The sequence below is a fragment of the Ovis canadensis genome, chromosome 15 (assembly GCF_042477335.2).
Source record: "Ovis canadensis isolate MfBH-ARS-UI-01 breed Bighorn chromosome 15, ARS-UI_OviCan_v2, whole genome shotgun sequence".
In the NCBI taxonomy this organism is placed as follows: domain Eukaryota; kingdom Metazoa; phylum Chordata; class Mammalia; order Artiodactyla; family Bovidae; genus Ovis; species Ovis canadensis.
This window is the reverse complement of record NC_091259.1, coordinates 22,930,560-23,071,800: the sequence shown is the minus strand read 5'-3', so window position 1 is coordinate 23,071,800 and position 141,241 is coordinate 22,930,560. Positions and strand designations below refer to the sequence as shown.

The 141,241-nt window shown below is 41.5% G+C and overlaps 1 protein-coding gene across 3 annotated transcripts; it reads right to left on the bottom strand.

Moving 5' to 3' along the window:
* Positions 1–62,429: 62,429 nt before the first annotated feature.
* SESN3 (sestrin 3) lies at positions 62,430–136,339 on the bottom strand. Of its 3 annotated transcripts, none has more exons than XM_069554929.1 (10): positions 135,854–136,339; positions 84,617–84,682; positions 81,056–81,253; positions 79,439–79,621; positions 76,569–76,805; positions 75,798–75,972; positions 69,624–69,742; positions 68,610–68,800; positions 65,678–65,822; positions 62,430–63,392 (listed from the first exon to the last, which is right to left on the bottom strand). In XM_069554929.1, the coding sequence occupies exons 1-10, from the start codon at positions 135,929–135,931 to the stop codon at positions 63,306–63,308; spliced, it is 1,479 nt and encodes a 492-aa protein (XP_069411030.1). In that variant the 5' UTR covers positions 135,932–136,339; the 3' UTR covers positions 62,430–63,305. The 3 variants fall into 3 exon arrangements, with proteins under 3 accessions (XP_069411030.1, XP_069411031.1, XP_069411032.1); XM_069554930.1 differs by lacking the exon at positions 135,854–136,339 and adding an exon at positions 110,764–111,658; XM_069554931.1 differs by lacking the exon at positions 135,854–136,339 and adding an exon at positions 106,630–106,725.
* Positions 136,340–141,241: the final 4,902 nt, after the last annotated feature.

Here is a 141,241-nt window from a genome sequence, read left to right as displayed (position 1 = left end):
AGGACTGGAAAAGGTCAGTTTTCATTCCAATCCCAAAGAAAGGCAATGCCAAAGAATGCTCAAACTACTGCACAATTGCACTCATCTCACATGCTAGTAAAGTAATGCTCAAAATTCTCCAAGCCAGGCTTTAGCAATACATGAACCGAGAACTTCCTGATGTTCAAGCTGGTTTTAGAAAAGGCAGAGGAACCAGAGATCAAATTGCCAACACCCACTGGATCATGGAAAAAGCAAGAGAGTTCCAGAAAAACATCTATTTCTGCTTTATTGACTATGCCAAAGCCTTTGACTGTGTGGATCACAATTAACTGTGGAAAATTCTGAAAGAGATGGGAATACCAGACCACCTGACCAGTCGCTTGAGAAATCTGTATGCAGGTCAGGAAGCAAGAGTTAGAACTGGACATGGAACAACAGACTGGTTCCAAATAGGAAAAGGAGTACGTCAAGGCTGTATATTGTCACCCTGCTTATTTAACTTCTATGCAGAGTACATCATGAGAAACGCTGGACTGGAAGAAACACAAGCTGGAATCAAGATTGCCAGGAGAAATATCAATAACCTCAGATATGCAGATGACACCACCCTTATGGCAGACAGTGAAGAGGGACTAAAAAGCCTCTTGATGAAAGTGAAAGTGGAGAGTGGAAAAGTTGGCTTAAAACTCAACATTCAGAAAACGAAGATCATGGCATCCGGTCCCATCACTTCATGGGAAATAGATGGGGAAACAGTGGAAACAGTGTCAGACTTTGTTTTTTGGGGCTCCAAAATCACTGCAGATGGTGACTGCAGCCATGAAATTAACAGACTCTTACTCCTTGGAAGAAAAGTTATGACGAACCTACATAGCATGTTAAAAAGCAGAGACATTACTTTGCTGACTAAGGTCTGTCTAGTCAAGGCTATGGTTTTTCCTGTGGTCAGGTATGGATGTGAGAGTTAGACTGTGAAGAAGGCTGAGCGCCGAAGAATTGATGCTTTTGAACTGTGTTATTGGAGAAGACTCTTGAGAGACCCTTGGACTGCAAGGAGATCCAACCCGTCCATTCTGAAGGAGATCAGCCCTGGGTGTTCTTTGGAAGGAATGATGCTAAGGCTGAAACTCCAGTACTTTGGCCACCTCATGCGAAGAGTTGACTCATTGGAAAAGACTCTGATGCAGGGAGGGATTGGGGGCAGGAGGAGAAGGGGATGACAAAGGATGAGATGGCTGGATGGCATCACTGACTCGATGGACGTGAGTGTGAGTGAACTCCAGGAGATGGTGATGGACAGGGAGGGAGGCCTGGAGTGCTGCAATTCATGGGGTCACAAAGAGTCGACACGACTGAGCGACTGAACTGAACTGTCGTAGCTCATTAATAATGTTGTGATAGGGGGCTTGCCTGCTGGCACAGTGGTGAAGAATCCACCTGCCAATGCAAGGGATGTGAATTTAATCCCTGATCTGGGAAGATCCCACATGCCAGGGAGCGACTAATCCTGTGCTCCACAACTACTTAGCCTGCACTCTAGAGCCCAGGAACCGCAACTACTGAGCCGACATGCTGCAACTACCAAAGCACCCTCGCCCTAGAGCCTGTACGCTGCACCGGGAAAAGCCACCATGATGAGAAGCTTGCACACCGCAACTAGAGGGGAGCCCCTGCTGCTGCAACTAGAGAAAAGCCCTCACAGCAACGAAGACCCAGCACAGCCGAAAACAATCAAGTAAATAGATTATACATATATAACCGTGTGGTGATAGTTTCAGGAGGTCAGCAAAGGGACTCAGCCATACATGTACCCGTATCCATTCTCCCCTAAACTCCCCTCCCATCCAGGTTGTCATGTACCACTGAGCAGAGTTCCCTGTGCTATGCAGTAGGTCCTCGCTGGTAACCCATTTCAAATAAAACATTATTTTTAAGCTTAAATTTCAACACAGAAAACACTGAGACCACTTGTCTTTGTTGATTGTGTGCCATTCAGTCGGTGTTCATGATGAGACGCTCTCAGCAGAGGAACAAGGTCATTCCTGGAGGGTGTGTTGCCTAATGTAAGAGCCCAGGCCCCAGAGTCAGTGACTGAGGCTCCAGTCCAGGCTTCACTGCTTAACAGCCATGTGATACCGGGGAAGATCCCCCCAAAGCCTCAGCTTCCTCGTCTATACAATGGGGCTAATTATCACTACCCACCTCAGAGAATTATGAGAATTCAATGGGTTAATGAAGATGAAGTGTTATTCCCATGCCTGTCACATGGTGAGCGCTCAGTAAATGTTAATTGTTGTTGTAGGGCTATTGTTGGTCATAATATCCGTGCATCTTGAGTGAAATGACGAAGTTGCCTTAGATGTCAGGACGTTTCTGGATCAGAGCTGGAAAGGCGAGGGTTAAAGTATAGTCTGGGAGTTGAGGTTGGGAATGAAAATGAAGGAATCCAGAGCCTCATTGGTGGTGTCAGTGTATCTGAAGAGACAAGTGAGGGCTGGAGCTAGAGTCTAGAAAGGGGGATTCTGAGAACAAGAGGTCTACTTGTTTTCAGAACCTATTCAGAAAGCGATCCCCAGGTTGCTCAGTGGTAAAGAATCTGCCTGCCAATGCAGGAGACACGAGAGATGTGGGTTCGATCCCTGGGTTGGGAAGATCCCCTGGAGGAGGGCATGGAAACCCACTCCAGCATTCTTGCCTGGAGAATCCCATGGACAGAGGAGCCTGGTGGGCTGCAGTCCCTGGGGTCACAGAGAGTTAGACACGACAGCGCGTGTGCTCAGGAAGGGAGGCACAAGCATCTCTGGTCTCTGAGTAGAGAAGTATTTCCCCTCCAGACCCTTCCTTGCTAAGTCCGTAGTTTTATAACAGATTCAGTTTCTCAGGAACCACAGTACTTCGAAGAGAGTTAACTAGAGAATATATACATATTAAGGCTGAAAAGGATGATGACCTTCCCTGTAAATAGTCAACCTTCTTTATAGTCAGCCTCTTGTGAGTTAAAGCATTATGAATTTGTCCCCAAAGATTAATTGATCCTGGAGCATTGATTAGGTAGGATCGCTGGATCCCCTTAGTTAATCCTTAGATCTCACCCTAGAATGACCAGCCCTTCTCCCCACCAACTCTACACGAACCGGGAACAACCTCCAAGAGGTCCTGCCTGTCAGCTGCAATACCATCCTTGGGTGATCAAGTCCCATCCAAAGTAGATGCTGACAACACATTTGGACTTTGGAGGCTTGAGTAGGATGTAAAACCACCTGCTATCACTGAAGATCGCATACCTTTTAAAAATAAGAGATTATTTTTATAAAGAAGAATCCATACTAATCAGAAGAACCAAGAGATAATTTTGATGAATAACTAAGAAATTTGAAGAGGTCTGTGTATTCTCTGTGTCATAACTTGACCCTCTTAATGGATCACTCTGATTCAAACATTAAAATTAGCCATGCTGGTGGACACCCAGAGCTCGTGGGCTTAGCTCTTGAACGACCCTTTTCATTGGCAAGTCCCACCCCCTCTTCTTGACCACTTTGTCGAGCATATGTTCACCCCTCTGCCTCCCGCTGTAACTGAAGCACTAATTAGGTACCTTCCAGGTTTCTAAGATTTGACCCTTCACAAGTTCTGCCTCTTTTAATCTTGATCTAGTTACACCCCCAGAGAGATCACTTTTCCAGCCAGAGCCCCTTCTTCTGGACAGTTGCTCAGGCAGCTCCAGCTGGAGGGGACCAGCCTCCTGGGCACTCACACACGACCTGAAGGCTCCTGGGTGGTGAGACACGCTGGCCCAGAGTTACATGTGTCTAACAGGCCTGACACACTTCTCCAGGGAAGACCTGTAAAACCCGAGCCAAAGGACTGCTGTACATTTGTTTACTGTGAAAGCAGGAGGAGAACATGTGATGTACAGTGGAAACATGTACAGAATATAACATAGCTTTGAGAAATAAAAAGTATAGAAAATATAATTCATGCTTAATCCGCTCAGTTGTATCTGACTCTTTGGCGACCCTATAGACTATACAGTCCCTGGAATTCTCCAGGCCAGAATACTGGAGTGGGTAGCCTTTCCCTTTTCCAGGGGATCATCCCAGCCCAGGGACTGAACCCAGGTCTCCCGCACTGCAGGCAGATTCTTTACCAGCTGAGCCACCAGAGAAGCCCTGGTGCTTAATACAAAGAGTTATTGAGAATAAAGAAAATAATTTGTTGTGGGGGGTATAATTTGTAGGCGAGGTGACACCTAGAGGCATTTCAAACCAGTTCTCATTAAGATTCTCATATATGTCTATAAGTTCTTCCTAAATACAAGTATAGCTTGGACACTCCTTGCCCATCTGAACAAGTTTATTGGCTTTCTTTTCATCTGAAGGTGGGAAACTCACCCACATAGAACCCTAGAATTTGCAGACTGCTTTCATCTGCAGGGATTCATCTGATCTTCCTAAATACTGTACACACCAGAGTATTGACAGGTATTTCCATAGTCATCTAGCCTTTGACAGCAGGAGTCTAGAGTCCCTTGGGGAATATTTCTTTATCTTCCAGATAGGGAATGGCATACTTGCTAAGATGGACCAATTGGCAGTTTTAAAAAGTGGAGTTTTTTGTTTGTTTGTTTTTTTAACTTTGTGGGTGCAAAGAGAAGTTCCATCCAGGACTGTATGGATCAGTGCTAAGCTGATTTGGAACATCACTATTTAGAACCATCCTGAGGACTCTGTGTTATAGGAAAGGCCTTGTCCTTACAAGAGTTTCCAGGGTTTCAATCATCTTTGAAAGAGCAAAAAGGAGTTCAAGATCAAATTTTCCTGGACTCTACACTACAGTGCTTCTTCTGAGAGTTACGGTATGGGGCTTGAGGGTTTTGTTTTCTTTGTTTGTAAACCTGCATTCTGGATTCTGTATACCTGGGTTCAATTTTTTAGTCCACCTACGACACTTTGGGGAAAGTCTCCAAACCTCTGTGAACTTTAATTCCTTATCTGTGAAAGATGGATAATAAAAATATCAACCTCAAAAAGTTTATGTAAGAATCAAATGAGGGGAATTCTCTGGTGTCCCAGTGGTTAGGACTTGGCAATTTCACTGTCCAGGGCCTGGGTTAAATCCCTGGGAACTAAGATAGCCACAAGGTGTGTAGCAAGCCCCCTAGCCCCCTAAAAAAAACACCAAATGAGATAATATGCTTTGTAAACTATTAAGTATTATAGAAATACAAAGATGTACTATTATAGAAGTCTCCAGAGTTGGTTCTTTTTATCTTAAAAATCAGTACATAGTTCTTTTTTGTAAGAAGGTGAATAAACATTCATGAAAAATAAAGCAGTTATCCAGGAAGTGTAAATGGCTTAGCCAAAGCTTGAGTTTGACAATAAGTGTTGAACACCATGCCCTGAAAAGGCTCTTATCTCCATGACCTCAGAATTCTGCCTCCTATCTGTTCTTAAATCCTGTGTTCTTTCTTTCTTTTTTTTTTTTCAAGATACAGACGTCCTTTTTATTTTTTAATTATTTCTTGTTGGAATATAATTGCTTTACAATGTTGTGTTACTCTACTGTACAGCAAAGTGAATCAACTATACGTTTACATATATCCCCTCTTTTGCAGATTTCCTTCCCATTAGGTCACCACACAGCACTGAGCAGAGCTCCCTGTGCTCCACAGTAGGTTCTTACTGGTTATCTATCTTATACATAGCGTTGTATGCATGTCAATTCCAATTAAGTCCAATATCTTTTTTTTTTAATGTGGACCATTTTAAAAGTCTAACATTGCTTCTATTTTTTGGCCACAAATCATCTGGGCTCTTTGCTCCCCGACCAGGGGTCAAACTCACACCCCTTGCATTAAAAGTGGAAGTCTCAGCCAGTGGACCACCAAGGAAGTCCCAAGTCCTGTGTTCTTAAACTCAATGAATCCCATCTTCAGGACAGGACTCTGAACTCACCTCAAGCCAGTTTGCTTTCCTCCTGGTATGAATCAGCAGAGTCCCTAAAGTATTAGGCATTAAAAATAAAATGCCATATGAGTCATAAGCAATAAGGGCTGAACAAGAAACGGGTGCCAGAGAGTGAAAAGTCCCAGGGGAGCCTCTGAGAAATCATAGGAGTACCCAGAAGTCCCCTGGCAGCCTGCCAAGGGGAGGCCAGTCTGGGTCTGCCCCTGAGTCACTGTCTCAGAGAACACCTGCCAGCCACTCCTGCGTTTATGATTCTGGAAGTTGTCTCCAGTCTCTGATTCCCCAACCTATTTGTGGATGAGGCATATCCAGGTATCCTGTTCACGACATCCAGAAGGAAACTTCCAGGGAGGTGAAAGTTCCAGGAGTGAGGAATCAGCATGCTGGTCAAAGAAGAGGATGCTTGTGGTCCCCAGGAGACCCAAGTTCACTTCCTCTGACTCACTGCACCTTTTCTGGATGCTATCACAGGACCGTCTTTAGGATCTTGTCAAATCGTGGGTAATACATCTTTGCTCTTCACCAAGCACTTTCACATCAGTGCCTCACAGAGATTAAGTTCCAGCCATTTTCTCTACTCTTTGAGCCTTTGCCCAAAGTCAGAGAAATCTCCTAGGACATTATGGGACCGACAGCAGACCAGCATTAACACTGTCATTGTTATCACCATCACCATTGTTATTTTTGTCATCAGACTTGTAAAATTGACGAGCAGGGTAACCATTAGGTGGCACCCAACCTGAGAGCACTTAAGTAATTAGCCTCCAATTAAAATAAATAAATTAATTTTAAAAAAGAGAAATATAACACTCATTGTTTCCAAATAACACCTCCCTCCCCCGAGCAGCCTGCAGTATTGCCAGAAATCTCACCCCTTGACTCTCTTCCCTTCAGCTGCCTGCTTTCATGAGAATACAAGCAGCCCAAGGAGATTTAGCCCATTGTGTTACTATTAGCAACTTAGAATAGATGATCCTGTGAAATCCTTCCTACCAGCTGGATGGAGTGCTGCACATAGGACTTGTTCTGCCAGGTGAGAGGCGTGGTGGGAACTCTGCTGGAGGATCAGGAGGTTGCTTAGCCCAGTTTCTCACGGGGCTGGAGCCTGGCCCAGGCAACCCCTGTGTTTCTAGGTCTGGGGACAGAGTGTGCTGCCCCTCTGAGGTCTGGGAAATAATACAACAAATCGCTCTCTACTTGTCACATAGACGATCAGCCCATAGTAGATCAAAGTAGAAATATACATCTGAAAGAAGCAACAAGGCCTATCACCCACAGTGTGCTAGTTAATGTTGAACCACCAGCTTGCTGGGCACGGAGACCACCTTGATGTGGAATATTTGCCAGTTCCTCCAGAATAAGCACACCCACGGTGCCTGATTTCCAGCTGCCTGTGTAACACAACCATGAAAATCACGGTTAGTTAGTTAGTTAGTTAGTTCAGTCGCTCAGTCCTGTCCGACTCTGCGACCCCATGAATCGCAGCACGCCAGGCCTCTCTGTCCATCACCATCTCCCGGAGTTCACTCAGACTCATGTCCATCGAGTCCGTGATGCCATCCAGCCACTTCATCCTCTGTCGTCCCCTTCTCCTACTGCCCCCAATCCCTCCCAGCATCAGAGTCTTTTCCAATGAGTCAACTCTTTGCATGAGGTGGCCAAAGTATTGGAGTTTCAGCTTCAGCATCATTCTCTCCAAAGAAATCCCAGGGCTGATCTCCCTCAGAATGGACTGGTTGGATCTCCTTGCAGTCCAAGGGACTCTCAAGAGTCTTCTCCAACACCACAGTTCAAAAGCATCAATTCTTCAGCGCTCAGCCTTCTTCACAGTCCAACTCTCACATCCATACATGACCACAGGAAAAACCATAGCCTTGACTAGACGGACCTTAGTCAGCAAAGTAATGTCCCTGCTTTTGAATATGCTCTCTAGGTTGGTCATAACTTTTCTTCCAAGGAGTAAGCGTCTTTTAATTTCATGGCTGCAGTCACCATCTGCAGTGATTTTGGAGCCCCAAAAAATTAAGTCTGACACTGTTTCCACTGTTTCTCCATCTATTTCCCATGAAGTGATGGGACCAGATGCCATGATCTTTGTTTTCTGAATGTTGAGCTTTAAGCCAACTTTTTCACTCTCCTCTTTCACTTTCATCAAGAGGCTTTTTAGCTCCTCTTCACTTTCTGCCATAAGGGTGGTGTCATCTGCATATTTGAGGTTATTGATGTTTCTCCCGGCAATCTTGATTCCAGCTTGTGTTTCTTCCAGTCCAGCGTTTCTCATGATGTACTCTGCATAGAAGTTAAATAAGCAGGGTGACAATATACAGCCTTGATGTACTCCTTTTCCTATTTGGAACCAGTCTGTTGTTCCATGTCCAGTTCTAACTGTTGCTTCCTGACCTGCATACAGATTTCTCAAGAGGCAGGTTAGGTGGTCTGGTATTCCCCTCTCTTTCAGAATTTTCCATAGTTTCTTGTGATCCACACAGTCAAAGGCTTTGGCATAGTCAATAAAGCAGAAATAGATGTTTTTCTGGAACTCTCTAGCTTTTTCCATGATCCAGCGGATGTTGGCAATTTGATCTCTGGTTCCTCTGCCTTTTCTAAAACCAGCTTGAACATCAGGAAGTTCATGAATCACGAATTGCTGAAGCCTGGCTTGGAGAATTTTGAGCATTACTTTACTAGCATGTGAGTCGGTTGGGAACAATAAAATCTGCTCTCCTTAGCTGGCCACATGGCTTTCCTGGTGGCTCACATGATAAAGAATCTGACTGCAAATGCAGGAGACCTGGGTTCAGTCCCTGGGTTGGGAAGACCCCCTGGAGAAGGGGATGGCTACCCAGTCCAGTATTCTGGCCTGGAGAATCCCATGGACAGAGGAGCCTAGTGGGGCTACAGCCCATGGGGTTGCAAGAAGCTGGACATGACTGAGTGACCAGCGTGCACCCACTCAAGCTGGCCACACACACCACAACTCCAGGATCTAATCGAGGGTTTTTACAACATATATAGGAAAAAGTGTTTTCCAGCACAAAAAGGAGGTGTTCAGCCATCATATACCAGGAAAAGAAAAATCACCAAGACAGATACCGACCACACCCAGAGGAATACTCACCAGGAGAGAGGAAGGCCTTGCAACTTGAACTTTGAATATTTCCAAATCCAAAGACTCCATCACCTGCCCTGTAAAATGAATGCATCATTATTTTTGGCTTGATGCTTTTAAACTTCAACCTACTAACACTTCTTTTTCTATCCCATTGCAACCAAAGAAACTTTTGATTGTGATAGAGTTTCTGATGTTGTTTTGCCTTTAAGGTGAATGTACACTGAACATAGATTTCAACCTCCTTTAACAATGCTTTATCTTAGCAAATTTTAATAAGTAAGTGTTAATCACTCAGTCATGTCTGACTCTTTGCGACTCCACAGACTATACCCTGCCAGGCTCCTCTGTCCATGTTATTCTCCAGGCAAGAATATTGGAGCGCGTAGCCTATCCTTTCTCAGGGGATCATCTCGCCCCAGGGACTGAACCCAGGTCTCCTACATTGTAAGCAGATTCTTTACTGTTTAAGCCACCAGAGAAACCCAGACTTTAACAAAGTGGCTTTCGATATGTTTTGGTTTCCCATGTAGTTTAAGAACATACTGTATTATGATGTTGATGGAAGTGTTCCAGTCTACAAATCAGTTCTATTTTTCAGTTAACCTTAATCAAGTAATCATAGTGTTGTTCCCCTCAATCTCTCATGTGTCCTAGTATAAATCCCTTTCTAGGAGGCTATCACTTCCAGAAGCTCATCAGAGCCTGCATATGTGCTTTCAAATATGAGAAAATACCTCAGGGTGTACTTTCCAAACCAGCAGAGAAGTCTACACAGCCCTAGTTAGCTTCCCCTAAACACCATGGTCACCTTTCCATCTCATCTTTCAAGACTTACTTCTTTGTTCTGTGACCTCTCTCCATGAATCAGATATCATGGGGGTGCCCTGAAAATCAGCAAAAACTCATCTGCTGCCATTGCACTTCAAGATGGCAAAATGCATTTGTCAGGATTTCTTTGGTCGCATGCAACAGAACTACTTTGAAGCTAGCCCAGTCCCACATTTACTGGATCACATAACAGAAGCTTGGAGAGGGTCTTTGGATGTCGGGGATTCACGTGACAGCAGAACTCTATTACACCATGTTGTCCTGTGTTGTCCCCTAGAGTACATAGTCTTTCCTCACACAGCATGGTCCCAAGCAGCTCAGGATATTCATCCTTATGGCCTCAGGTCTAGAGAGGAAGGGAAGCTTTTTAGCTCTGGCTAGGAAAATCCCCAGGCAATTAATTTTTTTCCTACTTTTTTGCCCAGTTGAGTACAGTCTATTTTGGGTCAATCCCTGTGGCCAGGAAGATATGATAAGATGATTGACCCAGTCTGGGTCATGGAGCTGTGTGATGGTGGTGGTGTCATAAGAAAGATGAAGGAGGTTGTGCAAGATAAATAAGTACAATAGACCCTCATAGACTGACTCACAGCTGGATTTAAAACATAGTGATGCCCTTTCAATATATGAGGTGTACTGTGATTTATAAAGCCCTTTTACATTTATCAGTGGACATATGAACAACACCTCTTTTGGAATCTGACTTCTCTTAGAAAAATAGAAGCTCTGATAACTCTGGGCCAGCATTTTTCTAAGGCCATAATCATCTACTGAGTAGACCCTTTATCATGGGCCCCATCTTTTTTTGATCATCCCTCTGAATCACTTGGCTCATTTAAGTTACTTGCTTTATCTCTTTTAGCCACCTAGGTTTGCTAATCCCTAACATTATCTCTCCTTGGAAGGAAAGTTATGACCAACCTAGACAGCATATTAAAAAGCAGAGACATTACTTTGCCAACAAAGATGCATCTAGTCAAGGCTATGGTTTTTCCTGTGGTCATGTATGGGTGCGCGAGTTGGACTGTGAAGAAAGCTGAGCGCCAAAGAACTGATGCTTTTGAACTGTGGTGTTGGAGAAGACTCTTGAGAGTTCCTTGGACAGCAAGGAGGTCCAACCAGTCCATTCTGAAGGAGATCAGTCCCGGGTGTTCATTGGAAGGACTGATGCTAAAGCTGAAACTCCAATACTTTGGCCACCTCATGCGAAGAGTGGACTTATTAGAAAAGACTCTGATGCTGGGAGGGATTGTGGGCAGGAGGAGAAGGGGACAACAGAGGATGAGATGGCTGGATGGCATCACTGACTTGATGGACATGAGTCTGAGTAAACTCTGGAAGTTGGTGATGGACAGGGAGGCCTGGCGTGCTGTAGTTCATGGGGTCGCAAAGAGTCAGACACGACTGAGCGACTGAACTGAACTGAACTGAGCATTAGCTCATTTCATTTCTGTCTATTCCTGTGAGTACTAATTATCTAAATTGTACAGATTTTAAAGCAATATTCAGAGATTCCACTTACTTGACTAAGATGACACAGTTAGAGGGTGAGACTCAGAACCTAGATCTTAGAGTTTAAGACTATTCAAGGTCACCATACGAGGTTATACAGATTGCGCCCTGCACATCATGTCTGTGTGAATGGAGTCCTCTAGAGTTTTACAGTTAGCACTACATGTGGAAGCCCTAAGACTATTTTCCCTTCTGTTTCATCGTTATAAAACTGCTACAAATTTGATTAAGAGAAGTCAATTGTCAATTCCTTCAAATGTTTATTATAGAACAAATACTCAGATGACTAAGAGAAACGATGAATGATCAGGTTGGAACAAAGAGCAGCAAGTGTTAACACAAAACAGATACCTTGTCTACTTTATGGTAATGATGCCCTTAGGTCTGCAATGAAGTACTTGCTCCCAAATGGTCATAATTGTGCTAAGGATGATTTTGCTGTCTTTCCATTTCCCTTGCTTTCCAAATAATCCAATCTCTCCCTAGATTTCAGTTTCCACATGATTAACATGAGAGGTTTGCCCTCAATTTTCCAGAAAGATGGTAGTGCTTAATCCTGACTAAGCACTAGAATCACCAGAGAGATTTTATTTATTTTCAACAGATGCTTAGGTCCAGTCCCAAAGATATGAACAGAAGCTTGACCAAAAAAGATATGCATATGTCAAAAGAAAGAAGAAAGCACATGAAAAGATGCTCAACATCATCAATCATGGAAATTCAAACTAAAACCACAGTGAGAGGTACTACACACACACCCCTGCAAGAAGCATGAGGATGTGGAACAATTGCAACTCTTTATTTTCTGTTGATGGAAATGTAGAATGTGCAAGCACTTGCAAAACTATTTGGCAGCATCTTAAAATGTTAAATATATACTGCTGTCTGATTCAGCCATTCCTCTCCTAGGTATTTATCCAAGAGAAAAGAAAACACACCTCCGTACAAAGACTTGTGCGTGCATGTTCAGAGCAGCTTTGTTTGTAATGGTCCCAAACTGGAAACAACTCAAACGTCAGTGACAGATGAATAAAGAAATTTCAGTATATCCGTGCAATGGAATGGAATACCACTCATCAGTGAAAGGGAATTGGCACACAACCACATGGGTAAATCTCAAAATAATTCTGAGCGAATGAAGTCAGACAAAAGAAAACAGTATGTGATTCAATTTTTATAAAATTCTAGAAAATGGAAACTAATTTCTAGCAGATCAGTGTTTGCCTGGTGATGGGATGGGGAAGGGAGAGAAGGATTACAAAGGGCACGAGGAAACTTTAGGAGGTGATGTCTGTGTTCATTATCTTGATTATGGTGATGAATCAGGATGTACATTTATGCTGACAAATTTTTAAAAAATATGACTGTTGTTGTTCAGTCACTAAGTTGTGTCTGACTCTTTGCAATCCCATGGACTTCAGTACACAGGCTTCCCTGCCCTTCACTATCTCCTGTTTATTGTGTATCAATTATATATTGTATACAATATGATGGATATCAATGCAGCTATAAAAATACTGATGCCTGGATCTCAGGTGTAAAATTCTGATTGAATTGGTCTGGGCATCAGTATTTATAAAACCTTCATATAGAATTCAGTTGTACATCCAGGGCTGGCTCTATGATTTTAGGTCATTACAGTTGTCCTGGGCCAGGTTCTTTAGGAGAGCCTTTCCCTACTCTTCCCTACTTTGTGGACTAGAGCAGAAAGGAGCGGTCCCACAGCAGCTGTTTCTCATGCAAAAGGAAGCAAGGTGCTCAAATCCATTGCCTCAGTGCCCAGGGGTCAGGTCTGGCTGCTTTAAAGCTGGAGCCGCCTTGACCTTTCAGAGAATGCAAACACTTCACCCCTGATGCTTATCCGTCTCTTCCAGCCAGGCTGATGTCTTCTTGGGACTTCCTTTCCTTTCAAAGTTTCCTTGAGTAAGAATGTTGATGATACTTAAAGCAGACAAAGATGTCAGGTGGGAGAGTTTGTGTGTGTAGAAACAGTGTGATTTGCCCCAGCGAAGGTGCCTCCTAGTAACACCCATCATCAGTACAATCTCAGGCAGGCTGAGAGACTCATATTAGTTGCTTAGGCTTCAGAATGAAGGCAGTCAAGTATGAACTGCAGGAAGTGAAGGAGAAATCCTCCCCATCCTGGTGCTCCCAGTGATGGCAGGAAATCTTGGCCAGTGGCATACGCCAGGGAACATGGCAGTCCGGAACACAAACGAGGCAGATGGTCTTTTTACCAAGACACTTTCTACTCAGCCCAGAGACACAGCGAGAAAAATATTGCTTCAAGTCCCAGGGTACTTATTATTAGTTTGGGAAAGTCATTGAACCTCTTTTTACCTCACCTGTAAAATGGAGCTACAAGGTCGTTTTTGTTCATTTTCACAGAGTTGTTGTGGGGGGTCACATAGGGAAGCAGACGTGATCATGTCTTATAAACACAAAGGGGTTGTTATTTATCGTGATTATCTCAGTGTTTCACAGAACAGTGACACAGAGGGGGAGACTCAGTTGGCAGGAAACCGCATAACGCTGAAGAAGGACATGACTGCACAGTCTCCAGAAGCTGGATTTGCTGTGTGCGTGACATGGGTGGTACCATAATCATAATATAACATTAGCAGCTACAGTTCATTGAACACTTTTGCTGTAGACATTCTGCTGAAGTGCACATCTATTTTTTACAAAGGAATTTTACAAAGGAAGGCATCGAGAATTAGGGAGGTTGATGCCTTGTCCAAGGTCACACAGCCAGGAATGAACTTGGATCTTGACGTGCCACAATCCAGAGCCTGTAATTATAACCACCTACTCTTGAGAGTCCCTTGGACTGCAAGGAGATCCAGCCAATCCATTCTGGAGGAGATCAGCCCTGGGATTTCTTTGGAAGGACTGATGCTAAAGCTGAAACTCCAGTACTTTGGCCACCACATGCGAAGAGTTGACTCATTGGAAATGACTCTGATGCTGGGAGGGATTGGGGGCAGGAGGAGAAGGGGACAACAGAGGATGAGATGGCTGGATGGCATCACCGACTCAATGGACGTGAGTCTGAGTGAACTCCGGGAGTTGGTGATGGGCAGGGAGGCCTGGGGTGCTGCGATTCATGGGGTCACAGAGTCGGACACAACTGAGTGGCTGAACTGAACTGAACTGAAGCTTTCTCCTCTAAGGAGGTCTCTCTCCACTCAATGTTTTAATAAATGTTTCAGGTGTTCTCTGCAGGTGTTCTCTCTCAATCCCCAAGCAGGCAGGGCTCTGTCAGGAACCTTTGCTCTAGAATTTTCTCTGCTATCTGGAGATGAGACTGGTGTTTGTGACCAGGTTTTCAATACAAATATTGTCCCTTAGCACCTGAAAATAAGCCTAATGAAATAAGCTTAGGGTTTTCAGTTAGGTTACAAAATGTAGGATGATCTGCCTTTAGAGTTTCTGATTAATATTCATTTGCTGAATACTTCACATCCTCTAGGCTGCTTCCTAGGCTCAGCTGGTAGACCAAAGATACATTGTGTATTTATACACCTTACAGTACAAGTTGGATGGGGGTGGGGGGAGAGTGACACATATAACTTGGCAGACAAACAGCAAACACCCTTCAGTTCAGTTCAGTGCAGTTCAGTTCAGTCGCTGAGTCGTTTCCGACTCTTTGTGACCCCATGAATCGCAGCACGCCAGGCCTCCCTCTCCATCACCATCTCCCGGAGTTCACTCAGACTCACGTCCATCGAGTCAGTGATGCCATCCAGCCATCTCATCCTTGGTCGTCCCCTTCTCCTCCTGCCCCCAATCCCTCCCAGCATCAGAGTCATTTCCAATGAGTCAACTCTTCGCATGAGGTGGCCAAAGTACTGGAGCTTCGGCTTTAGCATCATTCCTTCCAAAGAAATCCCAGGGTGGATCTCCTTCAGAATGGACTGGTTGGATCTCCTTGCAGTCCAAGGGACTCTCAAGAGTCTTCTCCAACACCACAGTTCAAACACATCAATTCTTTGGCGCTCAGCCTTCTTCACAGTCCAACTCTCACATCCATACATGACCACAGGAAAAACCACAGCCTTGACTAGATGGACCTTAGTCAGCAAAGTAACGTCTCTGCTTTTGAATATACTATCTAGGTTGGTCATAACTTTTCTTCCAAGGAGTAAGCGTCTTTTAATTTCATGGCTGTAGTCACCATCTACAGTGATTTTGGAGCCCCCCAAAATAAAGTCTGGCACTGTTTCTACTGGTTCCCCATCTATTTCCCATGAAGTGATGGGACCAGATGCCATGATCTTTGTTTTCTGAATGTTGAGCTTTAAGCCAACTTTTTCACTCTCCTCTTTCACTTTCATCAAGAGGCTTTTTAGCTCCTCTTCACTTTCTGCCATAAGGGTGGTGTCATCTGCATATCTGAGGTTATTGATATTTCTCCTGGCAATCTTGATTCCAGCTTGTGTTTCTTCCAGTCCAGCGTTTCTCATGATGTACTCTGCATAGAAGTTAAATAAGCAGGGTGACAATATACAGCCTTGATGTACTCCTTTTCCTATTTGGAACCAGTCTGTTGTTCCATGTCCAGTTCTAACTATTGCTTCCTGACCTGCATACAGATTTCTCAAGAGGCAGGTCAGGTGGTCTGGTATTCCCATCTCTTTCAGAATTTTCCACAGTTTCTTGTGATCCACACAGTCAAAGGCTTTGGCATAGTCAATAAAGCAGAAATCGATGTTTTTCTGGAACTCTCTTGCGTTTTCCATGATCCAGCGGATGTTGGCAATTTGATCTCTGGTTCCTCTGCCTTTTCTGAAACCAGCTTGAACATCAGGGAGTTCCCGGTTCTCATATTGCTGAAGTCTGGCTTGGAGAATTTTGAGCATTACTTTACTAGCATGTGAGATGAGTGCAATTGTTCGGTAGTTTGAGCATTCTTTGGCATTGCCTTTCTGTGGAATTGGATACATAATAGAAAAATGCCTAAGAAGAACATTGTTGCAATTTTCTGTTACATAAAGTCACAGTTTACCTTTTTAAAGGAATAAATTCATGGAAAGGAAGATTAGGAATGCAGTTTTCCCAAATGACATCTTTTATTGATATGTAATTTTACTGTCAAATTTTTTTTAATGGACAAAGGATCTCAAAGTAACATAAGCTCCTATTTTGAAAAGTGAAATGATTTTTTTAATGCAAAATCATTACCAAACAACTTATTTTTAAGAAGGGGCTGATTTATAAATGTCTTCGACCATTCTGACTGGAGGTGAGGTTGTAGAACGGGGTTCTACCCATTTCAGTTTCCTGGTGTGAAACCCCCATCATTGTGGACAGGTGCTTAACTTCTGCCATTTTCTCTGAGCAATTCCAGCCCCTACATTTGAGTTGTTTGATTTCCAAAGACCATAAAGAGTCCTTTGCATGAAAACCAAGGTTGAGTATCTCTGATCATAAGTATTGTGGGGACCCTGAATGTATTAGAACTGGGTTCCCTTAAAAGAGAGACTGCCCAGGTTATCTTGGGGCAAGAGACTTGTCAGACATGTGCTCAGGACTGGGCTCATAGCCTTGCCAATTTGCATCAAAGTGGTACAGATGGAAAATTCAGAGAAACTGTGGAGAAAAATCCAATCTTCCTTTGAGAAGGACTAAGGACTTCGGCTCAACCGGCAGCCTGTGTTGCCTCCTAAGCCCCTTTGGTTCCCTTCAGCCTGGAGGCATGTTTAAACTGCCCAGAAACTGTCCTCTGAGTCTTCTAGTGTTGCAGTCTGCAAGGATTAAACTGAGTCAGATGAGGGATTTCCCTGGTGGTCTAGTGATTCAGAATCCACTTTCCAATGCAGAGAATGTGGTTCTATCCCTGGTCAGGGAAACTGAGATCCCACATGCTGAGGGGCAACTAAGCCCACACACACCATAGCTAGAGAGCTCTCATGCCGTAACTAAGGCACTACTCAGGCAAAAAAAGAAAAAAGAAAAAAAAGAATTGCTTTCTTAAAAAAAAAATTGAGTCAGATGAGGAATTCATCCTCAGAGAACTCACGGTCGGGTTGATCGATCAGTTCATCAAGAGCCCTTGCCTCCCAGCCTGTTTACTTACGTGTTACCAGAACAATGTGACCTTGGAAATTTATTCATTTACTACCAGCTAGTATTGCACTGTAAGAGTGAGAAAATGGATGAAAAATGCTCAGTCCATTGCTGGACACATAGAAAGTGTTTCTAAAACAGCCTCTGTTATCAGAGGAGTTGTGAGCAATTGTGTCCTCCTTCCTAACTCCATGGTAGGCAGTGGATACCCGGTGTGAAGTATAGCTTTGGAGTCCTGTTGCAAGTGGTCACACGCCACAGACCTTGAGCCATGTTCTTCCTGGGAGAGGCGTTTCATGCTACGCCATGCAGGGCTCCAACTTCCAGATGTTGGATTGAACAAAGAAGATAAAGAAGGTGATCCAACCATTAACATACATCTCTCTCCAGTGCATTTACCTAAGGACTAAATTTCAGAATCACTTATTTTGAGAAATTCAGTATTCTGTAGAAGTTTCTCCAAATGCTAACATTATGTAAAGACATACCATTGCTTTCTTTGCAAGGCAGAGTTAAAAACAACTTTCGGGGGTTGGTTTAGGCTGAGTCAGTGAAAAGAGCAAAGAAGAAATCAACTTTCAATAATAAGAAACTATGTCTATCCCCAGGAGGGAGCTAGTGTTTTAATGAAAATGCAAACTGATCAGTGAGGAAACCCTCACAGCCTATCTGGATTTAATTATTGAACAATGTAAGCAGATTTTATCCCTGAAAACTATTTTACTCCTAACTCTCATCACACAAATATGTCTTTCTTGAATGAGTATCTCAATCAACTGGACAATGACAAATACCTAGCCGGGCTTAGCTGGATGTAAGGAAATCCTGTAATCATGGCTAAACTTCTTTTTTAATTGAAGTGTAGTTGATTTACAATATCGTGTTAATTTCTGCTATACAACAAAGTGATGAACTTATATATTTATATATGCACATGTATACAGACATACACATTCTTTCCTTACATTCTTTTCCATTATAGCTTATCACAGGATATTGAATATAGTTCCCTGTGCCATACGGGAGGCTTTCCTGGTGGCTCAGAAGGTAAAGAATCTGCTTGCAGTACCGGAGACCCAGGTTTGATCTCTTGGTCAGAAAGATCCCCTGGAGATGGGACTGCTACCCACTCCAGTATTATTACCTGGAGAATTCCACGACAGAGGAGCCTGGTGGGCTACAGTCCATGGGGTCACTAAGAGTCTGACATGACTGAGGGACTAACTCACTCACTGTGCTGCATGGTAAGACCTTGATTATCCATTCTACATGTAATAGCTTACATCTGCTAATTCCAAACTCCCAGTCCATCTGTTCTCCCGAGCCCTGCCTCCTTGGCAACCACAAACCTGTCCTCTATGTCTGTGAGCCTGTTTCTCTTTCGTAAATAGATTCATCTGGATCAAGGCTACACTTGATCTTAGCAACCCAGGGAATGAACCTGGGTCTCTTTACCAGGCCGATTCTTTACCGTCTGAGCCAACAGGGAAGCCCAAGCAAGAATGAAGGTCTGACTTTTCACAGGCCTTCTTGCCATGACTCCACGCATCCATCTCTCTAGCAGGGGTACTTCAGTTTCCCAGTTTCTTCCCATTCTAGGAGGCCTTAGAAAAAGTGTCTCAGACCCATCTCCCTCAAAGGGGGTCCTTCAGGGCCCTCCAGACACATCTCTGTCTGAGAGGGCTCTTGACTCCTCAGAAATAGTGTGAACTGGGAGAACGTATCAACATTCCCCAGATGCCTCTCTTCCTAGGAGAGCTAATGGTGACTTCCTAGGTCCATCTCTCTCTCCAGAAGGACCCATCCTCCTATCCAGACATGTCTCAATCCAGGAAGGTTCGTGACTCCTCAGACACTTCCTTGCAAGTCAAGGGGACCTACCATGATTCCCCAGTTTTAACTTTTCATGTCCATCACTTCCTGCCCCAAATCAAAAGTGGTGAGATACTAGAAAGAGCCTCTAGTAAGTCTTTTCCACATTGGAAGAGCCAAAGACTCTCTCATCAGTCATTTCCAAAGGACAGTAAATATAAATACAATAGGGCTTCCCAAGTGGTACTAGGGGTAAAAAAAACCCAGCTGCCAATACAGGAGACCCAAGAGACATGGGTTTGATCCCTAGGTCAGGAAGATCCCTTGGAGGAAGGCATGGCAACCCACTCCAGTATTCTTGCCTGGTAAATCCCATGGACAGAGGAGCCTGCCAGGCTACAGTCCATGGGGTTGTAGAGTGCAGCATGGCTGAAACAACTTAGCACAGCACACAGCACCCTGGTTGCTCGGTGGTATAGAATACATCCACAATGCAGGAGACATGGGTTCAGTCCCTGGGTCAGGAAGATCCCCTGGAGGAGGAAATGGCAACCTGCTCCAGTATTCTTGCTGGGAAAATCCCACAGAGAGAGGAGCCTGGCAGGCTACAGTCCATAAGGTCACAAGGAGTTGGATACAACTGAGCAACTGAGCATGAGTTCCATGGGGGAAAAAAAGTAAGCAAAATCCTAATCTGCTTCCCACCATAATGAGAGCAGGATGGCCTCTGACCCAGACCCCTCTCCATGTGGAATAGACCTTAACTATGGAGCTTGGATTCTGACTCCAAGAGGAAACAGAAGACAAGCTCTTCTGATGCCTGTTGGACCTCCTTCACTCCAAATGGGTCCACCTCCTGGGCACAGGTTTTCTGGGGCCCAAATAGACTTGGTATTAACTGACACACAAGGAGAATCATAGAAACGGAAGAAGCAAGATGAAGAAAGCATGGAGTTTGAAGCTGAATTCTAAAATGCCAGAGTCTAAGATAAGCCCAGACAGATGAGGAACTTGAAACTGGATTGTTTGTATTAAAAAAGGGAAGCAGAGAAGATGGGGTGTTTGCCACATGGGGAAAGGGGCCAATCAGAATGAAAGAATGCAGAGGGGAAAATGATGGATAGGCAGAAGCCACTGGAATGTTCCTCTGACTGGATGCTCAGGGGAAAAGAGGGGGATCCGTGGCCAAATTCATTGAGAAGAGTAAGACCAACGAGAACAGGAATAGGGACGGGAAGCTTGGTAGCAGTGGCTTGGCATGTCTTCCCAAAAGATTTGAAATCTACCCTGGGTACCACAGAATGGAGTTGACAGATCCAACGCATTTGAACTAAAGCATTTTGCAAGCTTGTAAGCAAGAAGTTCAGGAAGATCTCTTGGAGAAAGAAATGGCAACCCATTCCAGTATTCTTGCCTGAAAAATCTCATGGACAGAAGGAGCCTGGAAGGCTACAATCCATGGGGTTGCAAAGAGTTGGACATGACTTAGCAACTGAACAACAATAGCAACAAGCAAGAAGGTAATGGAAGAACTTGGCGCTAAGGCGAGCGTTCAGTTCAGTTCAGTAGCTCAGTTGTGTCTGACTCTTTGTGACCCCAATGGACTGCAACATGCCAGGCCTCCCTGGAGCTTACTTAAACTCATGTCCATTGAGTCAGTGATGCCATCCAACCATCTCATCCTCTGTCCTCCGCTTCTCCTCCTGCTTTCAATCTTTCCCAGCATCAGGGTCTTTTCAAATGAGTCAGCTCTTCACATCAGGTGGCTAAAGTATTGGAGTTTCAGCTTCAGCATCAGTCCTTCCAATGAATATTCAGGTCTGATTTCCTTTAGGATTGACTGGTTGGATCTCCCTGCAGTCCAAGGGACTCTCAAGAGTCTTCTTCAACACCACAGTTCAAAAGCATCAATTTTTCAGTGCTCAGCTTTCTTTATAGTCCCACTCTCACATCCATACATGACTACTGGAAAAACCATAGCCTTGACTAGATGGAATTTTGTTGGCAAGGTAAAGTCTCTGCTTTTTAATGTGCTGTCTAGGTTGATCATAGCTTTTCTTCCAAGGAACAAGCATCTTTTAATATCATGGCTGCAGTCACCATCTGCAGTGGTTTTGGAGCCCCCCCCCCCAAATAAATTCTCTCACTATTTCCATTATTTCCCCATCTATTTGCCTGGAAGTGATGGGACCAGATGCCATGATCTTAGTTTTCTGAATGTTGAGTTTTAAGCCAACTTTTCCCCCCTCCTCTTTTACTTTCATCAAGAGGCTCTTTAGTTCTTCACTTACTGCCATAAGGGTGGTGTGTGTTGAGGATATGTAACTCTGTGGCAGAAGGTATGGTCATAGGGATGTAGACACCCGGCTGCTACATCTGTCTCAGCTAACAATCAGGGATCTTTGGAACCCGCAGCAACTTCTTGGGTGTCTAGTTCTTCTACAGACTGGAGCTCTAACTAGGAGCACTCTCAGCTTTTCAGATACTTCAGTATAGAGGAAACACTGATTTTTCAATAGAATATCTAGAATTTGTTATGGTTAGGGTTTTTCTCTCTTTTACTTTTCTTCATTAAACAAATGCACATTTATAAGAGAAAATAATCACAAAGGCCCTCAACTTGTACTCTGGCATCACTGAGGAGCTAGACTCAAAACGAGAATTTGAAGCTGTCCTCCTCTGTATCTGGAAGTTCACTATAAAGAGCATTGATATTAAACAAGTTCCACATTTTATGAAGAATAACTCGGGCTCATATGAATGCAAACTCGATTGGACTGTTTATAACAAAAAGGTGAGTTACCTAATACATCAGGAAAAAAGCAAACCAAATTGGTATAGAGATTAGCCAAGAGATCTGCAGCTCAGCTAGTGCTGAACAAGGTCAAGGTGATAAAGAAGTTAATGAAAATAAGCACTTTGGGCTATAAAATAACCACACAGAGAAGTTTAATGGTGTTGCAGTCTCCCCTTCCAGATTGACTATCTAGAGCTTGCCCAGGGCACCATATTCGGTTGTTGCTTCATTTTGCTAAGGAACAGGGGATTGAACCCCCAGAAGGGTACCAAAAGTACCCACTGATAAGCTCTCACAAGACCATTCCCTTCAAGGCGTTGAGCAGAGAGAGATGGACTAGGCAAGTTTTGGACACTCTGGAACTATTTTCCTTCTACTGCCCCTTTAAGAGGGAGGAGCCACTGCTGGACCTCCTGGTGTGAAGTGGCCCTGCTTCTGCTGATGAACAGGTTTCCCCCTTGGCCATCGCTGTACCCATGCTCCCCGCCACCACTGGACTACTCTGTTACTGCTGCAGCTCCCTGGATCTAATCTTGGCATCAGGAATTCACCGCCAACTTCTGGGATCTCTTCCCAGGTCCTGGGTGCATCCTTCGTCTGCTAGTGTTCACACCCAGGCCCCCAAATCCACCCATTGATTCCTGCAGTGCACTCCCAGGCCCTAAAGGTCCTTCAGCTTTTGGGGTTTATCCTGGGCTTCTGTGGGTCATCCCAGCCTCTTAGAGGGCAGCCCACTGACCTCAGACTACAAAGTGATTACCAGCTCTCCAACCAGGAGGTCCTCACTGCTCTCTGAAGGAGGAAACTTTCCTATCCTTCTTCCTAATGAGAAGTTCTGCCCTCCCCTCACCCCAAACTTTCATTCTCTTCTGATTTCCTGTGTTTTCCTCCATAGGAAAGTTTTGATGATTTTTGTGGAGGAGACTGCATTATCAACAGAGCTGAGGATACAGATTCTAACACCTCCATAACGCCCACCAGGATATGAATACATTGTAGCAACAAAAATAGAATTAGTTGCTAAGTAAAAGAGGCCTGTGGTATGTTTTATGTAAAATAGAATTATAGCCATGCAGAGACATAAAACAAACAAAGAAGTACAGATGGCTAACAAACACATGAAAAGATGCTCAACATCACTCATTATCAGAGAAATGCAAATTAAAACCACAATGAGGTGCCATCTCACTCCATCAGAATGGCTGCTATGAAAAAGTCTACAAGCAATAAACACTGGAGAGGGTGTGGAGAAAGGGGAACCCTCTAACCCTGTTGGTGGGAATGCAAACTAGTACAGGCACTATGGAGAACAGTGTGGAGATTCCCTAAAACACTGGAAATAGAACCGCCTTATGACCCAGCAATCCCCCTGCTGGGCATACACACCAAGGAAACTGAAATCGAAAGAGACACGTGTACCCCAATGTTCATTGCAGCACTGCTTACAATAGCCAGGACATGGAAGCAACCTAGCTGTCCATCAGCAGATGAATGGATAAGAAAGCTCTGGTACGTATACACAATGGAATATTACTCAGCTATTAAAAAGAATGCATTTGAGTCAGTTCTAATGAGGTGGATGAAACTGGAGCCTTAGTTTACAGAGTGAAGTAAGTCAGAAAGAAAAACACCAATACAGTATATTAACACATATATATGGAATTTAGAAAGATGGTAATGATGACCCTATATACGAAATAGCAAAAGAGACACAGAGGTAAAGAACAGACTTTTGGACTCTGTGGGAGAAGGCAAGGGTGGGATGATTTGAGAGAATAGCATTGAAACATGTATATTACCATATGTGAAACAGATCACCAGTCCAGGTTCGATGCATGAGACAGGGTGCTCGGGGCTGGTGCACTGGGATGACCCAGAGGGATGGGATGGGGAGGGAGGTGGGAGGGAGGTTCAGGATGGGGAACACCTGTGGCGGATTCATGTCAATGTATGGCAAAACCCTCTACAATATTGTAAAGTAATTCGCTTCCAATTAAAATAAATAGATTAAGTTTAAAAATACGTTAAAAAACAAACAAGTAATAACATTTTCAACTAAGGAGGCAGCTAGTGAGCAGCAGCAGGATATGACTTAGGATGAACGGAAACTATAAAGCGGTGAAACAAACTGTTTCATTGGTCAGCTGGTGTATTCATGCCCAGGGTTGTGGGCTCCCCATACCTGGGAGGTGTGGGCAGGGCTCTCAACAGGTGAGTTAGGCTGGGAAGAGAAGGCCCAGTCAGGCGGCTGTGCGCTCCGCCCTGGTTGGCATAGTGTTCTCTTCCTGTTCTTCAAGAGATAACAACATTCTCAGCTGTGTGTGACACAGAACTTGTATTTTTTTTTAATAATTCAAAATAAATTCTAACCTGCGTATTTGTGTAAAGTTCCTGGCTGGTAAGGCATTGTCTAAAGATAATTTTAAGAAGCCACAAAACAGGGCTATGTGTGGGAAACAATGACAGCTCATAAACTGCAGCAGCTATTAACTACCTTGTTGGAATGAACTCAAAGTGAACTTTTTTGGAGTTTTCAAAAACTGGTTTCACCTGACTGTTAAAACCCCAGCCTATTACAAACAGGGATGCAGTTGTGAAGCCCGAGAAAGCAGCTTATACTGGAAATTCTCCCTGATGTCCTTGCTTGAAATGGGCTTGAATTAAAGGAATTTTGGGCATGTTTCTGAACCCACACATAACAGGATACATTTTGGTTTGTTTTGGCTTTGTTTTATTTTCTCCCCTTCCTTCTCCTCCCCTTCCCTCCTCCTCTTTCTTCTCTCCTGGTTGCTCTAGGAGCTGGGGCCCCAGCGATGAGCAAGACCCAGGCACTGCCCTCAAGGAGCCCACACTGGTGTTCAAGTGCCAGGCAAGCCCTTCCTTCCTTGATGAGAGTCAGCATGTGCAGAGGTGAGTAAGTGGGTGTGTAAATAGTCGACCTCAGGATATGAGGCAAGAAAGCAGAGTCAGAACTGCCGTTCAAACTACAGACTGAGACACAGAAAATACAGCGGCCAGAGCCAGCACGCAGGGAGATGCAATCAGTGTGGGGAACACATCCCGCGTCTCTGCGGGTGGTACCCTGTGCTTGAACTGCCCACACGCTTCTGGCCCTGCGCTGAGTGTTCCGTATCTCTTTCCGTCTTCCTAGCATTACCATCTACCGCCCTTCCTGGCCAGGACCAGGCATTAATAAATGCTGGGTTAAGCAAACATTCAAGAAGGGATGTCCCACTCAGTGGGAGGTGGAGCTAGAAGATTCCTTCCTACTCCAAGATTCTCGGCTTATAGAGAGGGCCTGGCATGTGGCAGGTGCCCACTAAATATTGAGTCACATGATGCCTGCCTGGGATTGAGTTCATTCGCACCCGTGTTTTATCTCTCCATGTAAATCAGCTTACCTTTTCTGTAAGTATAGGAATCCTTTAACAAGCACTGTGCTAATCAATTAGCATGCATTACCTCATTTACTTTTCACAACAACACTAGGAAACAGGGCTTTGTTGCCATATAACAAACTGCCCCATAATTTAAACAACAGTGTATTATTATCCATCATGGTTTGTGGGTTGACTGGGCTCAGTGGGGCCATTCTATTTGGGGGTGAGGGGGTCGCAGTCAGATGTTGACTGAGACCACATGCATTTGAAGGTCCATTGGGGCTGGACGTCCAAGATGGCTCATTAACTTGGCCAGCAGAGATGCTGGCTGTTGCTGGGATACGGTGAGCAGATGCCTATGTCATGACCTCTCCAAGGGCTTGGGCTCCTCACAGTATGCTGGCTAGGTTCCTACAGGGCACATTATAGGAGATCCCAGATGCAATGACTTACTCTCATATGCTCTAGCCTTGGAAGTCCTAGAAATTGGTTCTTTTCACATTCTCATGGTCCAGCAAGTCACTGAGGCCAGCCTGGAGGCAAGCGGATGAGAAGTAGACATCATCTTTTGATGGCAAGATCATTTCAGAAGAGCAGTGGGGATGGTCAATACTGTTGTAGGATTTTAAAAAGATACCATCTGCCCTTTGCTGTTATTGTTCAGTTGCTCAGTTGTGTCTGACTCTCTGTGTCCCCATGGACTGCAGCACACCAGGCTTCCCTGTCCATCACCAACTCCTGGAGTTTGCTCAAATTCATGTCCACTGAGTCAGTGATGCGATCCAACCATCTCATCCTCTGTCATCCCCTTCTCCTTCTGCCTTCCATCTTTCTCAGCATAAGGATCTTATCTAATGAGTCAGCATTTCCCATTAGGTGGCCAAAGTGTTGGAGCTTCAGCATCAGTCCTTCTAATGAATACTCAGGATTGATTTCCTTCAGAATTGATTGGTTTGATCTCCTTGCAGTCCAAGGGACTCTCAAGAGTCTTCTCCAACACCACAGTTCAAAAGGATCAATGCTTTGGCGTTCAACATTTTTTATGGTCCTACTCTCACATCCATTGGAAAAATGGACTACTGGAAAAAGCATAGCTTTGACTATACAGACTTCTTTTGGCAAAGTTAATGTCTTTGCATTTTAATGTGTTGTCTATGTTTTGCCATAGCTTTTCTTCCAAGGAGCAAGCATCTTTTAATTTCATGGCTGCAGTCACCATCTGCAGTGATTTTGGAGCCCAAGAAAATAGTCTTTCACTATATTCATTGTTTCCCCATCTATTTTCCATGAAGTGATGGGACTGGATGCCATGATCTTCATTTTTTGAATGTTGAATTTGTAGCCAGCTTTTTCACTCTCCTCTTTCACTTTCATCAAGAGGCTCTTTAGTTCTTCTTCGCTTTCTGCCATAAGGGTGGTGTCATCCGCATATCTGAGCTTATTGGTATTTCTCTCAGCAATCTTGATTCCAGCTTGTGCTTCATTCAGCCTGGCATTTCTCATGATGTACTCTGCATAGAAATTAAATAAGCAGGATGACAATATACAGCCTTGATGTACTCCTTTCCCAATTTGGAACTGGTCTGTTTTTCCATGTCCCATTCTAACTGTTGCTTCTTGACCTGCACACAGATTTCTCAGGAGGCAGATCAGGTGGTCTGGTATTCCCATCTCTCAGAATTTTCCAGTTTGTTGTGATCCACACAGTCAAAGGCTTCAGTGTAGTCAATGAAGCAGAAGTAGATGTTTTTCTGGAATTTTCTTGCCTTTTCAATGATTCAACAGATGTTGGCAATTTGATCTCTGGTTCCTCTGACTTTTCTAAATCCAGCTTGAACATCTGGAAGTTCTCAGTTCACATATTGTTGAAGCCTGGCATGGACAATTTTGAGCATTACTTTGTTAACATGTGAGATGAGTGCAATTATGCAGTAGTTTGAACATTCTTTGGCATTGCTTTTCTTTGGGATTGAAATGAAAACTGACCTTTTCCAGTCCTGTGGCCACTGTTGGTTTTCCAAACTTGCTGGCATATTGAGTGCAGCACTTTAACAGCATCATCTTTTAGGATTTGAAATAGCTCAGCTGGAATTCCATCCCCTCCACTAGCTTTGTTTATAGTGATGCTTCCCAAGGCCCACTTGACTTCACATTCCAGGATGTTTGGCTCTAGGTGAGTGATCACACCATTGTGGTTATCTGGGTCATGAAGATCTTTTTTGTATGGTTCTTCTGTGTATTCTTGCCACCTCTTCTTAATATCTTCCGCTTCTATTAGGTCCATATGATTTCTGTCCTTTATTGTTCCCATCTTTGCATGAAATGTTCCCTTGTTATCTCTAATTTTCTTGAAGAGCTCTCTAGTCTTTGCCATCTATTCTGTTCCTCTATATCTTTGCATTGATCACTGAGGAAGGCTTTCTTATCTCTCCTTGCTTTTCTTTGGAACACTGCATTCAGATGGGTATATCTTTCCTTTTCTCCTTTGCCTTTAGCTTCTCTTCTTTTCTCAGCTCTTTGTGAGGCCTCCTCAGACAGCTATTTTGCCTTTTTGCATTTCTTTTTCTTGGGGATGGTTTTGATCACCGCCTCCTGTACAATGTCACAAACTTCTGTCCATAATTCTGTCTAGCAGATCTAACACCTTGAATCTATTGTCACTTCAGTTGTATAACTGTAAGGGATTTGATTTAGGTCATACCTGAATGGCCATGGGACTTCCCTGATAGCTCAGTTGGTAAAGAATCCACCTGAAATTTAGGAGACCCCAGTTTGATTCCTAGGTCACAAAGATTCACTGAAGAAGGAATAGGCTACCCAATCCAGTATTCTTGGGCTTCCCTTGTGGCTCAGCTGGTAAAGAATGTGCTTGCAAGGTGGGAGACCTGGGTTTGATACCTGGGTTGGGAAGATCCCTTGGAGAAGGGAAAGGCTACCCAGTCCAGTATTCTGGCCTGGAGAATTCCTGCCCTGAAAATAGGTTCATCTGTATCATTTTTCTAGATTCTACATATATGCATTAATACACAACATTTGCTTTTCTCTTTTCTCCTTCGCTCTGAATGACAGACTCTACATTCATACATATCTCTGCAAATGACCTGACCCAGCTTAATTTTGTTCCTTTTTATGGCTGAGTAATATTCCACTGTATATATGTACCACATTTTCTTTATCCATTAGGTTGCTTCCATGTCCTGGCTGTTGTAAACAGTGCTGCTATGAACATTAGGGTACATTAGTCCTTTTGAATTGTGGCTTTCTCAGGGTATATTGGAGAAGGAAATGGCAACCCACTCCAGTGGTCTTGCCTGGAGAATTCCATGGACAGGGAAACCTGGTGGGCTGCAGTCCATGGAGTCACACAGAGTCAGACATGACTGAGCAACTGACACACACAGGGTGTATGCCCAGGAGTGGGATCCACAGTCCCTCTGATTTCTTTACCATGATGCTTTACCTAAGACAGTGTTCTAAAACTTTGATAACGAAAGAGTCACCCCTCTCAAAGATGCAGTATTATTTTCAAAAATATAAAAACATAAATTCTAGTAAAAATTTATAAACTAGAAATATAGTCAATTAGAAATGTAGTTCTAGTGGCCTTTGAAATGTTACGTTTGCGAAATGCTATTGAAAGGACTAACATTTGTTGAGTGGCTTCAGTGATCCACGTTTTTACACACTCTATCTAAACTCAGTTAATTCTCACAATAACCTTTTTCTCTCAGATGAGAGAAAAATGAAATTTTGGGAGGTTAAATAACGTGTGTGAAGTCACACGGCCACTCAGTGACGGAGGCAGGGTTTAAACACAGATGTGCCCCAGTCCCCTCTCTGTGTTATGTCTATGCAGCTCCACAGTTCAGCACCCAGCAATCAGGCTCTGAGATGAGATGAGTGAGAAGGAAGTTAACTCAGGAGTGCTCAGGGATCACACCTGTGAGGGAAGGAAAAGACACAGGACCAGGCAGGGGAGAAGCGGGCTGTGATGCGGTCAGAGAAGAGAATGCAGCAGGCCCTGCAGAGTCATCCCAGTTAGAGGGAAGGGGTCGGGGCCTTTATTACCCCCCAGCCCCCATGACAGTCATCGCGGCAAATGGCTGCAGAATAAGCAAACGCATCAGTGGTCAAACCAGACGGAATTGTCAAGGGAGGCGCCTGACAGAGGGGAGGGCCCACAGGGGAAAGGGCAGCCTGCTACATGTTTAATGTTGTTGAGTTTAGGCCCCACATTGAATCAACTTACAGTATTGAATTTATTCACTGGAGGATGTCAAGTGGTGATACACACCCACTGAGGAGTTCCTAGAAGTAAATAATTCAGGAAATGTTCACTCAGAGAGGCCGGTGCTGGGAGATGGTTGGCTGATAAGAGGTTAACAACCAGTCACAAAGACAGGCATCGTCAAAGGCCGCCGCTTACGAGGCTGGGATGGAAGAAAGGAAGCACATCTTTCCTGTCCTGTCTAATCCAGCCTCACCTTCGATCTTCATGGGAAAGGGGAAGGGGAGAGTGGGGAGGTCAGAGGTCAAGGGGGAAGAAGAGAAATGAGACAACTTGAGGGAAATAGGACTGGTTATCGAATATATGTTATCTCATTTAATCTTTATTGTTGCTATTTAGTTGCTAAATTGTGTCTGGCTCTTTTGCAACCCAATGACCTATGGCCTGCCGGCTCCTCTGTCCATGGGATTTCCCAGGCAAGAATACTGGAGTGGGTTGCTATTTCCTTCTCCAGGGCATCTTCCTGACCCAGGGATTGAACCCAGGGAACTGCATTGGCAGGTAGCTTCTTTACCACTGAGCCACCAGGGAAGCTCTTAATCCTTATTACAACCATGAGAGCTACTCTTTTTTAAAACATTGTTAGTGGAGTATAGTTGCTTTACAAACTCTGGGAGATAGCGGAGGACAGAGGAGACTGGGTGGTACAGTCCATGGGCCACAAAGAGTCAGACACAACTTAGCAACTGAACAGCAAACAGCTCTTTCCTCTGAACAGCAAAGTGACCCAGTTACACACATACATATATCACTCTTTTTAAGATGATTTTCCCATAGAGGCCATTACAGAACGTGGCCTGTGCTATACAGTAGGTCTTTATTAGTTGTCTACTTTATACTAACATATAATAGTGTGAATACCTGTCAGTCACAATTTCCCAATTTATCCCTCTCCTCACTTTCCCCCTGGGTAACCATGAGTCTGTTTTCTACATTTGTGACTCTATTTCTGTTTTGCAAATAAGCTCACTTGCACCATTTTTTTTAGATTCCACATATAAAGCAATATCCTGCGGTATTTGTTTTTCTCTGTCTTACTTCACTTGATATGATAATCTCTAGGCCCATCCATGTCGCTGTAAATGGCATCATTTCATTCTTGTTTATGGCTGAGTAATTTTCCATTGTATATATTTACCGTATCTTCTTTATCCATTCCATTGTAGATGGACATTTAGGTTGCTTCCATGTCCTGGCTGTTGTAAATAATGCTGCAATGAATACTGGGGTGCATGCACCTTTTTGAAGTATTATTTTCTCTGGATGTATGCTCAAGAGTGGGATTGCTGGATCATGTGTGTGTGTGTGCATGTGTGTGTGTGTGTGTGTTAGTTGCTCAGTCGTGTCTGACTCTTTGCAACCCCATGAGCTGTAGCCCGCCAGGCTCCTCTGTCCATGGGATTCTCCAGGCAAGAAGAGTGGAGTGGGTTGCCATTTCCTTCTCCTTCTGGATCATATGGTAGTTCTATTCTTAGTTTTTAAAGGAACCTCCATACTGTTCTCCACAGTAGCTGCACAATTTTACGTCCCCACCAACAGTGTAGGAAGGTTCCCTTTTCTCCACTTCCTCTCCGGCATTTAATAGTTATAGAATTTTTGAAGATGGTCATTCCAACTTGTGTGAGGTGATGCTTCACTGCAGTTTTGATTTGCATTTTTCTGATAATAAGTAACATTGAGCATCTTTTCATGTGTTTTTGGCCATCTGTCTTCTTTAGAGAAATGTCTACTTAGATCTGCCTGGTTTTGGATTGCGCTGTTTGTTTCATTGACATAGAGCTGCATGAGCTGTTTGTATATTTTTGATATTAATCACTTGTTAGTCACTTTGTTTGCAAATATTTTCTCCTATTCTATGGGTTGTCTTCGTTTTGTTTATGATTTCCTTTGCTGTCCAGAAACCTTTAAGTTTAATTAAGTCCTATTTATTTATTTTTGTTTTTATCTTCATTAGTCTAGGAGGTGGATCAAAAATGATATTGCTGTGATTTATGTCTGAGTGTTCTGCCTATGTTTTCTTCTAAGAGTTTTGTAGTGTCTGGCTTTAATTTAGATCTTTGAACTACTAATTACAAACTTTTCAAAGGAGGAAATTGAGATTCAAAAGGACTAATTGAGATCTCATACATGTGGGAAGAAACGGAGAGAGGAGAAAAGAGTGAAGGGAGGAGGCAAGGGAAGAGACTAGAGTTGGGCATGTTGATCAGAAAAACGGAACAATTTTCAAAATGTTGGCAAAACATACTCATTCTGCCAAAACACCACGCTTCCTGCCTGTGCATCCAAACTGGGAAGCCGAGAAGGAAGTAAGTCCTTGAAGCCCAGACTTCATTCTGCCTTCTTTCTCTGCAAGTAAGCCAATCCTGCTCGTGGTGCCCGGAGACCTCTGATGGCCTGTCTTTCCAGAGATTCTAAACATGTCATCACAGAAATCAGTTTTGGCTTCAGTTCCAATTGAATTTTCAACAATGAAATGAACACTTTCTGTAGGATAGTAACGTTCAAAAGATTTCATTTCATGTTTATTTCATTTACCCTGCACAGTAATGCGTGCATGCTCAGTCGTGTCTGACTCTTTGTGACCCCATGGACTGACTGTATCCCACCAGCCAGGCTCCTCCATCCAGGGGGTTTTCCAGGCTAGAGCACTGGAGTGGGTTGCCGTTTCCTCCTCTAGGGGATCTTTCCGTTTCAGGAATCAAACCTGCATCTCTTGCATTGGCAGGCAGATTCTTCACCACTGTACCATCTGGGAAGCCCAATAACCCTGCCAAAATAAAGAATTATTTCCATTTTTGTAGAAGATGAATCTGAAACTCTGAGAGGTTGAGTAACTGATCCAAGATCACACAGCTTGTGTCAGAATCAGAATTTTAAGCCAGGTTTTTGCCTATACACTCTTTTTACTTTCTCATCCTGCTTCAAAGTTACTGAGGTCTATGAATCCCACATATATCTCTCTGGCCTTACTTTCGGTTGATCCACACATTCAGGGTCCATCAGGTGGGTGCACATATTGCGTGAATCAGTTACCCAATATTGAGCATTTTATTCTTATTTGGCAGATTTAATTTTTCTTTTTTGGGTGGGAGGGGGTGACTGTTTGTGCCCAGATAGCATACTGGCTTCCCTCAAATAAATTAAATTTCCCACCTGTACTGAATCATTTGGCAAGAAGTGGTCCAAAGCCAGTGCAAATATAAGAAGAGTGCAGGAAAGGGTTGTGGTGGGGGGGGGGGGGGGGGAGGGGCGGGGAGTGGAGACCTGGGAGAAGAAGTTTTAAATGTGTGGAGCTATGAAAGCTTCCCAGGTGGCGCAAGCGGTAAAGAATCTGCCTGCCATTTCAGGAGGCTCAAGAGACTCTGGTTCAATCCCAGGGTGGGGAAGATCCCTTGGAGGAGGAAATGGCAACCCACTCCAGTACTTTTGCCTGGTGAATCCCATGAACAGTGGAGCTTGACAGGCTACAGTCCATAGGGTTGCAGAGAGTCAGACATGACTGACCCAACTTAGCATGCACGCGTGAGTGAAAACATCTCATCTTCGCCTCCCACTGAAAACCAGCACTCCCACATCACTGTTTGCCCAAGGAACCATTCTTTCTCTACTTTGAGTCTGTAGTTCCTTAGCAGCCCCACAGCCAGCATCCCTGCCCCATGCCTTTGGCAGTCATCCGGGGCCTGGGAACAACTCTATCCTGTGTGGACACCTGTGGGTGTCGCCCAGAGTTCCTGAAAGGAGGATGGATGGTTAACCATGGCCCCCAGCTCTTGGGGGGCTCTGCTCTTCTGCAAGCCGGCTGGGAGGAACCGGGGACTCCTGGGTTCCGGCAGTGCACTGAGAGATAGGAGTAAGCTTTGGGAGAGGGCGGACAAGTCAGAGCTGGAGGGGAAAGGACCATTCTGGAAGCACACCTGAGAAAAAGGAAGTGTCCTCTCAGAACCCAAGGAGAAGACAGAGGGCCCCCGAACTGTCACACTGTGACCAGTGCTGCCAGGCAATCAAGGAGGTGGGCGAAGGAGGGGGTGGAGAGATATTATTTCTAGGGCAGATGGAAGAGCTCTGACAAGCAAACGCCACGGTCAGTGTCAAAATGGCATTCATCTTCAACCCTTGGTGGTGAAAAAAAAAAATGTATATATAGTTTCTCTGAAACAGCACTGAGTTTGAGATCCCCTGTGGTTCAAGTGGTAAAGAATCTGCCTGCCAAGCAGGAGATGAGGGAGACCCGGGCCGGATCCGTGGATCCGGAAGATCCCCTGGAGAAGGGAATTGTTACCCACTTCACTGTTCTTAAGCCCAAAGGGTTAGGAAAGATGCTTGGCTTTCTTCCCAGGTCCAGACCTCGAGGAGGAGCCAGGCTTGCGAAGGTTTCTGGAATTCTCTAAGGGGAGGGCCCTGGGTGTGGAGGGCAGTTTCTGCTAGAGGCACTACAAAGAGGCTTTGTTCCGGGAGGACGCGCTGGGGTGGGCCTGGGAGAGGGCAGGTTTGGTCCCGCCCAGGAGCAAACACTGTGGCCAGCCTCCAACAATAGTTTTGTTAAAAATCAGGAATGCAGGAACGTGCCAGAGACCGTTTATTTTCCTCTGGGGTGGGACAGAGGGAAAGCGGCTCCCTTTCTTGAGCGGGACCGAGTGTCGTCCCTGCTTGCGGCACAGTGCGAGTTCCCAGGTCTCCAGGGAGGAGGCCAGGTGACCACCCGCCCCTTCCCTTCGGAGATGGCGCATCTTTCCCAGCCGTGATCATTTTCTCTGGCGCTAGAAAGAAACGCTCAGACTCCCAGGCCCGAAACCCGGATAAACAGCCCACATGGCTGCGTGGGTGTTCAGGCTTGGCTGACTCTTTGCGACCCCATGGACTGTAGGTCGCCAGGCTCTTCTGTCCATAGAATGTTCCGGGCAAGAATACTGGAGTGGGTTGCCATTCTCTTTTCCAGGGGATCTTCCTGACTCAGGGATGAAACCCGCGTCTCCTGCATTGGCTGGCAGATGCTTTACCACTGGGCAACCTGGGAAGCCACTCTTACCCAACTCTAGTATCGAAAGATGGAGCGGCGGTTGGTTCCCAGACCAGGCAATCCTGCAGATGCTCCCAGAGACACAGACGCACACGCACACACAGACACACACACACAGACACACACACAGACACAAACAGACACAGACACACACACACAGACACAGACACAGACACACACACACAGACACACACACAGACACAAACAGACACAGACACAGACACACAGACACACACAGACACACACACAGACACACACACACAGACACACACACACAAACACACTCTTTCTCTCTCTCTGTGGGAAACCCCGCGCCCCCTTGTGGTGCAAAGAGCTTCTCCGCTCGAAGGAGGACTCCTGGATTCGCGCCCAGGTCTCCGTTTGGGGGTCCTCCGCTGTCTCCAGGCGCCTCTTCCATAGTCGGGGCTCGAAACAGAAGGGGACTGAGGTTTGAGAGACTCTTTCTTCCCTGGGATCGCTGTCCCCCGCGCCCGCCTCCAGGTGGCTCTCTCAGCCAGGGCAGGGGACCGAGTCGTAAGGCGACAGCCCCAGTTTGGAATCCCATCCCAGGCGGCCTCCCTGGTGGCTCAGACCGTAAAGTATCTTCCCTGCAAAGAGGGAGAAGCGGGTTTGATGCCTGGGTCGGGAAGATCCTTGGACAGGGGAATGGCGAGCCACGGCAGTATTCTCGTCTGGAGCATCCCAAGGGCAGAGGTGCCTGGTGGGCTACAGTCCATGGAATTAAGGAACAATCAACACTTTCAGCGTTAACACGAGCTTTCAGCGATCAACACGAGTCAGGAACCCTTTCGGTTTCCCTGTGACACGCTGGGTGTCCTAGCGCCGCCGGCTGCTCCCGCCACCTCCGCCGCCCACCCGCTCCTTGCGTCTCGTTAGGAGGATGAGCTCAAAGAAGTAGATGGAGTGAAGCTGGGATAGCCAGGTTCCCTCCCGGTGGCTGGATAGGGTCTTTCCTCCCCTCCCAAGGCTGGGAGCCTTTGGGCCTCAGAGAGCAGCTTCAGACTCTCCTCGGAAAGTTGCGCTCGCATCCGTCCAGTTCTGCGTGAACCTCGGGGCCTCCCTGGACCCGCTGACGACCAGGGTGGGGAGAGAGAGCAGACCTGGAGGGCACTCCGGTTGCCAGAGCGCGCTGCCAGGGCGCGCTGCCCGACCCCGGGCGCCACTGTGGCTCCGCCGGTAAAATGTATGCCTACAATGTGGGAGACCCGGCTTCGATCCCTGGGTCGGGAAGATTCCCTGGACGAAGGCATGGCAACCCACCCCAGTATTCTTGCCTGGAGAATCCCCATGGACGGAGGAGCCTGGCGGGCTATAGTCCATGGGGTCGCAAAGAATCGGACACGACTGAGCGACTTCACTTTCACATTCAGTCATTCGCTCTCATTGGCCCCTATGGGGGCGGCCTCGGCCCGGGACCCGCCTGGAAAGGCCGCGCGGCGCTCCCCGCGCGGAGCATCCTTTATTCCCCGAGGCCGGGAAAGGGAGGCAGCGCCCACACCAGTGAGTCCGCTTGTAGGTGCAGCTCCTAGGGAAACCCGCGGGGAGGCGGGAGCCGGCGAAATTGCTGGAAGACGGTGAGCCCAGAGCGGTGAAGCCGGATGAATCCCAAGCATGGGGACAGACGGCTCAGAACCTCCGCTAACCCGTCTGTCCCCACGTGACCAGATCTCCTGTGAGCCCCGTGAGGCGTGTCCTTACCGAGACCCGTGTCCCCTTCACCCCTCTTCTCTGTGCTGCACCCAGGCTGAAAGACCTGCACTCTGGTTACCGTGTAGTCTGTCCCTCCTGCACGAGATCTGGCACGCTTACCCGGTGGGCTGATTTCACAGGGTCACCGGCAGAGGGCAACCCCATTCCAAGTTCTTGAGGACACCCAGCCCTGTCTCTATTCTCCACCGACCCACGAGGTGGGACTTCCATCTTGCCTGTTTACAGCCGTCCTCATGCGGGTCTCTCAGAAATTGCCCCGAGCCGGCCTTCCTCACCTGCAGCAAGGCCGAGAGGAGAGGGTCCCAGCGCGTCTGTGTCTCTAGCACAGAATGTGCCATGTGTCCAGATAACTGTGCTTGTATTCTTCCCCTTGCCACTTGTTTTTCGGTTTCCTTGGTGGCTCAGAGGGTTAAAAAAAAATCTGCCTGCAATGCCGGAGACCCAGGTTGTATCCCTGAGTGGAGAAGAACCCCTGGAGAGCGGAAATGGCTACCCACTCTAGTATTCTGGAGAATTCCAAGGACAGAGGAGCCTGGCGTGCTGCAGTCCATGGGGTCACAAAGAGTCGGAAACAACTGAGCGACTGACACTGAGACCTGTTTATGTTTGAAGGAGCCACAGAATCGCCAGCCAAAGGAAAGCAGGCCTGGGAAGGCAGGGAGTGTGGCGGGGTGTGCTTGGGTGTGGGCAGAGAGACAGAGGACGACGGCTGGTTAGCCGCTGACAGAAGGTGAGCCAAGGCTGTTCCTGCTTTCTGACGTCCCCTGAGTTTCCAGTTTTGTTGGTGTGTAGTAGCCACTGCTCTGCCCCAGGCACTCACATGCACACTGTCTTCCTTAGTGGAACAAGCTCTGGGCTTGGAGCTGTGAGATCTTAACTGGATTCTGGATCTTTCTCTCCCTATGAATTTCCTTCTAGAGGAGCACCTCTTATTTACTGCACTCCCCACTATGCAATTAAGCACATCAGTATATCCATTCAAGACATATTTCTATGTGCCAATGTATGTCCTCTTGCCGGGCTTGTAGTCAGACAATAAGCAATAAATACAATAACAATACTGTGTGTGTTAGAAGGGGGCCGGCTGTACAGGGTTTTGCAGACATTTTATGAGCTTTAATGTGAAAGAAGTGGGGAGCCGTTCGATCATTTTGCTCAGCAGGTAGGTACTTATTCGTCACAAGGATTGCACTTGGCTGTGAATAGGGAGGAACAACAAGATGGGGACCCAGGTGATGATCTGGGGAGCTTCTTTAGGGCCAGAGGTGAAGAGAAGTGCTCAGATTCTGCATGTGGTTTTCACGGTAGGAGAAAAAAGATTCCTGCCCTCCTGTGTTTGATCCCTGGGTGAAGAAGATCCCCTGGAGGAGGGCATGGCAACTCATTACAGTATTCTTGCCTGGAGAATCCCATGGACAGAGGAGCCTGGTGGGCTACAGTCCCTAAGGTCACTAAGAGTCAGAAATGACTGAAGCAACTTAGCATACTCTCCTGTGAGATGTGAGGGAAATTGGAGATGACTCGGTGCAGCTGGAAGGATAGAGCTGCTGTTTGGACTTGAAGACTGTGGAGAAAAGGGAGAGTAGAGCTCAATTTTGGACATATTCAGGGTGCGGTGTTAATTAGAAAAGCGAGCAGAAAGGTTGGCTAGGCAGACACTCATGTCTCAGGAAGGCTGGGCTGGGGATAGAAATGGGGGGAGTGTCGGGATGCATGCACGCTGTGCTGAAAGCCCTAAGGCTGGAGAGATGAGTGTGAGGATGAGTAGGGTGCAGGAGTCCACACCCAGAGCCTGGGCCACCATTGCATACATCGCAGGGGAACCTGTTAGTGCTTGGCCCCAAGTCCCATGAACCCCCCTGGATAGTGGCTCAGGCATAGATCTGCTCAGAGAGCATCCGTTAAATGGACAAGCCTAGCCTCTGACCAGAGAAGGCAATGGCACCCCACTCCAGTACTCTTGCCTGGAAAATCCCATGGACGGAGGAGCCTGGTGGGCTGCAGTCTATGGGGTCTCAAAGAGTCAGACATGACTGAGTGACTTTACTTTCACTTTTCACTTTCATGCCTTGGAGGAGGACATGGCAACCCACTTCAGTATTCTTGCCTGGAGAATCCCAGGGACAGTGGAGCCTGGTGGGCTGCCGTCTATGGGGTCACACAGAGTCAGACACGACTGAAGCGACTTAGCAGCAGCAGCAGCAGCAGCCTGTCTGACTCTTGCCATCACCCCTCAAATGAACATAAACCTGGGACCACTTCGCAGGGTTGTCCTTGAAAAGTTAAATGAGGTAATGAAAAGGCAATGCCTTACAGGTAGTAGGCACTCCGTTGTATTTTAAAGATACAGGTTTGAGGACCTCATCATCTCTCTTTTGTAACTCAGGTTTGTATGAACTTTACAGTTTGTATCTCTTGACGGTGCCTTCACAATTATTAATAATTCCTGATGCGTGCATGGTAAACACTGTTACTGTCATTTTATGGATGAGGAATGTAGGTTTGGGAAGGTAGTGATTTCCTGAAGGCTCACCTCTGTGACTCCAGCGGCTAGTGTATCTGGGCATGTCTGTGCAGGCACTGGGTTGACGATCTTGCTTACAACTCGCAACAACACTCTGAGGTGGGTATTTTACCCTCTTTTGCAAATAAGAGCACTGAAGCCTGAAGAGGATGGTGTACTTAGTCAAGGCCACGAGGTGAGTGGGTGGCAGAGCCAGGTCATGAAGCAGACCTCCCGGTCCTTGCCTTGAATGATCTGTTCGCATCCTCCGAGGTCCTTTCCATGGTTGGCATCCTAGACTCCGTCCAGAGCAGGGCCTCGCCATGGGCCGCAAGAGTGGCCGTCTCCTGGCTTTGGCGTTGGCCAGATCCTCTTTCCTCACACTCTCCTACCCAGCCTGCTGCAGGATGTGAAAGTTCATTCACTTCTTGGGAATGTTCTAGAGCAAGCTAGGGCAAAGCATTTTGCGTCATTGCTCCCTCTCTTTGAAATGTTCTTTCCCTTCTTGATGTGTGGTCTTTGGAATTCTGGGGAGCTCCTGGGTGTTTTTCCAAATCCAGCTGTACTGTGATGCCTCTCTGCTTGTACCGGACAGAGGTAGTCACTGCTTGGTTCCCATGACACTTTGTTCACACCTGTGGCACAACAGTGAGGAGTCTTCTGTGCATTTGACTGATACCACCATAAGATTGTGATCTTATTTTTTTTTTAGGAGAACTTATTTTTTCATGACTTTGTATCTGATGTGGTCTTTGCTTCTAAAACACATAAATGAATGAGTTACTTTCAATAGTCACCATCAAAATGATTTTCTGAATATCAAATACTGTTTCAGAGATGAGGAAATAGACTCACAGAAGTGACTGCCCAAAGCTATTCAGCTAATTAAATATTGGAGCTTGAGCGCCAGAGAGGTGATGAGGTTGTGTCTTGTGAAATCTCTTGACAACTGGTGAAGCCCCAAGGTTCCACACCACCCTTGCTTTCTCTTTGTGATGCCATCCAGGGTCCTTGAACTCTCTCCCAAATGATCCTGCAGGTGGCAATAGAAGCTAAGGAAAGGTGCAGTGTCCTGGCCCGAGCTGGTTTGGAGGTGTATGTAAGGAAGGCAGAGTTTTCTACAGGTGGAGCAAAGTGACCTGAAGAAATCCAAGCAAGAAAGAACATCCTATGCCCCATCGTGTGGAACTCAGCAGCTGTTTAGACACTTTCAGGGATAGCACTGGTCCTAACGTGGAGAAACGTGCAACATGAAGAAACGGAAAAGGCAACAGAAATAAAAGGACATCAAATAACAAAGTGAAACCTTATATTTAGATGGAAAAGCCTCAGAATCCACCCCCAAGTCACAGTAAGTGGGACAGTGAGGGCCAGTTTCCGGACCACTATGCCTTGTCATCTGCAGAGCAGGTTTCTGTCTGGTGGGTGAACTCAGAGGAACCAGGTGTAGGTTCGGGGACATTTGACGTGACCCAGAGGCTGTTTGGTCATGGGCTGATAGCCACCTGGACCATCAGAGGTTCTGGCTTGTGAGTCTGTGTCCCCATCTCTGGTCTTGTACACATTTACCCAAGGCTCACCAAACAGCAAAGGAAAGGTCATCGGTTTTGCCAGGACAGGGAACTTGGAGTCCTATAGTACCCAGACAGAAGAGTGGTAGGAAGGAGATGGAACAAAGGGACATTTGCCCTATATTCAAAATAGCTGGGAGCTTCCCAGGTAGCTCAGTGGTAAAGAATCTGCCTGCCAATGCAGGAGCTGCAGGAGACACAGGTTCAATCCCTGGGTTGAGAAGATCCCCTAGAGGATGAAATGGCAACCCACTCCAGTATTCTTGCCCGGAGAAATCCATGGACAGTGGAGCCTAGCGGGCTACAGTTCATGGGGTCGCAAAGAGGCAACCACAACTGAGCAACTGAGCGACTGAGCACGCATGCATGCAAAGTAACTGGAGAAGGGGACTGCACGGAAGTGGCGTGGCTGGAGCAGTGGTATATGTGGGGAAGAACGGGGCTGAGGCTTTTGTGATAACAACTCCTGTTTGGGCAGCACTTGCAAGGCACTTCCATGATCTCTTTACTTCTCTCCACACCCCAGGAGGTGGTAATGGGGAAACTGAGGCTGGGAGCATCTCGTCTACCTGTCCGCTTACCATGGAGCTTTAGTATCAGTTGTGTTTCTGTGATGGATTATTCTCTGCTTTGGCTCCACATCTTTAACCAGGCTACATGATCTGCTCCTTCTCTTTTCAGAACATCTCTCATCTCCAATCTCGCCATCTGCTCTCGTATAGGAGCTATTATTATCTGACTCTTTCTGGGACTGTTCAGCCTCTGCATTTGGTCTCATCCTTTCTTTCTCCCTGTTAGTTTGATGTATGCCATAGGAGTAGGGTTGCCAGATTAAGCAAAAAAACATAAAAAACAAACAAGAAAAAAAGGGGTGCTCAGTTCAGTTTGAAATTAAGAAAATTAATTTTTATTGTAGGGACATATTAAAATGTTTCTATTAATCTGAAGCTCAAATTGAACTGGGTGTCTACATTTTATCTGGCAACTCTGCATGCAGGTGACTGTCCTGAACACCATTTCTATCATTCTGAAAATGTCCAGTTTCCCAGGAATCCACAGGGCGGGGGCCACAAGTGTCTATGGGGCCTGGGCAGGGAATGTCAGTGTCTGCATTGGGCGATGAGTAGGAGGAATGGTTGTGGAGCTGAGCTGAAAACTGAAGAGCGGATGTTCTCCCACTCCAGACTTTCAAATTCAGAGTTTTGTAATATCATTAAATATTTTAAATAAAACATTAAAGGGAAAAGCAAGCCAGCATGCACACAGCACATGACGGTCGGAATCTGGCTTCTTCTTGAAGCCCAGGCTGGGCTGAACCACCGAGTTGGCCTTGGTGGCCCCTGATCATGTTCCGCCCTCCCCTTCCTCCCTCGTCTCCATCCCCCCACCTCCCCATCAGCTCCTTCTCACTCATCACATACCCCTGGCCGTCAACCTGCCAGCCCCACTGGTCACTCAGATCCCCAGTGATCTTTCTCTTTCCAAGGTCCAAGTGCTCTTCTCCTCCCAGGAACACTCCTTGTGATTGTATCCAGAGCCCAAAGGAGGCCAGGGAGTGACTTTGAGAGGCCCCCTACCATATATCAAGACCTTTGCATACAGATCTTTGCTTCTGTTTGGTCTCCTGTCCTTTGTAGGATGGTGAATCACTTGAGAACCACAACCCTGTGACATCCACCTCTGATTTCTGTATTGCATTTTGATGTAAATATGTGCTCAGAGTACACTGAGCAATGGGGTCAGGAAGGTACAAACTCGTGACCTCAGTAACTGCAGGCTGAAGGCAAGGTCCCAGTGCCTCCCCACCCCCGCATTTCGTCACCACATCCCCCTCTCAATTCTAGTTTCAAGCATTTTTCTAATTTGAGGCTTGCCCAAGTTGAAGCCTTGGCTCACACATCCATCTTTTACAGAGCCGATAAGGACCTGAGTTGGAAAGATATTTATTCTCTTTTTGCCCTCTGTCCAAAAAAGGTTAGTTTTACTAGGAAATTAACCAGAGCATCTTAAAGACCTTCTCTTGTACACAGTGAACTGAGTCAGACTTGGGGCTTTGAGAGGAACGTCGTTTCATCTTGACAAAACCCCAGCTTTTTATTTCTAAGAAGGAAGAAGTCCTGAGGGCTTCTTGGGCCAGTTGGCCCCAGGCATGATCTGCTTCCAATGGGAAAAGGACAAGAATCCTGGAAACACCTGATTTAGGCTTGGAAGAAGAAAAAAGGCACAAGCACTGGCTGGGCAACCTTCCAGCCTTCCTAGCTCCAAAGATTTCTCAAATGTTCTTTCCTTGGGACTCCTGGCCTCCCCCCACGGTGCTGGCTGAGAGGTGCGGAGCTGGGCTGGGGACCCAGGCTGCCGCTTGGGCATGCCTTTGTAGCCAGTGGCGCCTTCTTCATGAGCTCCCTCTTAAGACTTGCTCTGGGACCTGCCCTGACAGGGAACTTTCTGGAAGCCTGGTTACCTTTGAATTCTATTATCACTCTTTTTTAATATATGCTTTTTAAAATTAGAATATAATTTCTTTACAATGTTGTTATGTTTTTTCTGTACAACAATGTGAATTCTCTTCCTTTCAACAGGAAAATATCTCATGACAGAGACTATGTCTCTGTTTTACCATTAGGCTTCAGACCTCTCCATGGGGGAAAAATAGCTGTTTTTTTTAAGTTCAATAAACTTGAAGAAGCTCATTATTATTCATCAACTTCAAAGAGACTGTCCTGGGCCCCTTGGACAGGACTCAGAGCTGTTTCCTAATCACGGGCAGAAAGAAAAGGAGACCAGGACACATGGGCGAGTTTTCCTGGATTAGTGGTTTTTCCTAAAATAGTCTCTGGTTTGCTGTTTGGGGGTGGGGAGAGGTGGGGAGGGGCTGTTTGCACGTGCCTTTGTGCCAGCTGCTGCTGGGACCCGGGGTCCCCAAAATGCAAGAGGTGCAATCCCTGGCTCTCCCTGCCCACTGGAGGAGATGAGCTTGTGGGGAGAGGCGGGATAGTGCAGTGGTTACCGGTGCTGGCTCTGGGTCGGAAGGCCTGTGCCCTGGCTTGGCTGTTGCTGGGCTGTGTGGCATTGGGCAAGTTAGCTTTTCTGGGCCTTAAGTTTTGCATCCTAAAATGGGATTCATTGCAATACCTACATCCGTTGAATGAGCTCAAATAAAGTGCTTCCACCCAGTGCTTGGTCCTCCTGTTTATTATGATCATTCAGAGGGTGGGGAGGAAGTGTGTGGGAGCATGGAGGAGCGTGCAGCTGACTGTCTGGAGGTGGCAGGGGTGGCTTCAAAGAGCAGGTGACATTTGAACTGCACCCGGAAAGGTGAGGAGGAGTTCGGTAGACCAAGGTGGTGCTGGCTGAACCCAGGGAGAGGGGAGCATGATCAGAGCCGTGAACTGGCTGGAAGGAGGGCCGGGGGGCCAGTGGGGCTGTAGCTGAGGACTTGTATCTGGCCTGGGGAGGGAGTGAAAATCACAAAAGGAGTCTGGAAATGCGAGGTCAGGCTGAATTGGGAAAGGCCTCCAGGTCCATTCGTTCGGTCATTAAGTCCCTGTGACCACATGTGATGTATTTGAAGTGCTCAATAAATATTAGCATTGTCATTATTATGATGATTTTCAAGTCTTCTACAGATATCATCTCACTGAATTCTCACAGTTCGGTTCAGTTCAGTTCAGTTCAGTTGCTCAGTCATGTCTAACTCTTTGCGACTCCGTGAATTGCAGCACGCCAGGCCTCCCTGTCCATCACCAACTCCCGGAGTTCCCTCAAACTCACGTCCATTGAGTCGGTGATGTCCTCCAGGCATCTTCTCCTCTGTCGTCCCCTTCTCCTCCTGCCCCCAATCCCTCCCAGCATCAAAGTCTTTTCCAATGAGTCAACTCTTCGCATGAGGTGGCCAAAGTACTGGAGTTTCAGCTTTAGCATCATTCCTTCCAAAGAACACCCAGGCTGATCTCCTTCAGAATGGACTGGTTGGATCTCCTTGCAGTCCAAGGGACTCTCAAGAGTCTTCTCCAACACCACAGTTCAAAAGCATCAATTCTTCGGCGCTCTGCCTTCTTCACAGTCCAACTCTCACATGCATACATGATCACAGGAAAAACCATAGCCTTAACTAGATGGACCTTAGTCGGCAAAGTTATGTCTCTGCTTTTCAATGTGCTATCTAGGTTGGTCATAACTTTCCTTCCAAGGAGTAAGGGTCTTTTAATTTCATGGCTGCAGTCACCGTCTGCAGTGATTTTGGAGCCCAAAAAGATAAAGTCTGACACTCTTTCCACTGTTTCCCCATCTATTTGCCATAAAGTGATGGGACCAGATGCCATGATCTTCGTTTTCTGAATGTTGAGCTTTAAGCCAACTTTTTCACTCTCCACTTTCACTTTCATCAAGAGGCTGTTTAGCTCCTCTTCACTTTCTGCCATAAGGGTGGTGTCATCTGCATATCTGAGGTGATTGATATTTCTCCTGGCAATCTTGATTCCAGCTGTGCTTCTTCCAGCCCAGCGTTTCTCATGATGTACTCTGCATATAAGTTAAATAAGCAGGGTGACAACATATAGCCTTGATGTACTCCTTTTCCTATTTGGAACCAGTCTGTTGTTCCATGTCCAGTTCTAACTGTTACTTCCTGACCTGCAAAGTAGGTTCTATCATCCCCATTCTATAAAACCAAGAAGGAAGGCAGAAGAAAGTTTCAGAACCTGCCCAGCATCTCTGAACCTGCAGAGTGGAGCCAGTGGGTGGTGGAGCTGGATTTTGAACTTGAGTTTGTCTGACCCCAGAGTCTAAGCTCTTTCCCATAACTTTGTGGTTTCTCATAGTGCTTAAGGAGGATGCCTTCAAACAGAGCTTCCCATGTGTGTAGTTAATGGGACTGTTTATGAATGACTGGGGCTTCCCAGGTAGTACAGTCGTAAAGAATCTGCCTGCCAATGCAGGAGGCGCAAGAGACATGGGTTGGATCCCTGGGTTGGGAAGATCCCTTGGAGTAGGAAATGGCAACCCACTCCAATGTTCTTGCCCGGAGAATCCCATGGACAGAGAAACCTGGCGGGCTGCAGTCCATGGGGTGGCAAAGAATAGGACATGATTGAGCGTGCACACATATACACACGAATAATACTATACTGTTTACTTTGTAAGAAACTAAATTAAAAAGATCCAATAGAGGAGGCTGACGGGGCCTTGAGAGAATAAATGCACCCTTCAGTTGGGGTGTCTTTCAGACAGTCTTCTCAGGCAGGGAACTCTTGTGCTGTATCCTCAAGGCCAGGCCCCAAGGCCCTGCCATCTAACCTCTAATGCCTGCAGCACAAAAGTCACCATGGCAACCCTAGTTAGCATTTCTTTGCAGACTGCTTGGCAGGGCTGAGTGGTACCTGACACCCTCTGGGGCACTCAGCTTTGAGCAAGGGCTTGGCTCCCTTAGGGGCCAGTGCAGGCCAGGTAATCAGGTCTCCAGGCTCAGACAAGAGCCCAAACATCTTCTGATTGGCACAGGGCCTGTGACAGCTTCTCTCCCACCCATTCATGGCTGGCCAGGCCTTTGTGTCTCCCGTTCTTTGGGGAGACTCACTGGGTGAGGACAGTTAGTCCCTGGGCCCCCAGCAACCTCAGGGAAGATGCTGGGGAGGAAAGAACATTCTCTAGTGGCGAAGCACGTGGCAGGCACCCAGGAATTCCCCTTCCTCTAACACCTCCCTCGTCATTGTTCCCTGGTGCCACCAATGCCCAAGCTTTAAGAAATCACAGAGAAACCGGTGACCTTGGCTGTGGGACAGCTGCCCCAAATCAACATCCTGTGCAAATGAGCTAACCTGCATAAATGCCACCTCCTCCGAGAACCCTCCCAGACCACAATTCACTCTTGTTCCCTGTCTTTCCCTTGACAACGTTTATTGCGATTTCTAGGCTACGATACTAAGATTTTCTTGCTTACTATTCCCTGACCCTGCTCCTGACTGTAAACATCTTGAGGGCAGGGAGCTCCTGTTTTATCATCTGTTGCCCGCTGGTGGCATTGAGAGAGAACAGGCTTTGCAGGCGTGTGGGTCCAGTCTCTGGCAGCTCCTGCCCCACCTCCTTCCCTGGCCTTCTCCTCATGTTGGCATCAACTGTTGTGTTTCTCAAGATGGGCTCTTCTTCTGCACAGCCTTTCTGGAAAGCAATTCGGCAATGAAGAGCATTAGAGTGGTTTTGCCTTCTGGTCGAGAAGTTCCATTTCAGGAATTTCCACTTCAGGAGATATTTGTATCTGGAGTTTATGGTAGGGGATTCATTTTCACTGTGGGGAAACTGTCTTTGACACAGATTCTTCTGGAGGCCTTTGGATTAGCTGCTTTGTTAACATGCAGTCTTCTTTGGTTTCTCTGTCATATACTGAACATCCAGAGGAGGTGAAGACAAGGTGGATTTAACACTGTGTAACTCTGTATACTCTTGCCTGCAAAATCCCATGGACGGAGGAGCCTGGTGGGCTGCCGTCTATGGGGTCGCAGAGTCGGACACGACTGAAGCAACTTAGCAGCAGCAGCAGCAGCAGCAGCAGCAACTCTTTGTATAAAGTTGTCCAAGGGAGGGGGTGTCCCCAAAGATAGATGGTTCTCAAAAGGAGCCTCTTGTGGTACAGAGTGCATAAAAGTTGTGTGGGGAGCTTGTAAAAAGGGACATTGTATTGGCCCCTTACCTCCCATTCTGATTCAGTAAGTTTGGGTGGTTTCCAGGAACATCTGTTTTTAAGAAGCTTCCCTGTAAATTTCAGCACACAGGGACGTGATTTGAACACCATTCTTCACACTTGTATTCCTCCAGAGTCCATTTCATTTTTAAAATTCCCCTAGGCCTTATTTTCATGGGACTGTTTTATGTCATACAGGATCTGTGCATTCAATAAATACTGAAATACCAGACAAGCATTCTTACCACAAAGTTAGAGAGAGAAGAGTTAATTATGAAAGACACCACATAACTTGTATACCACACTTTCAAGGGTACACACTGCATACAGAGACAGAGACATCTAGAATGACTCCAGTCTGCAAAACTTGCTCTGCTCACAAGCAAGCGTGGGCACGGGCCTTCTTTTCCTGGGGTCATGTGAACTGATTGTATGTTTCCATGTTCACCACCCATCTCAGCACTTCTGAGACTCTGCTATAAAAAGTGATTTTAGAAGGAGCTGGGAATTCCTTTTTGTCTCTCTCTATTCTGGCTCCCTTCTCTCTATTCTTTCTGGAGGTCAGAAATCAGGCTGCAGTTCTTTCCACTGTTAGGAAGAGGTCTAGTTGGTGGGAGGGGTTATTAATTTCACTGGTTCTCAAAATGTGCTGGACATTGGAATGACCAGGAGAACTTTTCGAAACCAAATGTCTTGCATGCACCTCAGACTAACACCGCTAGAATCTTGGGGTAGGATTGGGGTTTTCAGAGATCAGTGTCTTTAAAGTCCTCATGTGATTATAGGTGCAATGTGGTTGAGAACTACTAATTTGGCCTAAACTTCACTTGAGGTAGAAATGGAAGTAGTGCAGGAAACTTTATTGAAAAGCCTGGAGAAAAACATTTCTTTTCCTTGTACCTAATTTTCTGTGTCCACGTGTCTTCCTGTTGATTGGTTTGCTTTTTTTTCTTTTCTCAGACTTCAGTTATTACCCTGTTGTATCACCCTGTGGACTTCTCAGGTGGTGCTAGTGGTAAAGAACCCGCCTGCCAATGCAGGAGACCTAAGGGGCATGGGTTTGATACCTGGGTTGGGAAGACCCCCTAGAGGAGGGCACGGTAAGTCGCTCCAGTATTCCTGCCTGGAGAATCCTATGACGGAGGAGCCTGGCAGGCTATGGTCCATGGGGCCGCACAAAGTTGGACACCACTGAAGTGATTTAGCATGCACGAATGCATGACTCTGTATTGTAGCTTCATTCCATTCAGAACTGGAACGCTCATTTTGTAACCCAACCATTTTCCCCTCAAAGTCTGAGCATGTGGCTTTCCTGTTACCACGGATGCTTTTTAAAAATGGAGATTCCTGGTCTCTGCCCCATATTCATTAAATCAGAATTTCTGGGGATGGTTCCATGAACCTGAATTTTTAGCAAGTTCTTCAGTGATTCTTGCTTCCCTGGTGGCTCAGATGGTAAAGCGTCTGTCTGCAATGCAGGAGACCCGGGTTCAATTCCTGGGTTGGGAAGATCCCCTGGAGAAGGAAATGGCAGCCCACTCCAGTATTCTTGCCTGGAAAATCCCGTGGACAGCGGAGCCTCATAGGCTACTGTCCATGGGGTCGCAGTCGGACACGACTGCACGACTTCACTTTCACTTTCAGTGATTCTTATAGTCTAGAGTTTGGGTATTTTGGCCCTAACCTCACCAGCCCAGTTATGAGTACAGTCATACTTTGGATCCAAAATATTGAGGATGAAGTCTTAAGAACACGCTTAACAGGAATGCCATACATTTCACCCTGTGAAAATGGACATTCTGAGGACAAGGATGAACAAAGTGCTGATTATTAAGTTACCAATGACATTGATTTTAGAGATTTGTAAGTGGAAACCCCATGACTGTTTTCAAGGCTGCCCTTCATCGACTGTGATATAAGAAGAAATTTCCCGATCTAGTTTCTCTGAGGATGAAGAGCTAGCTGCCTCCAGCACTGGCGTTCTATCAGTTATCTATTGCCACAGACAAGCTGTGCGACATACAACCGCAAAACCTCAATGGCTCACAATACATACTGGGCTCTCCTCATGAGTCTGTGGGTTGGTGGGGTGATTTTGCTGACCTTAACTGGGCTGGGTGAGGCGCCACCCCCAAGTCAGGAGTCAGTTGTCAGGCTACCATCCAGGCTAAAACACTTCACTGATCATAGGTGAAAAGACCCTGATGCTGGCAAAGATTGAGGGCAGGAGGAGAACGGGATGACAGAGAATGAGATGGATGGCATCACCGACTCAGTGGACGTGAGTTTGAGTAAATTCCAGGAGCTGGTGATGGACAGGGAAGCCTGGCGTGCTGCAGTCCACGGGGTCTCAAAGAGTCGGACACAACTTAGCGACTGAACTGAACTGACTGAATCTTGGGTGAGCTTTTTTACATCTTAGCTAGAACCACTGGGGCAATTCAGCTTGCTCCAAGTGGCTCATCCTCTGAGAGAGTGGAAACGTGCAAAGCCTCTTAGAACCTGTGTCTGTGACTTGTACATTGCACCTCTGCCACACCGTTGGTCAGCTCAGCCATCGAATGAGCCCATGTTCAAGGAGGAGGAGAAACAGACCCTCCCTTTGGACAAGTGAAGTTGTCAAGTCACGTTCCCAAGCATGTGGCTATAGGGAGGACATCTGTTGGTGCCATTTATGCAAACACGTCGATTACTAAATCTTTTTCTCCTTAGGTACCACATGGTTAGAAAGCACCAAGCTCTGAAGGGTCTTACATTGGTTCTAGACATCAGGAGTGTCTGTGTGCACACAGGTGGGAGGGTACGCCAACCTGCACGCCAACAGTTTGCTTCGAGTGTCTTAGGCTTTACCAGTCACAGCCTGGAGTACATCACCGAGGGGGGTGTGCCGAAGCATTCGAGAAATTCCTCAAGGCATTCAGAAAACATCCCAGAGAAGGCATCACAGTCACCTGGCAGATGCTGTTTCTATGCGTGTGTGCATGCTCAGTCACTTTAGTCATGTCCGAGTCTGTGTGCCCCTGTGCACTGCAGCCTGCCAGGCTCCTCTGTCCCTGGGACTCTCCAGGCAAGAATACTGGGGTGGGTCACCATGCCCTCCTCCAGGGGATCTTCCCGACCCAGGGATTGAACCTGCATCTCCTGCTCTGCAGCTGGATTTTTCACCGCTAAGCCACAAGGGAGGCCCTTCTGTTTCTACACTGCCCTGAAATTCTAGTCGGGCTCTGGTTGCCAAGGAGATGCTATTATTTCAAAATAAGGGACAACTCCATGCCAGTGCTAAAGACCCATGGAAAATGGTTTCCATCTCCTTTTCCAAATGAATAAATACAAGTTCTTTAGCCTGACCGTTCAGACCCTGCACAGTGTGACCAAATTGCAGCTTCCAAATCCATCTTCTAATGTAGATCCTGCACATGCACACTCCACACTGCAGTGGACTCTTGCCCCTCTGTCCTCCCTTCTAAAGGTGTAGCTCCTCCATCACTGCAAATCCCAATCTTGGCAATTCTACCAGCACCTGTTTCAACACTGGCTGCTTGAAAAACCATCACTATTAACAGCTAACAAAAATGTATGATTCTCCCAAGAAAATGGCAACCCACTGGGGTATTCTTGCCTGGAGAATCCCAGGGACAGGGGAGCCTGGTGGGTCAGTCCATGGGGTTGCAAGTCGGACAAGACTTAGTGACTCACTCACACACACGTATCTCTTTATTTGGCATAGAGGGAAAAGACAAATGGTTAAAGCCAGACAAATCTGAGGATAGTTCTACCGTCCACTTGTTTGGCCTCAGACAAGTTGCTTCATTTTGCTCCACCTCTATTTTCATCTCTCTAAAATGGGGAAGATACCCACTTTCAAGGGGATTAGGATAAAATAATGTATTTAAAGTTCTTAATGTTTAGGTAGGATACATGATAACTTGATAAATGATGGCTCTTTTTATACCACATTACAAGTTATTATCTTCTTCTTTCCTATGTTGTCTCATGTTGCCTCTCTTACCCACACTTCCCCCCCCCCTCCCCACCTTTTAACGACAAGGGCCATGTCTTCCTTCTTATTCCTGTTATCCACATGTATAGATGAACCATAAGATCTGGTGATTTGTTCATGGCTAAATAGTTTGCTGTGGTGGAGCTGAGATTTGAATTTATTCTAGGACCTGCCACCTAAACCCCTGCACTGCACTACCTTATCTTGGTTTGGACGTCTGGGAAGCAAACCCTGAGATTAAAGTTTATTTGAGCTTGAGGGGCAGGAGTGGAGGACAGGGGTAGTAAAGCAGGAAAAGGAGGAAAGAGTGGACTGGTACTCAGTTCCACCAGGTTCTCTGAGTCTCTGAACTGAGATCCAGCAGATGGAAAGAAGCAAACAGTCACCCCTGGTCTTCAGTTAGTCACTGCGCAGGGGTTGACTGCTAACTCCTCACCCTTGTGGTTGTATGCAATCAGCATGGAGGTGCCGGAGAAGACTCTTGAGAGCCCCTGGGCTCTTTGAGAGTCCCTTGGAAACCAAGGAGATCAAACCAGTCACTCCCAAAGGAAATCAACCCTGAATATTCACTGGAAGGACTGATGCCGAAGCTGAAGCTCCAGCACTCTGGCCACTTGATGGTAAGATTCGGCTCCTTGGAAAAGACCGTGATGCTGGGCAGGAAGAGAAGGGGATAACAGAGGATGAGATGGTTGGATGGCATCACCAACTCAATGGACATGGGTTTGACAAGCTCCAGGAGATAGTGAAGGACAGGGAAGACTGGAGTGCTGTAGTCCACGGGGTCACAGAGTCGAACATGACTGAGAATCTGAATGACAACAACAAGGTCCTTCTGGTACCCTGCCACAAGAACTCAGAGCAGCCCCAGGGCAGGAAGCCAGACCTAAGAGGTGCTTTCCCACTGTCTCTGGGAAAACCTGGCCCCAGCCTGTGTGAAGTTGGTGGCCACAGCATGGGGCAGGAGGGGGTTAGCAATGGGCCACAGCCATGGTGAAATGGTTGGTGTGTGAAGTGACTGGTGTGTCTGAAGCAGTTGGCACTAATGGCTCAGCAAATAAAGGAAATAGTCAATGGGTGGTAAAAGTGTAACTAGGAGTCTTCCTGAGTTTCATGTTGATATGAGGATGAAGGGTTCATTTATGTTTATTTTAGAAGCAGGCTAGTGCAAGAGGGATTATTAAGCATTCTTGTCTCAGATCCCTTTAAAGAATTCTATCAGTTCAGTTCAGTTCAGTTCAGTCGCTCAGTCGTGTCCGACTCTTTGCGACCCCATGAATCGCAGCACGCCAGGCCTCCCTGTCCATCACCAACTCCCGGAGTTCACTCAGATTCACGTCCATCGAGTCAGTGATGCCATCCAGCCATCTCATCCTCTGTCGTCCCCTTCTCCTCCTGCCCTCAATCCCTCCCAGCATCAAAGTCTTTTCCAATGAGTCAACTCTTCACATCAGGTGGCCAAAGTACTGGAGTTTCAGCTTTAGCCTCATTCCTTCCAAAGAACGCCCAGGGCTGATCTCCTTCAGAATGGACTGGTTGGATCTCCTTGCAGTCCAAGGGACTCTCAAGAGTCTTCTCCAACACCACAGTTCAAAAGCATCAATTCTTCGGCGCTCTGCCTTCTTTACAGTCCAACTCTCACATCCATACATGACTACTGGAAAAACCATAGCCTTGACTAGATGGACCCTAGTAGGCAAAGTAATATCTCTGCTTTTGAATATGCTATCTAGGTTGGTCATAACTTTTCTTCCAAGGAGTAAGTGTCTTTTAATTTCATGGCTGCAGTCACCACCTGCAGTGATTTTGGAGCCCCTAAAATAAAGTCTGACACTGTTTCCACTGTTTCCCCATCTAGTGCCCATGAAGTGATGGGACCAGATGCCATGATCTTAGTTTTCTGAATGTTGAGCTTTAAGCCAATTTTTTCACTCTCCTCTATAGGTGAATTAAAATAAAAGAGTTCTACGGAAGGGTGTGGACTCACCTGTGTTTTGAAACATGTCAAGTATGTGAGATTATGGGAGAAGAGACATTTTTCTGAGACCAACTTTCTTTTCAATTCACAGAAAATTACCTGAGTTAGAAACTATGGCTTTGGATTGGTAACTTCCACCACATAGAAAGGTCCTTAAAAAAAAAAAAAAGGCAATACAGTTTTAAGCTTTTCTGGGTCTTTTTTGAAAAAAGCGTCAGTCATTCTTTGCAACTGCATGAACTGTAGCTCACAAGTCTTCTCTGTCCATGGAATTCTCCAGGCAAGAATCCTGGAGCGGTAGCCATTCCCTTCTCCGGGGGATCGTCTTGACCCAGGATTGCAGCTGGGTCTCCTGCACTGCAGGTAGATTCTTTACCATCTGAGCCTCCAGGGAAGCCCAACTCTTCTTCAGGATCAGGCTTATTGTTCTCTTGGGAAAAACTTCCAACCTTTAAACTGACAGGTGAACCTCCCCCCTAAGATATCATGTTTTAAATCAAAAGGCTTATTCAGGACCTGGGGGGGGGGGGCGGAAATAAAATCTATTTTTAAAATTTAAAAAAAGTTGCAAGTTAGCCAGAAAAGTAAATTATCTAAACTTTTGTTTGGGAGTTGAACTATTTAATTTTTCAAGAAGGATGTCATGTTGCAAGCATAGTCATTTATATCATTAACCAAGAAACTTAGGCTGGATTAAGGTAGTGAAGTTCAGTGTAAAAGTGGTGTCAGAAAGATGGAATTCAGATCCTCACTGTGCTGACTCTAAGGCACCAACTCTTGGGCAAAGCTCTCAAGACTGTTTCTTCTTGTGTAAAATATTATCAGTTCTTAACAAAGTTATTATGAGGATTTAATGAGACCGTATATGTGAAAAGACCAAGTATACACATAAGGGGTTTCATTTCACTTTTAAAAATGGCCAAAGTTATTAATCAGTTCCTAGGGAACTAGGGTCAAAAAGCTGGATCTTGAATTGGGGAAGACGTGGAAGTTTAGCTGTTGACTGAGTGTGGTCTGATGTGCCCTGTCCTTTATCTCCCCTGCTACTGCTGCTGCTGTTTGCTCGCCAAGTCATGTCTGACTCTTTGTGACCCCATGGACGGTAGCCCACCAGTCTCCTCTGTCCATGGGATTTCCCAGGCAAGAATACTGGAGTGGGTTGCCATTTCCTTCTCTGTTATCTCCCCTAGAGGTCACATGTTATTGAAAACGACAGACTCTAATCAGCAAGAAGCTGGTTTCTGCTGATCTCCCAGTACAGCCAGGGGCTTCCCAGGTGACACTAGTGGTAAAGAACCCACTTGCCAATGCAGGAGCAGCGAAGATGCAGGTTCCATCCTGGGTCAGGAAAATCCCCTAGAGGAGGGCACAGCCACCCACCTCAGTCTTCTTGCCCTGAGAATCCTGTGGATGGAGAAGCCTGGTGGGCTACAGCCTATGGGGTCACAAAGAGCTGGACACGGCTGAAACAACTTAGCACGCATGTGTGCAGTATAGCTGGACATATGGCACAAAGGGAGAGTTCTTGCCTTTGCTATGAGTTTTTGTGTAATTAGTGAGCTAAGAGAAATAGAAAGTTAAGGCTCTCCTTGGAATACCTTGCACAAAATACTTTGCACATCCCCTCTAGCTTTCCCAAAGACTACCTTACATTTCTACTTGACAGTCTTACTATCACCTCATTACACGTGTATACTCACCCCTGCCTCCCAAAGTCTCCTTCCTAACTCTTTATTTCAATTAGCAACAGCACTATTCTCTGGGTTTTCTCAGGCATTCAATCAGACTCATCACTGTACTGCTTATTTCAAATCCCTTCTTACACATCACCCAATCTCAAGCAACTATCTCAAGAAGGCAGTTATCTCCCTCAGATTATGGTACAAAAATCATGGATCCTAGAAATCAAGTTACTTAAGGCCACAAAGCTTAAGTGAAAAAGAATAAGCTTTGAATTCAAGCTCTAACCCCAGGTTCACTGCCCCTTTCCCCATTCTACCTTACTATTTTTGGTTAATAAGAGATAATAGTGAAATTAATTTTCCTATTGCTGAGATCACAATGGACAGTTTCAAAGGTAATAATATCTCTATTTTGCACAATTTACACTATTCCATTAATGCAATATTAAGTGGTTGTAATAAATGTCATAAGAAAACTGTGGGTCAGGAAGAAATAAGAGGGAAAATGACTCTTACAACAATGCTGATATCTTTCAGAATGCATATCCAATAATTAACAAAACCTACACAAGAATGCTTCTTGAATATTCAATTAAATATATATATAAAAGTAAACAGTCAGTGTTCAGTTTTGCCAATTTTATTGAACCAATAAAATTCCTACTAATAACAATGAAATAAATTTCTGCAAGTATAAATGTGATACAGTTTAACAAAACCCATTGTTCTGTACCTATAAATAGATTTTCAAAATGTCATAAAAAGTGCAGTTATGAATTGTTAACATGTTAATACACAGTTGCTTTATTTCAAATGTGTTTGCCTTGACTCACCAACGGTTCCTTCTGTAGCTGTTCAAATAATATTACCCATCCCTCCAAAAAAAAAAAAAAAAAGAGGCATTAAAGCACTAGAATATTACACATAAACTGATCCATTGAGGTCAGCTTTAGTCAGAATTGTAAAATCAGCAACATAAGAAAAATAAAACCTAGTTATACATACAAAAAGCTTTCATGGGTTCTATACTCTTCTTAACTGCTGACTCATGTGGAGGGCATAATATTTGAAAAGGCTTATATGGTTAACTAACTTAGACTACATCTACAGCAGGGTCTGATTTGCCAGAACAAGTTTAAAGTGGCTGTTTATCAAGTTTGTTGTCTTCAGAATTGAAGCTATAAATGTAAGATCGCCATTTGACACTGAAAATTGTGTGAATCCTAAATTGCATCAATGATCTATTTGATAAAAGCTTATTCTAATTGAAAACCTTATATAGTAAGAGACTGATAGATATATAGCAGTCTTAAAGATCACGTCATCAGCCTCACATTAGTCCAAAGTCACGTGCTTCGTAAAAAAGAAAAAAATTACAGTAACAAAGCACAGGACTACAAAGGCAAAACATCACAGCTTCTGATTACATGGAATAAAAAGTACCAAGGAACGCAAAAAGATAATTCTGTATTAATACTGATGAATTAAAGAACTATAACAGACATTTCACAGCATGCTACATATATCACTCACAACTTAAGGATAAAATGATGTCTAAAATTGAAAGATAAGAAGTTGGCAATCTGATTTCATGTGCAATTCAGCTACAAAGTCTTAATATATACATTCATGATGTAGCTGCCCTGCAAAATCAGGTTCTTTTTTAAAAAGAGAGATTTCAAGTTCAAATCCTATTTCATAAGCTAAAGGATACATCCAGTTCTTCCATGACCAGGAAAGTTATTTTCAGGGTTGAAGGAGCTAATCCAAGTAGCAAGGCCATGTTCCATGCTGACCTGACAGGGTTCTGTGTAACCTTGCTCCAACTGTGCATGTGGCTGTGAGTATTCTATCAGCATGGAGAAGATGCCAAACTGGCTTGTGGTTTGCTTTCTGTGTCTATCTTATCTGATTGAAAAAGAGTAGATGTGAAAGAGAAAAGAAGAAGGGAAAAAAATGGCATTTTCTTTCCAGGGAAGATATATGGATGTAAAGGGAATATCTGTACTAGGTATAGAGTTAGGATGACTTCCCTTGGTGAACAAGGGTAGCATTTAACGCTTTCCCTTTATTTTAGAGAATCAGTGAAATTCAGGAAGGAGAAAACAAGTCTCAACGTTACAAAGGAAATTTCTTGGCTACCCAACTGATGAATTTCCTTGATCCTACTTTTTGATCCTTCCTTATCAGATTTGGGAATCAGTCGACAACTTGTAAAGATTGATTAACTTAAGAAGGAGATGTATAATCAGTTTCATTCAGTAGGTGTCATAATGCATGAACTTAAGCTAATCAGGATTGATAAACAATACTTTAGCATTAAAGACTAGAGAATCTCTCTCCTTTTGATTTTTTTATGAAGTTAAACTGAGGAATGCAAGAAAATAGACTGCTTTAGCAAATTTATATACCCAAAATTACATTTATCATAGTTAGACTTACTAACATTTGATGTTGTACTATGAGCTGTAAAATAGGGTGTTTGTTTTAATGGCCATTCTATAGTATGAATTTCATTACTCCAAAGATTTCCACAAGCATTGAAAAGAATCAGGTATTCATCTCCTCACCCCACCCCCCCACCCTCATATTCCTTCTTTTTCAATTCTGGACCTCACGGTGGTGTATTCATAATTAATTTAAAGCTAGAAGGAACATTTTATAACATAGGATTTAAGAAAAACTATTCTTTAGGCTCTATTTATTCAAGTCTCATTTCTTAACTAGGCATATATTCATTCCTGGGCCCTTAAAGGTATTTACTGGACTCTTTTCGAGTTGGGGTGTTCACAAATGGGCGTGGAAGGCACCCGGATACCACCACAGATCATAATATTTTAATGTGTTCTTTCCAACAGGGTGGGGTTTGTCTTCAGGTCAGACAACTGTCTACAGATGAACACACCTCCTGTTAGAAATCTGACAGCGTTTACCTATGGACTGTGCTAAGCAGGCACCGGCCAGACCGGAAGCGCTGTGGCTTCTTCCCCTTCTGTGCGCTCCCTGTTCCTGGATGATCCTGCCTGGATATCCTGGAAGTATGCCAGGGGAATAAGGACTATGAAGGAAGTGCATTCCCTTTTCATCTCACAGCTCATTTTCCCCAGCGAGAAACAGGGTAGGAACAGGGGCTACAAGCTTAGCCTAATGAGGGAAGCTTGATCAAACCCTTAGGTAGCCAGTTTTGTGGTATTTTATCTATATTATAAATCCAGTGGGCTTCTGTGATCCGATGGGACCACCTAAACGCCGTTTATCATATGTCCTTCTATTGGAAATATGTTTCAAGGCCTAAATGACACCCATAAAACAAATGTCAGAAACACCACCCATGTCTATGCCAGAAATTCCCTGTTCCACTGATTGGTTACAGATTAGTCTGGACTGCTGGAATTCTTCACTTTACATTCAAATAACGTGGACTAATGCAGGTATTTACTACCTAATATAGATCCAGGTTAGGATGGCATGTCAATCACTTTAAAATCCTGCTAAATGCTAAATTCTGCATGGTAGAAATAGTTCGATTTCTTATCATGTATAAATATAAAGATTCATACTTTGATAGAAGGCAAAACTCTTCTATGATTTATTTAAAATATGGAAGTAGTACTTCTGAACAACAGAGAGTGAATCCATGAAAATGGCTGGATACTCTGAGTTTATAGGCTCTTCGGGGATGAGGTAGAGGAGAGCAAGATATTCTGGCAGCTGGGAAAGGGCAGAACAGTATGGGATGGATGCGGTCACAAGTGGTGCTACATAATTTCCAGTAGGGGATCAAGGGCAAAGGTGAGCCAAAATATACCTAGATGACTGAGGGATTTCAAGGGAGTTGGGACAAGTTGTATTCCTCATGAATGGAGAAAAAGTAACTGGGAAAAGTAAATGCTGGTGATGATCAGCAGGTGGCTGGTGATGTCTGGTTTGTGAAAAGGCATTCACACCAAGATGGGCCGAGGGGAGGGGAGGAGAGTGAGCATGGTTGAGGCTGAGGCACTTGCGAGGAAGAGCAAGCAGGCAGGAAAGGGTGGGCTGAATGCAGGCAGGAGCTCCCGCAACAGGAAGGGCTCCTTTAGACCGGGTGTGTGATGCTGAGGGCAGCCATGCTAGTAGAGTCATGGTTCATGCGTTCTTTGAAAACTCTCCCTTCCTCACAGGGCTCTGCCTCGACAGGTAGCTCTACCTCTGCGATCCATTTCACTCCAGCTGTTTCTGTTCTAGGTCTCACCTGAGTAGACACTACTGATGAAGCCAAATTAGCAGGGAAGTAAGTTCCACATGGAGGGGGCACTGAAGTTCTGTTGACTGAGATGGATACATTCATGTTACAGTACTGTTTTAAGGAAAGACTAATTTGATTCTCAGTCTTCAGATGGATATAATCGGGAAACAGAGTTTATGATGATGGCCACCTAGAATAGGTTCTGACTATGAAATTAGGTAACTTAAAACTCAGTCTGAATAGAGGAGCCACATATCTTTCAGCTTCCTGTTCAATTATACTATTAGCAAATTTCATATACTATTTATATAACATTATAGTTGCATAATTTTCACTCCATGCAAGACCGTCTATTTGCATAAAATAAGAAAAAGTCCCCCTAGATAAAGAGTTTAAGGTCTTGCTTTCCAGAGGAATGATTTAGAATTGTCTTTAAAACGCAACATAAAACAAAAATGAAAACCTCATTTTACTAGCACAGTGCAAATAATTTTCATAACATGCACTGAAATTTATTTTTTTCCCTGATGAACTGCCCTTAGAGTTTAAAAGAATCTTACCACCATATAGGCATGTACTCTGCACAAAAATGGTGAACTATATTTAAGTACACATTTTTAACTGCTGGTTGATAATTTCATTTTGCTCTAGCATAAAAATTTAAGATTTTGGATTTAAAAACTCTGTAAGGTGGGAAAAAAGTTGCTCAGGAATAATGTTAACTAGGTTTTAGAAGCATTTGAAATCTTTAAGGGACTTTATAGCACAATTAAAATAGGGGCTCTGGTTCAAATATGATTTTGATATAGAGCTGACATTGAGAGTGCTATTCTAAGACAGTCTTGTGTTGTTATTATTTGGGTTTAAAGCTATAATTACAAGCCAAGACCATGCCCCGGATTCCACATTAGCCATCTTTTACTTAAAAGGTACCCCAAATGGGACAAAGGTTCTTCCTGAGACTGAGACAATATCCTTAGCTCAAAAAGGTGAAGAAAGTTACAAGTTGTCCCATCTCAAAAGCCTGCTTTCCTCTAATTATCACGAGTCCATCTGAGGAAGCTGAATCCGAAGGATTTAAGGAGGCACCTGTCTGGCCACTCCCACAGTCAAGGGACTGGGCTCACCATTTAGTTTCAGAGAGAGGAGTATCTGGATTTTCTTAAGGTGATCTGAGAAAACTGAGCATTCTAACTCTAGCGGGAAAACTCGAAATTCCTAAGTAAACAGAGAACCATTTCAAGCATATACATCAATGGATTATTAGACTAATTGGAAAATAACAAGCAACGGAGTTAGAGACTTCACATTCACATGTGCTTTTTGTTTTTTTCACGTACATGTGCACATCTCAGTTTGGCACAATGTGAGCCCAAGGGGTAGGTTAGCAGATCGTATAGTCACATCATGACACCAATTGAACCAGAGAGCTCTTTTAAAAAATATCACATTTTAATATAAAAAGCTATACTATAAATTACTACATAGTAAATTCAATACTCTGAAAAAATACCACCCTGGAAAACCGCATCAGAATTTCAAGTTTGCAGTAGCTGAAGTTCACAGCAAACTCACTGTACAAACGGTATTCACAACCTAGAAGGCTGTGCAGGCTGCATCTTGGCAGGCGCTCTGGCACCTCCAAAGTCAATTTTTCTAGGCTGATTCAGTGAGGTTCATAAATATCTTGTTTTATTTTTATTTATAGTTCCAAGTCAACTGATTTTCCTGATTAGTGATAAGAGACATCTATGCTAAGCTAAAAAGAAACTTTGCTAGGAAAGAGATCTAGTAAAGGCACTAATAATATTCCCATAACCCAAACTTCAACTACTTACATTTCTGGGGCAGGGAATGCAAAAACAAAAACTAAGTGGCCATTTTAGTTACTTAAACCTCGTTTCCCCTTTTGGTTTAAAGCTCTTATGATGTTCTATGAGAATTTTTCCTCCTTTTCAATATATAAATTATTTTTCAACCTCTAATACAGGTCACCTGCACAAAAACAAAGGGATATTAGCTGAAAGAATTCTAGTTAAAACAACAAAATGTCAAGAGTAAAGGGTATCCTCAACTTGAAAGTTCTAAAATTAGGGAAGTCAAATGGACATGCACTTGTCATTCGTATTTTGCCATTCCCCTAAATACTTTCTTTGTAGTTAGTACCTATCTATATAATGTGATATGGAATAACATCAACATATGGTATATGCAATAAACCAAACAGACTCGATCTGGCATGAGTTCTTTGAATAATCTTTTTAAATAAACCACCCTGTCTTTAAAAGTAGTAGCAGTTTTTTTCCTCACATGGAAGATTTCAAACAAGATCCTGGAATCTAAAAATGCAGAACTACCTTATATTCATAGGTGTACAGTCATCTTTCTATTTTCTTACCTAGAACAAAGCCTAACAGAAAGCAACCGAATGGATTGTACCAGAAAAGAATGATAAATGGAAGGGGAAAATGATTGACGAGAACACTAGCCCCCAATTCTTTCAGGAGAGGAAAGAAAAAGTTAAGTCCTAGATTACAAGTCTAAAATGCAATCTTTGTGGGAATGCTAACGGAAAAATTTAACTATCTTCTTTACTGTGAAAAAAATGGATTTTTTTTTAAAAAAATTAGCATGTTTGTGTAAAATTCAAGTCACCCTTAGTTAACTAAAAAGTGTTTAAGCAGTGCAGTCGTGTCCTACCAGATAGCTGTGAGCATCTCTTTAGGCACTTTACTGGTTCATTAACATAATACAAATTAAAGCTATAAATGTACAGCGTTGTGCTCTGTGAAGATAGTCTAATCAAGCAACATAAACCAATGCAAAAATGTGACTTTGGGGATGCTTTTTCCTCCCGTAAGACTTGAGATCTTTTTTAAACCAGTTGTCCAAAGAGATTGTTCTGGGAATGGGGATGCTTTGGCATTGTAAAAGGAACATTGTTCAACCCCAGGAAGGCAAAAGCCTTGTGCAATAAAGAAATCTGAACTAAATTTCTTTATAGCTCTGTGGTAAAAGGACACTTCTGCAGTGACATACATAACAGGGGGAAAGTTTGTTGAGTCTTTCTCTCTCTTTTTTTTTTACATATTGCACTCTTGTGTTGTTGTTCAATCACATTAATGCATAGAAACACAATTTTTACCTTTGAATAATCAACTGTTTAACCTATCGTAAGAAAAACCATGGAAAGTAAGTTCTAGAAGCCTAACAGGAAAAAAATATAGGCATATTAACCTTCCTCTGCTTACTGTAACATAGAAAACACTATGAGCAAAGAAAAATGTGCAAAGAAAATTTTTGGTCAGTTTTGTGTGGGTACATGTTTATATGTGCCAACTAAATGAACTGTAAGCAGTCCTGTGAGCACTGATTACTCTGATGACTGAGGATTACTGTCAGTGATAGAAAGGAGTGTGCATAATTCCACTTTGAATATATACATCTGATATGGAAAACAGAAGTTTCTGTTTCAGAAGAGAAAGAGACTAGCTGAATTTGGCATTTCAGTAGCATGCTATAGAATTCATCATGATCAATTTCACATTAAATTATGGACAATGGCTGTATCACATTTCATGTTATCGCCAATAGCAGTAAAAAAAAAAATTAAAAAAAAAAACAAAAAAAAATAAACAGTGCCTGACAAATAAACTCCTGGAGACACAGATGCGTGTCCTGTGAGCAGCTTAGTTCAACAGCACATGCTTCTCCTCCACCAGGTGTAGGACACAACCTTAAAATTCTAGAATAGCCAGAGGAGGTCATTCATTGCTGAATTCTGATATCTGGAAAACAATTGCTTGAGTAGATTGTAAGCACTTTTCCTTATAAAAAAAAAAAGGAAAGAACAAAAATACACATACAAACCCCAAAGCACTGAAGTTAAGCATTAACAAACCAGGTTCATGATTTATGATCAGTATCCAAAAACCCAACTACAAACAATGCCAAGTAGTGCTCCTCGGTATTATTTTTGCAATTGTTAGTCATGTTAAGCATCAAGGAAAAAGAAAACACATCATTGCACATTACAGCCGCCCCCAAAAAACGGCTAAAATTTTGACACTAGAGAACTGAATAATGTTTGATGCTACATCACAAACAGCTTCTGATGTATATCCTATGTGAAAAGGTCTTTACACATATATGATATCTTCCCTGGGTGATGCTTCAGGTCAAATGCCGAGTTATGGCACGAAGAGCATAGAGAAGCTCAGCTTGCATCCGTGCTTCCATTAGAAGTAAATTGACATGAACCTAGAAATCAAAGGGTTACCAATTTAGTGACCATTATAAACAACTGAAAAAACTTTAATTTATTTCATATATCAGACATTCACAAATGTATTATCACATTAGGTATTATAATTTCACCAGTTTTATAGACACACATACAAACACACATGCCTGTGTATGGTTATGCGTGCACATGATGTAATACTCATAAGAAAACTGTTTATTAAAAAAATGTGAGCAGTAAAAATGACCCCCTAGAATCTTAAAAAGTCCAGTAATTTTCTTAGGATAGCTGTAAAGCCAGACAATCCTTTGGGTTATAAAACAAAAATAATTTTTGCAAATTACAGTTCTCCTACAAAAAATACTTTCTTCCAGATATAAAATTTTATATGGCTGAAAATCAGCCTGTACTTATTCCTTGGAAAGCTCTTAAAAACATGTTTTACTATTTACAGGCATACCTCATTTTATTGAGCTTCTGCTTTAACGCACCACAAAGACACTGCTTTTCTTTCTTTTTTCACAAACTGAAGGTTTGCGGCAACCCTGCATTGAGCAAGTCTATTGGCGTCATTTTTCCAACAGCATTTGCTCACTTCTTTGTCACATCTGGTAATCCTCACAACATTTCAAACCCTCCACCACAAAAAAGATTATGACACTGAAGGCTCAAATGATGGTTAGCATTTTTTTAATCAATAAACTATTTTTTTTATTAAGGTACACATACTGTTTTGTTTTTAAAGACATGATGCTATTATACACTTAACAGGCTACAATGTATTATAAACGCAACTTTTACATGCACTGGGAAACCAAAAATTCATGTGGCTTGTTTTATTGTGATATTGACTTTGCTGCAGTGGTCTAGAACCAAACCCAGAATATCTTTGAGGTATGCCTGTACATGGGAGAAACCAAGGTAAAAATCTGAAGCTTAAAGCAATCTGAAATTAGTATCTGGTAGTTTACTGAGTGGTGGCTAAATTTTGCTTATGCGTTTTGTCCAATGTGGTGTGTAAAGTAAAAGTTTAGCACTGGGCTTTGAAGTATTGGATCTGACCCTGATGCTGGGAGATTGAGGGCAAGAGGAGAAGGGGGTGACAGAAGATGAGATGGTCAGATGGCATCACTGACTCAAAGGACATGAATGTGAGCAAACTCTGGGAGATAGTGAAGGACAGGGAAGCCTGGAGTGCCGCAGTCCATGGGGTCGAAAAGAGTCAGACATGACTAAGGGACTGAACAACAACAACTTAGACATGTTTAGCTTGCCTAGAGTCTCTCATATACAGCTGTGAACAAGCACCTGGGGGAATTTTTGAGGGGGATTCATCTCATCTGAGAGGTTAAAATAAGTACCCACATATCTTCAAAAACTTTTACAAAGAAGTATGATATATTTACATTATTTTGATATCTTTCTACAGGTTAGATATGTCATTGGATCTATTCTCTTGATGAGTAAGGAGAATTTCTAGATACCACTGAGCAAAGGGAGAAACTGTAATGCAAACTTATAAGCAGAGCATACAGATCTGTCAAGGAGAGATGCTGGAGGTAACTGGGTGTTTATCTGATGTGTGATTGGCTCTAAGACTTCAAGAAAGACTTCTAGGGATCACGGTCATAACATTCTCTATCAAAGTCATATAGTTAATTAGTTAATATTAGGACTCTAAAAAGGTTTTCTTACTCTCAAGCTTAGGAACTGTGGTATAAACGGAAGATTCTTGTTTTTAAAGCTCAATAGACTCATGATTTAAGGCCATACTTATACTATACCATTATATTGGTCATTTATTAGGTCTTAAATAATGTTTCCTATGTATTGATATTTCAATCCAAAAAATTCCTCATACAATAATATACTTGGCTCAAAGGTCTGAATTATATTGTCAAATCACTAAATTACCAAATTGGAATGAGAACTATTGTTCTGATAGGTTAACTGTAAAATGGCTAGAGTGAAAAAAATCTCTAAATGGATATGCCTTCTGGGCCAAGATCCAATTTTCAGATCCAATCTTTCAAAGGCCAATGCTAAGCTTTTACTTTATACACCACACTGGGCAAAACACATAACCAAAATTTAGTTACCATTCAATAAATTTTGGTTATATGTTTTGTCAAATGTGGTGTTTTAAAACATTGTAAAAAAAAAACACCCCAAAACTGATGGCCAAATGATGCCACGTCCAGCTTCTCTGATGGTGATGATTTATTACTATTTTCACATTTAATTTTTCAGAATCATTACTCCTTACATGGAATATATGTCTATGTTAAGTCATGAAACACACCTTTTCTGAGTGTTTGAACTGACGCCAGTAACTATCATACATGCGCTTGGTAGTCCTCTCAGGATAGCAGGTCACTGTCTTAATGTAAACCTTCAGGCTTCGTTCAAGTAATTGATTAACTTCTCCATAATCATAGTCATCATACCTAGAAGCAATATGATAACAAGCTTTAGAATGGCAGAATCAAAATTTCTGATTTCTAAAGTTATACCAAGATACAATAATTATCCAGTAATTAAATGCCAAAAGCTCATTCATTAACTCCTTTAAATAATAAATATTTGAGTGCCTACTATAAGCCATGTAGTTTCCATGTACTCCTTTAGGCACTGATGAAGCACAAATGAACAAAATAGACAAAAAGCCCTAGTCTCATGGAATTTGAATTCTATTGGAGAAAAAAGAAAAATGAAAAAGAACACCATATAATACATCAGACGGTGACAACTGCTGTGGAGATAAAATACAGCTGGGGGCTGGGAGGAGAGTTGTGATTTTAGATAGAGTGGGCAGGAAGGCTTCTCTAAGAGACTGACATCTAAGCTAATACTGGGAGGAGGAGAAGGAGCCAGTGTAAAACCCTAAGGGTCTCAGTGAAAGTGAAAGTCGCTCAGTCCTGTCCGCCTCTTTGCGGCCCCATGAACCGTAGCCTGCCAGGCTCCTCTGTCCCTGGAATTCTCAAGGCAAGAATACTGGAGTGTGTAGTCATTCCCCTTCTCTAGGGGATCTTCCTGACCCAGGGATCAAACCCGGGTCTCCTGCTTGGCAGGCAGAGTCTTTACTGTCTGAGACACCAGGGAAGCCCCTAGTATCTCAAGGAAGAGGGAATAATCAATTATGTCTGACGCTACTGAGTAGGCAAAGAAGATACCACGGAGAACTGGTCGAGGCAAGGAGCTATGGAGAGGTGAAGGGCAACCTCAGACGGAATAGTTCTGTAGTTTTGCTGCTATGCAGGAGTAAAAGCCTGACACAAGAGAATAGGGGATAAGAAAATGGCAACAGTAGGTATACAAAATGTTTTCAAAGGGATCTGCTGTGCATGAGAGCAGAAGTGTGAGGCAACAGTCAGAGGGAAATTAAGGATGAAGAAAGGATTTTTTTTGCGATGAGAGAAATAAAGGCATGTTTACATATTGATGGGAAAGATCCAATGAAGAGAGTAAAGCCAATTATGCCAGAGAGAGAAGGGAGAATTGCTAGAAGAGGGATCTTTAGATGAGAGGAGATGAGATTCTGTGTCCTAGTGCATAGGAGTTTAATAGTTCATTCATAAGATGAGAGAATAACAGCGTAAGCGGGCACAGAAATAGCTATGAGAGTAAACATAGCGGTGGGAGCTTGCGGGCTTTTTCTGTATTTTCAGCTTATTTTTAACCCAAACATAATACTTAGTTAAAAGAAAAAAACAACTCAGGGATTTTACATAAGCTTTATTTAGTAGCACCCAGAAGAGAAATATCACCAATCTGTTGCCTTAAATATAATATTATTTTAAATATTAATTTATAACATGTATTGAATTAAAATCTATTTGAATTAAAATCTATTAGTGTTTATTTTCTTAATTAGCTTGGTATATTAAGTTTTAAAATGTGATGATTCTTTCTAGAATAGTAAATGGGTAAATAGTGGAGCTACTATTTACCATCATAATGGTATCTTTTAGGTAGAATATTTCACATTAGTTGCCTTTTCCAGGAAATTTGGGATTTTTTTTAAGTAAAAGTTTTAGAAACCACTTTGCTTAACAAATAGAATTCTAATTCCGTTCCATAAGGGCTTTGTGATACTATATCAGAAAGGATACAGTACAGAGTCAATTGAATATATTCATAACTGGAGATTTTCTCTTTTGGCAGATCTATCTCCATAGATGTCTTCAAAACCCAGCTCAAAAAGGATGTTCTCCAAGAAGCGCTTTCCTGATTAGACCATTCAGTCTTACTCACTCCTTCACTTTCAGTCCTTTCAATCCTAACTTTCTAAATTTAGGTGCCACTAATTTATTCTGACTTACAATTTCATTTCAGTATTCTTACATGAGCTTATGTAAGTTTTATGAAGGCAGACTCTTAGTTTCATTTATACCCAAATTATACCATACCTTCAAAAACCAACCAACCAACCAACCAGCACTTGCTATAGTTATCTAGCAGGATATCATGGGCTTCTCCTGTGGCTCAGCAGTAAAGAATCTGTCTGCAATGCAGGAGATACAGGAGAAATGGGTTTGATCCCTGGGTCAGGAAGATTCCTTGGATGAGGGCATGGCATCTCACTCCAATATTCTTGCCTGGAGAATCCCATGGACAGAGGAGCCTGGAAACCTGTAGTCCATGGGGTCGCACGCAGGCAGACATGACTGGAGCAATTGAGTACGTCTGCACAATGGCATACCATATATACTTCTGAAAGGTTCAGTTCTTCCAGGAGGGATTCTCAAATGGAGAGTTTTTCTACTGTCCCCAATGATTACTTATGTTTTTTTCCCTCCTTAGTAAAATTTTACTACTGTATTTATATGTGCATATTAAGACTTTTAAACGAAGAAAAATGCTCTTCTATAAAATAGAATTAATTTTTTATAGTCAGAAGTCCACATGTAATTTTCTCCCCAGAAGTATATACTCTTAAACAGGAAAAAGGTAAGACTCCTGTCAGAATTTTCATTTAGAAACATGTACAACTGTCTCTATATGGCTTTCCAGGTGGTGCTAGTAGTAAAGAACCTGCCTGCCAATGCAGGAGACATTAGAGACACGGGTTTAATCCCTGGGTTGGGAAGATCCCCAGGAAAAGGGAATGGCAACCCACTCCAGTATTCTTGCCAGGAGAATCCCATGGACAGAGGAGCCTTGGGGTCTCAAAGAGTTGGACACGAATGAAACAACTTAGCATACACACACAACTGTCTCTATGACAACCATACCTGATTCCAAACATACAGTGAACGTAGTTAAATAAAGCTCTGCGCAGCATGGTTGTGTCAACATCCTCATGGGTGGCCATAGTGTTATAGGTGAGATTGTAGACCATGCGGAACTTCTCGTCAAGAAGATGTCCAATATCAGAATAAAGTCTGTTCACCAGGGAGAACCCGTGATTTTCCCAGGTATAGTCCTAAAAGAATAAAACATATCACAAAATGGTCACTCTCCATTTAAAGTCTATGTTTTTGTGAAGTATAACCACTGAAACAAGTGGAGATATTTCAGTCTGTAATCCTTTCACGGATTCTAAGTCTGTCATTTTACCAAGATTGCTGTACCAACACATCAGTTTGTAGATGGGAGGACCGTGCTGTTTCCTCACTGGGTCCAGGATGAGGCACACTGGTGATAAACTCTGGCTACTTCCTGTGGGCATGTACTATGCAAACTACGCCCTCATCTGGAAGAACCCCAGAAGGCCCTGGAATAGTCCTACATGACTAAACCTCCTCAGCGATACGGATGGCTAGCAGATCATGAAACAAGCACAGAGGAGTCTGTCTTCAATCTCGCCTGTACTGCTTTATGAACCACATCACTACTGTGGTTCTTACCTAGGGATGGGGAACAGGTGGCCCTTCAGCCCATAATTATAGACATATGGCCTTTCTATAAAAATGCCTTCTTATTAGAAATGTGAACATGTCACTCAGTCTCTTGCCTGCTTCTCTCCAAAACATAAACATGATACTACTACCATGCAATAATGCAAGTAACCACATAAAGCAGTTTCCTTTGGCCTTCTTGAGGTTGGAGGTAGAGGGGATGATGAAATAATAATCCATCAACTGGGACATCAAATTAGACAAGGCTAAAACATAGGTTAAAAAAGATAATTATAGATTCTATCAAAATGATCAATTAGTTTCTTTGGGAGTCAACTTATTAAACATTTCACAGTTAAAATGACAGTATCTCTTCTCCAATTTCTCTGAATTAAAGGCGTCTCATACCTGAGCTCGGAATGTTGGCAAATGTTCCTCCCCTCGTCTGGCAAAGTCTTCATATCCAAAACCAGGGTCTTCAATATATCGGGAGACATCAGATGTTATAATCATGTCATCCTCAAAATCTAAGGACAATAAGAACAATCTGGTATTAAGGAAACTCTATAGAGTTAGAACAATAAATTAACTGCATTTTCTTCCAATTTTTCACTATAGCTTTTCCAAGGATTTCCATAGTGATAATATTGACTACATGCCTTCCAGTCACATAAAATACCTTTTGCTCAAGTTTTGAATATAATGTCACTACTAAATACTGGCAACTGTAACATTTAGCTGTGGCAAAAAAGATCTTCATGACCCAGAAAATCATGATGGTGTGATCACTCATCTAGAGCCAGACATCCTGGAATGTGCAGTCAAGTGGACCTTAGAAAGCATCACTACGAACAAAGCTAGTGGAGATGACGGAATCCCAGTTGAGCTTTTTCAAATCCTGAAAGATGATGCTGTGAAAGAGCTGCACTCAATATGCCAGCTAATTTGGAAAACTCAGCAGTGGCCACAGGACTGGAAAAGGTCAGTTTTTATTCCAATTCCAAAGAAAGGCAATGCCAAAGAATGCTCAAACTACCGCACAATTGCACTCATCTCACACGCTAGTAAAGTAATGCTCAAAATTTTCCAAGCAAGGCTTCAGCAATTCGTGAACCGTGAACTTCCAGATGTTCTAGCTGGTTTTAGAAAAAGCAGAGGAACCAGAGATCAAATTGCCAACATCCGCTGGATCATGGAAAAAGCAAGAGAGTTCCAGAAAAACATCTATTTTTGCTTTATTGACTATGCCAAAGCCTTTGACTGTGTGGATCACAGCAAACTGTGGAAAATTCTGAAAGAGATGGGAATACCAGACCACCTGACCTGCCTCTTGAGAAACCTGTATGCAGGTCAGGAAGCAACAGTTAGAACTGGACGTGGAACAACAGACTGGTTCCAAATAGGAAAAGGAGTACGTCTACGCTGTATATTGTCACCCTGCTTATTTAACTTATATGCAGAGTACATCATGAGAAACGCTGGACTGGAAGAAGCACAAGCTGGAATCAAGATTGCTGGGAGAAATATCAATAACCTCAGATATGCAGATGACACCACCCTTATGGCAGAAAGTGAAGAAGAACTAAAAAGCCTCTTGATGAAAGTGAAAGAGGAGAGTGAAAAAGTTGGCTTAAAGCTCAACATTCAGAAAATGAAGATCATGGCATCTGGTCTCATCACTTCATGGCAAATAGAGGGGAAACAGTGGAAACAGTGTCAGACTTTATTTTGGGGGGCTCCAAAATCACTGCAGGTGGTGACTGCAGCCATGAAATTAAAAGATGCTTACTCCTTGGAAGAAAAGTTACGATCAACTTAGATAGCATTTTGAAAAGCAGAGACATAACTTTGCCAACAAAGGTCTGTCTAGTCAAGGCTATGGCTTTTCCAGTGGTCATGTATGGATGCGAGAGTTGGCCTGTGAAGAAAGCTGAGTGCCGAAAAATTGATGCTTTTGAACTGTGGTGTTGGAGAAGACTCTTGAGAGTCCCTTGGTTGCAAGGAGATCCAACCAGTCCATTCTGAAGGAGATCAGCCCTGGAATTTTTTGGGAAGGAATGATGCTAAAGTTGAAGCTCCAGTACTTTGGCCACCTCATTCGAAGAGTTGACTCATTGGAAAATCTCACTGGGTGGGATTGGGGGCAGAGGAGAAGGGGACGACAGAGGATGAGATGGCTGGATGGCATCACTGACTCAATGGACGTGAGTCTGAGTGAACTCCAGGAGTTGGTGATGAACAGGGAGGCCTGGCGTGCTCCAATTCATGGGGTTGCAAAGAGTCAGACATGTCTGAGTGACTGAACTGAACTGAACTGATTCAGGAAAAAATTGACTAAATTAAAATATCTAAATATTAGTTTAGCCAAAAAGTTCACTTGGAATTTTCTGTAAGATGTTATAGAAAAATGTAAATAACTTTTTGAACTTTTTGGCTGACCCTATACAAACATTTTTTTCCTAAATTGACCTTAAGAAGTTAATTTTTTTAAAAAAAGGAGTTAAATTAATATTCTGACAAATCTAAAACTCTAATTTTAATTCTATTTAAACAAATATTTCAAACTCTGGACCGAAAGGAAATAGTACTTTGCATATTATCCACATTGTTCTGCTCCTAGGAGATGGATACAAATAAAATACAGAAAATATTATGTTATAGTAACGGAACATCATTCTAATTTGAACAGCAAAAAAACTAATAAATGCTAGTCAACTCTGTTACCAAGCTATAGAATAGTACCCTTGTAGAAAACTTCAAACATTTTCTTCAAAAGACTTGAAAAACTATTCTTAGAACCTCTAAATGGAATCTGAAATGCTTTATCATACTGATCAAACCAAGAAACTTGTTATAGGGAAAAATAAGTTTCTATTTCCATTTTAAAACACGGTAAGTCTACGAAAATAACTCAGCCACATAGTGAGTCATTTTTCTTTTATCTTCGTGTGACCAGCAAATTTCGTACTGGGAATGGTGAAGAGTAAAGAATGAAACAATTTATTTCCTAGTTTATGAATGATGTAGCCTCTTGTTAAAATCAGAATATAACTTTCCACAAGGTCTAAGACTTGCTGGTCAAAATTCACTTTAGAAGGCAAAAGTCCTTGCTCAAGCATCCAAGAAGGGAAAGACTGACATTCTAAAGTATACTTTCAACAATAAGAAAAGGGCTTCCCCAGCAGCTCAGTGGTGAAGAATCTGCCTGCCAATGAAGGAGGTACAGGTTCGATCCCCAGTCTAAGAGGATCACACACGACATGGAGCAACGGAGCCTGTGTCTCAACTACTGAGCCTGTGCTCGAAAGACTGAGCACTGTAGTTACTAACGCCCGTGCGCCCAGAGCCCCTGTTCTACCACAAGAAAAGCCACAGAAATGAAGTCTGAGCGCTGCAACTAGAGAGTAGCACCACTACAATAGCCAGGACATGGAAGCAACCTAGATGTCCATCAACAGACGCTTAGGCAAAGAAGCTGTAGTATTTACATACAATGGAATATTACTCAGCCATAAGGGAACGAATTTGAGTCAGTGATAGTGAGATGGATGAATCTTTAAAAAATTTTAAAAAGAGAGTAGGCCCCACTCACCACAACTAGAGAAAAAGCCTGTGCAGCAATGAAGACCCAGTACAGTCAAAAATAAATAAACAAAAATTAAAAGAAATAAAACATTTATGTCCTTCAAGCTCTAGTTGTCTTAGAGAAGCTTTAACAAATCAATGTCTAGGGAATTTCCTGGTGGTCCATTGGTTAGGACTCTGAGCTTCCACTGCAGGGCATCTGAGTTCAATCCCTGGTTAGGGAACTAAGATCTTGCAAGCTGCCCAGCATGGCCAAAAAAAAGATAAATAAATAAATAAATACTGTCTGTGCCATCTTTCACTGCCATTCAGCTCCTAACATTTCAATTTCCACTGCAACTTTTTATTTCTCTGTGAACTATTTGGAAGTATACTGTTTCATTTCTAAACATTTGAGAAACTTCTAGTTATTCCGTACTGATTTCTAGCTTACTTCTGTTATAGTCAAAAGTTATACCCTGTAAAGTTTAAATCTCTTAAAATTTGCTGATATTTGCTTTATTAACAGTATATGGTTGATATTAGTAAATTTTCTATGTGCACTTGAAAATAATGGTATAGGTCGCAGTTTGGGATATAGTGTTTTATTTATGTCAGGTAAAGTATGCTAAATAAGTTTACTCTCTTTTTCTGGATTTTGTGTCTACTTACTTTTAGTTATAAAGAGATGTATATTAGAATTTTTCACCCCATGTGACCCCATGGACTGTAGCTGCCAGGCTCCTCTGTCCATGGGATTTCCCAGGCAAGAATATTGGAGTGGGTGGCCATTTCCTTCTCCAGGGGATCTTCCTAATCCAGGAAAAGAACTTCCATCTCTTGCATTGCAGGTGGGTTCTTTACCACTGAGCCACCAAGCAAACTCAAGTTTTTCACATTTATAAAAATTCATGTCTAAAAGTAAATGCATACTACTTTAATACAATGTTTGCATTTTAAAATATTGGCTTCCCTAGAAGGTTTACCCTGTGCTCATTACTTTCCTTTGTCCCACTTGTTTTCTCTGGATGATTTTTTATAAACAACTCTTGATTTTAACTCCCAAATATATACTGATAACTTCCAAAACTATTTTGGGCTTAAAACCCTCTCCCGTTAACCCTGGCTTTCCAAATGTGCAGATCAGGAGCATGGGCATTACGTGAAGCCATGACTGAAACATAGCTTCTCAGGTCCTGGCACAGACAGACTGAACACAAAAATCTTCTGCATTTCAACAAGATTCCTCAGTGATTCACATGCATATTAAAGTCTGAGGGGCACTTGTAGCTGTTTCCAGACTGGAGGTTTTATAGACATCACAACTCAACATGTCACAAATATGGCTGGCTACATGATCTTTAAGGCTGGAAAGGTCATCATGATAAGGCCTCTATCTACCTAGTCAGCTTCCTGTTCACAATACCTACCTATGTGTCACATCCTAACGACGCAGAACCAATTGCTCCTGCACCCACCATCCTGTTTCCTCACCACTGTGTGCTGGCTCAGGCAGGTGTGCTATTTACCACCAACTCCCCACCCCCTAGACACTGCCTGACTCCCCTGCACTCAAGCCTCTAAGGTTTAGCTCAGAGCCAAGCGGCTAGGGGAGGTCTCTCCCTAGGCCCACTTCTGTCCACATCCCTCCCTCTCAATCACTGGCTCCATTTACTCTTCACATTCTGCTTCATATTACATTTCTTTCTCTCCCACTAGCAATGAGAGCCTGCAGAGGGCAGCAATCATGTCTCATTTAGCCTGGAAACATTAGTGCCTACCACCCTGCTGAGACTATGTGGAGTACAATAAATGTCTATAGTATGAATAGCAAAGCAATAACCAAAATGCTTCTTTATATTTGGGATTTCCTGCTGGTCAGAAGTTCTGAGAAATCATTATTAAATATGCTCAATTTGGTAGATAAACTCTTTCATAAAAGAAATCACTGGGGAAATGATAAAAGAGGGATCTTGCTCTTTCCTTTCTGAAAGCTATTGGTAAGTGTCATATTTAATATTAACAAACCAGTCATGGCCAAATCAATTACCCTCAAGATTTATGAGTCTGACTAACCTTACGACTAGTCATTTTGAAGCCCTCTTTTAAACCTACGGAGCTCTACTTTAAAAATAAATGTTATGTCGATTGATGACTTGGAAGGGTTTAAGCTTTCAAAGTCTACTGGCTCCATGCTATTTTAATAACATGTACTATGTGGTGTTTAATATCTTTTTAAGTTGTAATTGAAAAGTTTCTCTCCTATTTCAGTCTCTCAGAGTATTAGGAAAAGAAATGTACTTTAAAGACTAAAGCAAAGAAGCCTTTTGATACAGAAAAGCCTAACTTTTAATACAGGATGAATTCCTCCAAATTCAACCTAAGAAAATGACCTAAATATACATTTTTATATAATTCCAAAGGTTTCTGCAAGGAAATCCAAATGCAAGTGCAATGTAACTTTAGTGTAACTTTAGAAATAATCTGGAAAAAAGCAGCATTGTGAGAACAATTCTCCCACATACCCCACACCCACAAAAAAGGAAGAGATATTACAAATTACATCTACTGAAATAGGATTTTACTTATCATTTAAAAAATCGCACAAGTAGGATGGATTAAATACTCTTATCTAACTTTATAAGCAGTTGGTCTGCTCTGAATAACACTTTATCCAGGATAAGAGCATGAACTACATACACAGCTGAAGTACCTCTCAGTTGGATCTGAAGTATATTCAAAGATGCAGCAACACAAGAGGGGAAGCAATAGCATCAGCATCAGGTAGAGGAGAACTAAATAAAAGGAACACGAAAGTGGAATCATTCCATTACCCATATGGACAATACTGAAGGTGGTCTGAGGCGGTCAGTCTGGGTTCTAAGAACAACAGGGATCTTCCCGACCCAGGGATGGAACCCGGGTCTTCTGCATTGCAGGCAGATTCTTTATCATCTGAGCTACCAGGGAAGTCAAAGGCAAAGAGAAAAGGCAAAGATAGTGAAATAGAAAAAGCACCTGAATGAGGAAATGAATGAAAAGTATCTCCAGAGACCACAAAAAGACTTTCTTTCTTCTCCTTCTCAAAGCGAGTGGTCATTTCTTCCTGAGACGCCTCTTCATCTTCCCTTTCTTCTTGAAGCCTTTTCATTCTTTCCATTAAGGCCTCTAGCTCACTTAGAGAATCGACAATCTGGAGCCAGAGAAGATAATATTGGGTGTTATTAATATTAAAATTTGTTTCAGTAAATGTCTCCATCTCCTAATATCATCTTATGTACAGTGGCACTAGCATAGTCATTAATTTCCTAAGTGGGCTTCCATTAACTCCAAAGAAAATCATATGGCAAAATCAAACATTTTCAGAGGTATGGTGTTCCTGCTTCAACTATAAACACAGAAAGTTTATATGATTGGATTTATTTAATCCAGAATTCTACTGGGTTGGCCAAAAAGTTCATTCAGGTTTTCCCATAACAGCTTTCAGAAAAATGCAAACAAACTTTTTGGCCAACCCAATACAACAGAATTTGATATATATTAGATTATATTATCACTTGTTTCTAAAACTGGGGCAGTCTTACAAGCCTTATGATTTGTAATTGCTTTAAGAGCCTCCTTAAGACAATTCAGAACTTCAGCAACACGTTAAATTTTTAGGGTAATAAAAGATTATACAAAATATTTCAAGCATATAATATCCTATTTAGTCAGATAATTTCTCTAGATGTTTTTAATGTAGCAAGTTTAAAGGCAAAGTAGTAGAGAAAAACAGTTAAGAAAACAAACCCCAAAGTTGCTGCCTGTAAGGGATGCATTCTCTATGTTGTTGTCATTAGCGAGATCACACACACAGAAGTTGTTGACTGGTATTAGCCTGAATCCATTGGAGATTTCTGGATCTCTTTCTGGATTGATGCCACTACCAAAAACAAAGCTTGCCAAAGCATGATAATGAGCCAGTAGGACCACAGCATGTACCAGTTCAGGCAGAGACCAATTATTTTCTCCAGTTTTGACAAGTTTCTGAAATGAGAAAGCCAATCAAGAATAAAAGTGAAAGTCATAGAATGTTACAAAGCAATTTTATAAAGTATGGAAAAATGTATAAAATTTCATATGTCCATTTACAGTAATAATACTAAAAATTCCATTTAAACTGTTTCATATATTAAAGATACAGCTTTGGTCAAACAATATTACATTAAACTTATCAAAACTAACAATAGAATTACATTGTAGCTTCTCTGAAATTCCTTGTACATATAATGGAGTTTCTGTTTCCAAAGTACTTTTCTGTATTATGCTATTTTAATAAGGTATTTTAGAGAATCCAAGAACATTGATGCTAGAAGGGACTTTAAAGTTTCTCTAGCAAGACCATTCATTTGAAGGTTTTAAAGGTAGAGACTGTACCTTAAAAATAACAAATATTTAATTCAGTAGGTCAACTTTTAATTGTCTTTTAGACATTATTTCTGACAGAGGAAGAACCTACAGCAGATGATAGACACTGTAGAAAACTACCTCACACTTGAAGGGACATTAAAAAAAAATCTGCTCTATTTAAAATGGATAACCAACAAGGTCCTACTGTACAGTACAGGTAACTCTGCTCAATGTTATGCAACAGCCTGGATGGGAGGGAAGTTTAAAGGAGAATGCATATGTGTATTATGTATGGCTGAGTCCCTTTGCTATTCACCTGAAACTATCACAACAATGCTAACTGGCTATAATCCAATACAAAATAAAAAGTTAAAAAAAAAAACCCAACAAAAACAAAACAAAAATATCAGAGCACTTTTTTAATATGCTATTTTACTGGATCCTCCAGATGAATGGGCTTCCCTGATAGCTCAGTTGGTAAAGAATCCATCTGCAATGCAGGAGACCTGGGTTTGATCCCTGGGTTGGGAAGATCCCCTGGAGAAGGGAATGACTACCCACTCCAGTATTCTGGCCTGGAGAATTCCACAGACTGTATAGTCCTCGGGGTCGCAAAGTGTTGGACATGACTGAGCGACTTTCACTTTCACTTTTTCCAGATGAATGTTGGAATCATAAGTGAAGCCATTAAACACAATAATCATTACAATTCCAGCTATTAATCCATTCAAGGTTTTCCCCATCAATCTTTATCTAATTAATTTATCTCTCAGTGTATGTATGGGGATCTGTTCTCAAATCTAAAACTTTCACTTGGCTCACTTCACATCTAAAAACTAAAACCAAAAAACTGCTTTTGCTTTACTCTCCATTATTTAACTACATACAAATTTAATACATTACCAAAAGCTCAGGGGGGAAAAAAGGAAAAATCAATCATATTCAACCACTTTAATGTAACTTTTACATATCTTCTTTTATTTTTCAAAGTATAATTAAATAATCAGAGTATACATCCATTTTTCTCTGCTTTTCCAACTTTTTGAAAAATTTGATTTTCATGAGGCTCTACTGTCTTCAGTTAATTATATTAGGCATGGGCATATTGTAGCCCAGAACTACAGTTCCATTTCCTTACACATTTAAATTGCTTCTAAATTTATTTGCTACTATAAATAGCACCTTTCTGCTATAGCTTTGTTCATATTTTATAAACAAGCCCTAATAGATAATACAAATCTGAGAGTATACAGACTGACAAAAGCTAGGTTTGGTTTAACTGGGCAAATAACTAACAAAATGAGGGAAAAAACAAAACCAAGGACATTTCTAATGCATTAGAAGAAGGGATTTTAAGTACCTAAGGCTTCTACTGATAATGATTTAGCTGATGACTCCTACTAACTGAATAGTGCCAAGCATGGTGCTAAGCATTAATTCAACAACCTGATCCTGGAGGCTTTTCACAGATGCTGCTTTTGAACGGCAAGTGCTCCAGTCAATCACAGTTCTCTTTCTTACCTCAGTTCTAGTCTCTAGAGGCATGTAAGTATATACACATCAGTTGGCAAATCACTTTTATTTGCAAAATAATTTTTTTTAAAATCTTAAAATTATGAAATGTTAGAACTGCAAAAGAGTTTAGAACTCATTTAATCTAGGCGTCTCATTTATAGAAGGATGAACTACCAAGGCCCACAAAAGTTAACTTACTAAAGGTCACATACTTTGTAGTTAAGAGTTAAAGACTAGAACCTACGTATGTTATCCTCCTAATGCATTTTCTTTGTTCTGCCTACTGCTTGAAAATAGAAATCAACTTTTCTTATAGCTATTTGCTAATTACTGATTATTTAAAAGAGAAGTGGGCTTTCCTGGTAGCTTAGCTGGTTAAGAATCCACCTGCAGTACAGGAGACCCCTGTTCAATTCCTGGGTGGGGAAGATACACTGGAGAAGGGATAGGCCACCCACGCCAGGATTCCGGCCCAGAGAATTCCGGCCCAGAGAATTCCATGGACTGTATAGTCCATGGGTTCACAAAGAGCTGAACATGACTGAGTGACTTTCACTTACAGAGAAGTATTCATTTATATTTAACTTAAACCCACTGACTTACGTTTTCTACACATTTTAATACACTATTTTTTTATTTCTCAAATTCCTAGCATGCAAGTATTTCAAATTAAGTCTTAAGCAAAATACTTAACTGAAAATAACTCAAAGAATCATTAGTAAAATTTCTTTCTCCCCTAAAGAAATACTCGGTACCTGAATGTGCTCTTTTGTGATCAGCCAGGGTCGGTGTGCTAACAGCTTGTTTATTTCATTAAGATTTTTCAGTCTTTGTGGTACATATTGCAAACCATTCAACCATTCAGCAATACCTCCTGTCTTTAAAAATTCATCCACATGCATGTTTATTAAGTAAGAACACTGATGTCTAGCTGCAGCCTACAACACAAAGAAAAGAGCTGGTGGATAAAACAGTCATGGTATGGACTTATTCTACAATTACTAAGACAGTCATTTAAAGTTCATTTTTATAGCTAATAATTCTTTTCTTGGAGAATGCTCTTCCTAAAATTTTCATCACAATGTTGTCATAGATTCTTGAATCAATACGTAAAGCTGATATATAAGTAAATGTCACATGGAGCCAATTACTTCCTCATCCAGAAGTGGTAGGGGTCAATCCAGAACCCATTTTCTATTTATGTGAAGGAAGTATGTTCATTATGGTAAGTGAGATCAACTGTATTCTATTTAAAACACAATAAAATCTCATTAACTTGTACAAATTCAGAATGTATACTATCTTGAGTATTTTTCTTATTCCCTTTGAGATAACTGTGAATCAGCCTTATCTGTGCCCATACTCCTATTGAAATGAAACTGAAGCTCACTGACCCTTTCTTTCCTAGGCAAGCCAGAATCAGCCTTGATAAATTGGTAAATCCATGCAAAACATACTTTTCACCGCTTGTTTCCTCAGGGCTGCTTCTCAGTGAAATAGTACTGTTTTACTCTGTTTTCCACATCTTATTTCTCTCTTCGTCAGTGACCATTCTAAGTTGGCTTTCAGCCTTAGTGTGGCAAAACCTTAAGCTGAGTAATCTTAGTCAAGTTCATCATTTAATAGAACACAGGATGCAGCCCTTTTTTTGTTGTTTAAAACTTCAGTGAGAGCATAAACAAATTAAACTTGATAAAAAGTAACTCCTGGCTGGCTTTGATCGCTCTGCCAGCCCAGATGTTCCCCTAACTTCTCCAAATATACTGCACTTGCATCTTGTTGTTTTCTCCAGCAACAGTCCAACTGTAGCACTGTTTCTACCTTCTTATTCCTGCTGCCCATCATCCTAATTTATAATTTTCTCCCTCTCAAACATTAACTAGTTAACTAGCTTGTACCAAGTACTAAACTTAGAAGTAGTATAATTTATTTAAGAATTCTTCTCTGACAGAGTCGCCTTTGGTGCTAATACTTTGCTCTTATTTAGCCAAATTAGTGATATTCTTCGTGTACAGAATGACTATATAAAAAGTCACAACCAACCTGTTTTATTTTAATACTGAAAGAAAACTATCAGGAGTAAAGGGAAAATTTGAGGGACACTAGGAACATTACTTTCGACCCTATAAACATCTTTAATCATGAGATTAAACATGGAAAACTTTACTAATAAAAATCAGAAACATTCAGTATATTAAGTGGGTCACGACATTCAAAATGTAACAAGTGGACTTGGAATCCAAAAGGTCACAAGCTTCTTGAATTGTTGTTTCCGTGTGATTATACTTAGCTCTGCACCACAAGTAATACCATCAGGAGAGGGACTAAATGAGGACAAAGTCACGTGAACACAGGACCGGAAGTGAGCGCACCATGATGGCGATGTAGTGCCGGTGCGGTAGAGGAAGGGGGCCGTCCATGCGCAGCATGTAGAACTGGCTCCTCAGGAAGGACTCCAGGTATTGCGTGTGCAGGCTCATGACCTGGGTGATGTTGTCCAAGCGACCGGATGTAGAGTATTCTTCCACAAGAAAGTTAGTACGTTCATCCACTGTGTTTGCCTGGACAACCTTTCAACCAAGAAACACAAAACAAAATCATGGCTGAGAAGTACACACACCAGTGGTTTACACGCATTATTCCACGACTGAAGCCGATGACGGTACTTTTGACATTAACAGACACCGAAATAATGCAGTTGTTCGTACTAGAAACAAATGAAAATGAAAGCACCATTCATTTTTGGCTCTGGGACCACAATTTATTAAACAACAAATGTCAAATTATCAAACATTATACACACAGCTATGAAATTGGAGAAAAGAAGCTTCCATCTGGTTTGCCAGGCACAGAAGGCAAAAATTTTCAGGGCCTGCTTGCCTGCTATTGTCACACTGACTCGTGGAGAGGGAAAGCATTTAGAATTTTCTCTCAATAGCCTATGAACACACTTAATGACTGTATCTTAGGACAGACATTTTTCAGTCTGATCCCTTGCTTGTTTTCACTTTTCAACACAGAAAAAGCTTTCTGCGGTCTTTTTGAGGGACAAAGAAAAATAGGGTAATTTGTAGGAAAGTGTTAATTGAAAAATTAATAGGACACTAGATTCCCATTTTGAGCCTATCATATTAATTACTAGAAACAAGGTAAGTTATTAAAATGGACGTGCAGCATCTGAGAAAATCAAAAGGACTTTCTCAAAAATAGATTATTTACATACAGGTTTATAAACAATGACAGCTTGGGCGTCATACCAACAATTAGCTTCTGAAGGTGTTAAGAGCTTATTAGCACCCGGTGGAAGGACCTGTTTCACTGAGAATCGATAGACATCAGATGTGTGTTTCTCAGCTTGGTTCCTTATTTATTGGCATTTTAGAATGAGAGTTCAAGCCTTAAGAAGAATTTGTCCCTTATTTTAGATAAGGTAATGGACTCAAGATTAAATGTCAGCTCATACAGCTATTTAATAGCAGAGCCTGGTCTAGAATCTGCTGCTGCTGCTGCTAAGTCACTTCAGTCGTGTCCGACTTTGTGCGACCCCATAGACGGCAGCCCACCAGGCTCCCCCATCCCTGGGATTCCAGGCAAGAACACTGGAGTGGGTTTCCATTTCCTTCTCCAATGCATGAAAGTGAAAAGTGAAAGTGAAGTCACTCAGTCATGGCCGACTCTTTGCGACCCCATGGACTGCAGCCCACCAGGCTCCTCCGTCCATGGGATTTTCCAGGCAAGAGTATTGGAGTGGGGTGCCATTGCCTTCTCTGGGTCTAGAATCTAGATCTCCTCAAATCTAGACTCGTGGTCTTTCTAAAGATCCACACTGCTCTTAAGAAGCTCTGTTTACTTTTCAGGGCTGGCCTCACAATCTCTTCTGAAGATAAGTACAAATTACACAAAGGCACTACTGATTGAGGAAAATTTAATCCCAAAGGAAATGTAATGTTTGAAAAGTGTTAATTGTGAGGAAATGTTAATTACAACGGTGTAAAAAAAAGGCAATTCCACTTTGGCTCACTATAAAACCAAATGTATTTCCATTTGTTCATGTCCTCCCGTTTTGTCAACTACAGGGAACCAAGGTGACAGTAAAAAATGGAATAGGATCATGATAAACTTTATATAATTAGGGACAGAATATTTGTTGTTTTTGTTTTGTTTTCCAGCAGAAGATTCTTCTGCTTAACTGATGCCTAAAAGACATTCATAGATTCGTATGATGCAACAGAGCCTGAAAACAGCCGTTGCTTCTGCAAACCAGATTGTCTCCAAATACATTCTGTGTAAATGGCAGCATTTCAGGAAGTCTTTATATATGTATTAGGCAATCACTCTGCTAAGAGCAGCCGTGTACTCTATGAGGGAAACAGGACAAGCCTAGCAGTTTCTCTAATGCATGGTCATCACCTAGATCAGCTACAGTCTCTGAGCTCCTAAAACATTACAGGTAACTTTGGAGTTTCATGTAAATGGCAAGGTCACTAAAAAGTCAAAATGAACATGATGGAACTGCTGACTCTAGTATGACCTGACATGTATTATTATTCAAATTCTACTCATTCTTTAAGGGATACCTGAAATATCATAGGTATTTTAAATACATGTTGACTAATTTCTGAACAATATAGGAATAATGCTAGTGCTTTAAGATAAATGATATCTTTTTGCAATCAATAGTAAATCAGTATATATAACCACGGTTAATATGAGTTAATAACTCCTTGAAGCAGAGAAAAACTCAATTAGTGGGCCTTAAATTTTTCTTAGCCCAAGTATAAGTTAAAGGCAGCTAGGAATCTCCAGGTCCTAAACAGTGCCGTGATCTTTCATAGAGATATATACCCACTAAACAGGCATGCACATTTTCTTATAATATCTTTTGTGTCATTTCACAAACATTCTTTCCACATTTACCATCTTGCCTCCCCCAGCTTCATCAAAAGTGCAGCTTGTAGTGGAGATTCTCTGACATTATGTCTCATCAGAGACTTAGAACCAAATGAAGATTAATTACTAGTGATTATTACTTTGCCAACAAAGGTCCATCTAGTCAAGGCTATGGTTTTTCTAGTGGTCATGTATGGATGTGAGAGTTGGACTGTGAAGAAAGCTGAGTGCCAAAGAATTGATGCTTTTGAACTGTGGTGTTGGAGAAGACTCTTGAGAGTCCTTTGGACTCCAAGGAGATCCAACCAGTCCATTCTGAAGGAGATCAGTCTTGGGTGTTCATTGGAAGGACTGATGCTAAAGCTTAAACTCCAATATTTGGGCCACCTCATGTGAAGAGTTGACTCATTGGAAAAGACCCTGATGCTGGGAGGGATTGGGGGCAGGAGGAAAAGGGGATGACAGAGGATGAGATGGCTGGATGGCATCACAGACTCGATGGACATGAGACTGAGTAAACTCCGGGAGTTGGTGATGGACAGGGAGGCCTGGTGTACTGTGGTTCATGGGGTCGCAAAGAGTCAGACATGACTGAGCGACTGAATTGAACTGAACTGAATATCATGTTTTCTTCAATAGATTTAGTTGGGAAACTCACTTTTTCATTTTAAAATGTATTTTCTTAACATTTATGTAACCTATAATCACCATGAAACACTGGCCATTTTAAAACCTTAAACCTACATGATAATATTGTTTTATTACTTTTAGCAGTTTTGTTCAGAAATATTGCATTTGAAATCAAATACAGTAAAATTTATATTTTTCTAAACTTGCAGTACTGTCTAACTCCAAATAAGATGATTATTACACATACAATCTTTCAAGTGAAGTTGAAAAGAAAATACTTCTGTAGTTTTCTGACAAATAAGAATAAGAGCAAAACACATGTTTACTTCCATGTTAAAAAATGCAAATATTCTTTGACACAATTGAGTTATTTTTTAAAATCACTTTATATATATTAAGACAGATTGACTTACTTCCTTCTCTGGAATAAAGGCACTTGGTCCTCTTGTCAAGGGTTGAGATACTCTGATTCTTTTATCCTGTTTTTAAAAGAAAAGTTTTATGTATTAATGATGACTTTCTATGAAAAGTTAAATTGGTATAAATTGCTAAAGTATAAAATAAATGGAATAAGTAAATAGAATCATGTAAAATCAAAGCGCTAGGTCTTGGATTCCACCCCTTCCAGCCCCATAACAAACAACAACAACAACAGCAGACAACCTATGATGTCACTGCGTGAACAAGATAACGAGACAGATAAGCTCCTACCGCGGTGCTGGGTGCACAGGCAGGCTCCTCAAATATTATTTCCCTCAGTCATATTCTATAGCACCAGAGATTTTTTAGCCCGTATTTGACATGACTGGAAACCATCAGCCTCCATAATAAAATCATATCTAACAGCATACTAGGACACTGTTGAACCTCAATTTGAAACCTAAGGAAAAGTTAGATTCTAAGAGTATTACATGCAACGTCCTAAAGCAATGGTCTGATTTCTGTTTTTCTTTCTGAATAAAATAGGAGTAAGCATATCTAATATAAACTTCTGAAGCTTTAGGTAAGAAAGGTGTAAAACATGGAGAAGTAGAGGTTAATTTCACCTGAGAAATGGAGACTGTAACAATGTTTATTGTTCTATCACTATTCTACTTAGTATTAATAACTGCCAGATTACCAGTTCATCCTGTGTTCATTTTAACTTTTTAAAAATATTGTTTTTGTGTCCCCATTTAAGTACATTCATCTATAAGTCAGAAAAATTCCCATCAGGAACAAAATTCCTCCTCTGTAGGCATAAGGAAGAACAGGAAGAGTCAGAGGCAGGCTCTCAGGTTTTGAGACCCTTCTTACCAGGAGAAGAGATAGGAGGAACAGCCACTTGGTTTTCTATAATAAAAGTAATGTTTGTGAAATAGAAGCCCTCCAAAGTCGTAACATAAAAACAGGGACTCTGCTATGGTTTATGAATATTATAAAGACTGAGTGAGAAACTGAAGAACAGGGGAAGAGATGTCTCCTGTTAACATTAAGCCCTTCTCCCCGCTCCCTTCTTCCCTATCTCTTTCTCCACAAGGTACCTGAATCTTTTTTGTTCCTTACAATCCAAGAGCCTACCAAACACAAAAAGGTATTTGAATTCCTTACTTCATTAGGAAGCAGTCAAGTATTCAACAATCTTTTGAGAACCGAACCAGATACTGTGGTAGCCTCAAGATACAGGGTGAGCAAGATGGACATGGGCCCTGCCCCTCAGAAGTTTGGCACACAATCTCCAACAATTTTCAGGGTGCTACTGAGATAAATACATTAAACAATGATCACCTTGAACTGCTTCTGCTTTAGGAAGAACTAATCATCTAGGTTATATTTGTGAAGGGATGACAGAGATCTCAATCTGCTGGTGAAGTACATTAGAAGATTCCATGTCAAAAGAATCAATTTAGAATTTCTAATATTAGTATTTCTTGCCTGCATCAACCATGATCTGGGTTTACCTAGAAAAATAATTTAGAAGAAAATGACAGACTTCTTCCCCTTGCTAGTCTTAGTAAATTATAGGAAATGAAAATTTGAATACTCTCTATATAACACAGCCTAATGCACCAGTATGTGAAAAGCAATTTCCTTGACAACTGATCACTTCAAATAAACAAAGCAGTTAGAGGAACTGATTATAAGGACAGATCACAGGTTTGAGGGGAAAAATACCAATAGGGAGATAAGTGGAGTCTTTTATATATATTTATTTTAAAAAATACATGAAATTCAGAGAAAATAAGGGGAGAGAAAAATAAACAAAGTGTACAAAGGGACTTTGGAGATAGAGAATGATATGATTTATTTTTAAAAATCATTACTTGATATATTTATCAACTGATTTATCTTTAAAGGTCTGAAATAGTTATTTTGCCTACAAAAATATTTTCTGGATTGGCCAAGGTTTAAATCTGAAATACATTTTCATCACAAGTGGAATTGCATACTACTATACTTAAAGGAATACAACATCTGCTAATTTTAACCTGTTGATAAGCAACTGATAATTTCATTTGTGTCAACACTCATTTGTTCATTTATTCAGCAGATATTCACCAAGCATTCACAATGTGCTAAGTACAGCCAAAGAACTGATGCTGGTGAACTGTGGTGTTGGATAAGACTCTTGAGATTCCCTTGGACTCAAGGAGATCCAACCTAAAGGAAATCAGTCCTGAATATTCATTGGAAGGACTGATGCTGAAGCTGAAACTCCAATACTTTGGCCACCTGATGCAAAGAACTAACTCATTGGAAAAGATCCTGATGCTGGGAAAGGTTATAAATCTTTATAAAGTTCTTGTTGCATACTAGCAATGTGCTCATGAAAAATGTTTTACCAATTTTATTTTCATCAGTTGAGAAAATGTTCACTTAACTCACTAACTTCAAAAGTGAAAAACAGCCTTCAAAAAATGTTTCTGGAACCTTTAATTGTATACACGGTAGTGGTGGTGACTTAGTCACTAAGCTATGTCTGACTCTTGCAACCCATGGACTGTGGCCTGCCAGGCCCCTCTCCCTGTGGGATTTCCCAGCCAAGAATACTGGCATGAGTTGCCATGCCCTCCTCTAGGGGATCTTCCCAATCCAGGGATGAACCCTCATCTCCTGCATTGGCAGGTGGATTCTTTACCACTGAGCCACCAGGGAAGCAATCGTATACACAGTTCAGATAAAAATTCCCTAAGCAGAGTTGTGGGTCAGATCTGTGTTTTTAAAAATACAATTCTTGGTGTGATACAGCCACTCCAGAGGGGGGAAATAAAAACAAACCCACACAAACAAAAATACCCCAAAGCAAACAAACCAACCAACCCCCAGCTAGGAAGCTACTGCAATAGCCAAGGGGAGAGATGATGTGGCCTCACCTAAGAGAGCTATTTATACACTGAAAAGTGAGAGTTGCTCAGTTGTGTCTGACTCTTTGTGACCCTATGGACTACAGTCCATGGAATTCTCCAGGCCAGAATACTGGAGTGGGTAGCTGTTCCCTTCTCCAGGGGATCGTCCCAACTCAGGGATCAAATCCAGGTCACCCACATTGCAGGCAGATCCTTAACTGTCTGAGTCACCAGGGAAGCCCACTGAAGAGAAGGGAAAACTAACATCTTAAAATTATACCAACATGTAGACTTCTTCAGTTATAGTTTTAAAATGGTGTCACTATTGAAAGAATCAGCCTACTTCCTGCTTCTGTAAAAGAAGCATCTTTTCTGGTGAGGATACTACTATCCTCTCAGTTAACTGCTTTGTTTATTTATATGAAGGTGGAAAAGTTCTTTCAATGATTAAGGCAGTTTATAAATTCTCCTTAAAATTCATTTTACTGAACGTTTATTCCCCACCTACTTTCTATCTCTGTATGTTTTTAAAGTTGATAAAATAAAACACAAAAGAAGTAGGATAGTACTGTTGACTTAAAAAACAGTCACGACCTAAAAGTTGAGTGAGTGAGTGACGTCTCTCAGTCATGTCCAACTCTTTGTGACCCCATGGACTGTAGGAGCCTACCATGCTCCTCTGTCCATGGGATTTTCCAGGCAGGAGTACTCGAGTGGGTTGCCATTTCCTTCTCCAGAGGATCTTCCTGACCCGGGTTTGATCCCTGGGTGGGGAAGATCCCTTGGAGGAGGGTATGGCAATCCACTCCAGTATTGTTGCCTGGAAAATCCCATGGATGGAGGAGCCTGGCAGCCTGCAGTCCATGGGATCCAAACAGTCAGACGTGACTGAGTGATTTTACTTTATAGCTCAGTTGGTAAAAAGTTGAGAGTTATGTTTTATTTGATGGAAAGTTTTAGGACTTAAGCCCAGGAGGCAGCATCTCAAGTAACCCTGAGAGAACTGCTCCAAGAGGGGAGAGGAAGGAGTCAGGTTATACAGAAGTTTGCAACAAAGGGCAGGTCTGAACATCAAAAGTATTTTTGCGAATTAAAGAAAACCAGATACCTCAAGTCAAGGAATTTAGTGTTTTTCTACACATGGGAAGATGCAAGAGCCTGGGCTCACTGACATCATTCCTTTCATATGCATCTCAGCTCTCTGGGCCAGTATCCTGCATTTTTTTTACATCCTGAGCTTCTGTGCTCACCACAGGGAGTGGCTGCAGCCATGGCTGCCAGATCACTTCAGCTTCCTGGGTGCCCTCAGGGCTCAGAAATTCACATTTGGAGAGATGAAATCACTGATGACCCTGACATCCTTTTTTACTGATATGGCAGGAAATACTCCATTTTCTCAATACCATATCCAAAAGATTCCATTTACAACCATAAGCTGGAGTTCTGGTCTCCGGTAATACTTTGTAAAACCTTTCCTCATCTTTCATTTCAAATCCAAAATGCCCAAGAACTGGGTTCCTACTTCACTTATGCTCTGATTAACTTTCCTGAAGTCTCTAGACCTGGGTTGCCTTATATAGTAGCCATCAGCCACATGTGACTATATTTAAATTTATTAAAATTAAATATAATTCAAAGTCCAGTTGCTCAATCACACTGGTCACATTTCAAGTGCCCAACAAACACCTGTGGCTCTGACTCTGACTGCACAGCCTACAGAGATATCACCATTGGACAACGCTCCACCATCACAGACATGCTACTCAAGACTACATCTGATTTTTGTGAAATCACATCTTTAGGCATCTTAATGCCTTTTGAAATGTTAAATGACTCCTCTACAGAGTTACTGGTTTGATGGTCACACCTACTCAATCCCATAACCAAGCATTTTAATCTAATTGCAGAAATGCTCTCAACCATATTGACAGTGAATTCAGACAGAAGCAATTCGGGAAAAGAAAAAAAAAAAAATCAGCCAGTTCTAAGAATCTTGTCTCAATGTCTTCACATAGCACAGTTTGCAAAAAAGTTATCAAGGACTTTGTCTTTTCCCCTTTTAAAACTTACGGTAAAAAATATATAACATGAGCTCTACCCACCTAACAAGTTATAGTAATTACTGTACAGTACATTACTGTTAACTAGAAGCACAACGTTGTATAACAGATGTCTAGGACTTTGTCATCTAGCATAACTGAAACTTCACACCCACTGAAGGGCAGCTCTTCACACTCTTCAGATCCCAGCTGAGATGCTACCTCTGTGATCTCCAGCCTTCCTGCCTCTGTGCAAAACTCAGATCTGCCTTTTGCTAGGCAACTCTCCCCTAGTTTGGCTTTTGTGGCTCTGAAGCCAGGAAACCTCCAATTTCTTTCACCACTTGTACCCTCTTCCTAGACATTCCCTGCATCTCCTTCATCAGCATTCATTCTCTCAAGTGAGTGTTCTGACCCAAGGCTTCCATCTTCCTGATACAAACAAAACTCTGCTGGACTATGTGAGCCTCACCATACTGGTAGGAGGAGGGTGGAGTGGGTAAAGGAGAGAGAAGGGTATGTGCATGAAAACCAAGCAGGCCCTGTAACAGACTCCTGCACCTTTGCTAAAGACCTCGAGTTAGCACTGCTCTGCCCTTCCATCGGACCTGGGCCATTTTGAACTGCCTGTGACATGCTGGAACCTTAAAATTAACATGTTTAAAACCAGTCTCCTACCATAAACCAGCTGGTCCTTACTTTCCTCTTGAAGTTATAAAATCACCACAATACCAGTAACCCTGGCTCTGATTTACAGTTATCCTGGACCCTTTATCTTAGGAATCTGCATTTAGTTAGTCACGAAATCTGATAATTGCCTTTTCCCAACAGTATCTTTCAGCTCTCCTTTCCCCAGGTCCGTCTCAACTGTAAGAGTGTTTCTCATGCTAAGAAATATTTCCCCCTCACAACTGAGAGTCATGTCAATTCTGCTGCTAAGTCACTTCAGTCGTGTCCGACTCTGTGCAACCCCATAGACGGCAGCCCACCAGGCTCCCCGTCCCTGGGATTCTCTGGGCAAGAACACTGGAGTGGGTAGCCATTTCCTTCTCCAATGCATGAAAGTTTAAAAGTGAAAATGAAGTCACTCAGTCATGTCCAACTCTTAGTGACCCCATGGACTGCAGCCTACCAGGCTCCTCCATCCGTGGGATTTTCCAGGCAAGAGTACTGGAGTGGGGTGCCACTGTCTTCTCCAGTTATAAAATAAGAACTCATACTTTTTATATATCAGTGTCATGTGTCCTAAGAGATTATTTTACAAAGGTTATGATCTCAAGAGTGCTACAAAAATGTATCTTTTATCAGATATGTTATTATAGCTGAAAGAAGTTATGCTTGAAATTCATCAGCTGAAATTATGCCTATTAAGTAATTATCTACTGGAAAACAAAACACCAAAAGCATAAAGATGAATTATATTTTAAAAATTGCTTATTCTGACACTTTTCAGTTTATTCTGATACTAGATCACTTTATATAAATTAATCCCACTAGAAAATTAAGATATGTTACAAATTAAGATATGTTACAAAGTTACAAATTCTTAAAATTATGAGTCTTTAGAGGTAATTAGCCGGAGAAGGCAATGGCACCCCACTCCAGTATTCTTGCCTGGAAAATCCCATGGATGGAGGAGCCTGGTAGGCTGCAGTCCATGGGGTCACTAAGAGTTGGACATGACTGAGCGACTTCACTTTCATGCATTGGAGAAGGAAATGGCTACCTACTCCAGTGTTCTTGCCTGGAGAATCCCAGGGATGGGGGAGTCTGGTGGGCCGCCGTCTATGGGGTCGCACAGAGTTGAACACAACTGAAGCGACTTAGCAGCAGCAGCAGAGGTAATCAGCAAATTACTTGCCTCTAAGAGGCTAAATGTTAAAGAGAACTAATTGCTGCATTTTAAGCTACTAAGTATCTTTAAAATAAATTATTCAATTTAATTTTTACATTTTTCTTCTTGAGTTTATTTCATTAAAAAATGGAAAAGCAAAAAAAAAACCCCACAAATTCTATCCATTAAAATGTAAAAGAAAAATATACAAATTCTATCCATTAAAATATAAAAGAAAAACATACAAATTCTATCCATTCTTGAATATATATCTATAGAAGAGATATAATCTCTATAGGAGAGAATATTACTGAGAGTAATGTGTGTAATTAACTTTACATACAGATACTTGAAGAGGTTAAAAAATGTGTTTAACATACAAACAATTCTAGCAAAGCAGAAATTTTTGATTCCACTGAACATACTAATCCCTCAATTTTTGAAGATTTTTAAGGGCATCCTTAGAAGATAATTTAATAGCTTCAAAAAAAATTTAACACACTGCAATGACAAAATATCTTAAATATAAAAAGCATACTCAAACAAACATTTTAAGTGTGACTGTAAGAAAAGTAACTGAAATTATCAATACAAACAGTAAATTACAGTTGCTGACTCTCCTCTCCTTTCTAGATGTTCCATTTTGGCAGAAACCACTGCAAAAAGGACAGAGACGGGCAGGTGGCTCAACGCTTTGAAATAATACTGATGTCATCTTATTTCTTGGCAGACAATTACAGGCAATTACATCAAATATAGAAATTGATGACATTACACATTTCAGAAGGAATGGACAAATGGAAAGGAACACAGAGATGTTCTAAAAACTCTCTATCCCTTATAAGAAAAGCATGGGTTTTAAATTAGATTGTCATAGATGTGTAATTTTATAGTAAACTCATATTTAAATGTCTGCCATTACCTGAATATACATTATTTTCCACTATTCCAAAATGGCCTAGAAGATTATAAAATTATTAGTTCTCTTACTCTAGATTACAATATGAATCGACCATCAAAACAATTAAAATATGTACTATAATAAGTAACTGAGACCTAAGGTCATTTAGTGATAGACTGGGAAGTAGAAAATTGTAATACCATCAGAGGCAAGAATCTTGCAAATTACACAACATCTCCTCTAGTCCTTGGAGCCTGAGTGGTATAGGGACCCCAGGAGCATCAGGAGCCCAGCCCTGAACACAGGGTGTGGCAAATATTCGCTGAGGATCCAAAGAGCACTGAAAATTCCCCTTCGTAAGTGGGGAATCCTGTCGCCTTCTAAAGGTCTGAGACTTCAGTTCCCCTTTTTAACTGAGCTCTTAAAACCAAAGCAACCAAGCCCTTTCTGCAAGAGCTCTACTGCTGGGTACGATCATTTGAGGAACACTGCAAAAAAGATCTTGTAACTAAAGGCATGAATTTCAGCTTTCTTCAACAACACATACTAATTGACTTTTAACTTCCAATCTCAAAACATTTCCACTAAAAGGAGTGCATTTGTCAGCTTCTCTACCTCCTTCTTCCCCCTAGTAAACTGTCAGGAGCTAGTAGACTGGGACAGTACCTTGTTCATTTTGGAGTACATCAACTTTAGTATGGAGTATGGTGTCAGGTAAACTTAAGATTTACATTAAGGCCACATTAGCTACTCCTTTAAACAGTACATCTAAAATCAAGTTCAAGTCCAGTGCCATCCAGAGGTAAGCAGCCAAGAGTGCACCTACTTTCCCACTTTCCATGTAATACACCTCTAAGTAGCATAAATCAAGTTAGATTCACTTGTAAACAAAAACTTGGGAATTCTAACATGGCAGATCTTTTCTGTGTTGTGCAGAATTTAGACCTTTGAACCAGTATTTCCTGAGGCGCTGTCCTCCCTTTTTGATGTCTATTGAAATACTACCTATTCTTCCTTTAAGACCCAGCTCAAACACCAACTCCCTAGGTCTTCCTCCACTCACACCAACTCCCAAGTTCTTCTTGGAAATTAAAATGATTCTCCTTAAGGTGCACAATTCTATTTAGTTTTTCTCTCTCTTAGAGCTATTGAAGTATACAATATCTTATCACTTTCTTCAGACCATAAATACCTTAAACAGCAGGATCAATTTCTAACACAGTATCTGTACAGCAACATGAAAATAGTAGACTCATGCATATGATGAGTTGAACTGAGGAGACAGAAGTCTGGTACATGCTCTTCCATCCCTTTTCCTTCCTTCAAAGGGGAAGAGTATCCTGTGGACTTGAGGCAGTTCTCTGTACTCTTATTGAGTCATACCAACAAATTAATAACCACAGTCCTAGACATCAATCTACAACCTTCCTTGTATCATCTGGGTTCCCTATGTGACAAATATTCCCTTTTCTCTATTTATCATCTAGTGTTATTAAAACAAGCAGTATGTGCAATTTCCTGTACTTTGTGCTACCTTCTTAAAAATCAGTAATGATACTTCATGCCTTGACACTGATCTTGAGCAACAAAGGCTCCTATATCATCTTTTAAGTGTTAAAACACTTTCTTTAGAAATGCAGAATGACAAAGTATACTTGTTAAATATATTAAAACTTTGGGCTAAGTACCCCGAAAATGAGATTTCTCTCAGGTACAGAAAACTCTGCACTTGAGACAAAGTCCATAATAACTACTTAACTCAATGCTTCCCTAATAACATATAGATAATATACTTTTCTACCACTAATTATAAAATTGCTCCCCAGCTCCCCATGAAGTATTAAGAACTGCTTTACATTTATACAATTTTTAATGTTGTCTATTGTGTAGTAGTAAGAACTTGGCTTTAATTTTAGAAAGTTTTACCGATTAAAATTATGTCCCAATTAGAAAAAAGAAATTTAAAAATGGGAACTTTGAAATTAAGACTCCTATTAGAAATAATCACAGTTACAGAGTCCCTTGAACAGTAAAGAGATCAAACCAGTCCATCCTAAAGGAAATCAACCCTGAATATTCATTGGAAGGACTGATGCCGAAGCTCCAATACTTTGACTACCTGATGCAAAGAGCCAACTCATTGGAAAAGACCCTGATGCTGGGAAAGATTGAGGGCAACAGATTGAGAAGGGGGCAACAGAGAATGAGATGGTTGGATGGCATCACTGACCCAGTTCAGTTCAGTTCAGTTGCTCGGTCGTGTCCGACTTTTTGCGACCCCATGAATCGCAGCACGCCAGGCCTCCCAGTCCATCACCATCTCCCGGAGTTCACTCAGACTCACGTCCATCAAGTCAGTGATGCCATCCAGCCATCTCATCCTCGGTCATTCCCTTCTCCTCTTGCCCTCAATCCCTCCCAGCATCAGAGTCTTTTCCAATGAGTCAACTCTTCGCATGAGGTGGCCAAAGTACTGGAGCTTCAGCTTTAGCATCATTCCTTCCAAAGAAATCCCAGGGCTGATCTCCTTCAGAATGGACTGGTTGGATCTCCTTGCAGTCCAAGGGACTCGCAAGCATCTTCTCCAACACCACAGTTCAAAAGCATCAATTCTTCGGCACTCAGCCTTCTTCACAGTCCAACTCTCACATCCATACATGACCACAGGAAAAACCATAGCCTTGACTAGACGGACCTTAGTCGGAAAAGTAATGTCTCTACTTTTGAATATACTATCTAGGTTGGTCATAACTTTTCTTCCAAGGAGTAAGTGTCTTTTAATTTCATGGCTGTAGTCACCATCTACAGTGATTTTGGAGCCCAAAAAATAAAGTCTGACACTGTTTCTACTGTTTCCCCATCTATTTGCCATGAAGTGATGGGACCAGATGCCATCCATGATCTTCGTTTTCTGAATGTTGAGCTTTAAGCCAACTTTTTCACTCTCCTCTTTCACTTTCATCAAGAGGCTTTTTAGCTCCTCTTCACTTTCTGCCATAAGGGTGGTGTCATCTGCATATCTGAGGTTATTGATATTTCTCCTGGCAATCTTGATTCCAGCTTGTGTTTCTTCCAGTCCAGCGTTTCTCATGATGTACTCTGCATAGAAGTTAAATAAGCAGGGTGACAATATACAGCGTAGACGTACTCCTTTTCCTATTTGGAACCAGTCTATTGTTCCATGTCCAGTTCTAACTGTTGCTTCCTGACCTGCATACAGATTTTCTCAAGAGGCAGGTCAGGTGGTCTGGTATTCCCATCTCTTTCAGAATTTTCCATAGTTTATTGTGATCCACATAGTCAAAGGCTTTGGCATAATCAATAAAGCAGAAATAGATGTTTTTCTGGAACTCTCTTGCGTTTTCCATGATCCAGCAGATGTTGGCAATTTGATCTCTGGTTCCTCTGCCTTTTCTAAAACCAGCTTGAACATCAGGGAGTTCACGGTTCATGTATTACTGAAGCCTGGCTTGGAGAATTTTGAGCATTACTTTACTAGCATGTGAGATGAGTGCAATTGTTCGGTAGTTTGAGCATTCTTTTGCATTGCTCTTCTTTGGAACTGGAATGAAAACTGACCTTTTCCAGTCCTGTGGCCACTGCTGAGTTTTCCAAATTTGCTGGCATATTGAGTGCAGCACTTTCACAGCATCATTTGAGCAAACTCTGGGAGATGGTGAAGGACAGGGAAGCCTGGTGTGCTGCAATCTCTGGGACCATGGAAAGAGTCATGGATATGACTGAACAATAGTACAGAACATTCTAATATTACTCAGTATATGGCTGATAGTCTTTAGAGAAATAAAAGGAAATATGCTGTGAATGTATGAAAGAAAAGTAAGGCTTTTAAGTCAAACCTCTGTACTTAGCATCTACTACCCAGGTTGTAACAAAATCAAAAAGTCTTCTAAGTTATTCTAATGAAACAGAATGATACGATAGTTTCCAGTTTTTTCAAAACACAATGATTAACAAAATAAAGGTCACTTGCTCAGGTTAGAGAAATTGTGAAAAAACATTAAAGCTGTGTTTTAATGTATACAGGTAAACTTAAAACCCATTGTAATCAAAATTAAAACATGACTTATTATGCTCATGTAAATAGATGGTTCACAAACTTTTTGATATTAGAAACTCTTTATATTCCTAAAAATTATTGATCCCAAAAGCTTTTATTAATGTGATTTTTTTTCTTGTTTTGTTTTAGTTGCTAAGTTGTGTCTGACTCTTTTGCAACCCCATCAACTGTAGCCTGCCAGGCTGCTCTGTCCATGGGATTTCCTAGGCAAGAATACTGGAGATGGGTTGCCATTTCTGTCTTCAGGGGATCTTCCTGACCCAGGGATCAAACCTGTGTTTCTTGCATTAGCAGGTATATTCTTTACCACTGAGCCATCAGGGAAGCCCAATGTGAGTGATATGTATCAATAATTATTATATTAGAAATTAAATCAAAGAAAAATGTAAATATTTAATTCATTTAAAAACAAAAATAGAATAAACCCATTACATATTAACAGAAATGAATATTTTGAAACTGTAATTTCCAAATCAAAACAAAAATTTTACTGAGAAGAGTAACATAATTAAACATTTGTGCAAATATCTGGCTTAATTAAAGACAATTGGATTCTTACATCTAATTCTGCATTTAATCTGTTTCTATATGTTTTATAACGTGAAGACTCAGCCTCACAAAAGTATTTTAATAACCTTTTAAGATAATTTTGGATATTCTATGATACTACATTAAGACTTGACAAATGGTAGCTTTTAAATTTGTTGGAATGTGGAATCAGAAACCACATCAATAATAGCCTGACTTTGTTACATTTAAAATCCATTGGTTTATCTTATACTTTGACGAGATTGATTACTCATGAGTGATTTTGTATTATTAACTATTAGCCATTTAGAAAATATTGGATCAGGGAGGTGGGAGGGGGATTCAGGACGGAGAACACATGTACACCTGTGGCGGATTCATGTCAATGTATGGCAAAACAACTACAATATTGTAAAGTAATTAGCCTCCAATTAAAATAAATAAATTTATATTTTTAAAAAAGGAAAATATTGGATCACTGAGTTTGGCAGGCTTTCCAAATGTTCATACATTGAATATATTATTTACAATAAAATATGTTAATGCCACCACTGTTAATATCAGAAAAATCTTTCAGCTTTGAGAAATGGACAAGCTCACGGTAGAGGATACCAGTTTTCCAAAATTGTTTTCTCCTCAAAGTCCAGATTTTATTTTGGCAGTAAATCCTATTGGTTGTTTTCCTGGAAGTGATGGATTCACTTTGTTTATTTTTGTAGAAATGTCTGCCAAATACCCATCTGAATAACCATAACTATCAGTCAGTCAGTTTTTCATATAAAGTAATATTCAATAAAAAGAGACTATTTTGGCTCACAACTCAGTCACACAGCTGCGTTTTCTCAAGACAACCACCATACTTTGGCATGAAGAAGAGCTTTATGTATATACTCCCCATTTTGAAAATGATTCAGCATTTCATGGTCAAGATTTAATAAAATGCCTAATTTTTACTGTTTTATCAAGGATATTCTTCAGTGAAATCTTTTTTTTTTTTTTACTGTGACTACAGAGCAGTGAAGAAAATAATGACTACTACGTCAGTAGAATGCCACTGCTTTGTTTTGTGCTAAACATTCAGCCAAAGTTACACAGCCACACTTTGGGAAGCACTGACTAAAATGAATGTTTCCAATATACTCTGCCTCTCTTCCTTCTAATTATGTATCCTTCTGAAACTGTTTCAGTTGCAAAAAGATTGCTACAATTAACTTTCATATGAAGACAAGGTATGAAGGATCATTATGAACAGTTATTACTTTTTTTACTTTTCTCAACACTGCCATGGCCCTGGAACTTCTATGGAAGTGTTCATTTCTTTATTTGTAAAATAAACTTAATTATAAAACAATTAAGCATGAATGATCAAGAAGACCCTGTAAAAGCAACGTAGGAGGGGTGCTAGCCTTACCGTATAGTAAAACATAATAGTTCTATATTTAAAGGAGCTGTATTAGCAGAAAGTATAGAGGAACTAAAAAGTCTCTTGATGAAAGTAAAAGAGGAGAGTGAAAAAGTTGGCTTAAAGCTCAACATTCAGAAAACGAAGATCATGGCATCCAGTCCCATCACTTCATGGGAAATAGATGGGGAAACAGTGGAAACAGTGTCAGACTTTATTTTTGGGGGCTCCAAAATCACTACAGGTGGTGACTGCAGTCATGAAATTAAAAGACACTTACTCCTTGGAAGAAAAGTTATGACCAACCTAGATAGCATATTCAAAAGCAGAGACATACTTTGCCAACTAAGGTCCATCTAGTCAAGGCTATGGTTTTTCCTGTGGTCATGTATGAATGTGAGAGTTGGACTGTGAAGAAGGCTGAGCGCCGAAGAATTGATGCTTTTGAACTGTGGGGTTGGAGGAGACTCTTGAGAGTCCCTTGGACTGCAAGGAGATCCAACCAGTCCATTCTAAAGGAGATCAGCCCTGGGATTTCTTTGGAAGGAAGGATGCTAAAGCTGAAGCTCCAGTACTTTGGCCACCTCAGGCGAAGAGCTGACTCATTGGAAAAGACTCTGATGCTGGGAGGGATTGGGGGCAGGAGGAAAAGGGGATGACTGAGGATGAGATGGCTGGATGGCATCACTGACTCCATGGATATGAGTCTGAGTGAACTCCGGGAGTTGGTGATGGACAGGGGGGCCTGGCATGCTGCGATTCATGGGGTCGCAAAGAGTCGGACATGACTGAGTGACTGAACTGAACTGAACTGATTAGCACGTAAATAGACAACAAATGGAACTTCCCTAATTATGACTCAAAATCCAGAAACAACAAACAATTGATAATTCAACTATACATATACATAGAGACACTTAAAAAATTTTTTCTGAATGGTACAAAAATATGATAAAAATCAGAAGGCAAATGTTTGCAATTTAACACACAATGGCTAATATATTACATTAGGAGCTCCTGAAAATTAAAAGGGAATAACCAACAACCAAATCAAAAAATGAACAAGGAATGGGCAGTTAACAGAAGAAACAACTCATAAAAAGAAAAGCAAATATTTCACACAGCAGATTGGCAAAAATCCAAGGTAGGCAACATATTTTTGACAATAATACAGGGAAACAGGTATTCTCAAAAACTGTGGAAATGCAAAATTAAACAACCCTCCTGGATAGGGATTTGACAATGTCTAGAAAAATTACACACGCATCTGCCCTTGACCCATAAGTCTCACTGCTACTGCTGCTGCTAAGTTTCTTCAGTCATGTCTGACTCTCCAATGCATGAAAGTGAAAAGTGAAAGTGAAGTCACTCAGTCGCACTACTAGGGCTCTAATTCATCAATACAACCATAAAATAGGATGAAGAAAATGTCTATATACAAAAATAATTTGAACATGATCAGTCATGTCAGACTCTTTGCAACCCCATGGACTATACAGTCCAGGTCAGAATACTGGAGTGGGTAGTCTTTCCCTTCTCCAGGGGATCTTCTCAACCCAGGGATCAAACCCAGGTCTCCTGCATTGCAGGTGGATTCTTTACCAGCTGAGCTACAAGGGAAGCCCATTTAATCAAGCTTTTAGCCCCAACTTCAAATTCATAGGAAACAGAAGGTTTAGAGGAACAAATTAAATGACAACATGAGGACAACAAGCATAGAAAATGATCCAGGTTATGAAATATTCTACAGGACAGCTGATAACAACCAGTTAAGGGCCTGAAAAACAAAAAAGCAATTGGAAGAACAACTCCTAAGAGAGACTTAAAAGACCTACCTACCAAATGGAATGGTGAACCTAATTCAGAAAAAGTTATCTCTAAAAAGACACTAAACAATTGGGAGGAAATTGAATAAGATGAGGTATTAGATGATTTCAAGCAATAATTGCTAAGTTTGTTAGGTGTGACATTGGCATTGTAGCTAAACAAGAATGTGTCTGTATATTTTAGAGATGCATACTGACATATGTAGGGGTAGAAAGAAAAGAATGTTAAATTACTTCAGCAACAATAACAACAACGTGCGTGCTCGGTCACTTCAGCCATGTTCAATTCACAAGATTGATAAAGAGTGGCAAAATCTTGTCAATACTGAATTTGATGATGGATTTTGGAGGCTCATTACAGTGTTCTTTTTGATTTTGTGTAGTTGGACATTTTTCACTATAGTTTTTTTGTTAAAGCTGCATAGCAAAGTCCCTGATATGAAATAGGCATTTAATAAATGGCATCTATTACAATAAAATTTTAGTACTTTATGAGTTGGAAGAAAAAAATGTGTCAAGTATATTTTAAACCTTACTAAAATTAAACATTGCAACTTTTATAAAGAAGAACTATTAATGCATCCAACAGATTTTTTTTCCTTTTTTAAAATTTGTTATCTGGAAGTTCTTGGGCTAAAAATTGGAAGTGTAAAGATAAATAAAGCATAGGCACTGACCTCAAGAAAACATGAGGTAAATAAATTTGGATGCACAGTTACAAAACCTGTGAGGGTTGAACAGAATAGGAAAGCCTAATTCTGCAAGGGGATGAAGCAAAATTGCCCTCCAGATAGTATAATTCTTTAGGAAGAAATAAAAACCTGCCAGGTTACCTAGAAAAGAATGGCCAGGTCTGGGAGAGTGCAACATCCCAGGCAAAAGGAATAGAAAATACAATGACATGACACATTGGGGAAACTATATGCTGGTTCTACATAATTCCTGAAACTGTCTCAGGGACTAACATTGATACACAGGCAAGAGTCATATCATGAATGTCACACTAAAGAGTTTCGACTTCATAGAAATGACAGACAACATCAAAAGGATATTTGTCTTTTGAGAAAGCATTTCTGACATCAGTTAGAAAATGGACTGGGATGGGGGAGGCTGAAGGAAATCAAGTCTCTTAGAAGGCTACTATACGCTCTAGGAAAAAGATTTGACATAGCTAAGCAGTATAAATTAAAAAAGGAATTAGGTTGAGAGTTACTCAGGAGATAGAATAAATGGAATTGACTGGCCATGAGGGTAGCGAGAGACATCTAAGATGCATCACAGAATCTGGCACTGGATGAATGGATGATGCACAATGGTGACACCAGCTGTTACTAAAGAAATCAAGAGACTGAGGCAGCTTGGATTTAGGTTGATTCAGGTTGATCAGGTTGATCCAGGGATATATGTTTATGAGGTAGATGTGTGGAAGGATATGAGGTTCAGGGAGATGAAATTGCTGCCAAGAGTCAAGAGTTTCATTCTTTTAATCTGCATCTAAGGTCCCAAATTTCCTATCATGAATAACATCCTAACATCTAACAACAACTTCACGCCAGGTTCTTTACTCCCTGTTCACAAAGTTTCTCTCTGCAACACTAATATGCTTTCCATTTCCTTCATCACTACTCCATTCTGGGCTATGATTTATCCCCGGCTACGGTGGGGGATGGGAGGGCATAAATACAGTAGAAGCAAGAAAGGAAGATTTTCAACATTCTGGCCCATATCGAGCTTTCCCACGTTTGTTTTCCAAGCATTTCTGACATGAACACTTCACTTCACCTACACTGATCTGCTGACTCTCCAAGAGTCTCGGACTTCTGCTCCTTCATCCTTGGAACCCCCAAGTGGAATTACCACATCCCCTCTTCATATTTATTACAATGTTACAGCTCATTTGTCTCATAAGACCCAACTGAGTTCCTACATTCACTATACTGAGTCATTCAAATCCTGTAAATTGTCTCTTTTCAGGTTCTCACTTATACAGATACCTTGTCATATCCTTACATATCTTTATCTTCTCTGTCACCAATTTGATTATGAAAGAAGTGTTCCACCTTAATTAACTTGAATAATTAATTCAAATCAGGTGCTCAATAAATGTTGATCACAATTTTTTTATATTACTGAGTCTATGACACATTTAATGATACCAAGCAATAATTTTTAGACAACCACCACCTTAAAAATTGTTTCTTGGCATGCTGGACTCATTCTTGTCCCCAAAAACACACCACACACACAGACATATTAGAAACGAATAGGATTATTTTACAACATCCAAGGTTTTGAATTTGTTTTGGTAACAAAACTCTCATAGTGTAGTTTCTGATGGAAAAGAAAGTGAAGTCACTCAGTTGTGTCCGACTCTTTGCAACCTCATGGACTGACTGTAGCCTACAGGCTCCTCCCTCCACGGGATTTTCCAGACAAGAATATTGGAGTGGGCTGCCATTTCAAAGAGCTGTAACTATGCTACAGTTGAGACCTGTGAAAATAATCATTTTCTAATAATCAAAAGACTTTCCTTAATTTGTCATTCTCCTGATAGCTCCTCCCATTTTACAAGCTGGCTTATATACAGACATTATCCATGCAACTTTTTGTCCTTTCTTATTCTGTCTGAACTAACTTCACTTATTTTAACTAAGGATGCCCTGTACTTAAGGTGTCAATATTAGCAGACTGGGTTCAGTCTTCTAGTTACCTCGAAATAAATAATAATCATTCATATAACTTACGCATCATCAATTTTTAAGCACTGAAATGATATTCAATGGGAACTAGAACACTGCACTAAGCATTCTAAGTTAAAAACACATATTCAAGTCAATCACCCACCCAATCAATATGCACTAACTGAACTGTTTATTGTTAAACAGTTTGTGCAATAGCTCTTTTAGGAATATACAAAGTATAAAAAGCTACCCGAAAGAAACTTACAAACTGGCTGGTGAAATTAGGCATATATACTTCTAACAATAATAAACAGATATATAACTGAATGGTACAGGCAAGGTGATACAATGAAAACAGTACAAAAAAACCTGAGTTCGTTTCCCTTCTCAAGCACTGAGAGACCTTGACCAGCTTCTGGGGCATCAATTTTCTCATTTGAAAAACAAAAAATGAGAAAGATGATCTCTAAGGGCCTTTTTGTATTAACATTTTCTGGTTAATCACAATGTGGTGACAGGTTCTAAAAGCTGGTAGAAAGTTTTCAGAAGAAAACCAATTTGCTTTAAAATTGCTTTCTCATTGCTTTCACTAGTTTAAAACAAATATTGTTTTAAAAGTAACCATTTTTTTATAGTCTATCAATCAACTGAGAAAGAGTTTTTGGTAAAATGTTGTAAAGCCAAGATAACCTATAAATATATACTATATAATGTATATATCTTTATAACAGAATGACTTTTAAGTATATCTAAGATTCTTTTCAATGATCCAGGTAAGACTGGATCATACTCTAAAGAAGCTAAAGAGAAAAAGATCCATTTCTTGTCAGGATCCATGTTGCTTAAAGGTTTTCTTCTTTCTCTTTTTTTTTTCTGGCCAAATAAATCAAGGGATCATGTTAAACTCCTTTGTGTGAATGATGAAAGTAGTCTTGTAAGTAATCCTCATAAGATTTATACTTTTATAAATATCATAAATAATTTTTCAAATTCATCACAAAATAATACATGGATTTGTTGACTTGTTCTCATATAACTCTACTTAACAACGTGTTAGAGAGTTTTGGCTTTGGCATTAAGAATTACTAGGCCTGTTTATAGGGCTTCCCTGGTAGCTCAGCTGGTAAAGAATCCACTTGCAATGCAGGAGACCCTGGTTTGGTTCCAGGGGTGGGGGCTTAATGGCCCCCTGCAAGAAGGGATAAAGGATAAGCTACCCACTCCAATATTCTTGGGCTTCCCTAGTGGCTCAGATGGTAAAGAATCAGCCAGCAATGCAGGAGACCTGGGTTTGATCCCTGGGTTGGGAAGATCCTGTGGCGAAGCACATGGCAAGCCGCTCCAGTCTTCCTGCCTGGAGCACACTACAGTTTATGGGGTCACAGAGAGTCAGACACGACTAAGCGATTCAGCACAGCACAGCACAGGCCTGTGTATATTCATGAGTTTTAATTTTCCCTAATTATTTTTAGGGAATTTACACAATCTTAAGAGGTCTTCAGCTGTTTCTTCCCTTGAACACAGTCACCAAAAGATACAGGATTTTCTCTTCTATGTTGTTGCTGCTGTTTATTTGCTAAGTCATGTCCAACTCTTTGCAACCCCTTGGACTGTAGCCCATCCGTTTCCTCTGTCCATGGGATTTCCCAGGCAAGAATACTAGAGTGGGTTGTCACTTCCTTCTCCAGGGGATCTTCCCGAGCCAGGGACCAAACCGACATCTCCTGCTTAGCAGGCAGATTCTTTACCACTGAGCCACCTGGAAAGCCCCTTTCTCTTCTATAGGAAGAGTCATACAACCATTGCTATGCCAAACATGTATACAACTATCAGCATGTTGGCTGACAGGTCAAGATGTCTCACTCAAATGCTGGCACCTGTGCTGGTTGTCTAATAGGTGTCTTGTTTCCTCTCCACTTGGGCGGCATTTGCTTCCTCCAAGTATGGCAGCTAGGTTCCAAAAAGAAGCCTATGAATGCAAAGGTTGAAGCTGCAGACCTTCCTCATGAGTTTTTAGTGTTAGCCCTTCGAAGTGTAATTTTACTTTGTAAAGCAAAGGATTTTAGTTTTCTTAGTCATGCTCCAAACTATCTTTTCTCTAAGAGGAGTGTACAAGAAGTGGGAACAACACTTAAGTTTCTTCAGGACAATTATATAAGTGATTACAAGATCTAAGGATTAAGTTCACATGACAAAGTATATGTCTAAATCAATAAACTAGTCACAAAGATAGCTTTTAGAGGATTTAAACAAGAATCAAATGGTGATTTTATATTATGCTTGAGTGGAAGTGAACTTAATGAAGCTAAGACATTTACCCATGAGGATACAATTATTTTCAATAACATTTGAATAGACAAATATGATTATCTAATGAGTAGAATTTAGTTGGCAAATATTTTTAAACAATTTCAAGGTATCAAAGGACAGCTAAATTTCCGATAGCCAACAATTTCTTTTATATTTTGTTAATGTTATTACTTGATTTCTCAGAGAAAAATATGAAAATGTCAAATAAGAATGCTATATGGAACAGAGGCCACAATTCAATTTCACAGATAAACACTGAGGCAGTATTTATTTCTTTGTGGCAAAACATGAAATATAGATTCATGAGTCTTGAGTGGCAATGTTTTACAATATTTTAAGGCAATGAGTTTCAAACAAGTGATTCAAAAATACACTTGTCCTCAGGGGAAAAAGTAATGCATTATAATGGTAACAGTGCAGCACCCAAGGCAGCAGGTAAATAATCTCTTCAAGCCTTGATTTATTCTTCGGTCAAGTGGGAATGGAATCTCAACTTTATAAGATATGTTCTGAGGATTAAATGAGATAAGGTACAAAGGAAAAAAGTCTAGTAATGTGTCAAGAATATAGTGGGCACAAAATGAAAAGTAGCCCTATATTTAAGTTTTGGATAGAATTCCTGGCAAGGGTTACTAATTTCCCCCATTATGGATCGTGTCCCCCTTAAAAGCCTCATGAAGAAACACATTACACTATTGTTAGTACAATACCCCCCATATTTGTGTGCTCTCCCCACCTCTGTAGTTTTTCTTTCGATTCAACTTTTTATTATCACTTTTACTCATGATGGAAAAAAATATACAGAGAGCAAACAAAAGTTCCTCATAATTTTATCATACTGAAACTACTAATACTGCTAATGTAGTGATTTCTATCCTTCCAATATGGTTTTCTAGGCTTATTATATATGCAGATGGATAAAAACAAATGTACTAGAGATCATGATTTTTTATAATTTTTAAATTTCTTTTTACCCCAAACATATATTTTAATAATGTTATAATAATAAATTATGCTTTTAGCCTTAAATTTGGTTGATGGGTTCCTGACAGTTCCCTCTGGGCCCCTCACAGGTGACATATTTTAAAGGCATCTGTGATCTCCAATGGTCCAATTATTTTAAAAAGTCTACTGAATTTCTATATGCAATTTATAACATCTATAATTAGTAAATTTACTAAAGTAATCACAGTATTACAATGAATTAACTAAAAGCCAAAGGTAATTTGGAAAGAAAAAAAAAAGGGAGGATAACTTCTTCAATTGCAGTCATTCTGCTGCATCACAATATATGTGCCCCTAAAAATTTCACTGAACTGTGCAAAATCATGCAATAAAACTATCGGCTTACAGGGAAAATGAAGTTAAGGGCACAACACTTAAAAAACTGCATCAGTTTTACATTTTAAAAAAGGAACCTAATAAAAAATGGTATCAAAAGTTTCATACATGTTAAATTGCTAAAAATGACATAAGGATTAAAATAAATATGGCACATTACCCTGAAAAAGATCTGACGGTTGTTTGTGGAAGTGGGTTGGGAGTTACAAAGCAGTAAGGAGGAGGATGATCTGAAACTGGATGGAAAGCTGTGACACCAGACCTGGAGGGTGAAGGTTTGAGCAACATGTGTGTTTAGGGTATTCCTAGGCAGCTCAGGTCAGCTGAGTGTGGTTTTCTGAATTCACTGAACATTTCTCTCTGATGGAATTGCCCATAAGCAAATGCAAAATTCACCATCATGCTCAAATTATTCCCTGATACATCAATTGGAACAAACTGATGTGTTACAGTAGAACTAACAGCACTTTGCACTCTGACACTACATCAATGAGGCACAACTCTCATTAAGACAAAAAGTAAGACTAGCAAAGTTTATTATCCCTGTGGACCACATGACTCAATACTATTTAATAAGTAGATGTGAAATTGTTTTTATTTTTTTAAAAAGTTAATTTGACAATGTTCACAGACAAGGGGAAGGCAATGAACAAACTCAAGTGTGCAAATTCTGTTTTTGATTGTCAGACAGTTCCTGATAAGTAATACTCTATAAATATATACTTATCTTACTTACCGGAGAAGGCAATGGCACCCCACTCCAGTACTCTTGCCTGGAAAATCCCATGGACGGAGGAGCCTGGTGGGCTGCAGTCTATGGGGTCACTAAGAGTCGGACACAACTGATGCGACTTAGCAGCAGCAGCAGCATCTTCCTTATATTAAAGATTTGGTCATACCAAAAAAAAGTAAAACAAAACTAGAGTCAATTCAGGCAGTTTATAATTTGATTTGCATTACTTGAAGACCAAATCTAGAAAAATATATCCAATTTTATCCAGGAAAATGAGATATTCTGATATTATTAGCGTGATAAAATAGGATATAAATCACAGATAACCATCAACTACTTCCTGTTGCATAGTTAAAGTATGTTTGCTAAAAAATAATGACAAATCGCGTTTGGGGGAGAATGGATACATGTATGTGTATGGCTGAGTCCCTCAGCTGCTGTCTACCTGAAACTATCACAACATTGTTAATCGGCTATGCTGCTGCTGTTGCTAAGTCACTTCAGTCATGTCCAACTCTGTGCGACCCCATAGATGGCAGCCCACCAGGCTGCCCCGTCCCTGGGATTCTCCAGGCAAGAACACTGGAGTGGGTAGCCATTTCCTTCTCCAATGCATGAAAGTGAAAAGTGAAAGTGAAGTCGCTCAGTCGAGTCCGACCCTCAGCGACCCCATGGACTGCAGCCTTCCAGGCTCCTCCGTTCATGGGATTTTCCAGGCAAGAGTACTGGAGTGGGGTGGTTAATCGGCTATACTCCAATATAAAATAAAAAGTTTAAAAAAATAATGACAAATAGGATTTTCAAATTCCAAAGTTGTAACCCAGTAAAATTTCTATTGATCAAAAGTTATTTTTAAGAAGTATAGCTAAGTTACTCATACAAACACTAGATCAGTGACTGTTTCCTCTCATGCTAGACAGAATAAAATCCAAATAATCTCAATATTTCTTCTGCTTTTAAAGGCCCTGCTGCTGCTGCTGCTGCTAAGTCATTTCAGTCCTGTCCGAATCTGTGGGACCCCACAGACGGCAGCCCACCAGGCTCCCCCATCCCTGGGATTCTCCAGGCTAGACCACTGGAGTGGGTTGCCATTTCCTTCTCCAGGGCATAAAAGTGAAAAGTGAAAGTGAAGTCGCTCAGTCGTGTCCGATTCTTAGCCATCCCATGGACTGCAGCCCACCAGGCTCCTCCGTCCATGGGATTTTCCAGGCAAGAGTACTGGAGTGGGGTGCCACTGCCTTCTCCTTTAAAGGCCCTAGAAATAGAAAATAAAATCTATTACCTCTCTTGATAATGACTGTGTCCAGCAACTCTCAATCAAGAAATTAAAACGTATTTACTTAATTTCAGAGTTTATACATTTATAAGAAAAACAAAAATCATGACACAGAGATGAAAACTCCTTGACAACTAGTAAACAAACAAACGTGGAAGCAGTTCGTTTCTGTTTATGAGATAGACATGGGGGTGACCCACTGAATTTCTTTATGCCTTCCTTTTATTTCTGGATATTGAGAATTTCTATCTATACTGAGGGAAAGTAAATATATAAGGAATAGTTGGAAGTGTGGTCATCATAGTGTTAAGCAGTTTAGCTTGTATACCTGGTCTTTTCATCTATGAAATGGGGTAAGTAATTCTACCTACCTCGTAGGGTAGTATGGTGTAAAGCCTAAAATTAAGGCTCAATATTATGTGCTCCTTAGACATATGATGAAATCAGTTCAGTTCTGTCACTTAGTCATGTCCAACTCTTTGAGACCTCATGGACTGCAGCATGCTAGGTTTCCCTATCCATCACCAACTTCCAGAGCTTACTCAAACTCCTGTCCATCAAGTTGGTGATGCCATCCAACCATCTCATCCTCTGTCATCCCCTTCTCCTCCTGCCTTCAATCTTTCCCAGCACTAGGGTCTTTTCCAATGAGTCAGTTCTTCGCATCAGGTGGCCAAAGTACTGGAGTTTCAGCTTCAGCATCAGTGCTTCCAATGAATATTCAGGACTGATTTCCTTTAGGCTGGACTGGTTGGATTTCCTTGTAGTCCAAGGGACACTCGAAAGTCTTCAGGAAGACTTCAAATGGCCCAATTTGCAAGTTCTTCTCCTTACTCTGCTCATGAAGATAAGGTCTCTTAGCCAAATAATCCTTCTTATCAAATGGACCAGGTGCAATTCCTGCTGATCCCTGAGTAGCAGGTTTCAGTTCCCTACCAACCCATGGAATTACTCAAGCAAGACATGCACAGATTCCCACAGGAACCAGGAGGTACCTCACTCTCTTGATACTACAAACTCTCCCTCCCACGGTCCCTGATTGCTCACTCCTGAATACAACCTCCATATGGCCTGTAAGGCATGCAATGTTTTCCTCCCCTGGGCTGTGGTATATGTAACTAATAAGCTGTTGATCTCATCTATCTAGTTTTGAGTGTTGTTTCTTTGGTGATCCCCATGACCTAAAGCTAGGAATCCCTTCCTCACTAACTGGATGAATAGGAGGCTATTGAAACAGGTAGTAAAAATACTATATGAGCTAATACCTGTCAAGCTCTTAAAACAGTGTCATATTATCTATTATATATGTGCTTGCTATTATAATTATGCAACACTGAGTTCACAAAGTTCAGTGTAACTAGTCAAAGAGTTTAAACATTAAGTTAAGGGAAAGATTTATAGAATAGATTGGATTTAGAAAGCTATTGACTCACAGCAGTCCCTTAGTTCAGTATTTTGCTCAACAAATAACCAAATTAAAAATGGAAAATAAAATTAGAAAATAAAGCTACTTAAGTGAGAAATACTCATTTACAAAATAATTGATTATACTCTATAATGAGATGATCACTTTCAAGAATTAAAATAATTAAAAATGTAGAAAGTCATCAAGATCACATCACTCTACCTTAAAAGTAATACACTAGCATATTTGGGTAGCTGAAGCTTTATTCATGCCTTCATAAATAATAAGATAAATAATCTATGAAAATCTATAAAAAACCAAATGCATACATATTTTCTATTTTTACCTGCCTTCATAATAATTTAGTAAAGGTCTTCCTTTCCAACCACACAGTAAGTTCTCCAAAATCTAGTTCATATTCTGTATATTTGTGTATTCTTCAAATGCCCTAAAACATAAATACTAATTAAATACTATCAAATTAACACATAAGTACTAATTAAGCTGTAAATTAAATTACTTCACAAATTAATTAACTTTTCTTATCTTCAGGTCCTAACTGAAAACACCTCTAGATGACTATATAATATTCAAATTACAGATTTCACACATTTCTGAAAATTATACAAGTCTCATCTATCATACAGTATACAAAAGCAGAATACAGTTGTAGCTATCTTTTGAATTCTAAATTAAAGAGAAAAAGTAATTTTCTGATTCAATATTAGTAACAACATAAAGAAAATTCTGAAATGACTGCTGTAACATAAAGGAATACTGTATAGAAATAGCTACAATACTGTCATTCATTTCCAGATTGTATATATCTGTGTCTACATATCTGAGCACTCGTTAGTGTCAACTACAAATTGGCACTTACCAAGAGTGTTGTCAGTGACTGAACTGTAAAGGCATTTGCCATCTGCCATGGAGATTGAACCCCATGCTGCTATAGCTGTTGACCTTCAACAACCCCTGAGGGAGATCAGGGTGGAGTGAGGCATTCTGTGTTCCAGGGAATCTGGTGGGACAGGCCTTTAGATAGTTGGATGTTTTTAGGAGCACATTTTATGATCTCAATCCTTGCATCTCCTCAGATCTAGAGAAGCACTAAAACTCTTCATGGTGACATCAGATCCTCATGACTCACAAAAAACCTTTTGTAAAATAAGTGCTTCATGGTATTGAACTCCCCTTTCACCAAAACCTTATATACAGACTTTCCCCCACTGCCACTTTGGAGCAGTCTCTCAGTTATCTGAGATGCTGCCTCCCAGGCTGCAGTCCTCATTTTGTGGCAAAAAATCTTAACTCACAACTCTCAAGTGGTACATCTCATTTAGTCAACATGAGCCACTTACACACGTTATTATTCCCTGAGCAATCTATCCATAGCTTCTATTAGTTCAGTAGCTCATTTGTGTCTGACTCTGGGATGCCATGGACTGCAGCACAACAGGCTTCCCTGTCCATCAGGAACTCCCAGAGTGTACACAAATTCATGTTCATCGAGTCAGTGATGCCATCAAACCATCTCATCCTCTGTTGTCCGCTTCTCCTCCCACCTTCAATATTTCCCTGCATCAGGGTCTTTTCAAATGAGTCAGTTCTTTGCATCAGGTGGCCAAAGTATTGGAATTTCAACTTCAATGAAGAACCTTCCAATGAACATTCAGGACTGATTTCTTTTAGGATTGACTCGTTGGATCTCCCTGCAGTCCAAGGGACTCTCAAGAGTCTCCTCCAACACCATAGTTCAAAAGCATCAATTCTTCGGTGCTCAGCTTTCTTTATAGTCCAACTTGCACATCTATACATGACCACTGGAAAAACCATAGCCTTGGCCAGATAGACTTTTGTTGGAAAGTAATGTCTCTGCTTTTTAATATGTTGTCTAGGTTGGTCACAGCTTTTCTTCCAAGGAGCAAGTTTCTTTTAATTTGTCACCATCTGCAGTGATTTTGGAGCCTAAGAAAATAAAGTCTCTCATGGTTTCCATTGTTTCCCCATCTGTTTGCCATGAAGTAATGGGACTGGATGTCATGATCTTAGTTTTCTGAATGTTGAGTTTTAAGCCAGCTTATTCACTCTCCTCTTCCACTTTCATCAAGAGGCTCTTTAGTTCTTTTTCGCTTTCTGCCATAAGGGTGGTGTTATCTGCATATCTGAGGTTATTGATATTTCTCCCGGCAATCTCGATTCCAGCTTTTGCTTCATCCAACCTGGCATTTCACATGATGTACTCTGCACATAAGTTAAATAAGCAAGATGACAATATACAGCTTTGACGTAAGTCGCTTCAGTCATGTCCAACTCTGTGCCACTCCATAGATGGCAGGCCACCAGGCTCCCCCGTCCCTGGGATTCTCCAGGCAAGAACACTGGAGTGGGTTGCCATGTCCTTCTCCAATGCATGAAAGTGAAAAGTGAAAGTGAAGTCGCTCAGTCGTGTCCGACTCTTAGCGACCCCATGGACTGCAGCCTACCAGGCTCCTCCATCCATGGGATTTTCCAGGCAAGAGTACTGGAGCGGGTTGCCATTGCCTTCTCCAAGGTATTTTATTTAGGTCATACCTGAATGGTCTAGTGGTTTTCCCTACTTTCTATGATTTAAGTCTGAATTTGGCAACAAGGAGTTCATGATCTGAGCCACAGTCAGCTCCCAGCCTTGTTTTTGCTCACTATATAGAGCTTCTCCATCTTTGGCTGCAAAGAATATTATCAATCTGATTTCAGTATTGACCATCTGGTGATGTTCATGTGTAGAGTCTTCACTTAGGTTGTTCGAAAAGGGTGTTTGTTATGAAGAGTGCTATCTCTGGGCAAAACTCTGTTAGCCTTCAACCTGTTTAGTTTTGTACTCCAAGGCCTAATTTGTCTGTTACTCCAGGTATCTCTTGACTTCCTACTTTTGCATTCCAGTCCCCTATAATGAAAAGGACATCTTTTTTGGGGTGTTAGTTCTATAAGGTCTTGTAGGTCTTCATAAAACTGTTCAATTTCAGCTTCTTCAGCATTACTGGTCAGGGCATAGACTTGCATTACTGTTGATACTGAATGGTTTGTCTTGGAAATGAACAGAGATCATTCTGTCATTTTTGAGATTGCATCCAAGTATTGCATTTTGGACTCTTGTCTACTATGATGGCTACTCCATTTCTTCTAAGGGATTCTTGCCCACAGTAGTAGATACAATGGTCATCTGAGTTAAATTCACCTATTCCAGTCTATTTTAGTTCACTGATTCCTAAAATGTCGACGTTCACTCTTGCCATCTCCTGCTTGATCACTTCCAACTTGCCTTGATTCATGGACCTAACATTTCAGGTTCCTGTGCAATATTGCTCTTTATAGCACTGGAATTTACTTCCATCACCAGTCACATCCACAACTGGGTGTTGTTTTTGCTTTGGCTCCATCTCTTCATCCTTTCTGGAGTTATTTCTCCACTGATCTCCAATAGCATATTGGGCACCTACCCACCTGGGGAGTTCATCTTTCAGTGTCCTATCTTTTTGCCTTTTCATACTGTTCATGGGGTTCTCAAGGCAAGAATACTGAAGTGGTTTGCCATTCCCTTCTCCTGTGGACCACATTTTGTCAGAACTCTCCACCATGACCCTTCCATCTTGGGTGGCCCTACACGGCATGGCTCATAGTTTCCTTGAGTTAGATAAGGTTGTGGTCCATGTGATCAGTTTTGTTAGCTTCTATGGATATCTATTAAATCCATGAACTTCTGTTTTCACCTGAAAGCATCTTCAATTTTCCATCTCTCTTGGACTTGCTCTCTGCACTATCCTTCCCTTAATTTGTTCTAGTCTATTATTTCTATTATGCTACAAGCTCTTAATATTTTTATGAAATACGTATTGTTAAAGGGAACAAAAGGTAATGAAGAGAAAGATATGGTAAAATAAGCTTCAGTAACCTCACTACCCAGAAATACTATGAATGAATACTATTCATTTTGGAGTCAATCCTTCTGTATTATCTTTTACATTTTTAAAAAATTAAAAAAAAAAAACCAGTATCATTTAAAAAGGTCTTTTCTACCCAGTAACCTACTATGGACATCAGTTCATGTCAACCCATCCTAAGAGTTGTCCAGTATTTCATGGTACTTATGCCACAGATTTTAATCAACTCCTTTCTTAATAATAACATCAGAGTATTAAGTATTTACTGATGATATTTTACAAAAAAGAAACCTGTATGCAAAAAAAGATCTTATGACCAGATAACCACAATGGTGTGATCACTCATCTAAAGCCAGACATCCAGGAGTGCAAAATCAAGTGGGCCTTAGGATGCATCACTACAAACAAAGCTAGTGGAGGTAATGGAATTCCAGCTAAGCTATTTCAAATCCTAAATCATGATTCTGTGAAAGTGCTGCACTCAATATGCCAGCAAATTTAAACACACCCATGACCACAGGACTGGAAAAGGTCAGTTTTCATTTCAATCCCAAAGGCAAAGCCGAAGAATGTTCCAACTACCGCACAACTGCACTCATCTCACATGCTAGCAAAGCAATGCTCAAAATTCTCCAAGCCAGGCTTCAACAGTAAGTGAATGGTGAACTTCCAGATATTCAAGCTGAATTTAGAAAAGGCAGAGCAATCAGAGAGCAATTCCCAACAAATGTTGGATCACTGAAAAAGCAAGAGAGTTCCAGAAAAATATCTACTTCTGCTTCATTGAAATGGGAATACCAGACCACCTGACCTGCCTCCTGAGAAATCTGTATGCAGGTCAAGTAGCAACAGTTAGAACTGGACATGTAACAACAGACTGATTCCAAATCGGGAAAGGAGTATGTCAAGGCTGTATATTGTTACCCTGCTTGTTTAACTTATGTGCAGAGGACATCATGTCAAACGCCAGACTGGATGAAGCACAAGGTAGAATCAAGATTGCTGGGAGAAATGTCAACAAGCTTAGATATGCAGATGACACCACCCTTGTGGCAGAAAGTGAAGAGGAAATAAAGAGCTACTTGATGAAAGTCAAAGAGGAGAGTGAAAAAGCTGGCTTAAAACTCAACATTCAAAAAACAAAGGTCATGGCTTCCAGTCCCATCACTTCATGACAAAGAGATGGGGAAACCATGGAAATGTGACAGACTTTATTTTCTTCGGCTCCAAAATCACTGCAGATGGTGACTGAAATTAAAAGATGCTTGCTCCTTGGAAGAAAAGCTATAACCAACCTAAACAGCATGTTAAAAAGTGGAAACATTACTTTGCCGACAAAGATCCATACAGTCAAAGGTATGGTTTTTCCAGCAGTTATGCATGGATGTGAGAGTTGGACCATAAAGAAGAGTGAGTGCCAAAGAATTGATACTTTTTAACTGTGGTGTAGGAGGAGACTCTTGAGAGTCCCTTGGACTGCAAGGAGATCAAAGCAGGCAATCCTAAAGAAAATCAGTCCTGAATATTCTTTGGAAGGACTGATGCTGAAGTTCGAATACCTTAGCCACCTGATGCGAAGAACCAACTCAATGGAAGATACTCTGATGCTTGCAAAGATTGAAGGCAGGAGGAGAAGGGGACAACAGAGGATGAGATGGTTGGATGGCACCAACGACTTGATGGACATGAGTTTGAGCAAATTCTGGGAGTTGGTGATGGATCAGGAAGCCTGGCGTGCTGCAGTCCATGGGGTTGCAAAGAGTCTGACATGACTGAGCGACTGAACTGAACTTGTAAGAGATGATTCAGCTGGAAATTAATCCCACAGTTAGATAAAGCTTAGTCAAGGAGGAAATGAATATAGTAAAGGACAAAAGATTACAAAGGATAATTTGGTCTTTTTCCTTAGCCTCTAATACACAGCACACTGACCAACATTTCCTGAAGGCTAGGTGGCCTAGCAGTGAGAACTACAGGGCTTTTCCTCTTCAGTGGGTGTGGACACAAGAGGTAAAAAGGGTGGCAAGTTGCCAAGGGTGTCTTTAACAAGAGAAGTAATCCATAAATCCGAAATTGTAGGAACTGGTTAGGAAAAAAAATCGCATAATTTGTTAAACTTTTGTTTTTAATCTTGTCATTGCTTCCAGTGTTCCAGAGATAATTTGGTTTAAATATAATCAAGAACGGCTCATAATTTAGTCATTATTTTTATTCTTTATGAGAATAAAATTACAGCCAGTCCTAGGCAAGTATTTTTTCTCAGGGTCCCAATTCTAATCTTGGATCTGAGCTCCTCAAATTTTCTATTAATCTGAAGATAATGATTATCACTCATTAAGTGAAGGAAATGTTCTATAGCATTTTGAAATATTCAGACAAAAAGTGCTATGTGAAAAAAAGATATGTTAGCTTAATCAGTCATGCAAGAACTGACAGGAAATATTCTCATACCTTACTTTTGCTGTACTGCTATTTTAGACCATGAAAATGCCTTTTAAAATTTCCTTTTTTATAAGTCTCAGAGTCAAAAGCTGACTGGCCATTGCCATGGAGACAATTCTATTTAAGGTACTATATTAGTCCTTTCCTCACAGAGGGAGGATAAAAAAGTGGTCAATAAAAAAGCATCACTCTCCATGGTTGAGAATTAAGTCAGTAAAAACGCTTCTTGGGCAGGCAACATAGAGAAATTTGGGAGTGGGGTGGGAGGGGACAATTTAATACGGTCCATTACTTTTCCTGAGTAAAATCAACACAGGTTAAATTTTAGTACTAAAAGCAGAGAAAGTATGAGGAAAATTCCATTACCTCAAAATTAGATGCAACCAAATAGCAAAATAAGATTTTTTATATTCATTACCTAGATAGAACTGTAACTAACTGAAATGATCTTTCCTTTTCAAAGGGTAATCTTTTTTATTCTTTTCATCTAGCTAGGGCCCATGTATAATTCCTTAAGTTTAATTTTCAGGCTTCCAGACATCCCATTTGTAATTGAAGAGTAAGCTACCAGTTTACAAGTAAAAAAAAAATAGTCATAATTCATATACATATTTAATCTTGTCTAAGAGACTCAAAATTATTTTTAAAAATGTGCCTATTCTAAATCTGTCTTGGAGACAAATATAGTCATTTCTCCTTCTATTTAAGAAAAGACATTCAAAATAATTTTATTTTCCATGAAAATAAAACATCAATCTTCCTTGAAATAAAAGTAACCTAAGATGGTAAAACCCATCAGAATCTACCAAAGTTAGCACTAAAACACTTATTTTTATGTAGAGGACGGATTCCAAGAGACATTTTCACTTGATTTCAGTCATAAACAAGTTTAAAAAATCCATCTTTTTTCTCTTAGAGTTCAGTATCTAGCAACAATATAATGATATATTTTTTCTCAAGGTGAGAGCATACTGTACCTAAAAGTATGAAATCTATATTTTTTAAAAAGGCAAAAGAAATCTTCCTGATTCTAGAGCTGGTACTTGTCATTATGATCTCTAAAGAGTAGAGATTTAGTATTGACTTAAGTGGAAACAATATCTTCCTTTTATGATATTTCTCAAATAACTGATAACACAGACTGAACATAAAATGGATGTATAAATTTTAATTTGCAGAAGTATTTAGTTATTAATCCTAGACTAGCAATTTTCAGTCCAAGAGTGCTTCATGATCACCCGAGGGTCTTATTCAAATCCAGAGTGATGGGTCCCACCTCCAGAATTTCTAATTCAGCAGGTCTGGGATGGGGTCCAAGAATCTGCATTTCTAACAAAAGTCCCAGGTGATGCTGATACTGCTGGTTCCAAGATCACCCTTTAAGAACCACTGTTGTAGACCTTAAACAAACTTCTCAGACTAAAGAACTGTTATTCCTTATTAATAAAATACTTCAATCTTTCCCCAAATGAACTATTTTAAATAGAACATCTTCAGTCCCTGGGGAAAGACAGTTAATCACAGCAATTTGGAAAGGCTATTCATTCAATCAAGACTATGTTAATTCCTAAAAATTACTATCTAGTGACTGGATAACTGCTGTGAGGTTACAGTGACATTCAGGAAAATAAACCTCTGACCAGCAATAAATAGCTTGTGTTCCCTGTGAATCCTCGAAAAACAAGTATCTACTATTAAATCATGCAGAGAAACTTAGTACTTGAATGTAAATTTTTCTTAGAAATAACTGCAAGCCAATTATGCCAATTACATAGGTTCCAGAAAAATGTACGTGTATTGAGTTTCTGTGAGTCCAGTGTAGCTTTTCCACTGATTTCCATCTTCATTTTAGAAATCTTTCATCTTGGACTGATTGATCCATAACTGACAGCACATTATATATACATATTTTTTCTTTGTGTCTCATTTTAATGTAATGAAAGACATTATGGATATAGACAGAGACACTGAGGCAGGCACAATTAATATGAAAATGGACTTGTTCCTCTGTGACACTGTTATTGTTGGCATGCATCTGGGTTTATATAGTTGGCAACCCACTCCAGGGATCTTGCCTGGAGAATCCCAGGGATGGGGGAGCCTGGTGGGTTGCCGTCCATGGGGTCAGACATTGACGACAGACACAGACACAGTCTATGTCGGACAGAGAGTTGGACACAACTGCAGCGACTTAGCAGCAGCAGCAGCACTTAGGAGATAATCTAGGTTTAGGTTTGTTGTTACTTTGGTTATCCTTCAATGTATCACACGCTTCACCCATCTCTGATAATGCCTTGGACAGCACTTTATATTTTAGTTTTCATGTGCTCTACAGCTCTGTCAGTTAATTACCCATAAACACTAAAATGCATTAAAATGACTATAAAGAGAGAATTTTAAAAAAGACCTTTTTATAATAACAATGTACTCCTCTCCTTTTTTTATGGTCATGAAAAGCATACCTGTCACTGAACAAAAACAGTAATGAACAAGTCAGGAGTTCTAGAGGACAAATTACTTCATTTTTATGACATCAGAGTACCTTTCAGGAAAGGTAACACAGTGGTTTGTTAAAAGCTAAAGTTACTAAATGCACACTGCCACATAAGATTCAAATTTTACTGGCACTCGAAAAAGAAGCAACACCCTACTAGCACACTGCTGGTAGGATCCTCAGTTTCTCAGTAAGAAACGGCTTCTATAAATATCTGAAGTTAAATGAAGCTATCATCCAGGTAGTCATTAATTTTCAGTTCTTTCCATTTGCCATTGTGGCAAATACATTCCCTGCAGAATCTTTAATACAGACCATTAATAAAGGAAGTAACAGAAAAACACATGTACTTACCATTAGAAGTTTAACATCAATTAAAAGTAAAATATTTTCCATTAATGGCTGTTTAGACATTACGGAAAATTTTTTTTTTTTAATCAAGTGTGTAAGATTCAGGATTACTTCATAAGATAAAAAAGAATAAGAATGACCATTTCATATCAATACATGGGTTATATAATTTAATTCTCCCATATATAATCATAACCAAGCAATCATAACAAGGGTTGGTCAAGAGAACTCTCTATCAGATCTAGTTTGAAGGACACATTATTAAAATGCATAGCTACCAATCATCATTTCAATGAAAGCTCTGATTGACTGACCAGGGTTTGAATCTTGCCCAGGACACTGGCTGGGTCATTGCTGTGGGTATCAGTAGATCTCAACCACAGAAAACATCATATATTGATGCTTCTGAAATGTGTGACTTGGATAAATGGTGTCATATTATATTCACTGATTAAATGCTCAGTGTGAAAATTTTTTAAGTTCATCTCCATAATAAGTATTCTGAATAGCTAATGATTTTCCATGCTTAAATTATTGACAGTCATCACTTCCCCTCACTACAGAAGGATTCTGTTTTGATGGAATTGTCCTCCCTTCACACAGCCTCCAACACCAACATTCAGGTATCACTGCATTCAGATACCAACCCTTGTCAGCTATGGACCATGCGTTTATTTCACTTAAATGACACATTTCTCAAGTGTCACTATGTGCATGTTTGTGGAGGTAGGTAAAGAATTAGGACTTTAATGGAATAAAACAATGAGTTCAACACTTTAAAATTATTTACTATAAAAATTACAGTGCTAGTTGTACTGCCAGTTTGTAGTCATAAGGAACATCTATAGAATTACCATATATGCTTTTCATGTGACACCTCAAAGACAGTAAGAGTAACAGAGCTCTGAGATCCTAACATGGGTTTTCTGACCAGCACAAAAAGAGATTCTTAATTAGTTATGCATTCAGTTCAGTTCAGTCGCTCAGTCGTGTCCGTCTCTTTGCGACCCCATGAATCGCAGCACGCCAGGCCTCCCTGTCCATCACCATCTCCTGGAGTTCACTCAGACTCACGTCCATCGAGTCCGTGATGCCATCCAGCCATCTCATCCTCGGTCGTCCCCTTCTCCTCCTGCCCCCAACCCCTCCCAGCATCAGAGTCTTTTCCAATGAGTCAACTCTTCGCATGAGGTGGCCAAAGTACTGGAGCTTTAGCTTTAGCATCATTCGTTCCAAAGAAATCCCAGGGCTGATCTCCTTCAGAATGGACTGGTTGGATCTCCTTGCAGTCCAAGGGACTCTCAAGAGTCTTCTCCAACACCACACTTCAAAAGCATCAATTCTTCGGCACTCAGCCTTCTTCACAGTCCAACTCTCACATCCATACATGACCACAGGAAAAACCATAAACTTGACTAGATGGACCTTAGTCGGCAAAGTAATGTCTCTGCTTTTGAATATGCTATCTAGGTTGGTCATAACTTTTCTTCCAAGGAGTAAGCGTCTTTTAATTTCATGGCTGCAATCACCATCTACAGTGATTTTGGAGCCTCCAAAAATAAAGTCTGACACTGTTTCTACTGTTTCCCCATCTATTTCCCATGAAGTGATGGGACCAGATGCCATGATCTTCGTTTTCTGAATGTTGAGCTTTAAGCCAACTTTTTCACTCTCCTCTTTCATCACGAGGCTTTTTAGTTCTTCTTCACTTTCTGCCATAAGGGTGGTGTCATCTGTATATCTGAGGTTACTAATATTTCTCCCGGCAATCTTGATTCCAGCTTGTGTTTCTTCCAACCCAGCATTTTTCATGATGTACTCTGCATATAAGTTAAATAAGCAGGGTGACAATATACAGCCTTGACGTACTCCTTTTCCTATTTGGAACCAGTCTGTTGTTCCATGTTCCATTCTAACTGTTGCTTCCTGACCTGCATACAGATTTCTCAAGAGGCAGGTTAGGTGGTCTGGTATTCCCATCTCTTTCAGAATTTTCCATAGTTTCTTGTGATCCACACAGTTAAAGGCTTTGGCATAGTCAATAAAGCAGAAATAGATGTTTTTCTGGAACTCTCTTGCGTTTTCCATGATCTAGAAAATGTTGGCAATTTGATCTCTGGTTCCTCTGCCTTTTCTAAAACCAGCTTGAACATCAGGGAGTTCACGAATCACGTATTGCTGAAGCCTGGCTTGGAGAATTTTGAGCATTACTTTACTAGCATGTGAGATGAGTGCAACTGTTCGGTAGTTTGAGCATTCTTTTGCATTGCTCTTCTTTGGAACTGGAATGAAAACTGACCTTTTCCAGTCCTGTGGCCACTGCTGAGTTTTCCAAATTAGCTGGCATATTGAGTGCAGCACTGTCACAGCATCATCTTTCAGAATTTAAAACAGCTCCACTGGAATTCCATCATCTCCACTAGCTTTGTTCGTAGTGAGGCTTTCTAAGGCCCACTTGACTTCACATTCCAAGACGTCTGGCTCTAGGTTAGTGATCACAACATTATGATTATACATATCAATCTGAACAACTCATATTAGATTTTGGAAAAATCTTGAAATGTACCTTCAATTAAGATGTTAGCCTTTGTAATATATAATGGCACTTGCACTGAATTCAAACAAGGCATGACAACTTTAAAAGAGGTACACAGCACTGTTGACAGATGCCAACTGACCTGACAAATATGCTTTCAAGTATATTCAGTATCTACAGATGTGGATCCATCCAAATTACATGCTATCTTTCCAGGTACTAAATAGGCAGGTCATCCCAGTTACATGTTTTTACAAATGGTAGTGCTTATTACATAGTTGGCTTCCGATTAATTTTGTATACCAGTGAAAGTAGATAGAATTACATAAAAATATATTTTAATAGGTCCTATTACTATCGATATTTTAATAATAAGCAATGCACAATTCAGAAAGGTCACCTAACTGAGGTGATGCAAAAATTCCGTGTACTGATTCTATACCAACAGGTCAGCAAACTCCTAACTGCTGCCTAAATCTGGTCTGCCATCTGTTTTGCTACTATGTGTGAAGTGAAAGTCACTCAGTCATGTCCGACTCTTTCTGACCCCATGGATTGCACAGTCCATGGAATTCTCCAGGCCAGAATACTGGAGTGGGTAGCCTTTCCCTTCTCCAGGGGTTCTTCCAAACCCAGAGATTGAACCCAGGTCTCCTGCATTGCAGGTGGATTCTTTATCAGCTGAGCCAAAAGGGAAGCCCAAGAATACTGGAGTGGGTAGCCTATCCCTTCTCCAGTGGATCTTCGGACCCAGGAATCAAACTGGAGTCTCCTGCATTGCAGGGGGATTCTTTATCAACTGAGCTATCAGAGAAGCCCCCTTTCCCCTGCTACTGCTTGAGTGCTAAGCATGGGGTTTCTATTTGTAAATAATTGGGAAAAAAATCAAAAGAATGTTTATGATGTCAAAATTATATAAAATTAAAATTTCAAGACCCCTAAATAAAGCTGTATTGGAATAAAGTCACATCCATTCATTCTCAGTTACGTCTATGGCTGGTTTCACAGTACCAAGGCAGATCTGAGTAGGTGTCAAAAAGAGAACTATGTAGGCCTTACTCTAGACCAGCAAGCCTCCAATGCTTACTACCCACCTCTTTGTAAAAAGTTGCCAAACCCTGATCTATACTATCTGCCAAGTAAGGGGCATAATCTTGAGGATCTCTTTGTGAGATCCAGAGGTATGACGCAAATGATCCCACTGCTTAGGCAAGAACCCTCATGTCCTCCCTTTGTGCTTTTTCTGTGTCTAACAGGCAAGGACACTTAGTGTCTTTTGAATGAACAAATACATGAAAGATATTCACATAGTATGTGAATGGTTTCTAAATGTTCACAGCTTTTATATATCTTGCCTGCTTAAGAATATGGAAGCCATTAAAGAGTAATATCAGTGAGACCTAGAATAAGTATAAAATGGCAATCCATACATTTTTACCAAAAAAGGACAACCGTTTCTACATTCTTATTTGCCAAAATAAATATTTTCCCTCATTTTAAGGGCACTGAATACAAATAGTTCTCTTGCATAGTCAAAAAAATGTTTATAAGTTCATGTTAACTTTGAGTACTCAATAGTCAATGTATTTTGCATAAAGAATATTAGAACCAGGACCTCGTAGTCATTTTAATAACTATACAATATACAATAACTAATATCTCACAAGATTATTAATATATTGTCATATTTTTTAAAAAAACTATAACACAATCCTGTAAATAGGATTCCACCCTTCAGCTGAGAATTCATTGATTTCAAGTAATATATTAAACAAAAAAGCTTTGATAAAAGAATTTGAACACTACTTGGAGTTTACTGCTAAGATACCTATAGCTTACATGATTTTTTGTTTTAATTCTTTCTGAGTGGAGTAAATTTGCTGGCATAATTTGTTTTATTTGTTTACACCAAAAGAATTAGGACATACATATTAAATTCCTAACTGCAAATAAAAAGGAAACTTTCTTGGGAGTTAAAATAATTTGTTTAATTTATATTATTTTAAAGACATCAGCAGGTAGTGATAGGAGAAGGCAATGGCACCCCACTCCAGTACTCTTGCCTGGAAAATCCCATGAACGGAGGAGCCTGGAAGGCTGCACTCCACGGGGTCGCTGAGGGTCGGACAACTTCACTTTCACTTTTCACTTTCATGCACTGGAGAAGGAAACGGCAACCCACTCCAGTGTTCTTGCCTAGAGAATCCCAGGGACGGGGGAGTCTGGTGGGCTGCCGTCTATGGGACCACACAGAGTTGGACACGACTGAAGCGACTTAGCAGCAGCAGCAGGTAGTGATATGCCTTACCATACGCCAGCATATGCCACCAGCTTGTAATGAACCATTCTGGGCCAGTCTGACTGAGTACAAAGTGAGCAAAGATGAGCAAGCTTGATGGTGGCCCTTGGTTATCTCAACACTCTGATGATCATCACCCAATTTTTATCCCTCCCATCAACTCTTACTTGAATGTTGGATGAAACTGCATTAACACAGCTTTCTTATGAGACACAACAACCAATAGCCAAAAATGTCCTCAGAGTCAACATACTAAATCATTAACCTTCCTGGTGTTAAGCACACAAATTAGGAAAGATAGCTCCTGTGAAGCAGTTACTTAGATTTCACAATGTATGTTTTTCCCTGGAAACGATGTTACCTCTAGTGGTTAGGTTTCTTGCCTAAACAGTAAAAGCCTATTGAATACACTAGTTATATTAATAGTCCTCTGGAACTAAATTAGATAACTTACTGTGTTTCTATGGAAAATTCTGAGAGTTTCAACTAAGAAATAGCAAAACCACATCTTCCCACATACCCCTCTCCCTAACATAAACGCTTCGTAAGACTAAAAAATTCTTCTGGAGACACAGTATTGTAGGGATACTGGTAGGGGAAGAATAAAGTCCCAGGGTTTCTTTGCTTTTTTATAATCATCATTTCTTCCTTAACACAGAAAGCTGAAATGAATAGCAGGAATAAACGTTCATGCTACTTCTTATCTCTGTAAATTAACTCTTTACTGCAAAAAGTTTACCAAAAAGTGAGACTGTTTCTTAGAGGTCCTCTTTAAGAGATACAATACTTAAGCTCAAAATGTTCCTAGACAGCATCTTTTGTCACAGACATCATAGCAGTATTGAATGAATCAGTATTAGTGAACTAATGAATGGCTGGTTGGCAAAAGGAGTGGGTCAAAGTTTGCTAGGAAATTAGGAAAAATATATCCTGGGATTGGAAAAGAATAGTCACACGATTAACAACAGATTTACATAGACAAAACAGCAAACTAGATAGGTCAAAACTGTTTGTCCTCAATTTAACCTTATAGAGAGAAAAATTTACACTTTTCATGTAAAATTAAAATAGTAGAAAATATCCAAACTTGAAATCACTCCTAGTAATCTCTTAGTAACCAAGTCCTATTAAGTTTTGTTAATTTTTACATTTTCTGAGTCTTGTAGATAAGGAAAACACGTGGAGGATAAGGGAATGCAGGGTTTATAGGTGTATAAAAGCCAGGCTTTGGAGTCAGACTGGTTTCAAATCCTGAGCCTGCCTCTTATTGGTACTATGACCTTAAGCAAGTAACCAAGGTTCTCTGAGTTCCAGTTTCTTCATCCATAAAGTATGAATAATAATTCTTTATGGGTTTGTTGTGACAATTAATTGTAATACACATGGAGGGCTTAAATACTTAGCACGTCCATTGCACATATGTGATATTCAATAGAAGCTAATTATTGTTGTTGATATTATAAAATACACTTCAAAACTAAGAGTTACAGTCTTAGATAATTATCATAATCTTCCACAAAATCCCGTTTTAGTTCCCAGTGAGGTAAATTTGACCTTTTAAATTCTGCATATAAAGAAACAGATTTCATTTAAGTGCCAAGTTCCATCTTTGCAACATAGGAAGATGCGAAAATAAAACATAAATCTAGAAATGAGAACATATACCTCTAGTGCCAGTAGCTCAAAGCTATACTTTAAGAAATCCCTGTTACAAGAAACGATATGGCCCTAGTCGGCCAGTTTTATGGCCATGCTTGTTATACACAGGATATGTTCGATACATTTTTTGTGAAACACAGGCAAAATGCCTGTCATTCTTTACTAACTTTGGGCAGCAAAATTCGAGGTGCTTCAACCCACTGTTGAATAACCTGTAATATTCATGTGCTCCTTAAGTGGCAGTCAATATTCTGGTCCACAGACCAACAAATGACTTCTGGGAGGATCTAAAAAGCAAAGGCTAGCTAAAGGGTAGTCCAGGCCAACAATAAGTCTCTGGTTCACAGTTGCCAAGGGAATACCTGCTGGCTGAAGAGATCACAGCCAACTCTGGAATATCCCAAAGTAAAAGACTCCTGGTGGGGAGGGTGGTAGGAGAGGAAAAGGCTTAGCCAGAATTATCTGGTGAAACAAACCCCCAGAGGAGACTTGCTGTGAAGCTTGAGGTTTTAAGATCATACCTCTAAAATAGCCTTCTCTGAGAGAGCTCTAGCTGACTCCAGGAGGTGCAGGATGTGTCCCCATTAAAGCAATCACCATTTCACATTTCTGAGAAGGACCAGTCCCTAAGGGCTGTGTCCTGATCCTCTTAGTGAATTAACATTCTGCCTCCCTCCAAAAAGGGGTATGATATTCAACAGAAACATTCTCATGGTCACAACAATGACCATGGTCACACCTTCTCAAAGTGGAGATGCCACAAGAGTTTTGAAGAAAACTTTTGAGCAACAAATAGAAAATTTGAGCAACAAATAGAAAATTTCAACTTTTGTTATTAAAATTCTAAAAGTGTTCAGATAAACCTTATTAATAAAGAGGGCAAAGTATGGCTATAAAGAATAGACATATCCTGGAAAATGAGAAAAATAATTGTCATTTTCTTGGATTATACTGTATCCAATATAAATGTACTGCTAATATTTGCTAAAAACAAGCCTTCCAATAACTAGATCACAAATAAGAGGCAACCCAGTAGAGGAAAGATGTATATATATGTAATATATATATACATGCAAAATACAACAAATGCAGTATACTTAAGTAGCGTGGCAGTCCAGACCATAGAAGAAAAAAAAAGAGTTTGAAGATTAGGAAAGCCTTTTTGGAGATGTTACAAGAGTTTTGAAGAAAACTTTTGAGCAACAAATAGAAATTCTACATGTCAATTGCAGGTTTAGATGGTATGTGTGTGTTTGTGCACAGTTGCTCAGCTGTGTTCCATTCTTTGTAACCTATGGACTGTAGCCCGCCAGGCTCCTCTGTCCACGGAATTCTCCAGGCAAGAAGAGTGGAGTGGGTTGCCATTTCCTACTCCTGGGCATCTTCCCAACCCAGGGATTGAACTCACGTCTCCTGTACTGGCAGGCAGATTTTTTACCACTGTGCCACCTGGGAAACCCTTAGATGGGACAGGACAGATATTTTCAAATAGTTTATAATGCAGCTACTTATAGATTTAAGGTAACTGCCATGCAACACAGGACTAACTGTCTTGGTTTGGCAATGTATGTATTGTGTATTATGAATTCCACCTCCTCCTTCTGTCCATACTCCCACCACAGTGATGTCTAAAACGGACAGGTCAGCTACTGGTAATCATTTGCAGGTCTTACCAGATCTAATCAGGTAGATCCTTATGCCCATGTCTTCAAGACCACGCTGAATTACAGCTGCCATAGCTTTGTGTACAGTGTAAACCAACCCCCCAACCACACACCCACACCCACCTAAACAGAAAATGCGCTGTACCTTAGCGGGCTGCAATATTTAGGGACTTTCACATTTAGAGCTGTCCTATCTCCTATTTACCATAGTGGTTTTCTTTTTCTTTATTGAAGCAATCTAGTTATCAGTTGTCTACACTGATACACATCTTTCTTCTGATTCTTTTCCCTTCTTCTGTATTGCTTCTCCCACACTTCTCAGCTTTCAAGAAAAGTAGGCTAACCTTGTTACTTAGGGCCTTTATTTCCTCTCCAGCCAAAAACCGACCAATTAGAGCACAATGGCCATAATCTTTGGATCTGACCATTCTTTGCTCGTTGCATAGTAAGTACTAAGGAGAACATTCCTTCAGAGCCAAAGAACTTTGTTTTTGTCCATCTTTGATTTCTACCAGGTAAAAGGATGCTCACAAAACTTAGAGAAAGATCATCTCTAGCTAGTCTAAGCTTTTACTCCACTTATTGGGATACACCCCAATAAACTCATCACAAGTTGAAAAATATCGTAAGTCAAAAATGCATTTAATATACCTAGCCTACCTTCAAGCTGCTTAGAACAATCATCTGAGTCTACAGTTGGGCAAAATCAGCTAACACAAAGCCTGTTTTATAATAAAGTATTCAATGGCACCCCACTGCAGTACTCTTCCCTGGAAAATCCCATGAACGGAGGAGCCTGGAAGGCTGCACTCCATGGGGTCACTGAGGGTCGGACAAGACTGAGCAACTTCACTTTCACTTTTCACTTTCATGCACTGGAGAAGGAAATGGCAACCCACTCCAGTGTTCTTGTCTGGAGAATCCCAGGGATGGAGGAGCCTGGGGGGCTGCTGTCTATGGGGTCGCATAGAGGTGGACACGACTGAAGTGACTTAGCAGCAACATTAAATATCTCATGTAATTTATCGGACACTGTACTGCAGGTGAAACACAGAATGGCTGTATGGGTCTGAAAAGGTTGCACAGTAAGTGAGTTCGTTAATTTATGATCGCATGGCAGACCTGGAACTCCACTCAGTGCATCATAGCACATATGGCTATCTCCAGAAAAGATCAAAGCTCAAAATTCAAAGATACAGTTTCTACTGAAAGTCTATCACATTTTGTCGCTGTTCAGTTGCTAAGTCCTATCCAACTCTTTGTGACTCCAGACTCCTCTGTCCTCCACTATCTCAAGGAGTTTGCTCAGATTCATGCCCATTGAGTCAGTATGTTATCTAACCTTCTCATCCTCTGCCACTCCCTTCTCCATCTGCATTCAGTCTTTCCCAGTTTTTTCCAATCACCTTTGCACCACAAAAACTGTATCGAACCATCCTCAATCAAGGACCATCTGTACTGTGGTACTAGAGAAGCTTCTAGTGTGTCACTGACAGGCGCTAGGCAGCATCTGGAAGTGAGTCCCATATAGAACAGAGATGGTGGGGTTGGGTTTATCTATGCTTTCTGCCAGTGGTATTAGCCTTTCATTTCTCCCATAGTCACTCCAGAGAATTACATGCATACGCATCACATGTTGCTGCCAGCAACTAACTCAGCAGTTCTCAAATGCTTTCGTCTTGGAACTTCCACACTTTTAAAAACACCTTAAAAAACAATTTTGCAAATCTCTTCAATGTTTATTTAACGTAAGACAGCTAGATTTCATCTCTCTTCTAGATTCAATCTGTTGTGATCGGTTTTGATTGAAGGTATGTAAGGAAAATCTTGTCTCACACAGATATGTAGTTGGATGATGCAAAAGATAATTGTGAATGTTCTGCTTTGATACTACACCAAAACTCGACAAGCAGAACTTCTGAAAGGTTAGCTGCAATGCGGATTCCTAACCCCAATCAGTAAACTTAACTTCCTATATTAAAATTCATTTGTCTATCTTGTACTTTGAATGGATCTTTTACCCATGCATGATTTTGAAAAACTAAACTCAGCCTGACAGGTGTTAAGTAAAAATAGGGTTTATTTTAAAAGTGGCTAGTTTAGCCTGCAACTGAAACAGCTACACAAATCCTTTCCCTAGAGACAACCAGACTGCTGTGCAGTAGAAACACAAAGTATACTTCTCCTCACTCAAGGATCAGGATTTAACAAAATTTGACAGTGATTACTGTTTGGTGCCACTACCTTTACTTATTCTAAGGGGCCGGTACAGTTTTACATCCATTGCTTTTGCACAGTGAAGAAAGCTATAAAGTCTTGTATGATCATAAAAGGGTCTCCCGGGTGGTTCTAGTGGTAAATAATCCACCTGCCAACGCAGAAGATGCAACAGACATGTTCAATCCCTGGGTTCGGAAGATCTGCTGGAGTAGGAAATGGCAGCCTGCTCCAGTATTCTTGCCTGGAATATCCCATGGACAGAAGAGTCTGATGGGCTACAGTCCATGGGGCCACAGAGTCAGAAATGACCCATCAACTGAGCATACACATGCATGCACATGAGCACGCACACACACACACGATCATAAAAATAGTTTTGACTTCCCAGACCCTCTGAAATGGTTTTGGACACTCCCAAGGTCTGAAGATTGTATCTGAGATTTGCTGCTTTATATCATTCAAGAATTAACCAAACAACAGTCAAAGAGATAATAAAAATAGCCAACTAACTTTTCTCCTTCCCCTCCGGTTGACCTGCAGTCACACGTCAAAGAGTGACTAAAAGTCAAATTTCTAACTATTATTACCTGGAGAGTTTTAGGACCTATAAGCATTCCACAGATGCTAAAGCTGGCAGAGCGGGGATGGACATTCCCTGATAGCATCAATACTGCAGGGGACAATTCGAATGTAGTTTTATTACAGAGGTATATTAAAAATTAAGTGGACTTCATGTTAGTTGCATGACAGAGTCCATTCCTCTTAAATTTTCTCAGTTTGTGAAAACCAACTGATAATGTGAAAGCACTGTAAAAATTGTGAAAAGTGAAAATCTCTCAGTTGTGACCAACTCTTTGCCACCCCATGGACTGTATAGTCCATAGAATTATCCAGGCCAGAATACTGGGTAGCCTTTCCCTTCTCCAGGGGATCTTTCTAGCCCAGAGATCGAACCCAGGTCTCCTGCATTGCAGGCAGATTCTTTAGCAGCTGAGCCACAAAGGAAGTGCAAGAATCCTGGAGTGGGTAGCTTATCCCTTCTCCAGGGGATCTTCCCGACCTAGGAATTGAACTAGGGTCTCCTGCATTGCAGGTGGATTCTTTAACAACTGAGCTACTAGGGAAGCCAAGGTCTAAACAAACATAAGTTATAATCCAACCCGTTCAAAGGGGAAAAAGAGGATGAAGACATGGGGAGAAAAAGGTTAAAGCATTTTATTTCCCTAGCTCTTCTCTAAATTAAAAGTTAAACTTTCTTTGCTTTACCCTAGATTTGCCCCAAATTCTAGTAAGCACAATCTTCCTTAACTCTTAAGTCTTTTCAAATCAAATACCAATTTCCCTCATCTGCCGAAGTGTCCAAAAGGCAATTTTTTTATTTGAAATGCCAGAAACACATTAGATTATTATTTAAGGAAAGGGAGGGGTAGAATACAAATATAAATATGCAAATAAAAATTAGTTGCTCACCCTAATTAAAAGCATAATGTTGTTACCTCTCATTTGTAGGCAATAATTAGATAAGACAGAAAAGTGAAGACTAACCAAAATTACTCAGTATGTATTGATATATATTCCCACAACATATAAAGGTCCTACTCTAGGAATAGGGAAAACACATAGGCTTGTCCTTCTTAAATTTGTAGTTGGACTTTATGGTTTACGAAGTACTTTAACACACATTACCTCTCTCCAGCTATGCAGCAACCAGCAAGGCAAGTAGAAAGGATCAACATTTTCCAGAGAAAACTAGACTCCAAGAAGCTAACTAAGTTGCCTGATACTCACAGACCTGTCAGAGACCTAAGGATGAGCATACCTTGTGACTTTCAGTGTTACTATATTTGCAGTTACATTTTAGCAATTTATTTATTTGGTGGGGGCTTCCCTGGTGGTTCAGTAGTAAAGAGTCCACCTGCCAAGCAGAAGACCTGGGTTCAATTCCTGAGTCGAGAAGATCCCCTGGCGAAGAAAATGGCAATCAGCACACTCCAGTATTCTTGCCTGGGAAATCCCATAGACAGAGGAGCCTGGCGGGCTACAAAGGGTTGCAAAGAGCAGGACACGACTTAATGACTACACAATTTATCTGGTGGTGGAGAGGTTGTGGAAGCAGTACCATCCCTTTTATAAATGAAATCTTATATTGAACCTGAACTGTGAGACACATAAATATACTAAAGGGCTTTTATAAGTGTTTAATTATAAACGTAACAACTACTGATAATAAGTTTGTGTTCTCACAAATGAAAATTGATCATGAGCAGATATGTAGAGGAAGGTTTTTCTAAAGGCCTGTGCCTTCATAATCAATAGAGTCTTTCTCATCAATGTCTTATTAGCAAAAGTGTTCAAATACATGTACAAAGTGAACAGAACAAATTTTTCAAGGCCTGCACAAGAATAGTCTTATAATGAATGATTTTGGGGGTAGTTGTAATTTTGTACTTAAAATTTAATCCAACTCAAACATTTTTGAATACTGAAGCATCATAGGGCTCCATAAAAAGCAGTCTGAAAACCACTGCATAATGACTTGCTGTCATAAATTCACTTGCTTGCTCTCCACTAGGCTCATTTTGAGATAAAACTAAAACCTACTTTGACAATCCAAAAAATGTATATAAGAAACCTGATTAATAAAAACAAAGTATGATTACTATTTCACAGTCAAAGCAATACCACTCTTTTGGTTGAACCATATAAAACTGCCATTAACTGACAATTTTGACTATAAAAATAAGGTTCATATGGTTTAAACTAATATTTCTCATTTTATTTTCCCAGTCTCCTCACTCATAAAACTATCAAAAAATTGTCAAAAATAAATGGATATATAAGCAAAGTGGAAAAAGTACAATATCCAACAACAACAAAATCACTGGAACTACCTAAACATATTAAGTATTTTAAAATGCTAAACCCTCTAACACAATGTGCAGAGTTTTATTCACCTCAGTAGCACTAACTGCTCAACACTCAAAATACATTGTCATATGCCCCCTTTTATTTACTGGAGGATGTGTGGGTTGACAGTTACCTACCTTTCTTAAGGGCTTCCCTGGTGGCTCAGATGGTAAAGTGTCTGCCCGCAAAGTGGGAGACCCAGGTTCAATCCCTGGGTTGGGACGATCCCCTGGAGAAGGAAATGGCAACCCACTCCAATACTCTTGCCTGGAGAATCCCATGGACAGAGGACCCTGGTAGGCTACAGTCCATGGGGTTGCAAAGAGCTGGACATGACTGAGTGACTTTTCTTTCTTTTCTTTTTCTACCTTTCTTAATGTAGATTGGCACTCCATTTTGAAATGTATCTAGTTGTCAGTGGAATTTCTTCAAGCGAAACATATAACACTTCAGAACTCATCAACTTTTCCAAAGTAAATAGAAGCATTTCCTTTTTTATTAAAAACTTTATTGAATTATTTCATTGATAACAGAGCAAGTAAGAATAAGTAGGAGTTATAGATTTGAAGAGAGTTTTGTTTCCTCATTTCTTTCCCTCTCTGGTTTACCTCTCCATTCTTCCCACTGACCTAAGATTACCAAATTAGGTATATTCAATACTTGAAGAAGTTTCTCTTTTTTTGTAAGATACTGAATCAAAATTATAAAGGTACTTCTAAGAATAAATGGGATTCTCATAAAACATAAAATTCAATTTTCAAATATTGGGTTGAACCAAATCATTTACTTTGATGGAGAATCCGGTGCTTTTGTAAGTTCCCCCTCAAATTCAATACACTGCAACAAATTAAGCCACTTAGACAAAAAGGCCCTCATGCCACATAAATAAAGGTGACCCTTTCCCCATCACTAGTGAGGATTATACAGCAAAGAGTAATTCACACTGGGTATGCATGAGTTTCATTCTTCCATCATGAACTACACTGAACTAAAATTCAAAATGCTGTGACTCACATAGTTATTACTGAACACTTAATATTAAGTGGAAAACACAAGATAAATCCAAAGAATCCCATTTTGAGAGTTACAGATGAATTCTGCTTAGAGTTATATACTTTCTATCAAAAAAAAAAGCCCATTTCTTTATTAGAAAAGTTTTATGTGCTATTTTTAAAATGATAAAGAATTTTAAATGCTAAACACTTGATATCTTTTAAAAGCACTTAAGGCACTCTTTAAAAGCTACAAATGTTGCCAAGTCCTGTCATAACTGGCTCAAACAATCCCATTCCCATCTAAAGTTATTTCATGCTACTACATGAATCAATATTAAATACCTTGGAGTTACCAAAAACTGGAAATTGGCATAGATGTGGCACAGCAATTATAAGATATGAAAATGGTGAATATTCATTTTCCATATATTCTTTAATAATAGGAGGATGTTTTTCTTCTAGGTAAAAAGAAATTTCTTAAAAGCTAAAGAATCCCTCTGCAATGCAAGAGACCCCAGTTCGATCCCCTGGAGAAGGGAAAAGGCTACCCACTCTAGTATTCTGGCCTAGAGAATTCCATGGACTGTATAGTTCACAAAGAGTTGTAAAGAGTCAGACACGACTGAAGGATGTTCACAAGAGATAAAAGATGTCTTGAAAGGTAGCAAAATGTCATGGATCATAGCCTTGGTTCTCTCAAAAGAACAACAGATTTTGAAACTTAATACTACCTCCAAACATTTTATTAGTCTACCAAATTGCCAGAATCATTAAAAAAAAAAAAAAGTTCCAAGTTAATACAGGTCTTCCTCCCTCCTTATTCAGTTAAAAAAGAAAAAGCTGTTTTTTTTTTTAACCAGGCTTGAGTTTAATCAAATGTGTCTCAAAAAACACTTTTTTTTTTCATATTAAAGACATAACATCACTTTTAAAGCTAGAAAATCATCATCATCATTTTTTAAAAAGCTAAGTTCAGATGACATCTGGCCCAGAAATGAAAGAGTTAACATTCAACTAAGCTGCTCTGCACTTCTGATCCTTTACATTTCTCACAAGTTGCCCTACAATGAGCTGAGCAAGTATCAACTGTAATTTGATCCCGGAGTTTATGGAAAAAAATAACTGCACATACTCAACATGCACATTTAATAAAAATCTGTTTCAAGAAAAACATACCCGATAAACACAATTTAAGGCAGATTTAACTGTTTGATTAACTTTAAATATGCAATCCCTTTGCTTTCTTCATGCTCTCAAATAAAACTGGGGGAAAAAAAGCAGCGGCTCTACTGCAGGGAAAAGAGGCTTGAAAAACAACTTTGATTGGCACTTGGCCTGACCCACAGAGGAAGAAAAACAGTTTTTGGACAAAGAGCGCAAATATTTGAGCTTGCTTACTTACATGTTTCTTTCTTTTTTTTTTTAATATAGAAAGAACAATCTCAATTGAACTGTAGTTAAAGAAATTGACTAAAAACGGTGCCGTATTCATCTTAGCCTTTCTGTCCAGAAGCATTTGCAAAGCTCAGCAATTTTAATTCATTTGTACTGAACAAACAGAAGCACCTCAACTACTGTTTCCACTTAATGAAATGTAAAAATAGTCTCGAGAAGAATAAGCTAATTATAATATAACCCAATGGCGGCTGTTAAAGTCTGATTAAAAGCTTTTCTAGGTCTAAAGCGACATCTTTTCATACTGCATCCCCCGCCCCCGCCCCCGCCCCAACCCTTAACGGAGCGATTAAGCCAAGTGAGCTAAACAAAACTGGAGTAAACTTTCTATCAATCACTCTGGGAAGCAATAAACTGATTGCGCGTCTGATTTTTCTGGAGCAACACCAGGGTGCGGGGGTTGGGGGGGAACGGGGGATGGGGGGTAAGCGCTAAAAAGGGACAACTCACGTCCACCCTCGTCTCCACCTCCCCCAGTCCCAGCTTGAGGAACCGTAACGTCGAACAGCGTTTCCCATGGGCATAAAGTTCAAGCTGCTTTACCAGTTTCTTTCGGGATCGACCCGGAGCCACAAGACGACCATCAACAAGAAGGTTTTTAAAAAAAAGAGTATTCGGGTAGAGCGTGCAGAAGCAAAACCGAAATAAACAAAAACAACACCCGCAGGAGTTAGCCGCAGCCGAGAGGGAACCAGGTTCCTCTGGACCAGACCAGTTCTGATTTCACACCGACTTGCACCCAGAACACCGGGAGGAGGACCGAACAGGTCCGTCACCCCTCCGCCCGAGGAGAGGGAATGAGGGGGGGCAAGGTAGCTAGGTGAACGGAGGGACGGACAGCAAGCACCCCCAAACCCCCAGCCCCGGGGGCCAAGCGCTGCCCCGGCAGGAATCAAAAGCCCAGCAGGCTAGCGCCTCCGTTCGCGGCTCAGGCCCCCTTCTGGGGGTCCGGCGGAGAGGCCCCGGGGTCCCTCGGCCGCCGCGGGCAGGAAGCGCCCCTCGGGGCCGGCCCCGAGCCGAGCCCGTACCTTCCGCAGCACTTTCCGGCAGTTGGTACAGAGCAGGTAGCTGGCGGCGGCCGACGGGCTGCTGCCGCCGCGGTTCATCGCGGCTGCGGGCGCGCGGGCACCGCGGGCGGGCGGCGGGCCGGGGCCGGGCTGTCACTGCGGCCGCCCGCGCCGCTGCGGGGCCCAGACTGTCCCCCTCACACGCCCCGCAGGCCGCGCCTCTAGCCTCAGCCTCCTCGGGGCAGGAGGACGGGACGGGGCGGCGACGGCCGGAGAGCGGGCGGCTGCCCGCAGCGACCCCCGCGGCGGCTGCCGGAGCGACGGCGGAGACGGCGGCGGCGGCTCCTCAGCGGCGCGTCGTCCAGCCCGCCCCCATCCCGCAGACCCCCGCCCCCGCCCGGCCAGGACCAGCAGCCGCCGCCGCCGCCGCCGCCGCCGCCGCCGCAGCCGCAGCGCCTCAGCGCCTCCGCGCGGCCCCGCCCCCGCCGCCTCAGCGCCTTCACCACCTCCGCGCCCCGGCACCGCCCCCTCCCGCCAGTCGGGCCGCCCCGGCCACGCCCCCCGGCGCCAGCCCGCAGCCAATGAGCGGCTGTAGTCGGCTGGGCGCGGCGCCCGCCAATCACAGGCGCCGAGGACGCGTCGAATCTCCGGGCAAGTTAAGTTTGTCTCCGAGGCTCCGAACTGCAGGGAGACGGCGGGTTAGTTCGGTAGCCGGGTGGGAGGGAACCGAGTTTGCGCGGCTCCGCCAATAAGGGGAAGGGGGTGTGTCACATGCAAATAACCCCGTGGAACCCAGCCCCTCCCCTAAGGCCAGCCACAGCCCCTGCGCTAGGTCCCCGCAGAAATGGGGCGGGAATGAGATAAATAGCTGGGAGCTAGAGTTCGCTAGAGGGTCTAAGACTCGACTAAATGTTTCCTATTTCTTGAGAAAGACGGTGGGGGTGGGGGGAGCTAAAACGGTGGTTAGGCTTTCTCTTTCTTACCCAGAATCTTAGCTGGAAAGAAGACTGCAGTCCTGTAGCAGTTGGCAGCCAAGGATCTCAAAGAACTTTATGCATCGCTTATCCTTGTTTTGCAAAAGACCAGTTACCTAAAGCTTCGGCACCGGGTGGGGGATAGATGTTTAGGTATATTTACACCATTAGTCGGTTACAGGGAAACAGAAGCCTCAAAACCTGTGGGTTAGCGGTTTCCTCCTCCATCTAAAGCCCCTTCTCGTCGTAGTCTCTCAGCAACGAAAATTCTTTTATTTGTCCAGCTCTACAAGGCCAAAGAGACAGGTGTGTCTTCCACCCCAAAGTCCTTCTGGGGCAGCTGGTTAGATAAACGCAGAGCTCGGAGCCCTGCCTGGGAACGAAGCTTCAGAGAACAAATTGCCATTTAAAGCTGTTGGGCTAGACCTGCCTCTTGCAAAGCTACAAATGAATTCAGGATTTTGGTGTTCACGTTCTGGGGAGAGTAAGCAGATGTAACTGGGGGAAACTCAAGCTTTCAGGGTGTGGAGGGGGACAGACAAGTGGGAGAGTAAGGTCTCCAGAGGGGCTAGCAGCGCTCATGCTGGTCGAAGGCGGGTTCCGACGCGAGACACCCCGAAACCTGCTCCCCTGTGAGACAAAGGCAGGTGCCGAGCGAGAGCCTGATTGGTGCCGGATGCTCCCCGGCGTCCTCCGGGCCCCGAAGATTTCTTGCTCTGCCCACTGGGGCCGAATTCCGTGCACACTGGAACCCCAGCTCCCCACCCGGCCCTGGCTGAAACCACACAGGACTGTGCGTTATGACATCACCTGTTTTCGCGCTGGAGAACGCGATCAGTATTCTCGGCTTCTGCTTTTCTTAAAGGTCGCTAGCGTACGAGGATCTATGAAGGCCTGCAGTTGGCAGAATGAGTCTGTGCAGATGATTTAGACGAATGATTTCACTGGTTTGCACTTCTTTCTTTTCTTTCCTTTCTTTTTTAATTTAAAAAACTACTCTGGTTGCCTTAGGGATTCAGTGTGGTGTTGTGATGCAAAATCAGAAAGGTACACTTGGAGGAGCTAGCAAGTTTAGCATATCAAAGCTATTAGACCAAATTATGTGGTTAAAACTGCCAGTCTCCTCATTTTTCGACAGCTGCCCCTTCTCTGTCCCGTTTAGAGACCAACGGGCATAAACCAAGTCTACACAAGGAACAAAGGAAATGGAAATCCGGCAGTGTCAGGTTTAAATAGATTAAAATAGACTGGAAAACCCCCAAAGGGTCTAAGTGATGTGGTGGGGTAAATGTGTTGATCTACTTAACTAAAGTTAAATGACAGCTAAAGTTTAGTGATAGCTAAAGGTCTCTTGGGGTTGTGTGGATTTATACAGCCTAGGAGAGCAATGGCTTGGGGAAGGTGTATAACATTCTGTTAGAAAAAACTGAAAAGGAAGATTCAGCAGAGGGAGAAATGACTTACATACACTTCAGTGCAGAGAACCAAGAAATCCAGGGAGAAAGTTAGGAAGGCACAGTTGTCCTAAGAACTGAAACACATATGTGTCCCCATTTAGTGGTACATTTCTTGAGTTATATTCCTGGCTTGGAAAGCAGATTTTATGTGAATACATTTTAAAGGCAAGTTGAAATTAAAGGACGAAATGAATTTTTGTGCAGAGATTGAATTTTCCCAAACAATATTTTAGCTTCAAATTATTTTCTATCATATACTTTTTATATCCTTTCCTTTTGTTTAATAGCTAAAATTCTTTCACAGTGAAGTCCGTTAAGTTCTTCAATAACCCAGAGAAGAAGGCCAAGAGAGGCCAGCCTCGTACAGTTGTACCTTCTAAAAAAGATTGCTGAAAGGAGATTTTAGAAGAATCTCTTCATTGATCCGTGGTCATGTACATGTATGTGACCAAATGATGCCCCTTTCCTCCAAAATTTTATAAAACTAATTGTCTACACTGTCATTTATTTGGCAGTCAACCATGTAACATTTCTCTTGTTGAATCACCATATATGTGTAATATTTCTTCTATTGAGCCACAATATGTGTTTATGTCCCATCTCTGAACTTTCCAATCCAGTAACTCATTCTCAATACACAATGACCATCCTTTCCTCCGGTTTCTCACACCCTCAATTCCATCATCCTTCTTCTCCCCTCCCCTGGTAATGTTCAGCTTCTGGACTCTTCCTTTCTTTTCCATCCCTCACCTGGCCTCTTTTTCTTTCCCAGCCAGCCTGGATACTAGGAGACTGTGACTTAGAAAATAAGTGACTTGCAAATCCTGGACCTCATTGTTAGTTAGAGAGAAGGAAACAAAAGCCCATTCTTTGAACTTGTTCTGAGTAAGGAAAAACTCCACCCCTTTCGTTGTCTGGTTGCCTAAAACAAGAAAGAACTTTAGGAAAGTAAGACAGTGGTGAAAATTAACAACCAATATTGAGCACTCTTTTTAAAGTTTTTAATTACAAATTGAGAATGATACTTCATTAAACGTTTTACACCGTTTAAAAATAATTTTTGCTTGTTTTGAACTATTTTTTCAAGTGTGACCTTTTTCCCCCTAGTCGTACATAAAATCACACGGCTTGGATGTACCATAAATTATTTAACCATTACGCCATCATGGAACATGGAGTTTATTTCCATTTTCTCCTGATTATAAATAATACTCTGATAAGCTTCCTTATATGTAAGTTTCTGGCAGCATCTTTGATTCCTAGATATGAAATTTCTAACCAGAAGAATGTGAATATGTTTTAAGACTCTTGATATAATTTACTAAAAGGTTTTGTGGAAAGATTTAGCCAGTTTGCACCCAACTCACCATAAGAGGGCTTCCCAGGTGGCTCAGTGGTAAAGAACCTGCCTGCCAATGGGGGAGTCCCAGGTTCAATCGCTGGGTCAGGAAGATCCCTTGAAGCAGCAAATGGCAACCCACTCCAGTATTTTTGCCTGGGAAATCCCATAGATAGAGGAGCCTGGTGGTCTACAGTCCATGGGTCCTGAAGAGTTGGACACAACTAAGCGCGCGCGCGTGCGCACACGCACACACACACGCACACACATACTCAACAAATAAGCACAGAGGGGAGAGATCTTTTGGTAGATTAAGCATTTGTCAAAGCATCCTTTCCTATACTTCTTCCTTAGCATCAAACTGAATACTGATATGACTGGTTCAGATTCTATTTTCTCATTGGACTGTGAACCCCTGTAGGGCACGGAATGGACTGCATTCACTTATTCACTCCCAGCTCCTCGCTCAACCTATTTTAAGAGAAATGCTTTAAAAATCTTGGAGAAAATAAGGAGTTTTCACTCTGACTTTCCTCAATATACTGTAAGTCTAGGGCATCTCTTTTTAATCTCTAATAATAGCTACAGGATCTTACAAAAGGATCCCAACACATATCTGTGAATTGAATGGTTCAAAACGACTATTGCTGCAAAGCAGAGATTGGATTCATGTCCTTACCTGTCACCAAGTCCTTCTTGACACTGAACATCATGATCATAGCTGAGGCTTGCTATCTCTCTTATAAAATGAAAGTTCTTACCACAAACCAAGGGTATAGTGAAAGAGGGTTGGGCACATTTTTATGTTCAGCACTTTTGAAAGAAGATACTGTGTTAATAACATGCTGTGACTTTTGGACTTGAAATTGTTTACTTCTCCAGATATTCTCATTCTACTGACCTAAGAACTGGGCCCCTTTATAGTTCCTAAATAAGGATTCAATTGAGAAAATAAATTACTGAAGATATTTTTAAAATTCCAGTTCTGGAGACAATAGGTCATTTTCTAATATTTTGCCTTCTCAGACTTCTTCATCTTTCCCCTGGGGGCACCCAAAGACTTGGATTGAGGGCGAGTGCTGCATTATTTACAAATTTGCAAATACTGTAATTTGTTTTGTGCACAAAGGAATTTGCACTTCACACAATTGTAAATTGATTGCTCCCTTTGAGCTGTTGATTAGATTCCTGCTAATTTTTCCAAGGGCCCAATACCAGTACTACTCCGAAGGAGGAATTGAGACAAAGTGATCCAAAAGTGGCACTGCTTGAGTGCCCCGTCCCCTTCCACCCTCTCCATTGCCCACCTCCACCAGGAAAATTATTCTTGCCGAAGCTCGTTTTCCAAAGAACAAATATTCCATCAAGATCCAGATTTCTGCCAGCTTTCTCTTCTAACTTCCCCTTCCAGAGTTTCCTGCATTAAACCCTGTAGAAAGCAGACTGCAAAGAAGGGGCCTACAGATGTGGGTTTGTCATTGTTTGGCCTGCAAATGTTAGCCAGCACAGTTCTTTTTAACACTGAATTGCTTAAAACTACTTGTAGTAGGAGATTTTTGCCGCCACCTGCACCCCCACCCACCAACAAGTCTAGATTTCTGGTGTCTCTTGAAAAATGGTTAGATCTGGTTACACCGGA

Excerpts from the sequence above, each read along its gene's own strand:
- SESN3 (XM_069554929.1), bottom strand. The coding sequence starts at position 135,931 with ATGAACCGCGGCGGCAGCAGCCCGTCGGCCGCCGCCAGCTACCTGCTC. Across the intron at positions 76,806-79,438 it reads TCACAAAAGAGCACATTCAG|AAACTTGTCAAAACTGGAGA; the intron begins GTACCGAGTATT and ends TTCTCATTTCAG. Across the intron at positions 68,801-69,623 it reads TGCCAACATTCCGAGCTCAG|GACTATACCTGGGAAAATCA; the intron begins GTATGAGACGCC and ends TTATTCTTTTAG.